The sequence below is a fragment of the Myodes glareolus genome, chromosome 16 (assembly GCF_982192425.1).
Source record: "Myodes glareolus chromosome 16, mMyoGla1.1, whole genome shotgun sequence".
Taxonomy (NCBI): domain Eukaryota; kingdom Metazoa; phylum Chordata; class Mammalia; order Rodentia; family Cricetidae; genus Myodes; species Myodes glareolus.
The window spans coordinates 50,497,459-50,641,637 of NC_142041.1; the positions used below are offsets into that span (position 1 = coordinate 50,497,459).

General features: G+C 39.4%; 1 protein-coding gene across 4 annotated transcripts; it reads right to left on the reverse strand.

Annotated features, from left to right (window-relative positions):
- Positions 1 to 29,644: 29,644 nt before the first annotated feature.
- On the reverse strand, positions 29,645 to 104,274 carry Fbxl4 (F-box and leucine rich repeat protein 4). Of its 4 annotated transcripts, none has more exons than XM_087897215.1 (9): positions 104,168 to 104,274; positions 92,729 to 92,838; positions 91,474 to 92,055; positions 77,854 to 78,196; positions 71,434 to 71,678; positions 64,079 to 64,292; positions 41,636 to 41,707; positions 34,011 to 34,323; positions 29,645 to 30,168 (listed from the first exon to the last, which is right to left on the reverse strand). In XM_087897215.1, the coding sequence occupies exons 3-9, from the start codon at positions 91,983 to 91,985 to the stop codon at positions 30,005 to 30,007; spliced, it is 1,863 nt and encodes a 620-aa protein (XP_087753341.1). In that variant the 5' UTR covers positions 91,986 to 92,055; positions 92,729 to 92,838; positions 104,168 to 104,274; the 3' UTR covers positions 29,645 to 30,004. The 4 variants fall into 4 exon arrangements, with proteins under 4 accessions (XP_087753341.1, XP_087753342.1, XP_087753343.1 ...); XM_087897216.1 differs by lacking the exon at positions 104,168 to 104,274 and adding an exon at positions 99,660 to 99,722; XM_087897217.1 differs by lacking the exon at positions 104,168 to 104,274 and adding an exon at positions 93,830 to 93,848.
- Between the last annotated feature and the right edge of the window lie 39,905 nt (positions 104,275 to 144,179).

Consider the following 144,179-nt stretch of genomic DNA (forward strand, 5'->3'; position numbering starts at 1 on the left):
TTTAACCAGTAAGAACCGTGTCTCTCAGTTGATTCTAGGTCTAGGACTAACCATCGTAGATTCTCTAACGGTTGGTATTTAAATGTTTAAAATAGTTACTAAAGCAGTTGAATTTGGTTTATGAGTGGGGTATTCAGTTAAGGGTTTGATAAATAGCATTTGTAGCTGCTTAAAAAAAATGAAGAAGAACTCAAGGCACTGAGTTATGTGGTCTGATGAGTTCCAGACTTTCTCACTGTCCAGGCCGTGGGAAAGCTGGCACACCCAGAGGAGGGAATGAAGCTCCTGGCATTGCCAAAGTGTGTGCAGGTGAAAAGCAGAGGATGTTCAAGAGAAAGACAGCACTCCTCCAGTGACCTAGGCACTTTTCTCTTTGCTGTATAATTATAGGTAGTCATACACAAGCTACTGACAGAATACATGATATGCTTACACACTGTACTGTTTTCCAATGTCGTCAATTGTAAGTATTTAGGGATAATTATTTGGGGCTTGACTGGGTAGAATTATTTTTAGAACTTTTAATGTTACTAGAATTTCAAGATATATGAACTTTACTTAGAGCATCTGCTACCTAAAATATCTCAAATAAGACAGATGTTGTGCCAGAGATACGTATTAACAGTTCTTGGGTGTTGACCGAGGTTTCTGTCCCACCCAGTACTTCAGTTGTTCAGCCCAAAAGAAACACACAGAGGTCTACATTAATTATAAACTGGTTGGCCTAGTAGGTCAGGTTTTTCTTGTAATCTGATTCTTACATCTTATATTAGCCCATTTTTCCTGTCTATGTTAGCCACTTGTCTCTGTACCTTATTCAGCAAGACAGTCACATCTTGCTTCCTCTGCATCTGGGTGATGACTGCAGACTGAGCTTTCCCCTCCCCCCAATTTGTGTTGCCACACCTCTACTTCCTGCCTGGTTGCCATCACTCACTTTTACTACCTGCCTGGCTACTGGCAGATCGGCATTTTATTAAAAATAATGCAAGTGACAGGTTAAAAGGCCATTGCCCCACAGCACTGTGGCCTCTGCTGTACTCTCATCAGTGATTCGTAACTATTCCAGAGAAAGAGCAGCAGAAACAACCTCCCGTGCGAAAAGATCCAACAAAACAAACACACATTTACTAGAGAGAATGGAATAGTTGTATATATGTACTACGTTCATAGCAGCACTATTTGTAATAGCCAGTACCTGGAAACAACCTAGGTGCCCCTCAATAGAAGAATGGTTAAAGAATCTGTGGAACATATACACATTAGAGTTTTACTCAGCGGTAAAAAACAATGACATCATGAATTTTGCATGCAAATGGACGGAAATAGAAAACGCTTTACTGAGTGAGGTATTCCAGACCCAAAAAGAGGAATATGGTATGTACTCACTCATAAGTGGATTCTAGGCATAATTTAAGGACTTCGAGCCTATAATTCGTGATTCTAGAGAAGCTAAATAAGAAGGTGAACCTGAAGAAAATCATATAGTTATCCTCCTGGATATTGGAAGTAGACAAGATTTTCAGGCAAAACTTGGGTGCACGGGAGTGGGGGACTGGGGGGGTGGATGTAAGGGGAGATGGGTAGAGAGAAGGGAAAAGGGAAGAATTAGGGAAAGCTTGGGGGAATGGGATGGGTGGAATGGAAGAAGGGTGAATATGGGAGCAAGGAAGTAAATATCTTAATTAAGGGAGCCATTTTAGGATTTGCTAGGGACTTCTCTCTAGAGGGGTTCCCAGGTCCAAGGAGAGGTCCCCAGATTGCTCCTTGGGCAGCAGAGGAGTGGGTGCCTGAATTGGCCTTGTCCCATAGCCACACTGATGACCATTTTGCATATCACCATAGAACCTTCATCTGGCGATGGATGGAGATAGAGACAGAGACCCACATTGGAGCACTGGACTTAGCTCCCAAGGTCCAAATGAGGAGCAGAAGGAGAGAAAACATGAGCAAGGAAGTCAGGATCACGAGGGGTGCGTCCACCCACTGAGACGGTGGGACTGATCTAATGGGAGCTCACCAAGGCCAGCTGTACTGGAACTGATGGAGCATGTGATCAAAATGGACACTCTGAACGTGGCTGGCAATGAAGGCTGACTGAGAAGCCAAGGACAATGGCACTGGATTTTTATTCTACTGCCTGGACTGACTTTGTGGGAGCCTGGTTGGTTTGGATGCTCACCTTTATAGACCTGGATGGAGAGGGGAGGATCTTGGACTTCCCATGGGGCAGGGAACCCTGACTGCTCTTAGGACTAGAGGGGGGGGGGAGGTGGGGAGGAGGAAGGAAAAGGGAGGAGGTGAAAATTTTTAATAAATAAAAAAAAACTGTTTTAAAGTAAAATAATAAAAAATAATAAATAAATAAATATTTGTGAGTGCACATACATGCGTCTGCTTTGGAAGAAGCTCTTCTCAGATAATACAGAAGTCACTTTAGACATTCCAAACTACCATGTAGTTTAAGGTGTCAAAAGTAAAATATAATATAGGTATAAAAACTAAACTTAGTTACTGAGTCAAAGTGAGAAATATCATACTGATTGGCTTGTTTCGTTTGTTCTTGTTATGCTGTGTACTGGATCCAGGCACGCACAACCAAGAGATACATTATAACAATAATGTCACTAAAATTTTAATCTACTTTTAAAAGGCCTTAAGTGACAAGTAAAATATTTTTGTTAGGAATAACAAGGCATAATCTTTGGCAGAATTGTTTAAAAGTTACTGTAGTGAATACGACTATTTAATACGACTCCATGACATTTTCCAGACCACGTTCTGAAACGGTGAAGTCTCCAGCTATGAGATCCCGAGAAGAGTTAGAAACTTTGCAGCAGCACACCAGAGTGAGCGTCCACTGACTTCTCAAGGTCTTGAAGTTCAACTATCAAGACACCACCTTAACTCCCACCAATACTTAGACAATGACATTCTGTTGTCTAAGATTATCTTTTTCTAGATTGGCATTTCTAAAAAAGTTTCCATTACTGACTCCTTTGCACCTCAGAAGTGGCTAGATCAGCAGTTCTCAACCTGTGGGTCATAACCCCTTTGCCAAACAGTTATCTCCAAAAATATTTATGATTTATGACAGCAGCAAATTTACAGTGATGAAGCAGCAATGAAAATAATTTTATGACTGGGGTCATCGCAACATGAGGAACTGTATTAAAGGATTATAGCATTAGGAAGGTTGGGAACCAGTGTTCTTCATGAATCTGAATATATACTAGTCTATAAAGTAGGTCTACAAATCCAACACTCACTGACAATAAATCACAAATAAATTTATTTTAAAATTATTCTGTAAATATACAATTTTATTATTAATTAAGACGAAAGTAAATGTTATGTACCAATAAGGTGAATATGACTTATTTTTACACAAAGGATTAAAACTTACCTGAGTATGTGATTCTGCAGCATCATTCACATTTCTAAGAGATGATCAATATTTTATTTTATAATTGTTAATACTAAGAACACTGCTTAATGTAAGCATGTAGTACAAAATACCAGGGGTAGGTTTCTGGTCTTTTCAGACATCATTGGAAATTCTTTTCTAATCCTAACCTAAAGTTTGTTTAATGATTTTTGTATGAAAGTTGCAGCAATTCAAACAACAATTGTTAAAATCAAACATTCTGACAAATATAACTGTTTTGATACTTATATACTAAGGAATAAAAGGAAAATATTGAAAATCTTTATTCTCAATAATTATATCATTGTTTTTACAATACCTATGCACAGTAAAGTGACCATCATTCACAGTATACAAAAGTCTAGAATCTGAACCAAGGTTTTCCAGGCAGTTTTTGTTCACTTTTGTTAGTTAGTCTGAAGGTACCCGCAGTACAATGTGCACACTTGTGTTCAGACTAAGTCTGCAGAGATCACACACTGAAGCATGGTTAAGTATTGCTACAAACACCGTAGGTTCAAAATACATTTTATTTTAAATTAATATTTGATGTTTGCACATTTGGAAAACTTTCACAGTAGCCAAATTGTGCTAGCCCCTCCCCCATTCAGTTACACATCATGACCGATGGTTTAAGAAGCTGAGGTCTTGACCATAAGGGTTTTGATACAAATCTCCTAACCCAAACCTTCCATTATATTCTGAGATGTCCTGAATTGATCAGCTTCAAAAGTGAGCCAGGGAGACACTGATGCATATTATTCCAAAATACACATCACAATGGGAGTCACTACACATGAACATTTTTATGCAAACAAAATCCAGAATGTCTTCTAGTTATCTGCCCAGAGCCTTACCTGCGCCAGAAGAAATGGGGTTTTGTATATTCTGAAGCATATCACATCATGAGATGATAATGCTGTAATGATTCTCATTGTTTTCATAGTGACGTCGTCACTCTTTTTATCACTTTACAAAACACATTGAAAAGCTCCCCGTGAAAGTGTCACTTCTGACAGAAATGCCCTTTTCATTTCAAAAACTGTCAAATACAAAAAAGCCTTACATCCAAAATTCACAATTATAAGCAAGTACCTTGGATGCTCTCTCTGCTGTGACGAGAGAAAAACCTGGCCCCTACCAATGCTTATATGAAATGTATAACAATTATGACTTGTGATTAAAATAATGACCTTTGACAGAAGGCTAGCTCCCCCAACAGTGTCATAGTTGAAGCCCAGGAATGTAGGAATAGATAGTCAGCATGCAAATAAGGCAGTGGCTGGCACTTATGGATCATTGACAAGGTTTTCAGAGCAGTTATCAAGTTATGACATATCACACCAAATATGCCAAAAGAAAAGAAACTAAATATAATGCTGATAAATGGATTAGCAATTTTAAAAAGTCTGCTAGTAGTAACACTCTCTACAACTTCAAGTAAACTAAAAGATCAACATTCATTGCTAATACACATGACAGCCATATGTAATTTTTATTGACTCTCCATATTCTGTTTTATTTACTCCCAAATACAAGCCTTTTAAAACATTTTTGTTTGTTTTCAATACATCCCAACTTCAGTTTCCCCTCCCTCACACCTCACATTCTCTCTCCCCCAGATCCATTCCTCCTTAATTTCCCTATAGAAAAGAACAGGCCTCCAAGGATCCAACACACATAACAAGTTAAATGACTAGACACAAACCCTGTATCAAGGTTGGTTGAGACAACTCAATAGGAAAAGAAGGGTCCCAAGACAGGCAAAAGACCACTCCCACTGTTAGGATTCTCCCTAAAATACCAAGCTAGCAACCACAACAAATTCACAGGACCTAACACAGACCCATTCAGGCTCCATGATTGTCATTTCAGTCAGTCTCTGTGAGTCCTGCTTAGTTGAAGTCTGTGGGTTGTGTTCTTCTGGTGGCCTCTATATCTCTGTCTCCTACATTTCTTCTTCCTCTTTTCCATGGGGTTCCCTGAGCTTCAAGGAAGGGTCCTAATGGAGAGCTCCCATTTAAGCTCTCTTTTCCTAATGTTTGACTGTGGATTTCTGCATCTGCTCCCAACAACTGCCAGTGGTAGCCTCTTTGATGATAACTGGGTAGTCACTGATCTAGGAGTATATAAGGATACAGTGAGGAATCATTTTATTGATTTTTTGTTTTCTATCGTAGATCTTTAACCTATCCAGCCTCAAATTCTTGGTCATCTAGTCAGTGGAGGGTATGTGCTTTGCCTCAAATTATACTGGTCATTGGTTGACCACTCCCATAAGTTCCACTTCTCTATTTTCCTGGCACATCCTGCAGATGGAATAGATTATATGTTGAAGGTGATGTGAGTGGGTCTGTGTTACAATCCAACCTATGGAAATCTTGCCTGGTTATAGAGGTTGTCCAGTTCTTCATTACTAGGAGTTCTTGCTGGAGACATCGTCATAGAATCCTGAGAGTTTCCACTGAACCAGGTTTCTACATCACTCCACCCCTCCCAAATATTCTTCAATTCCAGTTGTCTCTCCTAGTGCTCTCTCCTTCTATCCTCCCTGTCCACCTGATCACACCTGCTCCCATCCTCACCCATTCCAAGTTCACCTGCAAAATCTATTCTATTTCTACTTCCTAGGGACATCCATGTGTCCGTCTTAGAGCCCTCCTTGTTACTTAGCCTTCCTGGGTCTGTGGATTATAAAATGATTATCTACTTAATAACTAATGTCCATTTATGAGTTACTACATATGATGTTTGTCTTTCTGGGTCTAGGTAAACTCACTCAGATGATTTTATTTTAGTTCCATCCATTTGTCTGCAAATTTCATGAAGTCATTTTTTAAACAACTGAGTAATATGCCATTGTGTAAATATACCACATTTTCTTCATACATTCTTTAGTTGAGGGACATCTAGGTTGTTTCCAGCTTCTGGAATGGTGTAGGAAAATTGTCTGTGTTCTGCCAATCATTGGCCAGGCAGGAAATATAGGTGGGAAAACCAGACAGGAAGTAAAAATGATGAAATGAGAACAGGAAAATTCTGGGAAAGAAGAAGTTGATTCCTCCCTGTCCTGCACAAATCACCGAAAAAGCAGAATGTGACCTGCAGCTGAAAAAGGTACCGAGCCATATGGCTAAAATAGATCAGAATAATGGGTTAATATAAGTCATAAGAGCTAATAAGAAACCTGAGCTAATGGGCCAATCAGCTTATAACTTATGGAGACCTCTGTGTAATTTTCTTTGGGGCTAAACAACTGTGGGAACTGGGGAGGACAGAAAACCCCAACGATCCTGGCCCTCATGTTACACTGGAATATGAACATGAATAAAATTGCTATGAATGATAATGGGGAACCTTTGTTAACCAATCATACCTAGTTAAGGCATGGCCACCTGGAACCCAGGAAAAAAACTGGGACGGACCAGGTGCGTGCTTTCTCTGTGCGAGTCCCTCCGGACACAGAGGAAGTCGGACTTCCCATTCTTGTGGTGTGAGTTTCCCATTATAACCATTAAAAATATAATTGTTATCCCTAAACTGGTCTTGTTATTTCCCATATTGAGCTAATTTGCAACACCTGGCACCCAACATGGGGCCACTAGAGCCTCTGTCAGCTCTGGCCAGCCTCGGCCATGTCGTGTTCTTTGGGGCATAGACTGGCTGAGCTTGAAACCCAACTCCAAGCCCCATAGCTGCATCCTCACGCACTCCCCCCTCGGCTTCCCTCAGTTCCGCGCTGCTACTTGTGCACCCTCGCATCAGTAGAGCATGAGACCATGTGGATTGCTTCTAGACCAATATGGTATGATAGACCACGCTCTCCTGAAAGGGTGCTGTGAACACCCTCAAAAACTTACTTTGCTCAACTGCCAACTGAGATGAACCTGGCACATAGGATATACCATGAAAGACCCAATTAATAGCGTTCCCATACAGCACGAAGCATATATTCAAGGCTATTTCCTGTAAATGGAAACTGCTCATTTGTTTCCTGGTCACCCAGACCTGAATAACCACACAGAAACTGTATTAGTTGCAAAACTATTTGACCCATTAGTTCAGGCTTCTTATTAACTAACTCCTACATCTTAAACTTATCTGTATTAATCTGTGTATTACCATGAGGTTGTGGCTTACTTGGTAAGGTTCTGGCTGTGTCTTTCTCTTTCAGAAGCTACATGACATCTCTTTGACTCTGCCTATTCTCTCTATATATCTCTTCCAGCCTGATTGTATTCTGCCCTGCCATAGGCCAAAGCAGTTTTAGTCATTAACCAATAAAAGCAACACATATACAGAAAGACATCCACATCAATTCTCCACTTTTTCTTCTATCAGATTCAGTGGATCTGGTTTTGTGTTAAAATTTTTGATACACTTGGACTTGAGTATTGTGCAAATATGGATCTGTTTGCATTCTTCTACGTGCTCCTATCCAGTTAGACCAGTATCATATTTTTAAAGATATTTTCTTTCTCCATTTTGTATTTCTGACTCCTATATAAAAAATCAGGTGTCCATAGGTATGTGGATTTATGTTTGGATCTTCAGTTAATGTGTCTATTTTTATGCCAATACCATTCAGTTTTTATTACTATATCTCTGTAGTACAGCTAAAAACCAAGGATGGTGATAACACTGGAGGTCCTTTTATTGTTTTAGCTATCATGAGGTTTTCTGTTGTTGTTATTTGTTTGCTTTTTTATATTAAGTTGAGTGTTCTTTCAAGGTCTGTAAAGAATTGTGTTAGAATTTTTATGTAGATTGCATTAAACTTGTAGATAGCTTTTTATAGAATGGCTATTTTTACTATATTAATCCTACCAATCCATGAGCATGGGAGATCTTTCCATTCTCTGATATTTTCTTCAATTTCCTTCTTCAAAGAACTTGAAGTTTTTATCATACAAGTCTTTTATTTGCTTGCTTAGAGCTACCCCAAGACCTTTTAAATTATTTACGAATATTTTGAAAGGTGTTGCTTCCTGGATTTTTCCCAGTGTTTTTTTTAATCTGTATATAGGAAGGTTACCAGTTTTTTTCCATAGTTAATCTTATATTCAACCACTTCACTGGTGTGTATCAGCTGTAGGGATTCTCTATTAAAATTTTTTGTGTCACTTGTGTATACTATCGTATCATCTGCAAATAGCAATATTTGACATTCTTTTCCAGTTTGTATCTCCTTGATCTCTCCAGTTGTCTTATTGCTCTAGCTAGAACTTCAAGTACAATATTGAATAGATATGGAGAGAGTGTACAGCCTTGTCTTGTTCCTGGTTGTAATGAAATTGCTTCCATTTCCCTCCACTTAATTTGATGTTGTCTTTAGGCTTGCTGTAAATTGCCTATGTTATGCTTATATATGTCTCTTATGTCCCTCATTTCTCCAAGACTTTCATTTATTTTTACTTTTAACTTTCTTTTTATTTGTTTTTTGTGCTTTCACATCATACATTTCAGTCTTATTCATCTCCCCATCCCATCATATCTACCTTCTACCCTTATACCCTCCCCCCAAAAAATAATGAAATAAAATTTAAGAGAAAAAGAAAAAGAAAAGAAAGAAAGACAGACAGACAGGAAGGAAAGAAAGAAGGAAGGAAGAAAGGAAGGAAGGAAGGAAGGAAGGAAGGAAGAGAGAGACAGAGGGAGGGAGGGAGGAAGGGAGGAAGAGAGGAAAGGAAGAAGGAAAGAAGGAAGGAAGGAAGGAAGGAAGGAAGGAAGAGAGGAAGGGAAGAAGGAAGGAAGGAAGGAAGGAAGAAAGGAAGAAAGAAAGAAAGAAAAAAAGAAAGAAAGAAAGAGATGGACAGAGGGAGGGAGGGAGGGAGGAAGGAAGGAAGGAAGAAAGAAAGAAAGAAAGGAAAGAAGGAACACAGAAAGAAAGAACCTCGTCATTGAATCTTTAGTGTGACACAGTGAACCATATAGTGTATCCTTTTATCCACACATCTTTCTTTGCAAATGCTCATTGCAAAGAGTGATTGGTCTGGTTCTAGGCCTCTGATTTTTGCTGCACTATTGATACTGGGCTCTCACTGGGACTCCTCTTGGATAGTCTGTTGTTGCCCTGTGTCAGAATCTTGCAGTTATGGATTTTATAAACCTGATTCTGGGCCTGGATAGTTGCTGGGTTGGTTGGCCAGCCCACAAGCTTTCCCCTGTCAAAACCACCAGGTATTGACTGGCTTGGTCATCCCTTACAGTGATGAGCAGCAGACAGGACAGGTACTTCTGCTTTCATGTACTTACACCTAGAGGGGAGGAGTAGTTTTCCCTTTCTTATGACCTCAGGGCCAGCTCTTCCAACTGCCACCAGCAGAGGAGGATGTCTCTCACTCACCCACACCACCATATGGCAGATGATGAGTGGGGCCAGATCTTCTAAGCTCATGTTCTCAGAGTCAACTCACACACACTCCAGTCAACAGAGTCACCTCTACTGTTCTGCTTTGGCAAGGTGCTGGGCCTGGTTTCCCAAGTTCTGCAGCTGTTGAGGGGAAAGGTTAGCTTCCCCACCTGCAGCAGGCAACAGGGGCTGAAGGGGAAGGGGGCATCTTTCCCTCACCAATGCAACCTGATGGCAGGGAAAGATCTCCCATTCTTACACCTGTAACATGAGGGCCTGCTTGCTGGGGTTTCGATCTTGCCCAGTTCCCACAGCCATTTAGGTCCCAAAGGAATCACACAGAGTCTGCATTAGTTATAATTGGCTGTTAGCTCAGGCTTCATATTAGCTCTTATAACTTATATTAGCCCATTATTCTAGTACATGTTAGCTACATGGCTCAGTAATTTTTTCAGTGGGGCAGGTCACATCCTGCTTCTTCAGTGTCTGGACAGAACCGGGGAGGAATGAGTTTTCTCCTTCCCATAATTCTTCTGTTCCCCTTGCCCTGCCTCTATTTCCTATCTAGTTGTCCTGCCTATACTTCCTGCTTGGCTACTGGCCAGTCAGTGTTTATTTAAAACATAATTGACAGAATACAGAATTTGCCCCCACCACACACCCTCAGGATCAGTTCACCCATGCCCCCACAAATAGTTCTATTGTGCTGCCCAGGAGAGGTGTAGTGTGTGCTCCCGAGTGATGCAGCTGGTAAGAAGCAGGAACAAATCTCCCCGGTGTTGCAGCTGGTGAGGGGTAGGAAATCTGTACAGCACTTGCCTCTCTGATTTCATTGGTATCAGGAGACACTGACATCAACAGAGATCATGACTATAACAGCACCATTAACCTAGACATGGGCCCTGGTAGCCACCCAGGTACAGACATCACCATGACCCTTGGTGGTAATCAGGCCACCTAAGTTGGCCTACTCTTCAGTGCTTCCACCTCTTTAGATAAGCCTCTGTCCACTGGACAGGAACCATTTTCACTGAATTCTAGGAAGTCTTTAATTTTTTTTAAAGATTTATTTATTATGTATTCAACATTCTGCCTACATGTATGCCCACACGCCAGAGGAGGGCGCCAGATCTCATTACAGATGGTTGTGAACCACCATGTGGTTGCTAGGAATTGAACTCAGGACCTCTGAAAGAGTAGCCAGTGCTCTTAACCACTGAGCCATCTCTTCAGCCCCTTTAATTTCTTTTTTTGATTCTGACTTGAGCCAGCAATCATTCAATCAATAGTTGCTCAGTTTCTATTAGGTTATAGGCTTTCTGTTGTTGTTGCAATCCAGCTTTAATCTGTGGTGAGCCGATAACATGCAAGGGGTTATTTCAGTTTTCTTGTATCTGTTAAGACTGGCTTTGTGACCAAGTATATGATCAATTTTGGAGAATGTTGTATGAGATGTTGAAAAGAAGATACATTCTTTTGTGTTTGGTAAAATGTTCTGTAGCTATCGGTTAGGGCCATTTGTTTTATAATGTCTGTCAGCTCTAGTATTGCTCTGTTTAATTTTTGTCTGGATGACCTGTTGTGAGAATAGGATATTGAAGTTTCCCACTATCAATATTTCCTTTACAATTGTGGGTGCCCTTGTATTTGGGGCATAGATGTTAAGAACTGAAATATCATCTTGGTCAATTTTTCCTTTCATGACTATGTAGTGTCCTTCCTCTCTTTTCATTAGTTTTGGGCTAAAGTCTATTTTGTTAGATATTAAAATAGCTATACCAGCTTGCTTCTTAGTTCCTTTTACTTGAAAAATCTTTTTCTAGTCATTTACTCTGAAGTAATGTCTATCTTTGATGTTGAGGTGTGCTTCTTGTATGTAGCAGAAGAACGGATGATGCTGCAGGACGATCAGTAATGAAAAGTCCCCAGACTATCTTTATACAAAATATACAGCTTTAATAAACAGAAGACTTACACCAGCTTACACTAGAATCCAAACGATCCATCAGGATGCAGGAGCCAGGTGAGAGAGAGCTAGTGGAAACGCACTCGCCAGGTTTATAGGTAAACTTTAGCCTAAGGGCAACACGCCCCACGAACAGACTGTGATTGGCTGAACTCCCCTATCATCTCCCCTTTTTCCTAAAATAAGACAGAACCAAACCAAATACAACCATATACAAAAGAAGCAAATAATAAATATAAAGTTACAAACAATAAACAATATTAAGAAAGAAACATACAACAAAAGTTTTACTAAACATTCTATTTCAGGGAGTCTAAATAATGTAGATGGTAAGTACAACTATCTAATCTTCAACTCCATCAAAGATCTGAGAAGGGAAATAATTTTACTCAAGCAGCCTGGAAGTACAAGCGGGAAACTTCTGAAATGTGCAACAAATGGAAGAGATAACTGAATACCTGGGCAATCACCCAAAGTCTCGTATGCAATGTTGAGTCAACCAACTTTGGTTAAGGCCTGATGCAACTGACATGCGATTTTCCAAAGACAAGAAACCTTTTAGGACTCTCTCACCCTGTCTTGGCAAGATAAGACAATCCTGCTTTTATCCATTTATGGATATTTTGTAATTCTGTCAGTGGTCGAGGTATGAGCTTTTTCTTTGCCCAAAGGCCAGTTCTGCCAGGAAGAAAACAAGCTCCAGGTGGAGTGTCTTTGGTGCTCAATGTTCTCTCGGGAGTAGAGCAGTGATGCCAGGAATGATTGTGTCTCATTATTATAGAACTATGAGTTAGATTAAAGGCCATTTTCCACAGCTCTTTGAAGAGGTTGAAGATTATACTATCTATACTAAGTATGCACCTAAATAACTTGATTAGCCTAAATATAAATATAATAAACATATATGACTATTGATTTCTATCTATCTAACTTGAAGACTAAGAGAATGAACAACTGTGCAATGAGTGAGGACAATGATCTCCAAATGTAAACAATGTATATCATTACATAAATATCTTTATCAGAGGTAGGAATGTAAATATATGTATATATATATATCAATACAAATAGAGGTAGAAGCATACTTACATACAATATTCAATATATCAATGTACAAAAATCAACACCAATACAATTTTCTAAAAACAATAACTCACAAATACCAATATATTATTATCCCATCACCAATCAATCCCCCTTTTTTTGATAAACACCCATGAGCTTATAAAATACCTCCCCCATTCCCTCATCCCTATATCAATTATAATCAATCCCTAAATTATGTCCCTAAATCTGAGGGCAAATTCTACTGGGAGAGGGGACGTTGTCCTCTAAAATTGCTTCCAGCTGTCATGGGGGCGACATTTCTCTTAGGGGGTCCTGTGAAAATAATTGATTGTAAGATTCCCATATAAACATTTGGTGTGAGAGAGTTGTAAATAGTCTCTGGGTAATTTGAAGAGGTCTGGCCAGAGTGTTGTCAAATATTGTGCATCATCTGGAACTGTTTTGTGTAGCTGGTACCAAAAAACAGGTCTAAAAAATAACACTATAAACATTATGATGTCATAGTAACCAGGTGGAGTTGGTGTTGTGGGGCCCCATCTTCATCCTAGAAGCTTTAAAGATTACTGCAGGAAAATTTGTTGTTTGTCATGGAAAAGTTAAACATTATCTAAGAAGATACATACATACATACATACATACATATATATATATGTATATATATACACATATATAGACAGAAACAGATGTGGGGAAAGGCAAAGAAAATTTATCAATTATAGTTATTCTGTCCCGTGTCTTGGCTCTTGACATGAGACAGAAACTCTGGGATATCTCTTATCAACAGGCTTGGAAATGAAGAGGGACTGAGTCATAGTCCAACTCCAAAACCAGCTCTACATATTTATAAATAAATGCACATTAGTACATATTAAAAAGAATAGTAATACTTACCTAAAATATTTGGATTCATTGTTGATCCTCTTTGGGTTGTAGGCGGTTTCTATATTCAATTATCCAGGGTCCCTTCAATCCTTTGAAAATGAGCGTTCTCCTGTGGAGACAAGAAGAGAACCCTGCCCCCAACCTATATATCTCTTACCTTTGGTGTGATTATTATCCTTGTGAGTTATCATTTATCTCTTCTAAGAGGCTTCTCCTCTTCAAACCGAACCTTTATTAATTTTGATGGTATCCACAATTTTTCCTCTCCTGTGGAAACAAGAGCAAAACCCCTTCCCCAATGCAGCACATCTCCTGGCTTCCACTGTGAGGTCAACACATCCTTGAAATAAATTGGTTGATTTAATTCAGCAGACTTTTCCAATATCCAATGTCTTTCTGCAGCCGTTGTCCCCTTCTCATTAGCGTTGAGAAAATTCAAGGTTAATAAAGCATTATGTAACCTATTCCTGGGGGTATTTTCCACTCCTTTCTGTTTGTTCAACATATCTTTTATAGTTCGATTTGATCTTTCAATAACTGCTTGACCTGTCGGATTATATGGTATACCTGTAACATGCTTAATATTATAATAAGCAAAAAATCATTTCCTTTTCCTAGAAACATAAGCTGGACCATTATCTGTCTTTATCTGTGTAGGTATACCCATGATGGCCATAACTTCTAATAAATGAGTGATTACTCAATCAGCTTTTTCTGAGCTTAAAGCAGTTGCCCATTGGAAACCTGAGTACGTGTCAATGGTGTGATGTACATATTTTAATTTGCCAAATTCTGGAAAGTGGAACACATCCATCTGCCAAATTTCATTCCTTTTAATACCCTTTGGATTAGTCCCTGCAGGCAATGGTGTTTGGTTATAAAAAGAGCAAGTAGAGCATTTCTTTACAATCTCCTTAGCTTGTTGCCATGTAATAGAAAACTCTTTTTTCAAGCCTTTGCTATTGACATGATGTTTTTTATGAAATTCAGATGTCTGCAGCACACTACCAATCAATAATTGATCAATATCTGCATTACCTTGTGCTACAGGACCTGGCAGACCCATATGGGATCAGATGTGTGTTATATACATAGGGCAAAGCCTGTTCCTGATCATGTCTTGTACCTGGATAAACAATTAGATCAGTTCTGTATCATCAGGTATAAATTCAGCAGTTTCAATATGCAAGATAACTCTTTCTGCATATTGTGAGTCAGTAATTATATTAAGAGGTTCTTTAAAATCCCTAAGCACCATAAAAATGGTATATAATTCTGCCTTCTGGACATAATCATAAGGACTTTGTTCCACTTTACTCAATTCTTCTGATTTGTAACCTGCTTTCCCTGATTTATTAGCATCAGTATAAAATATACGGGCTCCGGTTATTGGAGCATCACAGATGATTCAAGGGAGGATCTAAGAAGTTCTCTTTATAAAGTTAAATCTCTTGCTTTTTGGGTAATTGTTATTGATTTCTCCCAAAAAAATTAGCACAAGCTCTTTGCCATGGTTCATTGTCTTCCCACAACTTTTTTATCTCATCAGCAGTGAAAAGCATTATAATTTCTGCTGGGTCTATACCTGCTAACTGACGAAGTCTCAATTTTCCTTTTATAATCAATTCAGAGACTTTTTCCATATAAGTTTTTAATTTTTTACTTGGTTTGTGTGGCAAAAAGATCCATTCCAAGATAATATCGTCTCTTTGCATCAAGATTCCTGTAGGAGAAATTCTGGAAGGCAATATGACAAGAATACAACTAAGCTTTGGATTTACCCTGTCCACATGAGTCTCCTGTAATTTTTCTTCAACCATTGTCAGTTCTTTTTCTGCTTCAGCTGTTAATTCTCTGGGACTGTTTAAGTCTTTATCACCATCCAAGGTCTTGTTTAAATGAATTATTAGATCAGGTGTTATCCCAACAGCCGGTCGGTCGTAGGCTGGAAATGTCTCCTAATAATCTTTGAAAGTCATTATGAGTTCGTAACCAGTCTCTCTGGATTTGTGCCTTTTATGTCTTAATTCTTTGTAAACTTATTTTATAACCTAAATAATTAACAGAATCTCCTCTCTGATTTTTTTCAGGAGCAATTTGCAATCCCCATTTAGATAAAACTATTTTTACTTCTTCAAACAGCCTTTCTAAGGTATCTTTGTTTTGATCAGATATCAGGATATCATCCATATAGTGGTATATTATCGACTTAGGAAATTGTTTGCGTATAATTTTCAATGGTTGGTTTACAAAATATTGGCACAGGGTAGGAGAGTTTAACATTCCCTGTGGGAGGACGGTCCACTGGTACCTCCTAGCAGGCTGAGAGTTATTATAAGTGGGCACTGTGAAGGCAAACTTTCTCTATCTTTTTCTTGTAAAGGTATACTGAAGAAACAATCTTTCAGATCAATAAGTATAAGAGGCCATCCCTTTAGTAACAGGGAGGGCAGAGGAATTCCAGATTGCAGAGGGCCTATAGGTTGAATAACCTTGTTGATAGCTCTAAGATCTGTCACCATTCTCCATCTACCAGATTTTTTCTTAACAACAAATGGAGAATTCCAAGGGTTGGTAGATTCTTCTATATGTCGAGCATCTAATTGCTCTTGTACCAGCTGTTCTAAAGCCTGTAACTTTTCCTCAGCTAAAAGCCATTGTTTAGTCCATATTGGTTTCTCAGTCAACCATTGTAGAGGCATGACTGTTGGTACCTCTGAAGGGCCATCAATTATGTTGTGTTCTTGTATAGCTCTAATGGCCGGTTTCTGCCATCTGTAATATCTTGTAATATTTTCCTCAGAAATATAGGCTCTAGAAGCAGCAGGAATGTTAATTTGGGTATTCCATTGCTGCAATAGGTCACGCCCCCATAAATTCACTGCAATATTGACTACATATGGCCTTAGTTTTCCTATTTGTCTGTCTGGACCTAAACAATTGACCCATCTTGTGCTTTGTCTTACTCGAGATAGGGTTCCAATTCCTAGGAACTGAATATCTCCCTCCTGAAGAGGCCAATGCAGATGCCAAGATTCTGGAGTAATGATACTTACATCTGCACCTGTGTCCAGTAAGCCAGTAATAAATTTGCCATTTACACACACTCTTAGCTTTGGTCTTTGTTCATTTATAGAAGTCTGCCAGAGTATACGTTTACTTTGTCTTTTTAGATTTCTTGATTCATTCATCACATTTAACTCATTCTTCAGGCCGTTATTGCTTTTAACAGCAGGCATGGGGCATTCTAATTTCCCTGAAGAGGCATGTTCTCTGCATTGACCGGAAATGATTGGACCACATTCTCCATGGGGGCCTGCAAGAGGCCCCTCATTTCGTTTTCCGATGGCAATGGGTTGCCCTGTTTATCTCTTGTCGACCTACACTCATTTGTCCAATGCCTGCCCTTTCCACATCTCCTACATAAACCTGAAGTTTGAGTCCTTCTATTTCTGTTATTCCTAGAAGAGGCGTTATTCCTGTAATTCCATTGTCTGAAGTCCCTTTTCATGTGTCCCATTTTGCCACAATGAAAGCATTTTGTAATCTGATGTCTCCTTTTACCTTTGGAAATTGCTTCTTGTACCCATGTTTCATTGCCATAATCAAATGTATCAACATTCATTGTATGTAATACCCATTCATCCAAAGGCGCTTATCTGATTTTTAAAGGCCCCAGGATCCTTTTGCATTCTACGTTGGCATTCTCATAAGCCAAAGACTCAATTACTATATTTCTTGCTTCTGGATCAGGTATCCCTATTTGTACATCCTTAGTTAATCTTTTTAAGAAGTCACTAATGGGTTCTCTGTGACCCTGTTTTACCCTGATATATGATTCTACTCTCTGACCTGAGTCTTGAACCCTGTCCCAGGCCCTTAGAGCTGCTGTGGTACATATGGATAAAATGTTTTCATCATAAAGAGCTTGTTCCTGAGGATCAGAGTAAAGTCCTTCACCTAGAATTTGATCTAGAGAAACCTCAATTCCTTTCGCTGATTCTTGTTGTTGTAAAAGTCTGGCCTCTTGCTTGAATAGGCATTTGAAATGCCATAAAGGTCCATTCTCCAAGACTGCTGACGTTAATTGATTCCAATCTTGAAGAGTTGCCCTGCTGCTGAGAGCCCAGGATTTAAACATCTCTCTAACAAAGGATGAATGTAGTCCATAATTCACAATTGCTTGTTTAAATTCTTTCAGATAACTCATACATATAGGCTCCCATGTATGTTCTTTAATGACCTTAGGGTTTTTGGAGCCAGTTATCTTTTCTGATGTTATTACTGGAAAGGCAGGTATAACTCTGTGTAGACTCAGAGTTTTCGAGGTAAATGTTGCCTTTCTACCTTTTGCTCTTGTTCATCAGAGTCTATGATTTTCTCAATCTTATTAAATCTGCTCACCATTGCCTTCTGTAAGTCCTGAATCTCCTGTCCGGTATTATGCTCCAAAGCCTTCATTAGCGATTCTAAGGCATGGAGCTTGTCCGTCAGAGACACCATTTCCTCCCTGGACATTATCACCTTCATTGATAATTCTAAGGCGTGGAGCTTGTCCGTTAGAGATACCATATCCTCCTTGGACATAATCCTCATGGCATGTACTGTGCCTTCTTGTATGGAAATCCTGTCAATTAATCTATTATACCCTTTTGATAAAGTCCAATTTTCACATTCAATGGTTTTAATCCTCTCAGCTAATGTTTCAGCCTTACAGTCACGGACTGGAGGTTATGAGTCATTTTGGTTGGCCCCTCCTCCAGAGCAGTGAAGCTCCCTTCTAAAGAAGCAATATCAGACTTTACCTTCTGGATATTTTGGTCAGTCGACTGAGTCATATCAGAGAAAGATCTAGTCTCCTCCTTGAGAACTCCAAACTCTGATCTAGTCTCCTCCTTGAAAACTCCAAACTCTTTTTTGAGGAGGTTAGTGTCAGTCTGAATTGTCCTTAATGTTTTAATCTCTGCCCTCAGCATTGTGGATTCAATCTGTAAGGACTGCATCATCCTTATAAAATAGCCAAACACCAGAAAAGCGACAGATCCCAGAAATGACCAAGTAAGAGGAATATCAGAGACATCCTTCAGAATATCCTCCATAGTGCAATTAAATAAGCCATTGAACTTTTGGATACTAATATTTTCTGACATTTTCAATCAAAAGAAATTGTACTTGAATGTATGTATGTATTTATTTTCAACCGAAAAGAAGAATCTTACCTGTAATGACCGTTGCCTGCCAGTAGGTGGCGGGGGCGCACCTGAATCCACGTGGCAATGGAGTCAAACCAGAAAGCAAACTATAAAATATATACACTCAATCCAGAGGTTAAATTCACAGATCGTGTTCACCTGCTCAGGCGGAGAAGTCACTGCCTGAGGTGGGTTGCAGAAGCCAAGTCCCCTCCCTGTCCGCCCGAGGTCGGGGCCTGTTGGGAGCCAGTAGCGGTATGCGGCTCTGGGATCTAGCATGCAGGTTTTAAGGTGTACACAAGGAAGTTAGCTGCCTGCTGTTTTAGTGGCGGCCCCGCGAATTCAGTTTGCACTTAAGCTATGAGCTGGCTAGTCAGGGTAAAAGCCATGGGACTGCAGAGAGACCCCAAGTGCACACTCAGGCTGCTAGGCCCTCGCCACAAGGGGGGTAAAAGCCCAACGTTGGGCACCAGATGATGCCGCAAGGCGATCGGTAATGAAAAGTCCCCAGACTATCTTAATACAAAATATACAGCTTTAATAAACAGAAGTCAGACTTACACCAGCTTACACCAGAATCCAAATGATCCGTCTGGACACAGGAGCCAGGCGAGAGAGAGAGCTAGTGGAAGCGCACTCGCCAGGTTTATAGGTAAACTTTAGCCTAAGGGTGACATGCCCCACAAACAGAATGTGACTGGCTGAACTCCCCTATCAGACAGATTCTGTTTTCACATCCATTCTGTTAGTCTGCGTCTTTTTATTGGGGAATTGAGTCCATTGATGTTAAGAGGTATCAATGACCAGTATTTGTTGATTACTGTTACCTCATTCTTGCTATTGTTAGTGGTGGTGCTATGTATGTCTCTGAATGTGAATGTGTGCTTGTGTGTTCTTCCCTTCTTTTGATTTTGATGGTATGAGATTGTTTATTTCCTGTGCTTTCTTGGGTTACATTAATCTCCTTGTATTTCCTTGTGTTGGAGTTTTCCTTCTAGGACCTTCTGTAGGGCTGACTTTTGGAATAGATATGTTTAAATATGACTTTATCATAAAATATTTTGTTTTTCCTTCTACGGTGATTCAAAGTTTTGCTGGGTATTGTAGTTTGTACTGGCATTTGTGGTCTCTTGGAGTCTATAAGACATCTATGCAGGGCCTTCTGGCTATTAGAGTCTCCATCAATTAGTCGGATGTAATCTAGTAAGTCTGCCTTTGCATGTTATTTGCTCTTTGTCCTTGCAGTTTGTAATATTTTTTTCTTTTGAATTCTTTCTTCTGAAAATTTAGTGTTTTTATTATTATGTGGTGAGGGAACTTTCTTTTCTGGTCTAATCTATTTGGTATTCTGTAAGCTTCTTTTACCTTTATAGGCATCTCCTTCTTTAGGCTAGGAAAATTCTCTTCTATGATTTTGTTGAAAATATTTTCTGGGTCTTTGAACTGAGAATCTTCTATTTTTCTTATTCTTAGGTTTGATCTTTTCAGTGTTCCAGATTTCCTGGATATTTTGTGTCAGAATTGTTTTAGATTTAACTTTTAATTTGACCAATGTATTTATTTGTCCTATCATATCTTCAAGGCCTGAGATTTCCTCTTCCATCTCTTATATTCTGTTGGTACTGTTTGCATCTGTAGTTCCTGTTGAGTTCCCTCTCTTTTTTTTTTCCATTTTCATTTTCAGGTCTTAAAAGAGTTTTATTCATTTCCTTAAACTGTTTGAGTTTTCTTGGCTTTTTTTTAAGGGATTTATTCATTTTTTTTTTCCTAATTGTGTTTATCTGGATCTCTTTAAGAGATTTATTCACCTCCTCTTTAAGGACTTCAACCATATTCATAAGTTGGTTTTAAGGTCTTTTTCTTGTGCTTCTGTTTGTTGGATTTTTCAGAGCTTGCTGTAGTAGGATATACGTTAGGCTAGGTGGAGACTACGTTGCCCTAGCTGTTGCTGATTGTGCTCTTATGCTGGCCTCTAGGCTTCTGGATTTGGGGTGATTATAGGTCTAGATGCTGTTTTTTATGTTTGTCTTTGTTGGGTGGGTGTTTTGTTCCTTTGTTTCTGTTTCCTCTATATTCTTGGTTAGTGTGGCCTGTGGTTGAGTAGGTGGTCTTCACTTGAGTTGGGGGCTGGACTTCTAGCAGTCAGTGTGTTCTCTAGTAGTGTCTGGGGTTGGGATATGGCAATTAGTGGGGTGCCAGGATGAGGTTTAACATGAGCAGGAAACTGAGAGAGTGAGAGATGGTGACTCAACAGCTTTCCTGAACTTCTGGTGACTGGTGTGGTCTCTGATAGAGCAGGGAGTCTCCACTCCTGTTGGAGACTGGGGTATGGTTAGATTAGGAGGGCACAAGACTGGGCGTAAGGTGGGAAGACACTGAGACAGTGAGAGAGTGGGGGAGTTTGGCAGGTGGGCAGCTAACTTGGTCTTCTGGCAACCTGTGTGGTTGGTTTCTCATTTTTTTTTTTATTTTTGAGATTATATAATTACATTTCTCCTTTTCCCTCCTCCATTAATTGTTCTTTCAAATTCATGGACTCTTTTTTTTTTCCATTGGTATTTTTTACACGCATATATGTATATACATTCTTAAATAAAACTGGCTCATTCTGTATAATGTTACTTTTATGGATGTTCTGAAGGCTTATCTTTGAGTATCAGACTAGTTGGTATGCTGTTCCCTCCAGCAGATGATTTCTTCTGCTGTCAGGATTTTCTGGTTGTTTGTAGTTCTTTGTGTAAGGTTGTGACCTAATGGGATTTTCCTCATCTATTTTGGCATGTGTATTGGTGTCATTCTTTTTCAGCTCATGTTTAGACAATCATATTGGTGAGACTTTGTGGGCATAGCTTCTGATATTACTAGAGACACAATCTCACAACAAAGTCTCTGATCTGGCTCTTACCATTTTCTGCTCTTTCTTCTTTGATGTTCCCTGAACATCAAACATCTAGGAATGAAAATGTTTTGTAGATGGGACTGGGCTCCGCAACTCTCCATTTTGATCAGTTGTGGTTTTCTGTTGAGGACTCGTTCTGTTGCAAAGACAAGTTCCTTGGATGAGGGGTACGGAGTACACTTATGTGCAGATAGAAAGACAAATATTTTGATTGTTGCTAGGGATTATGCTTAGAAAAGTAATAATAATTGTAGATTTTCCCCCAATATCCATGACATAATTAGCACTGAATGTTAACCAAGTTTCCAGTACCAGGCATGGTTTCCCTCTTGTTAAATAGGTCTTAAGTTCGATTAGAGAACTGCTCATTAAAAGTATGTGTGCCACGACTGTACCGTTAGGTTTATCATGCTATAACCAAGAACCAAAGACTATCTAACAAAAACCTCAGTACCAAACATGAGAAATCCTCTTTTCAGTTGTTGGTCAGGGTTGTCCTAGAGACTCCCCAAATACACAGCCTATTGCTATTGCCCTGGGTTACCCCCCGGACATGGGAAGTAAATCCCTCTGACAGAAGACACTATGCCCTTTATCTAAAGCCCAGAGATACCTGAGCTGGCACAGACCTGAATGTCTTTTTCTCTAAGGACTGGCTTTCATGGTGTCAGAAGACACCATGCAAGTTTCTAAATGAGGGAGGAAGCCAGCAATCCTGCCCAGCTATGACAGCTATGAAGTACATCAAGGACCAGCAAATGAAAGTTTTAAGGCTTCATGTTATTTGTGGCAAACCCTGAAGAAATAAAAATACTTTCACAACCAATTTTACTTTTCTGTTTCAAACACTAATAGTAATACAAAACTTTATCAGTTACATAAAAGCTGACTAGTCATCTGTCTTCAAATTTTCATAACCAGAAGCTACAATAATTATTTATTAGGGTAAATACATTAGTTTTTCTAACACAGTAAGTTATGATTTTTAAATTTTAATTTTTAAATGGCAAAATAAGAAAGATAATGACTGAGAACAGCTTGAATTTAGTTTAGAAAATGACAAAGAATATTTTAGCAAATGACAAGGCATGGTGGCTAATACCTTTCATCTAAGCACTCAAGAAGCTAAGTCAGAAAGATTACATCTAATGTGAAGTCAGCCTAGACTATATAATGAGACCCTGTCTCAAATAAATCAAAACATAAAAACAAAAGACAATAATATCCTAGGGAGAGAGTTGCAATATTGGCTCATAAGTTAAATAATTACAATACCTGAAAATTAAAAGAACTTTAAATTTGCAACACATGAAAGGCAAGAAATTCAAGTTCTTCTGGCTACTGCTATACCTGGAAATAGTGAGGAGAAAGACCAAATCCATGATCACCCAACAAAAGCAAGCTGTATTTTGGGGTGCACCCAGGACTGGAGAGCTGGCAGTCTCACTTTAAGTTGGGACTGAAGGCAGCCACCTGCCTCTTAAAGTCCCTTTCATAGGAGAGATAAGGTGTACACAGGGGTGAGAGAGGTGGCTGCTATACATTGTTCAAAAGATACAATGAAAAGGAAGGAACAAAGGTAAGGATATACACATCATATGAATGGGTCACAAATTCAGTATAGGTTGAAAAACATGATTTGCAGATCTCAGAACACAAGATCTAAGACACAGGAACTTACTTTTTTTCCTTTTAGTAGTAGAAGCTACAATTTTTATATTTTTTTCTTTCCCCCATATTCTTTCATATATAGCATCCAGACCATTGCCTTCCCTCCCTCCAGTATTTCTGCCCATCCCCCCGGAAAAAGAGTAGGTCTCCCAGGGACATCAACCAAACACAGCACAAGTCACAATAAGACCAGGCACATACTATCACATAAAGGCTGGACAAGGCAACCCAGTGGAAGGAAAAGGGTCCCACAAGTAGACAAGAGTCAAAGACAGGACAGCCCCTGCTCCCACATGATAGGGGAGTTCAACCAATCACATTCTGTCCGTGGAGTGTGTTGCCCTAAGGCAAAAGTTTACTTATAAACCTGGCGGGTGCACTTCCCCTCCCTCTCTCTGGCCTGGATCCAGCGTTCTGGATGGTTGGGATTCTGGTGTAAGTCCCCCCCCCCTTTTTTTTTTATTAAAAGCTAAATCTTTTATATAGTATTGGTCTGTTTATTCTATCGATCGACCATGCCCGCTACATCCACAAGAACACCAAGCCACTTAGCCCTCCAGGTCAGAACCTTAAAGGCTCCCCGATCTCTGCAAGCCCCCATGAGCCCTGGTTAGTTGATTCTGTGAACCACGGAGGAACTTGTTCTTAATTATAAATAGAAAACTAAACTTGTAAGGCCTTAACACAGGACAAACAAATTTATTCTTTAACAACGAACAGAAACCTTAACCTGCACAGGACAAATAGGAACTTAACTGTCTTAACAAAGCACAGAATCCTTAACCTGCAAGCGATATTATTCCTGTTTGGATCTACCATTACCTTAAAAGGTGTATTGTTCCTGTTTTGGTATCAGACTATAGAAATTTTACTGTAACATGGCTCTATCCCTCACAGAGATATTGTTCAGACTGGTCTCACGTTGAAGTTGCAACATTGAGGAGATGCCAAGAAGACTTAGGTGGTGCTCTGTTTGGTACATTATACACGGCAATGACCGAGTTGCAGCCTTTAGCACTGTGAATGCCTCAGAGGTCATCAGACCACAATTTTATTTTTTCACTTTCAGCACCAGTATCCATAATGTCAAAATAAGAAAATCAGGAAACTTGAAGTATTACGTGTTAAAATTAGATGGCAAAGCTTGATATTTAACATGCACAGACACAATGGATGCCCTAAAAGAATATGTTATGCATTAGAATTAACAAAGTCTCACTGGAATATTTTTATTTATTTTTACTTTTTTAAATTAATTTTTAATTTTTATTTTTATTAAAAATTTCTACCTCCTCCCCTCTCCCCCTACTCTCCCTCCCCCTCCCTCTCCAGTCCAAAGAGCAGTCAGGGTTCCCTGCCCTGTAGGAAGTCGTAGGTCCTCCCCGCTCCATCCAGGTCTAGGAAGGTGAACATCCAAACAGACTAGGCTCCCACAAAGCCAGTATATGCAGTAGAATCAAAACTCACTGGAATATTTTTTTTCTTTTTTTCTTTTTTTTTCCACCTCACTGGAATATTTTTAATCCACAGGATTTAGTGGATAGAAGAAATTTAAAACAAGGTAATTCATCATGGTAGAATATGCCATAATAAAAGATGAAAATTTCAGAGTCAAATGTTAGTAAAGCAACAAAAAACTTTTACCAATGGTAACCAGTGGTAACCAACCTTTGTTTGATTTTTATCTGATGAAGAAATGTGTGCAGAGTAAACTTGTTTAAGACTCTCAAAATAATTTTTTTGGCAAGAACAGTTGAAGAATGGAGAACACTAAGGAACATCAATAGTCAATAGTAGTAATTAAAAACAAGGGGAACGGTTTCCCTTGGATGTTGATGAATCAAGGATTATAGTGTATTTGAGGAACTAATGCCTGGGATGAAATGACTGAAGGGCTTGTCTCCAAATTTTTGTATGGAACATTACAGGAAAGAATATTTTGTGCTGGGGGCTGGTGGCACATACCTTTAATCCCAGCACCCAAGAAGCAGAGGAAGCTGTGAGTTTAAGGCCAGCCTGGTCAACAGAGCAAGTTCTAGGACTGGCTCCAAAGCTACACAAAGAAACTGTCTCAAAAAACTAAAAAGAAAAAGAATATTCTGTAAGAAAGAGGGATCCCACACAACCTGCATTAGAAGCTGGGAACAGCTGTCACTGGAGGTAATAAAATTATGTGTGGCAGAAAAGTGTTGATTAAACTTATAAACCTTATGAAAATGGAAGATGTTTACAACCTGTGCTGGTTGAAGTTACTTTGTGGAATGTATTTCACTCAGTCTTGTGTTATTGAACCTGGAATGTCAAAAGCGACCTTTGTCTGCTCTCTTGGGTTTAAACATTGAATATCCTGATTTATCCTCCCACAGAGCAGTTAATGGGCTGAGTTTTATGGCAGTTTGTTTGGAACTCAGGGCTGATATATCCTCAAATATTATAAGAATTGATGTGGTATTCAATATCATACTGAATGGCTTTTGATTTTAGCCTTTGCTGCAGACCTGATCATGTTTTGTAATAAATTCAACTAAAAACTGTAGCGCAAATATTTATATATGGAACACATTTAAACATCTAGTTTTTCCAGTTTCATATACTATCAACAGGTAGACAAGACCTGCACTCTCACATAAAGCTGTAGTCAAATAAGTTTGAGCAACATGTTAAGAGCCTTGCTACAAAGGCAAATGCACCTTTCAGTGTCCAAATCCACTCAATTATGTGATAGAGGGGCTTCTATCTGAAGTGATTAATCTAAAACATGGTAAAATAAACATATCAAGAGGAAAAAACTAACCAAAAATTTCATCAATACCTTCCTTCCAGGTGATGAATATACTTCATAAGACACATCTTTTACTTACCCCTGTAAATATTTGGCAATATCTATCTGCAAAAAACAACTCTCTCTCTCTCTCTCTCTCTCTCTCTCTCTCTCTCTCTCTCTCTCTCTCTCTCTCTCTCTGTCTCTCTCCTGACAATTCATTATAGACCAGTGTTGGCACTAAGGGGTTTGTGTTTCTGGGTATGGATGGTGTATATGTGCTGTCGATTGAATACAGAAGCACACACATGGTAGGCAAGCTCTGTTCTACTGAACTACTATCCTTAGTTGCTGGAATTAATTTTGATGTTAGGGCACAATTAAGTGAAATCTTCCCATAATGTATTTCATTCTTCCAATTAGTAGAGCTATGTTACAAAAAGGTTTGCAATTTTGCCTCTTAGCTACCAAAGCCTCTGAGTCACTGTGTAGCCCTACGACACATTTCCTGGCCTCTTTGTTCCAGAACAGAAGCCACACTGAACACTTACAAACCACAGGTTAAACGCCCTGACTTTCATGCTGGCTTTGTCACAAGCTGATCATTGTCACTCCTCAAGCCTTTTTTTGCTACAGTCTCCTCGTTTGTAGATGAGGGTAAGTGACGGCATCAGTTTTACAGCGTTAGTGTAAGAAGGAAGTGAGTTAGTAAATGCAAACTTTGTAACAGTGCTTGGCACAAAGTCAGTGTTCAGAGAAGGTAAGCTGCTAGATCAAGATCAAAGCTTGTAACCAATTATACATTTCCCACTCATTGGCTAAAACATCAGAAATCTTTATATCCATTCAGAGACAAAAATAAAGTCCCAGTGTATGAAGATGGGAGCGAACCAAGCCTGTTCCCATCACGCTGTTTCCATCAAATAGAAGAGCGGGGAGAGCATACTGCAGTCTCATCAGAATGGTAATTCTCACAGCCCTCTTCAGTGGATAGACTGTGCTATTCTTTTATTACTTTAAATTTCATATTACATTCTTTATAGTCTAAATAAGAATAAACACAGTAATAGTAATGTATGATATTCACACTTTTCAAATGTGACAACTCAAAATACATACATTACTTGTTAAATAAATATATGCTGAATGCCTGCCATTTGCTTATGTATAAATTTACTAGTTTAACACCTTTGAGAGAAAAAGTGCCCTTATATATGTACTAGTGAAAGTTGTAAATGGATTATACTATGAAAAAAATTTTCAGTTATTGCTATCCAAAAGCTTTCTGCAATGATAAGAATGTTCTACATTCCATGTCCAACATGGTAGCTACTAGCTGGCCGCATTCACCTAATGAGTAACTGAGGTGTAGACAGTGTAAACTGAGAGACAGCAGTTTAAATTAAAATACAATTAAACAGATAATCAGACAGTACAGATCTACAGGATTATCGCAGGAGGACACATGGATGGTGGAAAATCGCATTTCTGCATTGAGTAGAAAGCTCTGCTACACTACAGGGTTAATAGGGCCCCACACCTGACTGCCATGAAGCATTTTCGTCTATTTTCAAAGGAGGAAAATTCAATTAATTCATTATGTAACAAATTTTCCCTCTCCTCCTGACCCTGAACTACAGCTGAATTTTAATTATTTAAGTTTTGAATCATAGTAAAAGTATAGATGCAATCCATATGTATGTTGTCATACATGTAACTGAGCAGTCTTAAGTGAAACCCACATATATGTTGTCACACATGTAACTCAGCAGCCTTAAATGAAGTCCACATATATGTTGTTATACATGTAATTGGGCAGCCTTAACTGAAGTCTGTGGTGAGCGTTCCACACCACGGGGTCTGCATCACCACCCAACCGGTATGGACTGCGACTCCATACCTCCCACGAGCTCTATAATGTCCTAGGGGTTAAAACACAAGACGCACACACACATACAGAGTTTGAGTCATTCTCAGGGAGGAGAATGCTCCATTTATTTAAACTTAATCCAGGGTTAAATACTTTTGTCCCAGAAGTGGAAAGCCCCCTCCCAGCCAGGAGTGAGATCAAGGTGTTGAGCGCCTGGTGCCAAGTGTCAGGAGTTTTCAGGCAGGGGGTGCTGAGCTGGGAACCCTGACAGACAGATAGGTGGAGATTCAGGGCGCCTGTGAGAACCCTCCTTAGCAGGTGAAATTACCATAGCAAAGACAGAAACAAGGTTCTGAACTAATCCCCTCCAGCTGGCAGGGGAAGCTAAGCTCGTTAGAGTAAACATTTCTCGCATCCTGTGCTTGGCCTTGAGGAACAGGGAAGACAGGGCATTACAGAAGTCCACTTATTTGTTGTAATACATGTAATTAAAGCAGTCTTAAGTGAAGTTCACAGATATGCAGTCATACATGTAACCGAGCAGCTTCACATGAAATTCACATATATGTTGTCATACATGAAACTGAGCAGTCTAAAGTGAAGTCTACGTATGTTGTCATATATGTAACTGAGCAGCCTAAAGCCTCAAGGGCAGACCGTAGGGCATTCTCAGCAGCTGGAGAAAGGCTGCAGTTAGCAGTTTACCCTTTGTACTAGAATATGCCTCTGTTTTCATACAGCCAGCAAAGAAACATAAAGACAGAAACGGGAAAAGCACTAATTTTCCTGTTGAACAATATATCAGCTTTAAAAAGTTTCATAAGAAACCTTATGACGTTGGATTTGAGGCTAGCTTTGGTTACACAGATCTCAAGATAAACAACCAAACAACAACAAAAACCCAATTATATTTACAAACAATAGTCTGGACAAAAGCAACTCTCCCCAATTGAATTTCTTCACTTAATTTTTTGGTGCTTTGGTGCTAGGTGAGCACTGTGACTCTTGAGCTATATTCTCAGTGCCTATACTTTTAACTGTGATGTGAGATTCCCCTCTGTACGCTGTTAATACCATTGGTTAATAAAGAAGCTGCTTTCAGCCAATGACTTAACAGAATATAGCCAAGCTGGAAGATTATATATATATATATATATATATATATATATATGTGTATATATATATATATACAGAGAGAGAGAGAGAGAGAGAGAGAGAGAGAGTGAGTAGACAGAGTCAGAGAGACACCATGTAGCCTCTGCAGGAGACAGACACTGGATGCTGGACAGAACCCTGTGTAGGCTACAACCACATGGCAATATACAGATTAATAGAAATGGGTTAATTTAAAATATAAGAGCTAGCTAGGAATATATATAAGCTAACAGGTCAAGCAGTGTTTTAATTAATACAGTTTCTGTGTGATTATTTCCGGTCTGGGTGGGTGGGAAACGAATGAGCAGTCTCCGACACATAACTGGCTCTCCCAATTTGGTATCCGGCAAACAAAACAGTTGTCAGGCCAGAAGGCCTAATAAAGATTCATTACAAAGAGGAGATGTGCAAAATCAACTTTATTTTCATAAATATTTTGATTATTTTATTGTTCAAAGTATTCCTTTAAAATAAATTAGAGTATTTCCATATTATTCCTTTTACATACAATTATTGATTAAAGCATAGCATTGACCAACATAATGGGAAATAACATCAGCAAGTCACACATTCCTAAAGAAAAGTGCCTGCGATCTTCTAAAGAACATTCTTTATATTTTAACTTGATTTAATGGTTAATTTTACATTTTCCTTTAAATTTTACAAATGCCTTCATTCTCAATATTATATAAAATACCAAAGTCATCTCTCAAAGTAAACCTCCCTAAAGCACGTTATTTAATGACAGAATAGGTATGAAGTCACTGGGTAAAGCTCTTTTTTATGAATACTTTTGGAAAGCTGGCATTGAGTTCTAACACGGCCTTGTTGTCAATCTGAGAACAGAAGGACACGTCAAGGAGGGAAAGATCTTTGCAAGACTCCAGGAGCTTTCTCAACGATGCTGGACTTACCATCCTTGTTCCTGTTTAAGAAAACAAAGCATCTATAAAAACGTGTTAATAATGACTTTCTCTGCTTTTAAGCTTATAGAAAATATACAAAATATAAGCTTATCTAAAATAAGCAAACTTTTAAAGCAAAGCATTTTAAAAACAAATACTTTATAATAAATAGTTTTGCTTAAACAAAAGAAAACCTGACTATTCTCAGACAATTTGGCAATGAGAACCTCAACCTTGTCAACTCTCTACCATTCCTATGTCAACACTGTCCCATTGTCTCCTTACTTCCCTGCATCATTGCCCCAGTGCAGAAAGGCTACTCACATCTCACCTAACTTAACTCATGGACAACCCATATGCCGCCTGTTATGTAGCAACGCTGACGATTCCCCTTCGATTACAGCTGAGCAGCAGATACCATAGCAGATTTGAGCATCTAGTCTAGGCCTGGGAAGGAAAAGGGATGCATCTGCCTTAGGGAGCTACTGACCAGGGCATAAAACAAACACAGCACAACTCGCTGTCCTCTCGTGGGAAGACAGATGAAGGACGACAAGTGACTTCTGCCGATGTTATCATAAATGTGGACATGGAGAAATTTTAACCCAAACCAAACCCAGATGCTGAAAATCTTCAGGTTTTTCCTTTGATGAATATTAGGTAAAGAGGAAAGGATATGCAAGTACTCTATAAAAACTGAGACCCGTTATTATGAGTACTGACATACTGCCAAAGACAGCTCAAGTGCTATGAGTTCATGTATTCTGGGATGATGTGTGGGCAATAATGGTATTTTACAAACTGATTCATTTTCTGTCTTTAATAAAATTGGAGAATACAACTCATGTAAATCTTACGCTCTGACTGGACCCCAACTTGCTATTTAGAGCATGTAAAGCTTTCGGTTATGTTGCTCTACTCACCATTATATTCTCCCTCTGTCTCTCTCCCTAGGCCAATGTATCCGTCCATCTTACACTTTCTACCAAGCAGTCTTATCAGGACAACTGTTTATTGCAAGTTGATTCGACTTCCTTGCAAAAGGTCAACAGTTAGGTTTTAAGTCAAAGAGGCAGACTTTAAAACAAATTTATGGAAGGAATTCATCATGTCCAACAACAATAAAAATCCCCCAGTACTAACAGAGGAGAAAGAAAAGAACCCAATCAACTAGGAGGCAACCAATCAAACGAGAAGACGTAGTAAGCAGCTCTCACTAATAACCTTAAAGGTAACTAGTCTCACCTTACCAATGAAGAGACATAGACTGGCTGGCTGACTAACCTAAAACACTAGCTCTAACTGTCTGCTGTGCTCAAGAAACACACCTCACTGGGAAAGACATCCATAATCCATAGATTGAGAGCCAGAGGAAAAAAGTCAATCTATCAAGCAAACAAAAGCCAAAATCAAGCTGTTATAACCATTCTGATATCTATCAAAGTAAACTTAAAACAAAAACTAGCCAGAATAGATATAGGCCACTGCATATTAATAACTATGAACATACATCAATAACAATATAAATGCAAAAATATTTGTACAAAATGTTAGAACTTATGATTTCATAAAATAAGCACTAATGGGCATAAGAAAACATGGCAGGTACCCATACAGTAACACTAGGTGACTTCAATATCACCCTCTTATCTTTAACTAGGCCAAATTAAAAATCAAGAAAGAAATTTCAGAGTTAAACTATCTGGCAGATAGATTTAGCAAATGTCTTCAGACCCTCCCAACCCGAAGCAAAGAAATACACAGTCTTCTCATCAGTCCATGGAATCGTGTAGAGGTAGTCACATTCTAGGTGCAAAGCAAGTGTTAACAAGTACCCATGGCTTGAAATAACTTCCCACCTCATCACAGTGAAATAACTGGAATCAACAACAAGAGAATCTATAAAAATTTTTGGTGGCTGAACAATATACCTTTGAGTGATGAATAGAGTCACTGAAGAACTCCAGATTATTTTTTAAATTCCTATAACCAAACAGAACTTAAAACACAACATACCAGAACCTTGAAAAACAGCTCAGGCAATCCTAAGTAAGGAAAAGAGCAATGTTTGGGTACCATAATACCTAGAGTGACAGTAACAAGCTGGCATGGTACTAGTACAAAACCAGATACGCATACTGTGTTTGTTTTTGTGAACTTGACACAAACCTAGACATATCTGGATGGCAGAAATGTCAACTGAGGATTTCCTCCTTCTGACTGACTTCTAAGAAAGTCTCTGGGAGTAGGGCCAAGCTCCCTGTGGGCAGTGCCGCTTCTGGGTAGGTGGCCTTGGGTTTTATAAGAAAGCCACAGGGAAAGAGCAAGTAAGCAGCATGCCCCAATAGTCTCTGCCCCAGTTCGGGCCTCCATGCTCCTGCATGAATTCCTGTCCTGATGTCCCTCAGTATCAGACTGTGATTTATAAGTCACAAGATTAAATACCCTTTCCTCCCAAGCTGCTTCTGGTTGTAGTGTTTATCACAGCAATAAAAAATGTGGCAGAATACTTATTAAATAAATCCACATTATTTTTGTTATAGATGTCAAAAACATACAGGAGAAAGAACACTCTTCATCAATGGTTCGAGGAAATCTAGCTGTAGAAATCTACCCAGCTGAGGAAATCTACCCAGCTGTAGAAAAATGAAACTAGATCCCTATCTCTTATTCTCTACTAAAATCAATTCAGAATGGATCAAAACCTTAATGAAAGGCCTCTGAAAGGGTTAGGGGAAAACACTCCAATAAACAAGGACTTTTTAAAAAGACTTCAATTATAGAAAATTATCCCAAGACTGACAGAGAGGATTGCATGAAATTTAAAAACTCAGTACAACTGATGAAATAATCACTAAAGGGACAACGTAGAGAATGGTGAAAAAACCCTTTGCCAACTGCACGCTGGAAAGAAGATTGGAACCTATATGAAGAAATACGCAAAGAACACCAAAAGAGGAAGCCATCGAATCAGTGTATTAATGAACTGCAGACAGTCTCAAAAGAAGAAATACAGCTATCCACTACCTACCTGAAAAAGTGTTAAACATCTTTAACCATCAAGGAAATGCAGAGGGGAACTTCTTTGAGAGTGTGCCCACCCCCATGCCCAGCTCCTGAAGAATGGTTACAAATGATAACACATGACAGTGAATGCTGATGAGAATGTGGGAAAAGAAAGTCTGCGGGTGAGACTGTAAACTGGTACAGCCACTGTGAAAGTCAGTGCTGAGGTCCCTCAAAAAACTAAAAACAGAAGCAACACATGACCCAACTACACTACTCCTGTGTACACATCTGACAGACTCAAGTCAACACTCCAGAGTGATACCTTCATATCTATGTTTATCACTACATGGTTCGCAGTAGTGACTGCAACCAGCCTAGATGTCCATCAATGCACAAAGGGATGAAGAAACTCTGGTAAACATACATAATTTTATTCAGTTATGAAGAAAAATGAAATCATGACACTTGCATGAAATGAAAGTCTTTAAAGATAATTATGTTAAACGAAATAAAAGCTACATACCACAGGTTCTCTCTCATATGTGTACATTAGATTTACATTCATGCATTCTTATGTACGTTTAATTAGGAATTCTTATGGCAGTAGAAAGGAGACTGTGAAAGGAGTAGTAAAGACTTTAAGAGAGGAGAGCAGGGAAATGAGAGTGCTGGAACACATTTGACATAAAGGTAAAAACAAGTACAATCTGAGGGAAGGTAAGAGCCAAGAAGGGCTTTGGGGAGAGGGGAATGAGTAAGAATAAAGTAAATTGGTATATGGGTATGAAATTCCCATAACAAAACCCATCATTTTGTATACAAAATTAAAACTATTTATATACTGTACCCTTACCTAATATGTCCAGCTGCTGTAATCTGGTACAGTTAGATGCCAGTTCTTCTATGTCTGTGTCACACACAGACCTGTTAGCTGTAAGAAAGAGTTTCTGCAAGTTTGGGAGCTGACGTGCCAGTCTGGCGAAGCACCCAGTGCTGCTCTGTAGGGTGGGACACCAGCCAAGGTCCAGTTCCTCGAGAAGCACACACCCAGAAGCCAATTCTGCTATCCCGTTCTCTGTAAAGTTCTTGCATCTCCACAGATCCAGGGTCCGGAGGTTTTTACACTTGGCTCCTATCATGCTGGCTATCACATCATAATCTTCAATCTGGAAATCAAACAATTCCAGTCTTTTAGACGTCACAAGCAGGAATATAAACAGCTTAAAACGTTCTTCTTTTTCTTTCTTCCAGTTTTTTGAGATAGGGTTTCTCTGTGTAGCACCGACTGTCAAGGAACTCATTCTATAGACCATACTGGCCTTGAACTCAGAGATTTGCCTACCTCTGCCTCCCAAGTGTGATTAAAGGCATGAGCCACCACTGTCCAGCTCCTTAGAAGATTCTTAATCATCTCTTATTGTTGCTTTCAAGTAAACACACCTATGTCCTTGCTAGTACACATTTGTTTACTCATCCTACATCTCCCAGTGCTTCAAAAAGCATGAGTAATGAGCTGGGCAGTTGACTCATCTGATAACGTGCCTGTCATGTGATCGTAAGGGCCTGAGTGTGATCCCTAACACCATGTAAAACTTAGGTGTGGAGTATACACCTGTAATCACAACACTGGAGAAAGAAGAAATAGGAGGAAACTGGGCTTGATGGCCAGAATTTAGCCAAACAGGTGAGCTCTAGGTTTAGTAAGAGACCATGCCTCAAAAATAAAGTAAGATGTCCACATTAACCTCTGGTTAATAATGACCTCTGGTAATAAAAGAGACGTCTTGATTGGGGTTGGGCATTTTGGGGTTAGGGAGAAACCTGGTGCCAGGGAAAACTCCAAGAACCCACAAGGATGACCACAACTAAGATTCCTAGTAATAGTGGAGAAAGTGCCTTAATTAGGGAGACTGGTCATCGGAGATACTCTATCTAGTAACTGATGGAAGCAGAGGCAGAGATTCACAGTCAAGAACTATGTTGAGCTCCAAGAATCTTAGAAAAGGAGGAATTGTATGAGTCAGGGGGGTTAAGATGTGGGGGGACCCACAGAGGCAGCTGACCTGAGCTCACGGGAGCTCATGGATGCTGGACCAATAATCCTGCATGGGACTGACTTAGGCCCTCTACAGGTATGTGACAATCATGTAGTTTGGTCACTTAGTAAGGCTTCTAAGAGTGAGAGCAGGACCTCTGCTGGACCTTAGCTGGCTTATGGTAACCTGTGCCCCATGTTGAATTACCTTGACTAAATCCTGCCCCAGTTTGATGTGCCATGTTTTGCGCAAGCCCACGAGAGGCCTACTCTTTTCTGAAGGAGAATGAGGAAGAGTGGATGAAGGGGGCACAATGGGAAAGGGGAGGGGATGGGAGGAGAAGAGGGAAGGAAAACTGGTTGATATGTAAAATAAATGAAAAAATGTTATTTAAATAAAATTAAAAAGAAAAAATGAAAAAAAAAACAAAGAGCAATGACCTTTGGTGTATACATGTATGTGCATGCGCTTCTTTACAGACATGTGCACACTCATATAGACAAAAACCACTTAAAAACCCATTTAACAGAACTAGAGAGAATACTAATGAATTAAATTCCACAGCAGTCCTCAGTCTCTCAAGAACAATCTCATGAACAAGTGGTATTCTACCATTGTAGTAGCAATGGTAAGTGCCTACCATTTTAGCACTGTCCCAGCTATATGCTGACAGGGCCTACTTTCTTCTACTTTACATATGATTAGTGGACACAGATGGGTACTTCATCTCTCCCTGACAAACATGCATACATTGGTAGTTTCTAATATGTGTGGAAATGCTGAGAGTAATAAGGATAGTAGTTTGTGGCTCAGTAAGGATTTATAGACTGAATGTACAGCAGAAAGGGGCTTTAGAGTATAGTATGTTAATCGTTGTGAGTCTCCAGTATTTAGTAGCATGATAAAGGATGCGTATCTAGTAGCCAAGGATAAACATCCCTACCCTTGTGCTTTCTGTGCTTTAATGTTTCTTTAAAGAGGTTCCTTCAAGGAGGTCAAGTGATTTCATTATAATCAGGTATCAAAGTTACCACCAGAAGTCAGAAGAAAACAAAATAGCAACTATAATGACTTTTTTCTTTTTGGTCATTTATGTATTCATTTTAAACAAATATATGTGCAATCACTATGACAGACCACCCCAGATGCTAGGAACAAGAATAACGGCCCCATCCCTGAAACATTTTGCTTACAGTTTTAGAAAGACACGGAGACAAATAAATGAGGGGAAACAATTCAGTGATGACAAGTGTGATGGAATAAAGCAGAGTGATGTAGGGACCTCAGAGGGTATCAGCTGAGGGTGGGAACGGTTCTGCAGGGATGAGTAGGCGCACTCAAGGGACAGGAATGGGACTGAATGAGAACAGTGAGAGACAGGCTATGGAGAGAGCAGAGTTAAGCAAGGCCTGGAGATTTAGCTATGAAGGAGCTGAATTTTTATTTTATACACTGAGAAGAGAAGGAATATTTTAAGTTAAGGAAAGGTATATGACTGACACTCAAGCAAATCCCTTTCTGGCCTTTGGAGGATAGAGATGTCCTGTGGTAGGTGAAAATGGAGGAGGAAAAATACCTAAGTGGACTGAGAAAGTTCAACGTGAGACCTCAGGGTCCTTGATGAAGAAGACACCGAACAGATCTGGGGCTATGTTCCTGAGCAGGACTAAAGACGGACACAACACGTGTCTTCTAAGGTTCTGGTCTAACTAAGCAAGTGCATCTGGGGGACTCATTCAAAGTCCACAACAAACAGGTCAGGGGAACATCACCACCTCTACAAGTGAGTTCTCCTGCATAATTAGTACATCTGTTGCAGAATATTAGTTGATGATGCATTACATTTGTTTTTGCTGTGGAACATTTGTCCAATGACGCAAAGATGTGTTACATTCTTCTATGTTGCATTTGTTAACTCTGTGAAGCTGTGATATTTTGCCTCTCTAAAACCCCTGATGGTCTAATAAAGAGCTGAATGGCCAATAGCTAGACAGAAGAAAGGATAAATAGGGCTGGCAAGCAATGAGAATAAACAGGAGGAGACATCTGGGAAGAGAGGATTGAGGAACATGAAAATGAGAAGGAGAGAGGATACCAGGGGCCAGCTACCCAGCCACACAGCCACACAGCAGGCCATGGAGTAAGAAGTAAAGAAAGATATACGGGAATAGAGCAGGGTAAAATCTCAGAGGCAAAAGGTAGATGAAATAATTTAAGAAAAGCTGGTTAGAAACAAATCAAGCTAAGGCCAGTCATTCATAAGAAAGAATAAGTCTCCATGGAAGCTGGGTGGTGAGCCCCCAAAAGAGCCTAAGAGTAAAACAACAACAATAACAACAACAACAATAACAACAACAACAATAACAACAACAACAATAACAACAACAGACATCCAATTAGTATCTTTAAAGAAGCAATCGACCTTTCTGACATCCATGATATGATGCTGCTGATTCTGCCTTGGGGAACTCACTCACATGCACAATAAGTCTCTACCAGTACACCACAAATGGGAAATCCTCCAAAAGTTCTGGGTGTAAGCTTTTCACAGCACCATTAAACAAACAAGGACAACAATACTCAAGGCAGAAAAAATATCAATCTAACTGTCCATTTTTGCTAAATTGAAGCAACCTATTTTTTTTTAGCTACCCTGCAATATATTTTTACTTTGAACTTACTGAAAAATAGCTACATTAGGGTATTGAGAACCATATGGCTACCTGAAATTTTGATTAACGAGATGGCAAAAGATCCTTTCTTAATAATTACAACTTTTTATAAATTACAGAAATAATTGAAAAGTATTTAGACACAACTATTTTCTTTTCTTTTCTGTTTTTATTGAGCTATACATTTTTCTCTGCTCCCTTCCCTTCCTCCACTCTCCCCTTCTACCCTCTCATGGTCCCCAGGCTCCCAATTTACTCAGGAGATCTTGTCTTTTTCTCCTTTCTACGTAGATCCATGCATTTCTCTCTTAGGGTCCTCTTTGCTGTCTAGGTTCTCTGGTGTTGTGGATTCGAGGCTGGTTTTTCTTTGCCTTATGTCTAGAAGCCACTTATTAGTAAGTACCTACTATATTTGTCTTTCTGGGTCTGGGTGACCTCACTAAGTACGTCACACCTAATTTTTTATTTAGTTATTTATTGAGACAAAGGGTCTCGCTGTCTATACTAGGCTGGCCTTGAACTCCCAATCATCCTGTCTCAGTCTCTCAAGCATTGGGATTATAGGCATGGACAACTGTGCCTGACTTTCATTATCTAATTTTAAAAAAATATGACAGATGCCTCCAAGGAACTATCAGAAAGAAGACAGCTATCCTGACTAGGGGCAAACGATTAACAGGAAACCTAAGGAAATGCAAACTGGGTCCAGGCAACTTTAAATTACTTCAAGAAACACCAAATAATGCAAAGAGCACATAGGCTGTTTTTAATCACTCTTTCCATAGCAGAAAGAAACAAAATTAATTTCAACAATACATTTTCTTTAACACTTCAACATGAAGATATTACAATAGGTCACATTTTTTGATACAAGACTTCAAAATTGGGGCAGGTATCTTACATTTGCATCATACAAAAATTGAAACTAGTGTATTTCCAACCGGCCATCAGCTAACAGACAGGACAGCACAGCAGTAGAACCTACCAATGAATGCAGTGTACTCAGGGAATCGCGTATGCTCTCTTTACACACATGGTTCATCTTCTACTACCTAGCTCAAGTTTTTACTTCTATTCTGAATTCTGCCTGCTCATGACTACTCAGAACATAGACTGTATTTCTTAGTTTTTCCTACTACAAAGTGTGCAATGTGACTGAGTTCTGGATAGTATGAAGTAGTCTGAAAAGGCAAAATACTTCTAGAAAGAGTCCTTAAGGGAGAGTACTGTGCCTTTGTCTCTTCCTTACAGTTTGACATGGGAATGGGATGGGCAGAGACCTACTCCTAACACTAAGGTCAAATGTGCAATGTAGTCTTCAAGAGTGAAGTCTAGATCTCAGAGGAATGAGGAGTCAAGCTGGCAAATCAGCCAGGCTTGTTTACTTCCTACACTCCATTTACAGCTAAGAGAAATAAGCAGTCTTGTAGAAGCAGTCATTGGAAGGTTTTACCCACTTTTAATCAGCATGCTTGCAAATTTGCCAAAAGATTTGAAAGATTAATGACTGAAATAAAATATTAAAGCAAGCTTCAGATTCCTATGAGGCTTTATTACCTACATGGCCATTGTTTTCTTTTACAATCGATTATAACATGTAAAGTTGGCTGTATATGAATGGTGTCCTGGAACCTCTGGGGGTATGCTAGGAACATGGCTTCTGTGTAGTACCATGTATCAGCGCATTTCCACAGGGAAAGGAGGCAGACAACTATTCCTAGAGGCTGATGTTGTTTATGTCTGAAGTAGAGCTGAGCTCTCCTTGGGAAAGAGGTGTGCTTATGTACACCAGACCAATACAGCAGAAAACCTGGTGGCAAACCAAGCAAAACCAGAGTAATCTGGAAACAGGAATACAGTCTGTGCCAAATTCTGCAAACAACCTTCCTGCCAAAACTGCTGGACATGAGTTCATGTGATACTGTGCTCCATGGGATTTAAACTAATGTAAAAGAAATAAGCAAAAATGTAAAATAATTAAAACTAAAAATAAAACAAACCCTCAAAACTTTAAAGAGCTAATCATCTATTCAAAATAATAGTTTTGTCCTCACAAATTACAGGACAACTAAGAGTTTCCAAAGAGTGCTGACAACCAGAAGAGGGCCTAGGCATGTTAGGTGGATGGGCAGCTTCTCACGGTAACCACACACTTCATTGTGAAAACAGCCTGTTTACTGACAGACTCCACTGCTACTGTGTGTAGGATAGGAAAGTGAATTCCATATTGATGAAGGCTGGAAAGCAGGGGTTAAGCAAAGGCAAACTTTGAAGCGAACAATGCTATGTTAATACCCCAAATGGAAGAGATACCAGAGTCATTCCCTAAAGTTCATCAGGAATCCCTGCTTTCCTCTAACCACATGTAAACTTTTATAATTGAATATTCTTCAGGGCTAATTTTCCACAGATCAATTCTGGGAAACACTGAATTAAAATACATGTATTTTTAACTATAAATATTTATGTATATACACTCAAACACAAAAATTCTGACTCAAACTGTGGCCAGAGGCCTGCTTTCCCAGAGAATGATGCTTCAATTTAAGAAAGGGGTGGGAATAACAAAGAGAATAGAACACTCAGAGGGAAATGAAATAGGGTCCTTACTGACCTAGTGGGGCAGCCAAGCAGTATGGAAAGAGCAAAGCAGCTGATCTGTTGTCACAGAAACTGTCCTCAAGGGTCCCTGGGTTCCCTTAGAACAGCTACAGAAGAGATCCAAAGAAGTTTCTGAAATGGCTCACAAAAGTAAGAATTTGACTTGAAGAAGGAGAATCTACTGGGTTCCCAAGATTGTCTCTGGGAACTGGGACTGTTTTGGTCCATACATGCACTTTAATAAGACCTAGGCACTGAGATCTAGATGTGAAAGCACCTTACATACACCATTGTAAGAGGTTTGTCTAGACTCCAATGTCAACATTTTTGGACATCTTTGAAGCAATTGCTAAATGACAAAGATGTTCAATTAGTATCCAAGCCTAGGAGACCAGACTTCCCTGACTGCCAGCTTATTGAGGGCCTGCAACAAAGTGGATGCAGTGCTGGACAGGTCTGGATCCGCATCTGCTTTGACTACAGGCAACAGAAGACAATAATGGGCTGCTCCACAGGAAGACTCACTTCCTCTTCTGCCTGTGTAGCTGTGTATACACAGATCCCAACAGTTCAACTGTCCTTTAAGTCTCAGAATAACTTATAAGCCATTTAACTACATAGTTTAGATCAACAAATTTACATTTTCTCATTACCTCTTCCAGGACAGATAAAGCTACAGTTTATATGTTGAAGGCCTTCAGAAGTTCTCTAATCTAAGAATCAGGAATCCGAATTTCAGACCAGTAAAGTTTTAAAAAGAACAAACAAAACACAACTGAGTCCTAATATAGGGCATTAGCCTTTTTATTGTGCCTGATAAAGAAGTAAAGAAGCTCACAGAACAACACACCTTTCGTCTATCAATCTTCTAAGAGTTAATTGCAGGATTTAAATTGAGTTTTGTGAAATCTCTTTAAGCCACCGACATCTGGGTGTGATACCTGTCCAACACTTTTGTAAAGGATCCATACAGGTAAAGAGCCTGAGACAACACTCCCTCCACCCAAGGGAGTGATTCAAAGACATAGCCTCCAATGTGAGGAGGGGAAGTGTTTGAATGTGGGACACAAAGTATGTGGGTATGTATGTGGTGGGTGGGCCAGGTAAACCTCACCCCTGTAGTGAAAAGATAACAAGGCATTAGGTACGGAGAATATGCAAGCACTTACCATCACACAGCTGCCCAAGCTGAGGTGCTGGAGCTCTGCACAGAAGTTCAAGATGCTCAGCAGTGCTGTTTGCTGCCATCAGGGACCACATCAGAGGCAAAGGCAGAAAGTGAATGAGCGTGAAACAAAGAGAAGAGGTCAATTAGACATTAAAGGCTGTCACTGCCTTTCCTGAAATACAGATGAAAACCTAGGTTACAGAGTCCACAGATGCCATTTAATGAGTCCCCAGGTGCTCCCACCATTGACTGGCTGGGTTTCGAGGTAATCATTAGCAGTCCCCGTGTAAGCCATCACTTAGTATGGCTTTACATACTCTAAAGACATCTATGCTCCCCATGGCCTATCAGTTTATTTCTCAGGTAAGCACTTGAGGAGTGAGAGAGAGAGAGAGCTAGAGCGAGAAGGCAAGAGAGCAAAAGCAAGAGAGTGACTGAGGAAGTAAGAGGGAGGAGGGAGGGAGAGGAAGCGTCCCACAGCGGGCTGGTGACACTCCTGAAGAGCAGCCGCAGCTCTGACATTCACCGATCAGCTGTAGTCTGATGGAACTGCCAATAGAGTCACCCCAAATCAGGACCGAGCTGGTGACTTTAATGTCAAAGGATTCTCTCTGCTGACAAGGATACCAACAACCATTGAGCACCTGTCAGTAGCAGATGCTGATGGAAACATACCTAACATGCACTTTCTAGTCATGTTCCTGCCATTTAATCCCGTCTGTCCTCTGCAGTGAAAATGTCTGACCATTAAACATCCACAAGCATGCTAGTCTGCTGTATAGTCAGAAGTAAAAGACAGTATTCAGTTGTGTGTGTGTGTGTGTGTGTGTGTGTGTGTGTGCATGCTGTGTGCACCTGTGCCCACCAATGTGCATTCTGAGGCCACAGAAGGATGCTTTCTTCTTCTGTCCCCGCTCTCGGCCTTATTTCTTTGAGAAGGGTCTGTCACTGAACGGAAGACCACCATTTCAGGTAGACTAGCTGGCCAGGACCTGTCGTCTGCCTGGTTCTCTTTCCTCTATCCCCGTGGTAAGTTCCAGGCACATGGCAGTCATTATCTTTTTTCACATGGGTAGAGAGGTTTGAATTTAAGTCCTCATACTTGCATGTCAAGCACCCTTACCCACTTAGCCATACTGCCAGCCCCTAAGAGTACATTTAAGGTGCCAACTCATTTCATAACATGTGTACCATAAAAAATAGTAAAATAAAAAGGCAAAAGACATTCTAGTTTCCCTTAGAAGAAAACTATTCAAATATGCATGACAAAATTTCTTTCTAAACATTTAAACTAAATTCTTTTCTGTGACAAATTTAAGATATTAACAAATTATTAAGTCTTCCTTCTGTTCAGTAATTGAAAAGGATCAGTTGAGGGAGGGGCAGAGGTCTGGCTAAATTCCAGGTAGCTCTCAATAGGAATGTGGTAATGAAGTACCTCCTACAAAGTAGAATAACTTAAAACAAGATGAAAATACTAATTATAAAAGGCATTAGAAAATACTAAACTCCAGTCTATTACCCTACTGAGTATTTTTCAAAGCTAAGCAAAAGATTATCTTGACTTTATACCCAGTATCTAACATAATACTTGTAAGACAACTATAAGTAACTTTTAGACTGAACACTAGACATACCATATGTAGACAGATTGACTTCAAGTTTCAGAAATGCTTAACCATATCACCCAACTAATGATAACATCCCATTTGTTTTCATTAAAGTACTGGGTTTTGAGAGGCAGGGCTGGTTCAACATACTAAAATCTATCAACGTAATCCATCATATAAATAAAATGAAGGAAAAAACCATATGATCATATCATTAGATGCTGAAAAAGCATTTGACAAAATTCAACACATCTTTATGATAAACGTCTTGGAGAGATTAGGGATACAAGCTTCATTCCTAAATATAATAAAAGCAATATATAGCAAGCCGACAGCTAATATTAAATTAAATGGAGGAAAAACTCAAAGCCATCCCACTAAAATCAGGAACAAGACAAGGCTGTCCACTCTCTCCATACCTCTTCAATATAGTGCTTGAAGTTCTAGCAATAGCAATAAGACAACATAAGGGGATCAAGGGGATTCGAATTGGAAAGGATGAAGTTAAACTTTCATTATTTGCAGATGGTATGACAGTATATAAGTGACCCCCCAAAACTCTACCAGAGAACTCCTACAGCTGATAAACATCTTTAGTATTGTGGCAGGATACAAGATCAACTCCAAAAGATCAGTTGCCCTCCTATACACAAAGAACAAAGAAGCAGAGATGGAAATCAGAGAAACATCACCTTTCACAATAGACACAAATAGCATAAAGTATCTTGGGGTAACTCTAACCAAGAAAGTGAAAGATCGATTTGACAAGAACTTTAAGACTTTAAGAAAGAAATTGAAGAGGATACCAGAAAATGGAAGGATCTCCCATGCTCTTGGATTGGGAGGATCAACATAGTAAAAATGGCAATTCTACCAAAAGCAATCTATAGATTCAATGCAATCCACAGAAAAATCCCAACAAAATTCTTCACAGACCTTGAAAGAACAATAATCATCTTCAAATGAAAAAATCAAAAAACCCAGGATAGCCAAAACAATCCTATATAATAAAAGTACTTCCGGAGGCATTACTATCCCTGACTTCAAACTCTATTACAGAGCTACAGTAATGAAAACTGCTTCGTATTGGCACAAAAGCAGAGATGTTGACCAATGGAATCAAATCAAAGACCCAGATATTAATCCACAAACCTATGAACACCTGATTTTCGACAAAGGAGCTAAAATTATACAATGGAAGAAAGAAAGTATCTTTAACAAATGGTGCTGGCATAACTGGATGTCAACCTGTAGAAGAATGAAAATAGACCCATATCTATCACCATGCACAAAACTCAAGTCCAAATGGATTAAAGACCTCAATATTAATCTGACCACATTGAACCTGATAGAAGAGAATGTGGGAAGTAGTCTACAAGACATGGGCACAGGAGACCACTCCCTAGGTAGAACCCTAGTAGCACAGACAGTAAGAGAATCAATGAATAAATGGGACCTCCTGAAACTGAGAAGCTTCTGTAAAGCAAAGGACACTGTCATTAAGACAAAAATGCAACCTATTGATTGGGAGAAGATCTTCACCAACCCCTCATCAGACAAAGGTCTGATCTCCAAAATATACAAAGAACTCAAAAAACTAAACACTAAAACTCTAATTAACCCAATTAAAAAAAATAGGATACTGATCTGAACAGAGAATTCTCAATAGAAGAAATTTAAATAGCCAAAAGACACTTAAGGTCATGCTCAACCTCCTTAGCGATCAGGGAAATGCAAATCAAAACAACTTTGAGATACCATCTTACACCTGTCAGAATAGCTAAAATCAAAAACACCAATGATAGCCTATGCTGGAAAGGATGTGGAGTAAGGGGAACACTCATCCATTGTTGGTGGGAATGCAAACTTGTGCAGCCACTGTGGAAATCAGTGTGGCGGTTTCTCAGGAAACTGGGAGTCAACCTCCCTCAGGACCCAGCAATTCCACTCTTGGGAATATACCCAAGAGATGCCCTATCATACCACAAAAGCATTTGTTCAACTATGTTCATAGCTGCACTATTTGTAATAGCCAGTACCTGGAAACAACCTAGGTGCCCCTCAATAAAAGAATGGTTAAAAAAGGTGTGGAACATATATACATTAGAGTTTTACACAGCAGTAAAAAACAATGACATCTTGAATTTTGCATGCAAATGGATGGACATAGAAAACGCTTTACTGAGTGAGGTAACCCAGACCCAAAAAGAGGAATATGGTATGTACTCACTCATAAGTGGATTCTAGCCATAGTTAAAGGTCTTTGAGTCTATAATTTGTGATCCTAGAGAAGCTAAATAAGAAGGTGAACCCAAAGAAAATCATATAGTTATCCTCCTGGATATTGGAAATAGACAAGATTGCCAGGCAAAAGTTGGGTGCACGGGGGTGGGGAGATGGATGTAAAGGGAGATGGATGTAAGGGGAGATGGGTAAAGAGAAGGGAGAAGGGGAGGATTTGGGAGAGCTTGGGGGGATGGGATGGATGGGATGGAGGAAGAGTGGATATGGGAGCAGGGAAGTAAATATCTCAATTAAGGGAGCCATTTTAGGGGTTGCAAGAGACTTGACTCTAGAGGGGTTCCCAGGTCCAAGGAGAGGTCCCCAGATTGTTCCTTGGGCAGCAGAGGAGAAGCTGCCTGAACTGGCCTTGTCCCATAGCCACACAGATGAATATCTTGCATATCACCATAGAACCTTCATCTGGTGATGGATGGAGATAGACACAGAGACCCACATTGGAGCACTGGACTGAGCTCCCAAGGTGCAAATGAGGAGCAGAAGGAGGGAGAACATGAGCAAAGAAGTCAGGACCACGAGGGGTACGCCCACCCACTGAGACACTGGGACTGATCTAATGGGAGCTCACCAAGGCCAGCTGGACTGGGAATGATGGAGCATGTGATCAGACTGGACACTCTGAACGTGGCTGGCAATGAAGGCTGACTGAGAAGCCAATGATAATGGCACTGGGTTTTGATTCTACTGCATGGACTGACTTTGTGGGATCCTGGTTGGTTTGGATGCTCACCTTTATGGACCTGAATGGAGTTGGGAGGACCTTGGACTTCCTGCAGGGCAGGGAACCCTGACTGCTCTTGGGACTAGAGAGGAAAGGGGAGGTGGGGAGGAGGTGGAAATTCTTAAGAAAGAAAGGAAGAAAGAAAGAAAGAAAGAAAGAAAGAAAGAAAGAAAGAAAGAAAGAAAAATAAAAGGAAAGAAAAAAATTTTAAAAAAGAATTTTCTGAGGTAGGCTATGAATAAATTTTTAAGGTTAGTACGTACTAGAGTATTCAATCAAAGTCATAAGTAAAAAAACACTTACATCAGTTGATGTTATTCTATAGTGATGTAGGTGGGCCTTCTATGTGTTATTCTCATTGGTTAATAAAGAGACTGCCTTGCCCTTTGATAGGACAGAAAATTAGGTAGGCGGAGTAAACAGAACACAATGCTGGGAAGAAGAAAAGTGAGGTAGATGCCATGGAGCCAGCCACCAGGTCAGACATGTTGAATCTTTTCCGGTAAGCCACCACCTCGTGGTGCTACACAGATTATTAGAAATGGGTTAATCAAGATGTGAGAGTTAGCCAGTAACTAACTCTCTAGAGATAATGGGCCAGGCAGTGTTTTAATGAATACAATTTGTGTGTTGTTATTTTCAGGGCTAAGCTAGCCGTGCGGGAGCCGTGCGGGATGAAAAGCAGGCCTGCCCGCAGCTCCTCACTACACTATAGTCTTGATTCTAAAACCATACAAAGGAAAAAACATTGTCCTATTTTCACCCCTCAGTAACACATGCATCTTGGAAAGTAAAGCAGTTTATGAACTGATTTTTGTATCACTGTAAAAGAAGATATAATTAAGAAGTGGCTGTTTAATTGACCATTAAATTTAGGAATAAAAAGGAGAACAACTAGACTATTGCATAGATAACCACTTGTCACAATGCAGAAAACATGTTACTATGCATTGTACAACCCCAACAGACACATTTACAATACAACCCCTACATCCAAGGTTCTGGGAATTCAAGAAGAGGGGAAGATAGATTGCAAGAGGCTCTGGATATCTGCGGCTGTAAAGTCTCTTCTGTATGTGACAGGGAATATGCACTCACAAAAATCTTGACAATATGGTCTATCTAAACAAAAAAGACCTACATAATGACAAAACCAGATTTCATGTCAATGTAGATGGGAAGTTTCACAAAAATCTCACAATTAGAGGGGCAGCTACAGCCAATCAATAACTGCAAAGGGAGGGAGAATCAGTTTTCTCCAGGGGTGAGCTCCCTAATAAATTATTTAATCCCAAGTGCCTATCCTTCAACACATGTGTACATACAAGAGGTAGTAAATAAACTTAGTAGGTTGCATATACATATACACACATTCATAGATATTCATGCACATGTATGTGTGACAATAATTGAGGAAGAAAGGTCACAAACTAGAGAGAGTAGAGCAGAGTACAAGAGATGAAGGGTCAGAAGAAGAGGTGAAATGATGTAAATAGAGTTCTCATTTGTGATCTCTCAGAGAAATAAAATATTGGACACTGATCAGAACGTGGAAATAAGTTTGAAAATTGTCATTTCCTTCCTAACATAAAGACTTCAACAGAGTTGTATGAAGAAGACATGTTTCAAGGTGTCAAGTTGGAAGGTGCCTGTGGCCCAAACGTGAGTCAAAGAAAATGTAGCTGCAAAGGAGCTCATCTATAGATGCCATTTCTTCAGAGATTACAACCCAGCCATTGGTGCTGCCTTAGCTCTGATGGGCTGAAAGCAGCTTCTCACTGGAGCTCGGCTTATGATTGTGAGACTATGTATGTAAAGACTTCAAAAGACACATATGGATTTAAATTGGCACCTAGGCTCTTCAATGTAAATTAATAGCAATCCAAGATTATATTAATTGCTGATGTACACTGAAGTCCAATAAAATTTTGATTCATTACCTCTGTTCCAAGAAAAAAAATAAAGTACTGGGTTTTTTGTTTATTTGTTTGTTTGTTTTAGACAAACTTGCTCTACAGTAATTTTCCCTCCCAATAATACTTCTCTGACACTTCTACTTCCTTTCTTCTGGAACTTCTGTTCAATGAACACTAGACTCTCCCAAATGTTTGTAGTAGTTTAAAAATACGTATCTAGACTCCTACCTTCCAGATACAGCGCTAACTTCTCCTCTTTGGAAGGACCTTTTTTAAACAAAGAGTGTGCAGTGGATATAACTGGTGACTGGATACGCCTGGGCCACAGAGTTCACAGTTATTTGATCAAGCATTATGCTGGGTGTTTCTATGTGGGGCTTTCTGGACAAGATTAACATTTAAACCTGTGGGCTGAGTAAGGCAGACTGTTCTCTCATGTATCAGCTACTCAGTTTAAAGCTTCAACAGAACAAAAGTACAGAAACCACCAAATGCAACAGAGAGCCAAATCTGCAGATGAGTTCTGCTAATTCCCAGGGAGTGAGCCCAGAAGCCCAGCAGACAGCCTGGTTGCAATCTCCCTTCCTTGAGTTTCCTTAGAGTTAAAACGACCAGCAGAACACTCCAGATTCCCCAGTCTTAGACTGTGTGAGATGATAAATGTAGGTTGTTTTGGTATGACTGATATATAATAAGGTTAATAATACAGAGATTGATACAAAGTGAATATAACATTTATGAAATGAATAAACAGGTTCCCTTTGAGGATTAAAACTATATAAGTTCATAGCAGTGCCTGATGTTCACAGCGTCTATAAATGAACAGACTCTTCAAACTGTGCTGATCAGTAATTTATTCTTTGTATCCAGTTTGGAATTCATCTCCTTTATTGACTTTAAAATTCCAATACGTGTCATTTATCTCCTAGACTCAAATTAGTTCCTTCTTACAAGTACATGTTTTTGTTTAGCCTACTTATATTCTGTTCATTTCTAGTTTTGTTTGAGACAGGGTCTCATTTCGTAGCACTGGCTCTTCCGGAACTTGCTATGCAATCCTGCATGGCCTCAAAGGGAGGTGTGCCTGCCTCCGCCCCCAGTGCTAGCACTATGCACCACCACACCCAGCTTTGCTTGTTTTCAAGAGCTCTTCTTATTTACTTCTTGGAACCTCACGCCCAATGGTGTCTTGACAGCTCCCTTCCAGGACCATGACTTCTAAGCAGGTCAACTCTGCAGGAGACATGGGGATACTGCAGAACTACAAAGAAACTTAGCTCAGTTCTGACCATAAAACATGACCAAGATACAAGACCCTTTTTGGTATGCACGCATAGGGCTAGATTCTTCCTTTCTCTCATTCAATAGCCTGGCCCAGAGTAGCCTGGAAACCCACCATCACTCAGACCTGCTACCCAGCCTCAGGATGGGACAGTAATGTTCTCTTAAAATAGTTTGAGATAAAGCATTTGAACTTGTCTAGGCGATGCCTTAGAGGCAGCATTTCCATCACTGGGTATCTACCTTAAAGACTATAATTTTTTTAAAGTATGTTTTTATTCTATGAAAATTTTATATATGTACACAATATATCTTGATTATACCCACACCTGCTCCTCTTTCTGACTTCTCCAAGACCTCCCCCACTTCATTCCCACTCCCAACTTTAAGCTCTAATTTTTAATCTACTACATCAAATCAGCTGCCTGTATGATGTACATGTGTGCAGGGTCAGCCATTGGAACATACCAGGGCCAAATACTCAAAGAAAACTGGCCCTCCCAGAGCAATTATCAACTGCTAATAGCACCTCAGTCAGCGGTGAGACTGCGAGTCCTCCCGGTCCATGCTGATGAGACTGAGTCCTCCCCATTCATACTGATGAACTAGCTGTCTTCTTGCACTAGTTCCACTCTTGTGCAGGAACCACATCAACTGAGTTCATGAATACAAAGGTTCAGTCATGACCAGAAGACACTGTTTCACCACAGTCTTCCAATCTTTCAACCCTGTTTAGGGTTGATGTTCCATGAAAAGACTTTAAGGCATAGGCCCCAAAGCACATCTTCCCAACTCATTAAAAAAAACAATTTATTATTTATTTTTATTTTATGTGTGCAAATGTTTACTTGCATGCATGTATGTATGTTCACTATATGTGTGCCTGGTGTTTGTGGAGGCCAGAAGAGGGCACTGGATCTCCTGGAACTGGCTTTACAGAGTTGTGAGCCATCAACTCCCAGGCCCTCTCCAGAGTGGAAAGTACTCTTAATACCTCTTCTTCCTGCCCAACTCACTTTTGAACTAAGAGTTCAACTAAGTCTAGAAAACATATAGAAGCATTCTTTTCTCTGAAAAAAACTTCTTTTCCTTTTAAATTATATTCTTAGTATTTAAAACAATTTTGAAATTTAAATATAGTCTTATCATATTCCTTTCATCCCCAAGCCCTTCTATATCTTCTCCCACTCCATATTCACTCAACTTTAAGTTCTCTCTCTAAAAACAAAATGCCCAAATCATAATCCTCCCAAAACAACAACAAAAAACCAAAATAAAACCACACACAAAAAAGACAACAAAACAAGAAACCACCAAACTGTAATTAAATAAAAGCACGCACACACATAGCTCTGTGGATCCACTTTTTGTTGGTCAATGACTCCTGAACATGAGGCCTGCCCTGGAGTGATTGCTATCTCCACTGTATTCTATTGACGAAATCTGATTTTCCCTTTCCCAGAAGGTATAAATGACAGTTCAGTTGTTAACCTTTACCCTAGTAGCTAGGTTTTCATTCATTTAAAAAAAATAACAAATTATAGTAAGAAAAAAAAAAAACAACTCCACAGCGAAGATGGACAAGACAATCCGCAGATGGAAAGGAATTCAAGAGACGGCACGAGAAACTGAGACCCACTCATTTGCACACTCAGGAGTCCCATAAAAACATTAAACTGAATGCCACGGTACACACACACACACACACACACACACACACACACACACACACACACACATGACCTGGGACAGACCTGTGCAGGCCCTGTGTATGCTGCTTCGGTCTCTATGAGTTCATAAGAGCTTTGCTCATCATGATTTAGAGGCCTTGCATTCTTGGTGTCCTCCATTCCCTCTGGCCTTTACATTCTTTCAACCTCTTTTTTCCAGAGGTTTCCTGAGCTCTGAGGGGATGGAATTGATGGAGACACCCCATTTAGATCTGAGTGTGTGCACTAACTTTAAAATATAGAAAAGGAAGTTATATCTGAATATTTTGGCAAATATTGCACAAAAATTTAATCAGTCTTCATGTTAAATTGGAAATTATAAAAGTTATGAATAGTAAAGAAAACTATCATTTTTATCCTCACTTAAAAGGGGAACTATCACAGAACAAAAGAAGCCTCATGTTTAAGGATCTCATTCATCTTTGCTGAAAAGATGTGAGATCAAAGGAAGACTGCAGTGCAGAAGGATGAGGAGGATGACAAAGACAGATGCTGTGAGGACTTAACAAGGAGCTAAAGAAAGATAAACCAAAGGCTGGAATGTAAGAGTGAGGTGAGCAAATATAAAAGATCCTAATTTCAAGGTTCCCTCCAGCCAGGCTGAGGAGTCACGAACCAGTCCCAGGTTAGGAGGCTGCAGCCGTGGCATTGGTCTGCAATCTCTCTGCATCTAGTAAACTTCTTTCCTCACAGGACAGGTGCAGAACAGTCTTTGTCTATGGCATTCATATCTAGAAGGAAGGAATTACTACTAACATCAAAGCAAAGAGAAGAACTGACTCTTTATATAGAAGATGGCTCGATTTTGGGAATCTCAACAGTTTACGATAAGAGTTGGCAAACTCCAAATCACAGGCAAAATACACTTTGCTACCCATTCTTGTAAATGAAGTTCTATAGGAATCGTTTCAGCATTGACTACAGCTGTTCTCTCCCTCAGCAATATAGTTAAGTGTGTATGATCTAAATATTTAGATCCTACAGGATCTAAAGTATTTACCCACTCAAAAAAATTCTACTGTAGCAAATATCCATAACATTTCTATACATCTACAGCATACCAACAGGTGAATCAAAACTGCATAAAGCATACTATTAAAAAGAGACACTTGCCAGGTGGTGGTGGCATGCCTTTAACCCCAGAACTTGGGAAGCAAAGGTAGGTGGACCTCTGTGAGTCTGAGGCCAACCTAGTGTACAGAGTGAGATCTAAGACAACCAGGGCTATACAGTAAAACCTTGTCTCAGAAAACAAAGAAACAAACAGAAACCCCTACACAACAAAACAAAACAAAAACAAACAGAAAAGATACTCAATAGTCAAAAGTAAAAAGTTTTACAAAACTCTTTTTAAGGATCTAAGTACCCTTTAGGATTCTAAGTCCACAAATTCTACTGGTAACTTCTGCAAAATTAACTCAATAGAAGCACATATAATTTTAAATAATTTAAATAGTAGCTTTAAGAATGCAAGGCAGCATATTCACTTTTAAATGAGTTTATAATTTTCATGTCTGAGTCAAATTGCTTTGAGAAGGAACATGCTAAGAAGTGATTGGAATCATGTTTTCTGCATAATGATCAAGCCAGACTCCAAGAAAGTAATGCTATCTAGTAGAATACAAGTTCAGAAAAGACAGGATTCTTCTACACTCTACCTAAAATCTACCTAACCTATTCAGCAGCTTCAGAATCTAATGAACCAGTAGTGGTAATAAATCAACAAGTCTATCAATACAGTTTCATAACCTAGTACCATATTATAAGAGCAAATATGTAATCAAATATTCATGTAGATCACATGACTGTTGGTAAGATACAAAGTAAAGGAGTCAAGGGCAATGTACTATAAAAGGTTGTGACTAGAGAGAAAAGCAAAAAGCATCAGACAAAATCCCCGAATGTCTGCTCATAGGGTGGAATGGCCAGACTGGAGAAATCAAACCAAAATCCCACATTCCAGCTCTCACAACAGGATGAAGGCTCCTCTCTAGCCTCTGCTCACAGCTACCCCCTTTTGTTTCTTTAGCAGTTTTACCAGCAATGTTCTCAGTGAGGCCCCCAAGTAGTCAGATGTAGAAAACACACAACTTCAAGAAGAATGTCGACAGCTCAAAGAACAGTGAATAGACATTACATTTTGGTTTAAGTCGATATGAAGTCTCCTGTGGTTACAGAGGATTATTACTAACACCTTTCTGTTACAAGAGAATTTATTAATAGGTAAAAGAAGGCACAAACTCAAATCTTCACTGGTAGTTTTTAAGGAAGTGCCACCTATACACATAGTCACTTCTCACCTTCTACATTTCTAAAGTGCTAAGCAAAAAACACTTGAAATTATGAAATTTATACTTAGGTAACTAGAAAGTCCAGGTTTATGGATTAGTAGAGTTCCCTAAGGCTATCACGCACATCTCACAATCTATGCGTTTGGTAGACTTGGTTTCTTACATACGGTAGTACAGGCTTATAACTGTTGTAACTAGTTGGCACCCCCCCCCCCCCCATTTAGCTTGGTGTTAAAAATTAATTGTTACTTATTTGTAATAACAAATGAAACGTCCAATTATACACCCAATATTGCAAGACAGGATTCCAAAGTAATATTCTCTACTCTAAAACATGATTCCTAGAAAGCATATTGAAAAGGGGCATTTAACACAATTTTATATATTACCGACAGAACTTAAAATATGGACTAATGACACTCATAATCGGGAAAAAATCATTTCACTGATAATAATATCTTCCAAACACTTCTAGGCAATATCTCCAAGTAATAAATTTGAATTTTATTAAAGTATATTCAGCAAATAAAAATTCATAAATGTACATGTAGATATTTTTGACGAAATCCTAAGAACACAGTCACTTAGCTTAAAATACATGCATACATGTGAATTTCTATGAACATTTTTTATCTTTGAGTGCCAAACCAGTAAGTCTGAAGAAGGAAAAACTTGAAGTCTCTTAAGAACTATTTTGAGTACTTCAAACCATCTATACACAGAAGTAATCATTATTCTAGATTATTTAAATTTATTTAATAGATTTCCCATAAGTTATCTACTATAAATTATTCTCTTTATAGACTTCAAATATGTAACATAATCACAACTTGAAAATATTATGTTTTACAAATTGAATTTTAAGATCAATCAATACTGTGGTGGAAAAGTTAGACTTCTCCTTAAAAGGGTCAAGAATCATAAATGATATAAACAAATCTTACTCAGACCTTTGATGGGGAAAGGAATGTTCTCTAAACCTAACTATAGGTACTGTAACTTTAGTCTCTCTAAATCAGAGACTCAGAATTTTAGCTTTAGGTTCCAATTTCAGTACCAAGTTCAGATGCTTGCCACATTCCAATACGTATGTATACATACATATACAACCTGTATGTATAAAGAAGCACAATCTAGGACTACACATTTACACCTGTGTCTTGCTCAACCCTCTCCCATCAGGACTTATCCTACCATGGTATAGTAATACCATATACTCGCCATAAACACGTGAATTTATCTTTCCTTATAGATGAGTAAACTGATCAATTTATTTACAACTTACATGGAAGAAATCGGAAAATTGCCGTAAAAACGATATGGTCAGCTGCCGAATGAGTTTGCTAATATCCCTACTGAAAATGTACATCACGTTTTTATCAAACGATGAGGGTTAGGCTGTCACAGAACCTTACAAGAGGAATCTGAAACACATGCTGTGTGACACTATCCATCGAAATGAGGCCCAGCTAAGATAGGCTGAAGACTTTATCTTCCGAAAGTGCTTCTGTCCTCTTTGTTAAGACGTCACAAAAGAGCACTGGAAACCTAGCCAACTACCTGTGACTGCTGAGATCACAGAAGAACCTAGCACTGTCACCTTCTTAAACCAGTATACTTTCTAACTGCATTTAAAATACTTACACTCATAAATAAAAAGGAGCTCTCCTCCCTCATTTTGCAGCAGATGGGGACTATGACAGAAATCAACAACTGTTAAAATGCAGACGACTGACTGTTGGTACCCCACTCCAGCTGATTCATCTACAACACAACTCCTTCACTGGAGGCTCAGCGAATAGCATGGAAGAGGGGACAGAAAGATCGAAGTGCTAGAGGCCCACCTGTCTGCTGTGACATAGTATCTTCGATATTTGGTAAGAAAGCTTCAGTCATGAAATCTCACCAATATGGTCAACTAAATAAGACCTATATAATGACACCAATCACTGACATGCCATCCAGGTTGGAGAAAAGTCTCATAAGGCCTCACACGTACATGAATAGCTCAGGTAAAGGCAATTAATGGGTGCTGAGTGACAGACAATATACCACAAGGGCCAGGTTATGAAATCTGCCAGGATAATCACCACAAGCTGAAGGGAAAAAGGAAATATGGTACATATTTATAATACAGTATTCAACCATAAAGAAGAGTAAAATTTGGACGTAAATGGACAGAACTAGAAATTATGGTTATAAATTAGAAAGACTCAGAAAGACCTGTTCTCTCATATCCATAATCTAGGTTTTAAAAAATACACATTAAAGTAGAGGTAGAAGATGAACTATGAGAAAGGGGACCGGTGGGGACAGGGACAAGAGAGGTTAATGGAACAATGGTGTTTATCAGAGTACAAAACATGCATGCATGAAAATGTCATAATCCATTTTTTATACAACCAATACGCACCAATAAAGACGCCAACCTCTTTTATGTTGTCTTAAGAACTTTAATTCACATAACTCTCAATGTCCTTCCATCCTCATCACACAAATCTTATCATTTATTTACCCTAAAAATCATACCAATGACAGAATGGGTACTTTAATTTCTTTTTCTGTTACTATGATAAAAGTAACTTAATGGAGAATGTTGTTTTTTTTTTTCTCACTCTTAGTTCAAATACAGAATCTGCCAGGCTGGGGCCCTGGTTAATTTTTTGTTAATTGACACAAGTCAGAGTCATTTGAGAAGAAGGAATCACAGTTGAGAAAATGCCCCCACTAGACTGGCCTGTGGACAAGGCTTGTGGAGCATTTTCTTGATTAATGGTTTATGTGGGAGGGCCCAGATCGCTGTGGGTGGTGACACCTCTGAGCAAGTGGTCCTGAGCTGTCTAAGAAAGCAGGCTTAGCGGCCATAAGGAACAAGGAAGTAAGCAGAGTTCCTCCATGCTTTCTGCTGCAGTTCTTGTCTCCAGATTCCGGCCCTGCTTGAGTTTAGGTCCTGATTTCCCTCAGTGATGGACTGTTACCTGAAAGTGTAAATTGAAATAAACTCCTTCTCTCAGTCACTGTGAACAGGACAGAACGGAAGCCCTAAGACAGCAGGTAAGTCAAGGCGGCAAGAAGGAGAAACAGCTGGTCCACACTCAGGAAGCAGAGGGTGAATGACGCTCTGCTCAGTTCTTCTCCACTTACTTACAGTTCAGGATCCCGGTCAGGCAAAAGCACCACTGCAGTGGGTGGCTCTTCCCACCTCAATTAATGTCCCAAAATAATCCTCCACAGCTGCCTCCAGAATATTATCTTCCAGGTGAATCTAGATTCTGTCAAGTTCACAATTAACCACCACAATGAGCTAATCAGTAGTGTCCTTTCCTGGACAAATTTTTGGAAATTTCTCATACCTACCTTCTGGTTGTCAATGTGGCTGTAACCTACGGATATCCTCATTTTTCACTGTAGTGACTAATTAGGCCCTGTGACCCTGACCACAATAACCTACTCACTTAAGAAACACAAAACTAATGCCACCAAAAGCCTCAGTGTCTCCTTCAAGAGGCCGACCAGGTCAATCAGGAGAGTAGCTGGCATACAGATATATTCTGGCCTGGAGACACATGCCAAGGACTATAAGATGGCTACTAAATATATATTCTTTAGTTTTTGTCAACTTGACACGAACAAGAGTCACCTGGGAACAGGGAACCTCTATTAAGGAATTGCCCCTAAAAGACTAGCCTGTGGACAAGAATCTGGGACATTTTCATGACTGATGGGGGAGGGCCAAGCCTAGTGTGTGTGGTCATGGGTTATAAGAAAGCAAACTGACTATAATTTGTGATCCTAGAGAAGCTAAATATGAAAGTGAACCTGAAGAAAATCATATAGTTTCTTCAATATCCTCCTGGATATTGGAATTAGACAAGATTGCCAGGCAAACTTGGGTGCATGGGGGGTGGGGGGGTGGAAGTAAGGGAAGATGGTTAGGGAGAGGGGAGAGGGGGAGGATTGGGGATGGCTTGGGGAATGGGAGGGGGGAGGGAGGAAGGATGGTTATGGGAGCAGGGAAGTTTATATCTCAACTAAGGGAGCTATTTTAGGTTTTGCAAGAGACTTGATTCTGGAGGGGTTCCCAGGCCCAAGGAGAGGTTCCCAGATTGTACTCTGGGCAGCAGAGGAGAGGGTGCCTGAACTGGCCTTGTCCCATAACCATACTGATGAATATTTTGCATGTCACCACAGAACCTTCATATGGCGATGGATGGAGATAGAGACAGAGACACATATTGGAACACTGGACTTAACTCCCTAGGTCCAAATGAGAAGCAGAGGGAGGGAGATCGTGAGCAAGGAAAGCAAAATCAGAGGGGGCCTTCATCCGACGATGGGTGAAGATAGAGACAGAGACCCACATTGTAGCACTGGAAGTCAGGACCGCGAAGGGTGCATTCACCTACTGATACAAGGGGACTGATTGAATGAGAGCTCACCAAGGCCAGCTGAACTGGGACTGAACAAGCATATGATCAAACCGGATTCTCTGAATGTGGCTGACATGGGGGCTGACTTAGCTCCCAAGGTTCAAATCAAGACTGAGAAGCCATGGACAATGGCACTGGGTCTTGTTTCGTCTGCATGGACTGGCTTTTTGGGATCCTGGCCTATTTGAATGCTCACCTTCCTGGACCTGGAGGGAGGGGGGAGGAACTTGGATTTCCCACATGACAGGAAACCCTGACTGCTCTTGGGAATGGTGAGGGAGGAGGAGAGGGAGTGGGGGGAGAGGGAGGGTATTGGGAGGAGGGGAGGAAGTGGAAAGAGTGTTTTTGGATACTTGAATAAACAAGTCTAACGGAAAAAAAAAAGAAAGAAAGCAAACTGAGTGAGCCGTGGCAGTAAACAACTTTGTTCTATGGCTTCTGTGTCAGTTCCTGCTTCTGAGTTCCTGCCCTGCCTTCTCTCAATGAAGGCCTGTGAATGGGATGAGTAAGCCAAACAAACCCTTTCCTACCCTAGTTGCTTCTGGTCAGTGTTTCCTCATAGCAATAGAGTAAACTGAAAGTGCGACCAGGATTTAAGCTCTCCCATTCCATCCTCGTCTTCCCAAAGAATGGGTGACAAGAGGCTAGTCACTTACTGTGTCTGTTTGCTACCCGCACTGTGCCTGCCAGGACACAATTTGGTGGGGTTTTTGTTGTTTGTTTTGTTGTTGTTGTTTCGTTTTTTGAGACAGGGTTTCTCTTTGGAGCCTGTCCTGGAACCTACAGCTCTTGAAGACCAGGTTGGCCTCAAACTCACAGAGATCCACCTCTCTCTGCCTTCCGAGTGCTGGGATTAAAGGCTTTTTAAAATCAGGTAAAAAAAGCAGTAAAGATACCATCGTATCTGCATGTCAGAAAGTGAATTCATGATACCAAACAAAAACATACTGCTTTCAATAGACAATTCATGCCTCTTGTGAAAAAACTTTCACCAATAGGCTGGTATGAAGTTATACTTTGCAGATTAAAGAGGCACATGAAAAAGAAGAGAGGTAGTAGGTACACTGTTCACCAACAGAAGGAAAGATCAACTACTTTTGTTGCATGTTAGTTCATGAAGATGTAGGCAAGGGGCCCTAGAAACTGTTGACACAGCCTAGCAGGCCGGTAAACAGCTGCTGAACTATACTTGTGGATTACTGACATATACTAGTCCCCCACAAAACCTATAATCAGTTTTTTCACTTCCTCAGATTCTTTCAATTTATGCTCTATCATTCTTGAAGTGAGGCAATCAAAACTGGATGCAGGTGTTCCATTTAAAACTCCAACTTTTAAAAACACTCTTCGTTTTCTCGCCTGCTGCTAAGCGACAGGATGGCATCCTCACTGAGCTATCTGCCATTCCAGTCTCAAAAGTGTAAACAGGCTCAGACTGTTAACAGTAACTCAGACTGCTCTAGGAAATGCACAGGACTTATCTGCAAGACACTCCTGATGCACAAATCAGAACAGGAACATGTGGTAAAGAGATTTTGTTGTTTTCAACAGAAGCAACCAGGTTTTTGGAGCAATTTTTCTATGATCGTATGTATTTTTACAAATTTAACTATATAATCATGGAGAGCAGACCTAGATTCAAATCTGAATGTAACTATTGTTCTGAGCCATATCTTCTGAAATTTTAACATCTATGAAATGGAAACACTGCCTACTCTTGCTAGAATGGTCAGAGATAAATATCAATACAGAGTGTTTGGCAAAGCAAATGAGATACACTCCAAAATTTATCAAACCTTAGAACTAAAACATGTATTCAAATTCCTTTAAGTCTTTGTTATACACACAGCTTAAGTATTGCAAAATTACACAAGCATACTATATTTACTAATATGAATTATATAGAAGTATAAAATATAACTTTATTGTATCATAATTTGATATGTAGGATCAATACTCCACAAGAGAGTCAATACTCTGTAACTTTGATATTTTCTTATTTTTTATTTGTAGTGTAAAGGTTTAGGTGGCACAGTGGAATATACCTGTAATCCCAGTCACTCAGGAGATGGAGACAAAAAGACAGCTAGACCCAGGGGTTCAAGGACAGCCTTGGCTTCATAGTGAAAATATTATATAAGCAATTAAACAAGATACTGTGCAATTTAAGGTCCTTTAAAAAGAAAACAGTTTCTCCAAGAAGCTCGGTTTCATCCTTTTTTTCCTCATATATATCTTTAGGGCAATGAGGTACATTTAAAACCAGATCCTGACATTAGAACATGCTGCTGCTGATTATGTAGAGAGGTAAGAGAGGTCAGTCCCCTACTGCCATCTTTATCTGCTTATTTCCATTCACCAATACCATTAGCCATTCAACAACACCATTAGCCATTCACCAACACTATTAACCATTCACCAACACCATTAGCCATTCACCAAAACCATTAACCATTCACCAACACCATTAGCCATTCACCAACACTATTAACTATTCACCAACACCACTAGCCATTCACCAATACCATTAACCATCAGGTCACTCAAAGGATGCAGGAGAAGAAGAAAGAAGTGACAGATGCATTACTTAATAAGGAACAGGCAGACAAACTGGAAAGAAGCCAGCTGACAGAACTCCTTCTCTTCTTCACAAGGCATACTTAGTGTCCATGGAGGAATCTGTTGAAGATCCCCAAATGAGGAAGTAATAAAACTGAGCAAAGCACAACTAGAGCTTAAATATACGAGAGGCATTAAAGATAAGCATGCCTCGGGAAGTTGTTCTCAGTTTTGAATCTATCATTTAAATCACTAAAACAGCATCATCTTCAAATTTTATTGTACATGAACTTCAGATAAATGAAAACCAACATTGGGGCTGGAGAGATGGTTAAGATCATTGACTGCTCTTCCAGAGATTCCAAGTTCAATTCCCCGCAACCACATGGTGGCTCACAACCATCTTTAATAAGATCTGATGCCCTCTTGCGGCATGCAGGCAAACATGTAGACAGAATATTGTATAAATAACAAAAAAACTCTTTAAAAAAGAAAAAGTAAACCCATTTTATATATATAAAACAAACATTAAAAATTGTTAATTTAGCAGATGACTCGCCAAAAAGTAGGTAAGAGGTAAGATGAAGTACCATCTAAATTTTATACATACAGTGAATGGGTTTACATCAATATTTAAGCAAGTGAGGGAAACTAGAACTGGTACTATCCAGACATATCTCTCTCTCTCTCTCTCTCTCTCTCTCTCTCTCTCTCTCTCTCTCTCTGTGTGTGTGTGTGTGTGTGTGTGTGTGTGTGTGTGTGTATCTTATGATAGGAGATCTCAATCTCTTAAGTCACACTTTATAAAACATAACCATAGTCCATCAGTCTTTTGAAGTTAATTTAAGAAAGCCATTGACTAATAATTTATTTACAATTAGGTCGTATGAATATATAACATTTCAAAAGTTTATTTTTACAAATCATCAGTAACGTAAGATGTCCTGCAAGTTTGGTTTTACCTTATTTTCTTTTTAAAGACATCTTTAACAGTGAATTATATTGTATTCAAATAATCAAAGAATTGAAAATGGAGGTATTAGAAGGACCAAAACATCACAAGAAATTGGCCCACAGAATCAATGAACCAGGACCCATAGGGGTTCACAGAGGCTGAATTGACAGAGCCTGAATGGCTCAGACAGATGTCCTTTGCATATATGTTATGGTTGTGAAAGTGGGAATGGGGGCTTCCTGTGACTTGTTTGCCTACTTTTGGAATCCTTTCTCTCCTGTTGGGTTGCTTTGTCCAGCCTTGTTATGAGGGTATTTGCCTAGTCTTACTATTACTTGATATGCCATGTTTGGTTGAAATCTCTGGAGGCCTGCGGGGAGAGGAAATGAGTGGGAAAGACTGAGAGGAGGAGGGAGGCAGGATCATAACTGGAATAGTCTTCTTCCTATGATCCCAAATCACCTCTTACATTCCAGCTCAACAATCTGCTCCCAACTCCATTTGATCAGAGCTCCTATCCACACATTCAATGTCTATAAATTACAGGGGGAAGCTATACTCCGCATCTGCTATGAAATCAAGTGTTCACTCGGATCTGTTACTAAAAATGGTATAAGACCACATGGTTTTTAAAGTGCATTCTGATTATTCACATTTATTCAAATCAAAGAAACAATTTCCTAAATACTTTACTAAACTGTGATAGCCCAAGCCTGATTAAGAATGGAAGGATCATAACTGATCTCGCTGAAGACCATATACATAACCAACATCTATAACTATAGACCTTATTGTGAAACTAGCTCTGTAGCAAATGCTTACATGCACTAAAACATTCAATCCTTACAGCCTTTCAAGATGATGTATTTCTCTAATTTATAAAAGAGAAGTACAGGAAGATAATAACCTCAAGACATACAATTAGGAAGTGATCATCTGCATCCATACCCATGCAATATGGTTCCAAAATTCTAGGAAACCAACCTAGCTATGCACTAACTTTAACACTTATGGAGGCAGTGGGGAGCACAGCTCTGTGGTAGAGGGAGTGTTTTGCATATCCAAGGCTCTGGGCTCAATACCCAGACCCAAACATGAACAACAAACCACAAAGAAATTACCCGTCAATGTAGGGACTCTGTTAACTGAGGCCTAAAATTTTACTATATTTCCCTATAATATTCTTAATTAAAATAAGGATGATCAAATCAAAACCACCTGCTGTATGAGATGTTGTCTGTTTAATTCACTATAAATTCCAAGCACCTGGAACCTAATGATAGGTCCAGTCAAATATTTGGTATGTGATTAATAAAAGAATAATTAGAGATTCCCATTGCATTAGGAAAAACACTGACAAATCTGTTAAAACTCTATGATTCTACATTTACAAAATTCTACCTAGTAAGCAATACTTCAAATACTAGAAAAAGTATTGATTTCCTGATTATGTAACTATAAGATAATAAAGTCCAAAAGTTGTAAATGAAAAATGACTAGAATAATTACAACTATCAGTAAGTGGGGGGTAGAAGTAAGGGGAGATGGTTAGAGAGAAGGGAGAAGGGGAGGATTGGGGATAGCTTGGGGGAATGGGATTGGGGGGAGGGAGGGAGGATGAATATGGGGGCAGGGAAGTATATATCTCAACTAAGGGAGCCATTTTAGGGTTTGCAAGAGTCTTGATTCTAGAGGGGTTCCCAGGTCCAAGGAGAGGTCCCCAGATTGTTCCCTGGGCAGCAGAGAAGAGGGTGCCTGAACTGGCCTTGGCCCATAACCATACTGATGAATATTTTGCTTATCACCATAGAACCTTCATCTGGCGATGGATGGAGATGGAGACAGAGACACATATTGGAACACTGGACTTAACTCCCTAGGTCCAAATGAGAAGCAGAAGGACGGAGAACGTGAGAAAGAAAGGCAGAACCAGAGGGAACCTTCATCTGACGATAGATGGAGATAGAGACAGAGACCCACATTAGAGCACTGGACTGAGCCCCCAAGGTCCAAATGAGGAGCAGAAGGAGGGAGAACATGGAAAAGGAACTCAGGACCTCGAGGGGTGCATTCACCCACTGATACAAGGGGACTGATCGAATGAGAGCTCACCAAGGCCAGCTGGACTGGGACTGAACGAGCATGTGATCAAACCCGAGTCTCTGAATGTGGCTGACATGGGGGCTAACTGAGAAGCCATTGACAATGGCACTGGGTCTTGTTTTGTCTGCATGTATTGGCTTTTTGGGATCCTAGTCTGTTTGGATGCTCACCTTCCTAGACCTGGAGGGAGAGGGGAGGAACTTGAACTTCCCACAGGGCAGGAAACCCTGACTGCTCTTAGGACTGGAGAAGGAGGAGGAGAGGGAGTGGGGGGGGGGGAGGAGAGGGAGTGGGGGGAATGGGAGGGTATGGGGAGGAGGGGAGGAAGTGGAAATTTTTATAAACAAATAAATAAATTTAAAAAAAATAAAATAAAATAACAATATATTATAAGTCTGCAGTGACTAACTAAGTTCTAATGATTCTAGAGTATCCAGATGACATCATAACCTCTGCTTTAAAAGTGAGAAACCACAGGAATAATTGACGGTAACTAAATATTCAACTGGATGCTTCATTAAGAACAACACAAATGAGTTATTCTTACCTCTACTTTTGTACGATAGAGAATGAGCCGCTTGAGGCTGCGTAACTTGGCAATGTGACCGAAAGCCTGAGGCGGCAGTTTATCACAGGATGAGAGATTTAAGTCTTGTAGATTTGGGCACATTTCAGAAATAACCTCCAAGCAAGTTTCATTAAGAAAGTGGCTGCAAGATAACTCAAGGCGTAATAATTCAGATCCACACACCTTTAGAAACCTGTGAAAACAATATTCGATAAAAATTTTATAAAATTTATAAAACAATTTTGCAAGAATTTTGAAATTATATCACCCCTTAACAGACATGCTTAGGAGAATAGATTCTACTAAATAGAATACATAACTTGATTCACTTAAGTTCTTTCTTACTGTATGCTGAAATGTCCATGACTAAAATAAATCAAGCTGAGAAGATAATGGATTCACATGGTACAAAGTCTGCTACTATTAAGTGGAAATTAAGATGGCAGAGGAGATAGTTCTACATACCTGTAATTCACATCGGAGTTGTAAAATAAAAATATAAAAACCTAGGCTCTTGGAATATATCACTCTCTTTACAATGGCCTTTCAGAAAGGGGTAATATATTTTGAATAAAGCATACAAAATGACAGATTTAATTAAAGGGCCTTGAAGTCAGTCAGACTGGCTTCCTCTTCATTCCAAAACTATACAGGTTGGTTTAACTCTACTATGTTCCCCTAGCTGTTGCCACTCAGAAACTGGACTGCTTAATTTCAGAATGAATAAAACATCCAAATTCTTACAAATACATAGAAGTAAGAAAAGATAAAAGAATAGAAAATGTTTCATCAGAAATTGCATTACCTATCTCGAGTGCATGAAAATTGGTGCTGAATTGTTTGTGCATAGCTGTCATAGAAAACAATCTGACTCAACGTGAACGTGAAAGCTAGAACTCTATGAAGCTTTATCACCTGAGCAAGCTGTGCCCTTACACAACGCACCCACTATCGCCGGCCAGTGCTTACCCTCCAGTGCCAACAAACCATGTTAGCACTCTTAACTTCATCACAGCTTTTTCTACGTGATTTAAGAAACTCCCAAACACACATTCAAAATAAAATCCAACTAAATCAGATAATTCAAGCTTTTAATAAATGATATGGGGCTAGATAGCAAATATGGACTGCTTTCCTTTTGTCCTGATGTACTCTTTTCCTATCAACTACCTGGGGGTGGGATGAGGATTCACCCACTGTCTTATTTGGGTTCTATTGCTGCAAAGAGACACCATGCCCGTGGCAACGCATATAGAAAAACATTTAGTTGGGCCTGGCTTCTAGGTTCAGAGGTTTAGTCTATTACCATTGTTGTGGAAGCTGGCGGGACACAGAGAGACATGGTGCTGGAGAGTAACTGAGACTACATCCGACTGGCAGGCAGCAGGAAGTGAGCAAGTCACCAGGCCTACCTTGGGCTTCTGAAGCCCAAAGCCCACCTCCCTCCAGCACACTTCCTCCAACATGGCCAGATCTCAAAATCCCTGTCATGTAGTGCCACTTCCTGATGACCAACCACTCAAATATATTGGCCTATGGGGAGCATTTTTATTCAAACCACCACACCCACATCTCATCATTTTGTCTGTATCAAAGGCAGACTCGAATAGTACTACAGTGCCTCATGGTTTTGAACACTAAATAGTACATGAAAGCAGTTCGCAAAGCATCCCATAAACATTAAAAATGTAAATTAAATCTTGACTAGCAAAGTTTTAATCTCTGAAAAATCTATGTGCACATGTGTGGTGTCAGAGGTGACTTTGTGAAGTCAGTTCTCTCTTTCTGCCTCTTTGCTGGTTCTGGGGAAGGATCTCAGGCCAGCAGGCTTGCGCAGCAAGGGCTTTTACTGGGCTGAGCCATCTTGCCACTCTGCAGCTCACTTTTAAACAAAAGAATTTGGTTGTTCCTGATTTCTTTAAATACCTGTTCCTTGCTAATCTTCAGCAATCTGTATTCAGCTCTTCCTAAATTCACCTTTTAAACTCTAAATTCAAACAGCCTACCTTATTAGTGTGATTATCTGTGACATTTCTGTTCTCTCCTTCCTTAACACTCTGAGGCTTCTCCTGTGACTCCCCACCCCCACCCCCGTCTCCTACAGCTCTATTTCCTCTGCTAATCTTCATCCAGCGCATTCATTCACTCAGTAAATATTTATTGAACTTCCACTATGACATGCAGTGTACGAAGGGAGACATCATGGATAAAACATAGCTCCCACTTTCAGAAAGCTGACTTACATTTTAGTGAGAGGAGACTAGAAACAAAGAACTAAGTAAAATAAACAGTATATAAAAGAGTGAAAACTGTCAGGGGAAAATAAAAGCAAAAGGGCCATAGAAGCATGGTCAGAGAAGTCTCAGCAAGTGGGCAAGGTAGACCTGAAGCAAAAGGAGGTAAGCAAAGCAGGCATCTAGAGAAGGAACATTCCAGCCAAAGGGAAGGGCAAGTGTACTGGCTGGGGCAGAAACTGACGCAGAAGGCAAAAAGGAGGGGCAAGGAATACATCAGAGGACAGGATACACTTCTTATGCCACCATAAAGGCTCTGGCTTTCATTTTTGGAGAGAAGGGTTCCCATTTGCTAGAATCTATAAGCAGAGGAGTGATGTCACACCTGTGTTCTACCAAGATCGCACTGGATTCTGTATAATTTAACTGAGGGGAGCAGGGGCAAGAGTAGGGTGCCATCAGGACACTCTGCAACTCTTAAGGAAGACAGGACTACTCACTGGGTCCACAAGGTGGTACCAAACATGGTGATAGTCAGATTCTGTATCCACTTCAACGGTGGCAGTGTTGAATGGTGACAGACTTCCAGCACATCACATCCAACTCCAGCATAATGTTTCCCGTTGTTTTTTCTAACCACAATCCACTTATTTATTATCATTTTATACTGAGTTCTATAAGCTTCTCCATGTCGTTCAGCAACTGAAACAGATCCTTGGTATACAGTCCTTAGCACTACTGTAGATGATGGCTAATACTACCTACTTTACAGACCGAGAGTCACTTAGAAGACAAGCCCCTGGCTATGTCTATGAGAGATTCTCCAGATTACATTAGCTTCTGGGAATCTGAGAGCGAGGGATTACTGATCTTGCGTTAGCCTTTGGGTGGGTCTGTAGAGGATGATGTAGCTTATGTTGACTGAGGCAGGAAGACTCAACTTTAATTGAGGATAGTACCATTCCCAGGGCTGGGGTCCTGGTCTGAACACAAAGAAGAAAGGGAACTGCACATCAGGATTCTTCCCTGTGCTTCCTACAAGCATTACAATTCAGAATACATAAGATTTTTTTTTAATTTCAAATAACTCAGAACATTATTTAATAAATATGTTCCAAAAATAAAGCCACTAAACCCAAAACCTCTTAGTGATTCCGTGTGGTACTACCCTTCAATGGTAGCTCTCCTAGTTAGGCCTAACAGTGCTGTGATGAACCACCAAGATCAAAACAAGTTGAGGAGGAAAGGCCTACACTTTGAAATCACAGTCCATCACTGAAGGAAGCCAGGACAGGATCCTAGAAGCAGGAGCTGATGTAGAGCTCATAGGAGGTGTTGCTTACTTGATCCTCATGGCTTGTTTAGCCTGCTTTCTTACAGAACCAGGACAACCTACTTGGGAATGGGATCACCAATTATATTGGGCCTTTCCCATCAATCACTAATTTAAAAAGTGCCCTACAGGCTTGCCCTCAGCATGATTTTATGGAGCCATTTGTGCCAAATGGTTATAAAATTAGTCAGAATATAGAGATAAGAGAGAAGGAAGTTTCAAAACTGCGCTTAATAGAAGCCAGGAAGCTTCACTGGAGGTAGTGGGCCACTGGCCTTGGTATGGAGAAGCAGGGGAATGTGGCTCTATAGACCTGACTGCTATTCTTTCTGCTTCCTTGGTATAGACGCACAGCCAGTCTTCTCTTCCTGCTACCATGCTTCACTCACTCTATCTCTTCCTCATCAAGATGGTCACGGGCCTCTAGAACTTCCAAAAAAAAAAAATTAACTCCCTTCCTCCAAACGGTATTTTAGCAACATGAAAGCAAATAAGACAATAACCAATAAAGTGCTTGGATCTAAAAAGCATCCAAACATGTTTGCTGATGAAATGAGTATGAATTACTTAGAACAGATCTAGAAGCCAGGGATAAAACTCTACATAGAGGAAGGGGTATCAGAGAGACTCGGCACCTACTGAAAAAAAAAAAAACCTAGCACTGGTAAAGTGGACCCTAGGCTTTTAAGCAGAATACAATGATTAAGCTTTAAAGCACAAACAGGCAGAGAGGCAAGTGAATACACAAGACCTCAGAGATGGGGATGCAGAGCAAAGTGGAATTAAATAGAATTGATTTTCTCAAGTAATGACATGCATGGGCAGTACTTGTAAATCCAAGGCTGGAAGTAGGTTTTAATAACTGATTAAAATTTTTCTTTATTCCAATTTAACTGATTTTTCTGTTCTTCTGATGATAAGAGATCCTAAAAAGTTCTTTAAAATCTACCCAGTTCTAACTTTCATAAATAAGGCTTTCAGACCACAAACAACAGCAAACTTCTCCCCAAATCCTCATCCAGAACAGCAGCAATGGTCTCTGCTGCTGTAAAATGTGGTTTCTTTCTTTGAAGTACTATATAAATAAATCTTCACAGTAATGCATATAAATAGAGCACCACTTATTCATAGATGATTCATTAATAATCAAGCTATGCATATTTATTGTTTATTCTGAGAAGGCTGCCTCCAAGTCATAATGACTGTCAATTCAGTCAAGTCGAAGAGCCAAAAGCAATCAGTAGACAAAGTTGCAGCATGCCCCTACCCCTACCTTTCTCTCTTTGTATTTAAATACATTTCTAAATGTGAACAGTGGCTGTGCTCAAAGGAATGCTAGCAAATGTATGGTTTGACTGAATGACAAACTGCAGTAAGATAGGGTAACTTAAATGGATATACACATTGTGTGACCCTGGAGACAGCCCCACCACTACAAAGCCAGGTGAACTGAAAACCAGAAACAGAACTGCTGATGAGAAAGCAGACTGAAGCTCTAATGGCAAACAAGACCCTATCAACTGCCAGTCTAAATAAACAGCACTGTTGAGATTTCTCCTCACAGGTGAGGCTTCTACTCTTGCTTATTCAAACCACAGTTTCTGGAAACTTGTTTAATATAACTTCTACAGTGCACTGGCTGTTGTCATCATCACACACATCACTGTGCCAAAGTCATACCTCAGTTTCTCACCACGACTCTTTTCCTTAACGTCTTCAGTCACTAGCTGCCATCTTCTCATTTTGTTTTGTTTTGTTTTTCAAGACAGGGTTTCTCTGTGTAACCCTGACTATTCTGGAACTCACTCTGTAGACCAGGCTGGTCTTGAACTCAGAGATCTGCTTGCCTCTGCCTCCCAAATTCTGGGATTAAAGGTATGTGCCATCACCACCCAGCCCCAGTCATTTGAAAGTATGCAAAGACTATGCTTATATGTTCATCTTCATATCTTTTTTTTTATTTGTAGAAGAAACGGCTATACTAGATGTCACAAATATCTCTTTACATGGTCAACAATACCTGCTACCATGACTTGACACATAGGTGAAGCAAGGCTCTACTGAAAATTGGTTTTATTACACTTATTCATCATAGGTATCAATATGTGAGTGTGCATGCACACCTTGGAGCTTGTGACAGTCGGAGGACAATTGGAGATTCCATTTTCCCATTCCATCTTGTGGATCCCAGAGATCCAGCTCAAGTTTTCAGCTTAGGCAGCAAGAGCCCTTATCCACTAAGCCATTTTTTCAGTCCTAAATTCCTAATTTTAAAAACAGAAAATTAATTTCTCCAGTGGAATCATTGAGGCACGATCTGGGCCTTTATAATGCAAACCAATCTTTACTGACACTGCTTGTTCCAGCTCACATTGTTTGTCTTAAGTTTATGATGAACAGTATATGCTCAAACAGCCGTAATTAGCTCCAGCTTTGATCAGTCTTATTAGCAGTGAGGAAACTTGCAGATGGAATGTTTGAGGCAGAGAGAACTAGCATTAGACTAAGATCCTGCTGTAATTCAAGGACCCCAATACAGAAACTTGGCCTGCAAAGTCCTTTGCAAGGGCAGTGAAAGGTCTCAGAAGCGGCCTCAGAAACAAAGTCTATCTGGTTTCTCCTGCCCGTGTGTCTCTTCCCCTTAGAATGAGTTACAGAGAGCAGCATTCCTCTTATCCAAGACAGGTTAGAGAAACTTAACTTCATTCTCTCAGCTAAAACCACAAAACCTATTATTCTAACTTTACCTTCCTATTCATGGAGATGCTCTCTGGCTGTCCCTACAGCACAGTCCCACAATCCCAGCTGCTTAGGGCGCTGAAGTAGGAAGATTCCAAGTTAGACATTTCCTTGGACTACACAGCAGTTCAAAACCATCTGAGTAACTTAGCAAGACCTTGTCTCAAAACAGAAAGTGAAATCACAGGAACATGAAGAGCTAGGGACGTACAGGTGAGTGCAAGAGCGGTTGTCTGCTGTGTGAGGCCTTAGGCTCAGTCCCAGTAACAGGACAAAAGAGTACTTATGAATTTAAAATAACAGAGAGTGTCTGAAAGTTCCTACTCCATGTTTGACTTTATGAAAATGATGGGATCATATGGCAATACAAGAATAACCATCAAGGTTAAGAAAAAGGCACCTGTTTGTATCCTAGGGAAAATTACTATGGCATTACTAAATGAATATGCACTTCCGCAAGCTTTCAAATGTTTAACAGGTGACATTTAATAGTAAGGAAACTAAATGCTTAAATAGAAAGGAGCAGAAACACCTGGGCAGGTCTGCAAGCGCCGTCCTCTATTTAGCACGCAATTTCATTTTCAACATAATTAGCTTAAATGAGCTTCTAAATTTGGGTGATGTATTGCACATGTAATTAAGATTTAATTAAAAATGTTCTGTAATAAATTGTTTTCCATTTCTGACAAATCACATTAGAGAGGTAGATTTTGATTTGGAAATAGTTTTTTAAATGTGTTAATCATCTGTGCTGAAAATACGAGAAAGAAGAAAAGCAGTTCGGTTGAAAGTCATTTGAGATCTAAACAAGAAGTAAAGGATACAGTTGGCCCTTACATCATTATGAAGTTGAGCTGAAGAGGATAGTTAACACTCATTCATTTTTATAAATACCAATATTCTAACCCTGAACTCTAATTCTTTTTATTCTTAAAATATACAAATACAGCTTAAAAACTGTACTGTGAGAGCACTTTTACACAAGACTAGTCTCTTAATAAAATGCTTCAACAAGGTTTTGTAAGTACCTGCTGAATCCTAACACGGAGATGAAACCCCTGTTGCCAGTCCAAGACAGATTAAGCCACTGGACGAGAGCACAGCGAGCCTGTAGGAACTCCAGTGAAGTATCGTCTAGCTTTGCCCAGTATGGCTGCAGATTGAGGTGGATGTACTGCAGAGGATCGCAGCAATGCTGGTGTAGAAGTCTGCAAGTCTGTGCTAATCTACACAGGTCTGGTAGTGAAAGATGATTCAGAATCAGTTGAATGAGCTATATAAAACAGAAAGCCAAGATCATCAAGAGTGAAGAACAGTGTCACTTTTCACAAACACAGAATGTGGTCTAATAAAGAGCAGTATCACAGTTTCAAGCAATACCTTCGCATAGTAGATAAATCAATATTTACCAAAGTGTTCAAATAGAAACAGATCACACATACATTAGACTTTAATGAATTTAAAAACTGCTCAAATTCTCAACTTAAATTGACAACTCATTTTCATACTGTACAAGGATATATACACTGTTAATTGTTGAATAATAAAAATTTTCATGGACAACATTTTCTATATGGCAGATACTGGTTATAACAATAGAAAAGGGCTTCCACTCAGTTCTGGTGGAATCAGTAAGTAGGATATTTTAACAACACTGACAAAGATAAGCCCACAGTGTTATTGAAGGCCTATGAGGACCTTACTCCAGAGAGCAGGTATATTCCTGTCAGACAAGTGCCATTTAGAGGTGAGGGCAAAGTAGGTGAAGAGTCTAGTGGTGAGAATGGGTTACACAGAGCTTCACTTGGATTTACCCAGAAAGGAATGAGGGCCGTGGAAAGGATTCAAACTGCAGTGGCACAGTAGGCGTGTGAAAGAAAGAGTAACACAGGTACTCCAGCCAGGAGCTAATACAGAATTCTAGGAAAGGGAGACAAGAGGCCCTCACTGAAGGCAGCAGCAGCAGTGATGCGGCCACACACATTATTAAGGAAATGGAAACAAAAGATAACTTAATTTCAATTATCTTTGAAGTAGTCAGAGATTTGCTTTCCAGCTGGGGCTTTCTAAACTAGTTTTCAAAGAACAATGTTTTAAGCAGCCTAAACTGAACCAAGAATCTTAAAAAAAAAAATTGCACATTAGCTTAATGATAAAAAATCTTTAGATGAGAGAGGTTAAGTTTTTTAATTTAACATAGGATATCAACCTGAATTTTGTCTGTAATCAATTATACCCTTTAAAATAAATGATCTTCTTCAAAATGATCTTCTTCAACTTGTTGTATAAACTCAGTATTAATGTTAGATCAGAATTTCACTGTCTTGAGTCAAATATTCTAACATTCAGATGAACAATATAATCTTTAAATAAGTTTCAAGATTATAAAACAAGAGCAGTTGCTGATTAACATACTGTATCATACATATTGTACAGTAACATACTGTATAAGGCTGGCTATTTATTTTTAGCCTTTAAACTAGGCTATAAAAATGACTTGAGGATGTTTGCATGTCTGCATATATACTTATAAAAATGGAAATAAAAACTATCTGTATAAAAGCTGAAATATTCCTTTTTTAATTATTGATTTTTATTTAGCTCTACAATTTTCTCTGCTCCCCTCCCTACCTCTCCCCTCCCCATTTCAACCCTCCTCCAAGGTCCCCATGCTCCCAATTTACTCAGGAGATCTTATCTTTTTTCTACTTCCTACTTCCCATGTAGATTAGATCTATGTAAGTCTCTCTTAGTATCTGCATTATTGTCTAAGTTCTCTGGGATTGTGGTTTGTAGGCTGGTTTTCTTTGCTTTATGTTTAAAAACCACCTATGAGTGAGTACATGTGATAATTGTCTTTCTGTGTCTGGGTTACCTCACTTAAAATAATGTTTTCTAGCTCCATCCATTTTCCTGCAAAATTCAAGATGTCATTATTTTTTTCTGCTGTGTAGTGCTCCATTGTGTAAATGTACCACATTTTCTTTATCCATTCTTCTGTTGAGGGGCATTTAGGTTGTTTCCAGGTTCTGGCTATGACAAACAAAGCTGTTATGAACATAATTGAGCACATGCCCTTGTGGCACGATTGAGCATCCTTTGGATATATATACCTAAAAGTGATATTACTGGGTCTTGAAAAAGGTTGTTTCCTAATTTTCAGAGAAATCGCCACACTGACATCCAAAGGGGTGTACCAAAAAGCTCAAATATTCTATTTGACAAATACTTAGTCCATTTTCTAGACTTCTCCTGTGCCCATCTTATATAGCTTTATAAAATCCAGTTTTACCAAAACAAACAAAATCCAAAACCACTAAGTGAGCAAGAACCCTCTTCACCCTCCATGAGGATAAAGGTAGCTGATTACCTGTCCCTAAGCACACATTCCATCATTTCGGGTCAGCTTAAATGACTCCTTCTTTTACAGTATTTCTTAGTGATTTCCTATTCCCTGATCCTCAACTTGCTCAATGGCTTTAAGTACCCATGATGCATTCAGCAAGAGCCCAGTCTCCATAAGTGAAAAGACCACTGAAGAGTCCCTATCATGTGCCATGCATTGTTGACTCCCATGGGTGGCCTCATCCTTTCTGAGGAGTGGATGGGAGGGAAGGTTAAGAAGAAGATGGGAGGAGAAGAGGAAAGGAAACTGGCTGGTATGTAAAATAAATTTTAAAAATTAATTCAAAAGAGTCCATATCATAATCAAACATTTTAACAAATTTCTATCATCCAGATAACCCTGTTGACATATATAAGCAAAAATACGCAGTTAAAAAATTAGAAAAGTCAAACGCAGAAGAAATGTGGAAACGAGGTAACCCCTCCCCCCAAACACACACATATATCAGAGAAAAGCACTATTAACACTTTTTTTCAACTCTTCCAGATAAATGAACTGTTCTTGGGTATGCACTAAAAGAATGAGACTATGTTTGTTGTTTAGCATCTTGCTTTTATATTCAATGACATACTCTGTAGGTCTTCATCTATACAAATGGACCCACCTTATTCCATTTCACACACATGACACAATAACAATAAAAGAGTTGTTTATGGATGTATTTCCTGCTATTTTCTTATTACAAATAATACTGCAATATCATTGTGTGTATGTATTATGTATGCATGTTCATTCTGGCAAACTGGCAAATATATCTTGAGAGTAAATTACACACATTTAAAAGTTGTTCTGAGTGTTCACATCAATCTATATATTCATAGTGTATACATGTATCCATTCACCTATGTACTTGACAATATTGATATTAAAATGTTGCCATTCTGAAAGGCAGAGAAGCGGGAACATACTGAACTGTCTTAATTCCTCCAGCCCTCTTCCTCATCCTCCACCATCTCCACTTCATAGTCCCTTTTATGTTTGGTATTGTTGCTAATTACAGAACTTTAGTCCCAAGTGATTTCCTCTTTCTCTTGGTCTGTTCAAGGACTCAACTATTTATCTACCCATCACCTCTCTCATTTCATTAACTTTCAATGAGAACCAAGCCTACATCTACAATTTAAGCATATATGTTAGAATCAAAATGAGAATCATGATCACTTTTCCAGAATTTTCTCCATTATTTTCAATTTTCCTAGGTGAACTTTTCATATAAAAAAACTATTCATATTTCAATTGGGACTTATTAAGTACTTAAAAAAGGACTTATTAAAAGGACTTATTAAAGGACTTATTAAAGCTTAAAAGTACAGCTTTTCTTAAAAAGCTGAAGCTGTCTTTGTGGGATCCACGTGTAATGGATAAACACGCATGACACTTTTGTCTTAGTTTGTCTTTCTACTCAAGGGCATGGTGTGACTTAACATTTAATAATCTTTTATGATCCAGGCATTTCTAAAGCCATGGACATTTATCTATAACTGTGTAACCTGTCAACTTACTTTTATTTCCTAATTCTCCTGAATATTCTAATATATAATCATCTTGTCTGCAAATGAGTTTATAGTCTACTTTTCAAAAATTACACCTTTTATATGCCTCATGTCTACAGTATTAACTAAAACTTTCAGAATGGTATTAAATAATGTTTTTAGGTCCAATTTAATTCTGATACATAATATAACATTTTGAGAAAATATCAAAATATAAATAGAATGAAAAGTCACCAAAACCACAACACTAACATGTGAAGAATCTCCTTTGGAGTTTGATTAAATAAAAAAGAATGACAGATTTTAGACTAAATTGCCACCACTATTAATCATTACTAATGTAGTATTTAATGTCTCTCAAGCTGTGTTCATAGGGACATCCGAGCATGAGTTCCTTTAGGGGAATCACAATGAGCAGAGTATGTGATGTGTTCAAAAGGATCCCAAACACAGCTGAACTCCCTGCTCTTGCACCTCCGTCTACTCCACGAGACTGCTCTGCCTGTTTTACAGAACTGATGTTTTATGTGAAACCCTTTTTCATCACACCTAATCAGTGCCCCTTCAAGAATACAGGTTCTGTCTCCTAGCTTCTTCTAGAGAGTATGTTGTCTCATGTATTTGAAACTCTATACAGGCTCTTACCTTTTACTATACAAAGAAGTTAAAATTTCATAATCCATTCCACAGAGACCTTCTGACTCTACTGAAGCTCCTATTGCTTCCTTTCACTGAGAAAGATTACACCTACAAACAATTTACACACTCACTCTCTCCCATTTATACCTTTATTTTTTTTTTCCAGACAGGGTTTCTCTGTGTAGTCTTGATTGCCTAGAACTCACCTTGTAGACCAGGCTGACTTCAAACTCATAGAGATCCACCTGACTCTGCCTTCCAGAATGCTGGGAGTAAAGGCATGCCCTACCACCACCCAGCTCGATTATATATGCTTAATTATGGAATAAAACACATATATAAAATTGCCTGAATATTATGGGCAATTTCTGAAATATTACCTATTATTTTATAGCCTTTTCTCTCATTCAAAAAGTTATACAAAAGTGTAAAGCATAACATTATAATTGTGCATTCCTCTAGACCTTTAGCAAATTATTTACTAATTCTAAAGTATCCATGGCCCCATCTCAACCAATTTTACTAAGCATTGGAGAAACACAGTGCCCTGAAGATCACTGGCTCGATGGAAACTCTGCAAAGCTCTTGGCAAACTCTGAGGATGCTCTTTGCTGCAGTGGAGCAGGAGGTTCTGTAATGCAAGAGTGGCCCTATTGTTCTTCTCATCTCTGAATAGTCACTTCTCTCTGTCTCCATCATTCCTTTTAATGCTACAAGCTAGGTATTTTATCAAGTTTGGATAAAAGTAAAAATTATTTCATCTAAATTCCTATTTTAATAGCTTTTGGAAGTAGGTAAAAATGGAAAGTAACTCTCTTTCTAGAGATGAATGTTGCCAAACAGATCTCAGAGCCCCCAAGGAGCAGCATTATCACCATCTCGTGCCCCTCTCTCCCAAATCAATCTCCCTCTCCCAGCTAAGGTATTAATGATCTTGCTTAATCTTTGCTGTTTCTGTCCAGAAAGGCCTGGGTGAAACCTTGGGTCTGTGCCTCCTGACTGACACTGCAGACCCTTGAGTTCTATACCTAACAATTTTAGCCACTTTACATAGCAGCCTAACTCTTAACTACTCAACAGATGGAGGTGCTATGACTCCTTGACATTCAAGAGGCTGACTAATCAATCATTCCATGCAAGTTTAGCTACTAGTACCATTATACTAAAAAGTAAAATGCCCATCTATTTATAAGAATGATATCTAGATGGGTTATTTGGATCGAAAATTATCATTAAAAAAGATCACATTTCATTGTAACAACACAGTTTTCAAAAAAGACATAAATGTCAGGTCCACCCGACTCCAGGGCATTAGAAACAGTTGGCATCACATTTCTACAGAACACTCTGGGCATTTGATGGCTAGAGGTAGGGAGAACAAATAACCATAGAGAGTCCCAAAGAGACACACTGAAAACAAGATTTCAAACTAGATATCAAACAGGTATTGCTAATAAAGGAACACTGGGTCAATCTAGATCAAAATTTATAGTTTGAATATAGACTAGAGCTGGTAAAGAAAATGAACCTCAGGGAAGCTGTGGTTATTCAGTGGAATAATCATTCACCTACTGATCTGCAATCCAACAGGTACAACGTCAAGCATGTACTGCTATAATACACCACTAAGAAAAGTTAACTACAGTTTATTATTGGTGTATGTTCTGGGTTCTGACTGAATACTGACAGAACAACACACATTTAATAGTTTATCCAGAGTCTCTGAAGTCAATCCAAAACAAAAGGAAAATTATTTAAAGTAAGTTTCGTAAGTTTTTTTCCATACTGAAATCTCTAACATATCAGGTTTTATATGTCTCACCAATGCTGATACCTAGCAATGCAAGCAGTCATTCCAGCACTAAAACTCTGTAGTGCTATATCCAATATTGCAACTACTTTTGGCTTACCTCATATGGCAGTTTATCAAAATACCCATTATTGGGTCCATCCCCAAGGGCAGCACTGCTAAACTTTTTGTTAAGGCCATCCATTCCACAACCGTCCTTTTCTTCATAGTCATCTTCTAGATCATTCATGTCAACAAGGGAAGGCTTGAGAGAGAGCAGGGGCTTGTCCTTCGTACCATGGAGCACAACTGCATCTAATTCGGTGTAATAATCCAGAAGAGAACTATTTACTTCCAGTCGTATAAGATTTGTGGGGAAATTTATCTGCTTAATACAAGGTTTAAACTGGCGAGCCTGGGAAGCATTCACCTTCGTAGGTCTCTCTGACCAAAGAATCTCCCACCTGCCAAAGAAAGAAACGCCGCTGCAGTTTAGAATGAGGTCTGCTGGTGCTGCTAGGGTGCATCCCTGACCCAACTCATACAGTATGAAACAAAGGAATGAATAAGGTGAACAGACTCAAACATAGTCACTTCAAAAATATTTTTAAAAATTAAAAATACTAAATGTCAGATATCTCTACTTAAAATATTTTGACAAGCCCTTGAAATTTGGTTGCATTTTCCCCAGAATTTCACACTGGCTAAAGATGAGAATCAGTAGTTAAAGGTATCTAAAGAACCAAATCCAGTATTACAAAACAATAAACACAGAGAGAAGACACACAGAGGACAAATTGTCCGCTGTGCACATTCTCAGCCAAGTTAGAAGCAAAGCTGATCCTTTTACTTAACAAAGGTCTCCTCTCCAACATTTCTATTTTTGTTACTAGCCTCTTACAAACTCAAAATTCCATGTTCCTTTTGTGTATAGGAGTGCATGTGTGTGTGGAGGCGGGAGGATAACCATGAGTATCATTGCTCAATCACCACCCACTTTATTCTGTTTTGTTTTTAAACAGCGTCTCCATTTCTGCTCACACTGAGCTCACAAGTGCACACCACCATGCCCGGCAGTGTTCTGGGAATGAACACTGACTGTCATTCAGTCCTCAGCACTGTACTGACTGAACCATCTCCTTAGCCTTCAAACAATGTTCTCCTGTTTTTGAAATTCAGTCATTAAATTCTGTCCAGATTTCAGGAAACTGTCGCATATGCCCTTATCCTGAATTGCCATTTCATTATTCTTTTAGCCATACCCATATCCTTAATTTGTAGCAAGTATCTAACAATTAACAAAAGAATAAAATCCTCCCCTGTCCTCACAAAAGGACTCCCACTTCTCCAGCAAACTGTCCTTATGATTTTCACAGCACATTTATAACTAGTTTGAGTCTAAGCTCATCCCAATGGAATGTCCAATGCACTTCTATTACTATCCCATGTCCACGCAAGTCTTCTTTCCTCCAAAACCCACATCTCATGCCCGGTTCTGCATAACAACACCTGCAGCCGCCTCCCCTCCCTCTCTGCCCCCATTCTCAGAAAACTAAGCAGACCCCACAACCTCCTCCTGGCCCATTCCCATTCCTAAACGTCAGCTCTAAAAACCTAAAATTAATTAATTAATTAAAAATTAATTAAATTAGAATTACAGCAGACTTCTTAGTGGATACTCTGAAAACAAAAGGGCCTCAGGCAGATGCGCTGCAGATTATAAGAAACTATCGTTGCCAGCACAGATTACTATACCCACAAAACTTTCAGTCACCATAGATGGAGAAAATAACACATTACATGATAAAATCAAATTTAATCAGGATCTATATACAAAAGCAGCCATGCTAAAAGAAAAAAATCTAACCAAAAGAGATTAACTACAGAAAAGAGAGAAAATGAATAATAAGAAAACAGAAAATAAATAATCCCAGACAAGCAATGTCAAAAAGGGAAACACACACACACACACACACACACACACACACACACACACAAATAAAGAGATTCATTCTGTATGTTCTGCTACCCTAGAGAACCTTGGCTAACACACACAGACACACACAGACACACACAGACACACAGACACACAGACACACACACACACACACACACACACACACACACACAGCACTGATGGTGGGAGGAAACTTTAATACCCTACACTGGTCAACAGACAGGTCACCCAGACAAAAGCTAAGTAGATAAATGCTGGAGCTGACTGACACTATAAACCAAAGTAACAGAACATTTCACCCAAACATACCAGAATATACCTTCTTTTCAGGACCTCAAGAAACTTTCTCCAAAACTGACCACAAACTCAGGCACAAAATGAGTCTCAATAGATACAAGAAAACTGAAATAATACCCAGTATTTATACAACAGCAGGAAAAAGTTTATAAACTCATGGAAACTAAACCACTCATTACTGAATGAAAAATTGGTCAAGACAGAAATTAAGAAAGAACTTAAAGACTTTCTAGAATTCAATGAAAACAAATACACAGCATACTCAAACTTATGGGACACAATAAAGAAAGTTCTAAAGGGTAAATTCACAGCACTAAGTGGCTACATGATTTAGAGAGATCTCGGCCTATCCTGCAACATTGGTGGAACTCTGAAACACAGCTTGCTACAATACTGAGGGGACTAAGAGCTTGCTATAATACAGAGAGGATCAAGAGCTTACTATAATATTGAGGGGACCAAGAGCTTGCTACAACACTAAGGGGACCTAGAGAGAGGACAAAGAGAGCAAACAAGGAGAGAAAACAAAAGAGCGGGCTTAGAGAAACCTCAGAGGCTTCTTGAGACACAGACATTGACAGTACATAGCAGACCAAAAAAATTTCCAAACACTCAGACAGGCACTGCAAGGATTGGACCAAGATGCAATGACATAGCCGGCCTCATTTGAAGGAATAGATGAGTAAGCACCAATGCAACATTTCATCCAACAACCTAAAAAACAACACAGTAACACCACAACCCAGTGGTCACATAAGAGGAGGACTTGATTATCCTAACCCAGAAGCAGCAGAAGAAAATGACTTTAAACGTAACACGTAACTTTATGAAAATGATAGAAACCTTTAAAGAGAAAATGAAAAACTCCCTTAAAGAAATGGAGGAAAAGACAAACAAAAAATGGAAGAAATTAATAAATCCTTCAATGAAAGCCCCCCAAAAAAACCAATCAAACAGGTTAAGCAAACAGTCCAAGACTTGAAGACTGAAATAGAGGCAAAGAAAACAAAAACCGAGAGAATTCTGGATATGGAAAATCTGGGCAAACGAACAGAAACTACAGAGACAAGTATAACCAACATAATACAAGAGATAAAAGAAAGAATCTCAGGTATTGAAGATATTGCAGGGGAAATAGACTCATTGATCAAAGAAAACATTAAATCCAACAAATTCTTATCACAAAACATCTAGGAAATCTGGGACACCATGAAAAGACCAAACCTGAGAAAAACAGGGATAGAAAAGAGGAACTCCAGCTCAAAGGCACAGAAAATATATTCAACAAAATCATAGAAAAAAAACTTTCTCAACCTAAAGAAGGATATCCCTATGAAGGTACAAGAAGCTTACAGAATACCAAACAGACTAGATCAAAAAAGTCCCCTTGTTATATAATAATCAAAATGCAAAACATACAGAATAAAGAAAGAATATTAAGAGCTACAAAGGAAAAAGTACAAGTAATATATAAAGGTAGACCTATCAAAATTACACTTGACTTCTCAATGGAAACCATGAAAGCCAGAAGGTCCTGGGGCTGATGTGCTGCAGACACTAAGAGACCACAGATGCAAGCAAAGACTACTATACCCAGCAAAAGTTTCAATCTCCATTGATGGAGAACACAAGATATTCCATGACAAACCCAGATTTAAACAATATGTAACCACAAACCCAGCCTTACAAAAAATACTAGAAGGAAAACCCCAACACAAGGAAGCTAACTACACTCAAAAACCACAGATATCTGATAACCCCAACCAGCATAATCCAAAGAAGGGAAACACACAAACACTACTACCGATAGATAACCAGAGTTAATAACCACTGGTCACTAGTATCTCTTAATATCAATGGACTCAATTCACCTATAAAAAGACACAAGCTAAGAGAGTGGATACGAAAACAGGATCTAGCCTCCTGCTGTAGACAAGAAACACACCTCAACCTCAAAGACAGACATTATGTCAGAGTAAAGGGTTGGGAAAAGGTTTTCCAATCAAATGGACCTAAGAAACCTAATACCTAACAATATAACAACAGACACTAAGGACATTCAGAGAATCATTAGGTCATACTATAAAAACGTGTACTCCACAAAATTGAAAAATGTAAAAGAAATGGACAATTTTCTAGATAGATACCATATACCAAAATTAAATCAAGACCAGGTGAGCAATTTAAATAAACCTATAATGTGCAAGGAAATAGAAGTTGTCATCAAAAACCTCCCAACCAAAAAAAGACCAGGACCGGATGGTAGTAGTGCAGAATTCTACCAGAACTTCCAAGAAGAACATATACTTATCTATACTCCCCAAAGTGTTCCACATAATAGAAACAGAAGGAACATTGGCAAACTCTTTTTATGAGGTTACAGTTACCCTGATACCAAAACCATACAAAGATTAGTTTCTTTAATCAAGAAAGAGAATTACAGGCCAATCTCACTCATGAACATGGATGCAAAAATACTCAATAAAATTCTGGCAAACCGAATCCAAGAACACATCAAAAAATTCATCCACCATGGTCAAGTCGGCTTCATCCCAGAGATGCAGGGCTGGTTCAACATATGAAAATCTATCAATGTAATCCATTATATAAATAAACTGAAAGAAAAAAACATATGATCATTTCATTAGATGCTGAAAAAGTATTCAACAAAATCTAATACCCCTTCATGATAAAGGTCTTGAAGAGATCAGGGATACAAGAAACATAACTAAATATAATAAAAGCAATATACAGCAAGCCGACAGATAACTTCAAATTAAATGGAGAGAAACTCAAAACGATATCCCTAAAATCAGGAAGAAGACAAAGCTGTCCACTCTCTCCTTATCTCTTCAACATAATTCTTGAAGTTCTGGCTATAGCAATAAGACAACAAAAGGAGATCAAGGGGATTCAAATTGGAAAGGAAGAAGTCAAACTTTCATTATTTGCAGACGGTATGATAGTATATAAGTGACCCCCAAAAACTCTACCAAAGAACTCCTACAGCTGATAAATGCCATCAGTCATGTGGCAGGATACAAGACCAACTCAATAAAATCAGTAGCCTTCCTATATACAAATGATAAGGAAGCTGAGAGGGAAATCAGAGAAACATCGCCTTTCACAATAGCCACAAATAACATAAAATATTCTGGGATAACACTAACCAAAGAAGTGAAAGACCTATTCAAGAAGAACTTTAAGTCTTTGAAGAAAGAAATTGAAGAAGATACCAGAAAATGGAAAGATCTCCCATGCTCTTGGATACGTAGAACCAACATAGTAAAAATAACAATCCTACCAAAAGCAATTTATAGATTCAATACAATCCCCATCAAAATCCCAACACAATTCTTCACAGACCTTGAAAGAACAATAATCATCTTCATTTGGAAAAACGAAAAACCCAGGATAGCCAAAACAATCCTATACAATAAAGGAACTTACAGAAGGTTCACCATCACTGACATCAAGGTCTATTACAGAGCTACAGTAATGAAAACAGCTTGGTACTGTCATGAAAACAAGGAGGTTTACCAATGGAATCAAATTGAAGACCCAGATATTAATCCACACACCTATGAACACCTGATTTTTGACAAAGAAACTAAAATTATACAATGGAAAAAAGAAAGATCTTCAACAAATGGTGCTTACATAACTGGATGTCAACATGTAAAAGAATGAAAATAGATCCATATCTATCCCCATGCACAAAACTCAAGTCCAAATGTATTAAAGACCACAATATAAATCTCATCACACTGAAACTCATAGAAGGGAAAATGGGAAGTAGTCTTCAATACATGGCACAGGAGACCATTTCCTAAATATAACCACAGTAGCACAGACACTGAGAGCAACAATAAATAAATGGGACCTCCTGAAACTGAGAAGCTTCTGTAAAGCAAAGGACACAGTCAATAAGACAAAAAAAAGTCTACTGAAAGGGAAAAGATTTTCACCATCCCTACAGATAGACAGATAACTAATCTCCAAAATATATAAAGAACTCAAGAAATTAGGCATCAAAATTCTAAATAATCCATTTAAAAAATGGTGTACTGAACTAAGCAGAGAATTCTCAACAGAAGAATTTCAAATAGCCAAAAGATACTTAAGGACGTGTTCAACTTCCTTAGCTATCAGGGAAATGCAAATCAAAACAACTCTGAGATATCATCTTACACCTGTCAGAATGGCTAAGATCAAATACATCAATGATAGCTTATTCAAGAGAAGATGTGAAGTAAGGGAACACTCATCCATTGCTGGTGGGAATGTAAACTTGTGCAACTTCTTTGGAAATCAATGTGGCGGTTTCTCACTCATAAGTGGTTTTTAAACATAAAGCAAAGAAAACCAGCCTACAAATCACAATCCCAAAGAACTTAGGCAACAATGAGGACACTAAGAGAGACATAACATAGATCTAATCTAATGGGAAGTAGAAAAAGACTAGATCTCCTGAGCAAATTGGGAGCATGGGGACCTTGGGGGAAGTTTGAAGGGGGGAGGAGAAAGGCATGGAGGGGAGCAGAAAAAAATGTAGAGTTCAATAAAAACCAATTAAAAAGTAAATTAATTAATGCAAAAAAGCATCCTTCATGATGAAGTAGACTTCATCCAAGAGATTAAGGGATGGTTAAACATATATAAATCAATAAATGTAATCCATCATATAAACAAACTGAAGACAAAAACCACATGATCATCTCATAAGATATAGAAAAATTTCTTAAAATTAAATTCAAAACCCTCCATTATTAAATTCCTAGAGAGATTAGGCATACAAGGGACAAGCCGAAATATAATAAAGGCAGTTTACAATAAGACTACTGCCAACATTAACTTAAATTAGAGAAACTCAAAGTAATGCCACTAAAATCAGGGACATGTTAGTCCACTCTCTCCATACATAGATGCCTTATCTAAAGCATTAAGACAACTCAAGGAAATCAAGGGTATACAAATTGGTAAAAAAGAAGTCAAAGTTTCTTTATTTGTAGATGTATACACATTAATGACCCTAAAAATTTCACCAAAGTTTACATATCCACCAGCTGATAGACATTTTCAGTAAAGTAGCTGAATACAAGAGTAATAAAAAAAAAACAGTACCCTCCAATATATAAATGATGATAAGTAGACAAAGAAATCAGGGAAACAACACTTTTCACAATAGTCTCAAATAATATAAAATAGCTTGGGGTAACTCTAACCAAGGAAGCAAAGACTTCTACGATAAAAATGTCAAGTCGTTGAAGATAGAAATTAAAGATCTTAGAAGATGGAAAATTCTCCTATGCTCCTAGATCAGTAGTATTAATACAGTAAGACTGGCCATCTTAACAAAAGCAATCTACAGATTCAGTTTAATTTCCACCAAAATTCCAACACAATTCTTTGAAAGACAGATTTTGAAAGGACACTTCTCAACTTCATAAGGAAAAAAACCACCAGGATAGCATAAATGATCCTGAATAATAAAAGAACTGCATGAGACATCACCACCCCAATTTCAAGCTGTACTACAAAGTTACAGTGACAATTACTGCATGGTATTGACATAAAAAGTTACATCAATCGATGGTATTGAATTGAAAATCCAGACATAAATCCAAACACCTGTGGACACCATATGTTTATAAAGAAACACACATTGGGGTGAAAAAAAAAAAGACAGCATCTTCAACAAATGTTGCTGGTCAAACTGGATAGCTATATGTAGAAGAATCCAAATAAGTCCATACTTATTACCCTTCACAAACTCAACAACCAGTGGATCAAAGACCTCAATATAAAGCCAGATAAACTAAACTGGGAAGAAGAGAAAGTGGGGAACAGCCTCAAATTCACTGTCACAGAAAAAGACTTTCTTGAGAACACTGTTATCACAGGCAGTAACAGTAACAATTAATAAATGAGACCTCATGACTGAGAAGTCTGCATGGCAAAGGACACTGTCATATGGAAAAAGCAGCAGTCAACAGAATAGGTACAGATTTTACCAACTACACGTCTGACAGACGGCTAATATCCAAAATATATAAAGAACTCAAAAAGCTAGATATCAAAAAACAGATAAAATAATTTAAAAATGGGGTACAATTCTAAACAGAGAATTCTCAACAGATAAATCTCAAATGGCTAAAAAACACTTACAGAAATGTTCAACATCCTTGGTCATTAGAGAAATGCAAATCAAAACTACTCTGAGATTGTATCTTACACCTGTTATAACGGCTAATATCAATAAAATGAGTGATAGCTCATGCTTGTGAGGATGTGGAGCAAAGGGAAAACTCCTCCATTGCTGGTGGGAGTGCAAACTTGTACAGCCACTATGAAAATCAGTGTGATGGTTTCTCATGAAAACGGGAATCTATGATTCTTGACATATACCCAAAGAATGTTTCATCCTACCCATAGAAACACTTGCTCAACTATATTTCACTGATGATCTATAGATAATAGCCAGAAAATAGAAAACAATCTAGATGCCCCTCAACAGAAAAATTGATCAAGAATATATGGTACATTTGCACAGAGGATTATTACTCAGTTGTTTGAAAAAATGGAATCATGAATTTTGAGGAAAATAGATGAAACTAGAAAAAAAAATCATCTTGTACGAGTTATCTCAGACCCAGATAGACAAACTGGTATGTATTCACTTAGTCAATGTTCTATTGCTGTGAAGAAATACTATGCCCATGGCAACTCTTATGAAGGAAAGCTTGCTTACAATTCAGAGATGTATCCATTACCAGCATGGTAGGAAGCACGGTAGTACACAGGAAGAAATGGTGCTGGAGAAGGAGCAGAGAGCTCTACATCTAGATTGGCAGGCAGCAGAAAGAGAGAGTGCCACTGGGCCTAAAACCCCAACACCCCCAGTGACAGACTTCCTCCAACAAGCCAAAACTCCTAATCCCCCTCAAACAGTGCCATTCCCTAATGACAAAGCATTCAAATAGATGAGCCTTTGGGGGCCTTACCTATTCAAACTATCACATTTTATTCCCTTGACCCCACTGGCTTATAGCCCTATCACAATGTAAGTATGCATTCAGACCAACTTCAAAAGTTCCTATAGTCTAAAATAGTCTCAACACTGCCTAATAGACCAAAGTTCAAAGTCTCTTCTGAGACTCAAGGCAATCTTTTAACTGTAACCCCTGCAGAATAAAAAAAATCAAAAAGTCGATCATATACTTCCAACATGACCAAATTTTATTCTTATTTATTGTTAGTCTAATATCGACTGAGCATATATGCCCTATTTTCTTTATCAGTTCATCTGTTGGTGAGCACTTCGGCTGATTGTATATCTGAGCTATTATGAACAGTGCTGCAGTAGCCATGGGAATACTACTGTTTCTGGTTAGATGATTTTGGATATGTTCCGAAGTGGAATGCTCCATGGGAATTCCAGTAAACTTATCCCCAGAGAAATCAAGAACTATAAAAAACAAGGAACAGTAACAGGAACTTTTATAGTTCATAGACCATAATAATCACCCCTCTATCTGTTATCCTTAGAAGGTTTTCTTCTGAAGATTAAAAAGCAAAACACATCCAATAAAAGACCTTGCATTTGTACTTAAACAGTCCAGGCCATCGCTAACTGGGAAGTAACAAGCGGCCATTCTCTGTGAAAGGTCTGCCAGTTCTGACTTCATGATAAAATCACGGTCCTTGAGCCACAAGGACAAGAGAACTGGACTTGGCAGTCCATGAAACTGCTGCTTAAGCAACTTCCTTTGGCAGCAAATTCTCCCATGGCAGCCTCTGCAGCGCTCCTAACTTCACTGCATTTTAAAAGTGTTTTGAGCACTCAAAAAGCAAACAAATCTCTAAGCTTTATCCCCAAATAATATAATTTCAGTTTATTTAGCATGACACAAATTTGTTTTCTTCCCAACCTTCTTTCTCTTTCTTCCAAACTGGAAACCCAAGCTAGTCTATTCTCTGGTCCTCAGCCACAGGTCACTGTGTACTATCTCTTTTCTTTTCCTTTTAAGAAGGCACTAGGCAAAAAGTCCAAAAGACACTGAAATCTAGCAGAACTGCCTATAACTTCCTATGCTGTTGGCAAATAATGAAAATCACAAAAAATAGGAAAGCATGGCTTTTAAATTTTTGAATGTTTGAGACTGTACAAAGTTCATTCCCTGCATACAATTCCTGGACTACTCCAACACATTCTACCTAAGTGTCTGTTTAAACTCCTAAAGGTCATAAAACTAACTGGTCAATTAAAACAAGAGGCAACAGTCCAAGATATGACAGCTCTCCTGACCCCAAGAGAAAGGGAACTACCTTTTTATGCACATACAAAGGCACACAAATAACTGTAAAACTTCTTTATTCAAGATTCATGCTCGTCTGAGGTAAGTGGTAGTAATTTGATGATAAATGGTATTCTTATTTCATTTGTCTTCTAATGCCTACGTATTTAGAAAGTAAGTGGTCTGACAATTATCATGTATTCGAGTTCACAGTAGCTGACTCCTTTCTCCCACTCTGATCTCCTCTTGTATCCATCCACCACACAGTCTGACTTTGCTCTTTGGGACCTTCATCTGCCACCTGTTCACAGAACTATCATGTGCTCCTGAGCGGCAAAAGCCCAGTGTCTGTCGGTCCCCTTCCATCCCTACCGCTCATCACCACACCACACACATCTGAGCTTCCCTGCTCCTTGCTGGTGGCTCCCAGAACACGTCCACAGTAAAAAACTGCACAGGAGTAGGAATCTTCCCGTAGCTTCTGGAAAGCTACAGCCAAGACAGCTCTGAGAACTCAAATTCCAGAAAACCCTGGGTAGAACTTAAATCATTCTGAGGTTTGCAGCCCCCAATAGCTCGGGCTTTTCTCACTTCTTCAAACACTGATCTCACCATTGAAGGTGATATTTTTCTCTACTGTTCTTAGCCCTGATGGAGTTACCCTCAGCCCGCATAAGTTCACTTTCTTGAAGAAGAAACTACTAGATTAGACTTCCCAGAGCCCCACACACATCAGGTTTTCCTCTGGCCAGCACATATCCCCAAAAATGTCACAGCCTCTTCCAGGATAGCCTATAAGCTCAGAACAAAAGCCATCTTTGTGTGCTTTGTTTCCAGTAGAGAAAGGATGCCCAATGAATGTTTCCCACTGTCTAAGGAAACCCACCAAAATAGCAAGAGTCACTGAATCTGAGCAGAACTGTAGGTACCTTTCTTTTCATTTTGTTTTTAGACAATGAAGCATCTATTAAGCTCACAATCAGTGAAACTTAAGGAAGCCTTTTTTGAGCTTCATGTGGAGGTTCATGTCTGTAAGCTCAGCACTTGGAGTAGGAGGAAGGAGGACTGCTCTGAGCTCCAGGCCAGCTTGGGGCTAGAATGAAACTCTTTCCAAAAACCAAACCAAAACAACATTTCTAATACCGCAGACTCCTTTTCTCTTAATATTCATTCAAGTTTTCTAAAGAATAAAGCTAAAAAAATAATCAGTAAAGCAAATCAGAGGCATCTACAACTTAAGTTTTAAAATTACACGATCTAATCAACTATGCAGCAATGCTTGGGATCAGAGAAAAAGCTGTGCGTGTTCCACAGAACTCAAGTCTGTTCACAGTTTTAAAAATGCAAACAATTTTATAAGAAAGGCAAAGAATGACAATATTATAAATAATTCTCATATGAGAAAAGATCCAAATTCTTGACTTTTTTCTTTCAGGAAATCGCCTATATATAAAGCATTGATGGTTTTGTATTTTCATTAACAACATTGTACACAAAAAATTATCAAAGCAGTTTCCAACAATACTTGAGCTGACCTCTGTAACTGTTTCCTGGCAAGATAGGAACTTTCCTTAGAACTAAGGACAGAGATCCAAGCCTTGGGAACTGCTCTCCACTCTGCTTCCCCTACACTAGCATCTCGGGTTCCATAGATCATTGGTACCAGTTAAAAAGGTCCTACGAACCACTGTCAGCTAGAATAAGCTCATAGGGCAAAGGATTTTATTGTGCACATGCTGTTGATGTATTCTAAACACTCAGAATAACACAGATCATGACTGACACTGTGGTTAATGAATGCATAACTAAGATTGACATAAAGACCTGAAAACTGAAGGATCAATAAGTAACAGAAGAATAAACAAAACAATGATCAGATAATCCAAGGAAAAGGTTATATAAATGGTTCTTAGATATAGGAAAAGATATTCCACCTCAGAGACAACGAAAGAATTTTAACAAAGATAATAAAGCGTAACCTTTTCACCTAATAAATTGTGAAACTATGAAACTTATTAATACTGCAAGTCTTTTGGCAAAGCATGTCCAAACTCACATTTCTTGTGGAAATATAAACAAGTACAGACCCTTTAGAGGGAAGTTTGGCTCCATGCATTAAAATACAAATCTGTACCCCCTTGGTCAATACAAATCTGTACCCCCTTGGTCAAGCATTTCTTCTGAGACTCTATCCCCCACAAAGACTGACAGAAGAAGAAAGCCATGTGTGGTAACTTTATTCTCTGCATTAATGTATAATAGCAGAAGACTGGCAAAAGCTAAGTGCCTCTCAGTTAAGGAGTAGTTAACTGGATACACAGGTGAGACACATTTCATGCAGCTATAAGAAAGAAACACATGAGCATTCTGCTTCACGGATACTGCTCAGGAGTGAAACAAGCCAGATACAAAATGACCTGAGTGGTAATTATTGTGTAGACAAAGAAAAATACAAAATGTATTGATTCCCTTGTATCTGCACAGAGAAATGAAATGATACAAAGAAAACCTTACAAGAGGGGAAAGGGTGGATTGCAGGTACCTGGAGAGCACATGTATGGAGGACTATGTTATGGACATTTAGACAACTAGCCTATCACCGCTTCAAGGAATTATATAAAAGCAAGAGTTAGGGGAGCTGCTCCACAGATTAATCATATATAAATAGACTGCTGCAGGAACACAACAATTCCTTAGAAGTTAGCATTTATTTTTTAAATGACTGTGCTGACCAGGAAAGCACTCACCTACCATCAAGGCTAACCTCCTAAGGCATCACTCTATAGGCCTATCTTGATTGCACTTAAAAGTATTTCAAACAATTAGCATGACACTGGATTGCAACTCAGTTTAGAAGCACTGATAGCGACTGACCATGGAGACTGCACCCAGTTCCCACAGTGTTAAACTATGCCTGTTCATTTACAGGTGAATTCTGTGACAAGCAACAACACGATCTATGACTATAATTCGTGGTGTTCTAGGTAAAAAACATGTACTAAATTTTCATGTAACTGATCTCTCTTCTTCATCAGGACCTTAAGAAAATAAATCTCAAAACCATAGTCCTCTTAAGAGCCTTAAGAGGATGCCGCCAAAAAGAAAACAGAAATAAACCACCTCCAGTGCTGACACAACCCACTTCCATCCACATGACTTGGGTCATTAGCAATGAGAAAACCAGTCTCACCTTACTTCAGCTGGGGGGCTCGGAGAGTAGGGATTTGCCGAACAAGCCAGGATTCTGATGACTGCTCCGGGATGGTAGGTCTCCAGGACATGAACAGCTGTAGGATAGACTTGGTGCTCAAAAGTAAGCTCCACATAGTCCTGGCTCTGAAAATCGGATGGTGTTCTTCTGAATGGCAAGGAGGCACTAGGACACTGATCCCACCATGTTCCGTAAGTTCGAAACACAGCTGTCTGAGTAAAGTCACCAGAGCTTGGGAAGACGTTTGGCACACCTGCCAAATTCCACATGGTATAGGACATGCTATTCTCACTGCCATAGTGGGAACTGAAATCCACCACTTCTTTGGCGTACTGGACCACCTCTGCGTTGAGAGGGGAAGTCCGGCTGTTTGATACTACAGTCCTATGGCTGCTCATCATATCTCCTCTCGTAGCTGTCCTGGCTCGGCGCCGAAGGCACATATAATAAAACATGGTCAGAACTGTTAACATGGGAAAGACTGGTGACATCTAGTCGTGAGTTATGAAGCTTCGAAAGGTCAGGTGTCCTCAGTGAGATGCATGAATTCTGAAGGATGGTCTACAAAATGAATGGCTTGGTGAAGTAAAATAATTTAAATAAATGAAAAAAAAGCATGGATACAGCAACAAAGAGGCTTTATCCCCAATGTCATTTCCCAAAATGAAACTGAAAATGCAAGTTTTCAACTAGAAATATCATCTCTGGCATGAACAATTTACCAAATATAATTTGTAAGAAACTTGTATTCGTAACTTTATGCTAAAGGGGGAACAAACTGCTGACATAAGACAATGGAAGAAATGTGAACCCCAAAGCTGTATTTTATATAAAATAACCAAAATTCAAGAAATACAAAATCCTTGAACTTTTAAAATTAGTTATTGAAAATGCATGTGAACTATTAAAATATTACGTTTACCCCAAATCATCTGAGGCCCTGACATGTTAACAAACAACCTCCTATTGTTAGGTACCGCAAGCACTTTTACATGTTATGCCAACCCCCATTCCTATGTTCCCTGTTTTTAATTATTCTTCTGTCCCAAACATGCTACATGCAGATTCTACATTATGGGAATACAGTTTTTTGAGATGACAGTTAATTCAGACCAACATAATTAGCTGCAATACACATCACAGACCAAATGACAGGATTTAATTTATACCCACAGCAGTATTTGTTAGGGCAGTTCTCAGTTGCCTGGCATCTGACTCGTGGCCAGCTACTCACCCTCGCTAGAATGGTCACGGAGCACACACAGGAAGAGCAGGAGCTGGCACCCATCCACGTGTCTGAACCACACATGCTGCTTTCAGGTACAGACGCTGAAATGAGGCGGCCTGAAACAGAGTTTAAACAAGATTTTCATTTCTAACTTAGGAAGTATTCCAAGAGAAATACATTTACAAACTTTTGTCAGGTTGATAGAAAAATGATGTGGGAGGAAAAAAAAGCAAAAAATAGTAAAAAAAAAAAAAAAAAAAAAACCTCCCAACTAGGCTATATTTCTCAGAAATTTTTAGATAATTCTGAATTAATATTTTGTTTTGTTTTTTGTTTTTCGAGACATGGTTTCTCTGTAGTTTTGGAGTCTTATCCTGGAACTCGCTCAGTAGTCAGGCTGACCTTGAACTCACAGAGATCCACCTGTCTCTGCCTCCTGAGTGCTAAGATTAAAGGCATGCACCATCAATGCTTAGCTCTAAATTAATAACTTTTTAAAATTTGTTTATCAGAATTTGATAACAGTATAGCAAACCACAGCCAACAGGCAGTTTTAAACTGTGGCTTTGTTTCAAACTATGCCTGAAGAAATGTTCTAGGGGAGTCACACAGGGTTTTACATGTCCAGACTATCTAGACCAGTTTGTAACCTTCAACCGTTAAGAAGATCCCAGGCAGCCACGCAGGTTTCAAGCCATCTCTACTGGCTTGCAACACATCCTCACCAAAGAGCTATGCCCTGTCAATACGGACAAGGAAAACAAACACTTGTTTTGTACTTGTAAAGCCCTGGTTCCAGCTTCCTCTAAATAGAGCAAAAAAGAAGGCGAATACACAACTCCTTTTTTCTAGTATAGCAATGTTCTAGCATCCAAAACCTGAGCGCTAACACTAAGATCACAAAATATGACCTGTATTAACTCACTCAACACTCCAGTGACTCTTTCTGATACGCAAGATGCAATTGACATTCCTTACGATAAGGCTTCCTGCAAGCCAGACAACACGTCTTTGCTAACCTAGAAAATCAACTTCTTTTTCTTTCTTTCTTTTTTGTTTTTCTGGGACAGGATTTCTCTGCGTAGCCCTGGCTGTCCTGATACTCACTCTGTAGACCAGGCTGGCCTCTGCCTCCGAAGAGCTGGGATTAAAGGTGTGTTCCATGCACACTGACAAGCAGGAAACCCAGTTCTAACCCTTATATTGTTGTGCATGTCTCAAAGGTCACTTCTTTTCCACCCACGGGGCGTTGGGGTAGCAAGCTTACTTTCCTTCAGCAAATGGTCCTGCGTCTTTTTCAGAATAGTTTTAGCAGGGTTTATATTTAGGAATGTTTTGTTTTGAAGTAGTGAACCCAGGCAATGATCTTCATTTATTTCCTTTTTTTTAAAAATTAAATTATTTCATTTATTCTATACCCTGACTGCAGTTTCCCCTCCCCCCTTCTCCCAAACGCTCCGCCTATCTCCCTTCTGTCACCCCTCCTCCACCTCTGTTCAGAAAGGGGCAGGCCTCCTACGGGTGCCAACAAAGAATGGCACGTCAAGTTGAGGTAGGGCTAAGCTCCTGTCCTTGTGTTAAGTCTGGGCAAAGCAACCCAGCAGGTCTTCATTTTTCAATAGGCAGCTTCTGTATTTCAGCATTTTGATAGAAAAAGGAGATGTGGAACAAACCAAAAGAGCACAAACTAATCTAAAAACATACAGCAGTATCTTCTGCATCTCCATTCTGGTCTAAACACACCGAGATGCTATATAAAATGCTAACTAGTGCAATAGCAGAGGATTAAGCTTAAAACAACTGTAGAAAATACAGTTGTGAGAAACAGGAAAGTCCAGAGCAGAGGACTGACTTGGGCTAACCTGACTGGTGGATTACTTCATCAGCCAGAATGCTTACAACAGAACACACTAACCAGAGAGAAAATTACTAGTGTCCACAGACGCAGGTCATGTTTGGAAAAAGCTTCATGAAGCCCACTTCAGGAGGAATCCTGTCTATGGAACCAGGGATAAAAACGGGCTCTCTTGCAAAAACTCCGTAAGCATAGCATCAACTCAAATCAAGTGTGTGCCATGCACAGGGCCTAAATTTGTACCACCTTCACAGTGTGGGATTTCTCCCAACAGAGTAAAAATACTGAAAAAAGCAAAACTAGTTCCAAACTGGGGACATTTTTGGACATGGAAGGCACAAATACGAAGCCTCTTTATAAGATTGTTTTCACACGGGGGAAAAAACTGAACCCCTACTGAAGATGCATGTCGGTGAGAAGGCAGTCATTATAAAGTAGATTACAAAGGGGTAAGCTGGTGAAGCCAGAGAAGGGGAATTTGAATCCTCAGGGACAAGGAAATTTAGGACAAGCAGAGCAAGACCTTGTGGGGGAAAGTCAGTGAGGCATTCAGGGAGGGAGAGCCATGTGCCAGATGACAGCACTCTGGTCAAGCAGTTAGCACAGCCTTCAGACATCACATCTCACGCCAAACTAAGCTTTTCCTTCAATTCTCAAACTGTTACTCAGAAAGCAGTCAATTTAAATGGAACCTAGAAGACACCTACAAAATAAGGTGTCTTCAATTACGTCAGTCTTGGCCAAAGAAGAGGAAGACAAAGTGTAAGAGTTAAATTTTGGCTGGTGCACCACGGCACAAATTCTACAACGCTTTCTCAGCTGGTTTATACTGTTGCAGTTACAGGATAATATAATAGTCAACAAGACTGTCATTTGGGCAATATTATTTTTAAGTTGTGTAAAAATTAAGCAAAATTTGCATTGAAGTAACATATGTAAAACCTGGGTTATAAATTGTAAATATATGTTATACTGTCAAGTTTCTTCAGCTTAGAAATGTAAAATGGAAATTTTGTTTTCTCCAATTCTGGATAAAAGGAATCTTTAGTTATTGTTTTGTAAAGTAAAGAGCTAAAAATGAATGGAATACTGGAATACTACAGAAGAGAGATTATAAAATGTACCTTTAGGGAGAAATGGTCAAGTTCATACAAAAGCTATTCTAAAGACTCTCATAGCATATAAAGCATGACACTGCAGTTAATAAGCCAAAATTAGCAACAGAGTGGCCTTCATTTTATTTGTTGCTTAATCCAGTTTCTTACCAACAGTGATTATGAGGTGAAAAATTGTGTAGTCACTACAAAAAGCCAGCATAAGAATAACCAACCCTCATGAGGCGAGAAGGAAACCCAACTCAACAGGACTTAGCTGGTCTTCTAGAGTCTGTGACCAGGCAGTTTATTTTAAACATATTTAAGTACAGTACAGATTGAGGGAAAATGTTTCCTGGTAACAATTATCCCAATCCCGCGTGCACAATAAAGCTTAAGGCGTGACTACATCAAAACCCTTTGCAAAGTACATGTGACCTCTACCATGAAGGTGAGCTCTATAGCTTAAGAGCCTAGAATCTGGTGGCATCTTGGTCATAAATATGGTGTAGAGGTCACCAGGCTGTAAAGTACAAGTGACATTTCCCCTAAGGATGGATTCTATTGACTATGGATCAAAGCTAAAGATAAAGGTCTAGGAAAGGAGAGTCTGGGATACACATAATAGTCTGCAGAATTCTGGTATGGCCTGATCCTACAGATAGCACAGATCACCAGGCTATTAACTACATCCACTCCCAGCCTTGTGTTGAATAGACAAGTCTTCGTGCTAGCTTAACACTCCCGGTTTCTCTAGAGCTTGCCCTCTACAAGAAACTCCCCAGGACACAGCAAACTTCACACAAGTACGATAAAGGAACACAAAGAAACTGCCATTTTAAACTGTATCTTGAGACTCTTAGGCTCCATGGAAAATAGCTGTGTTGTACAACATGGTTTTAATATAATACAACTTTATCTTCAATCACATCTTTCACATTATAAAATGCTTACCCAAGTTAAATAATACAATCACATAGAAAGCACTAACAGTGGAAAAGAGAAATGAAGAGGTACAGACCAGTGAGGACGTGTGTTTACCAGCGAGACTGGAAGAGCGATGGAAGTCGGCGAAGCAGAGAGAAGCAGGATCTCAGGAGCCTAGACTAGAAGCTGGATCAGATAGTTATGCTCTGGCACACAGAAAGGGACTTCACAAAAATAAACAAAAAATGGTGACAGAATGATCCACAGCCAGAACCTGGAAAACAAGTTTAAAACTCAAAAGTGGATTCTCGACTTATAAGAAAAGTGAAGAGACCTGGTAAAAGAGAGAGACAGGCATTAAAGCACAGGCAGGCCACACAAAATACTTTAAGAGTCATCTAAAAATGTGCCCCTAAGTGACAGCAGAAATGATGGAGCCCGATCCATAGCACAACACCAAGGCAGCAGTATGATCAGTGTGGTGACAGATCAAGAAGAGGTAGGTGCCTGTCATCTCTAAACCCGACTGAAACTTGTCAAGAAAGGCTATTCAAGGAAAGGACTCTGGGGTTCAATCTAGAAATCCAAACATACGAAAAGTCATGAGAGAGGATTTATATTTGAGTGTGGCTTGTACAGCACTCAACTAGTTGTATTGGAAATAGTTCCAACAGTCATTCCCACCTCCCCTAAGCATGTACAGTGACACACATCCTTATATACAGACATGTACAATGAAACACACCCTTATATACAGGCATGTACAATGACACACATCCTTATATACAGACATGTACAATGACACACATCCTTATATACAGACATGTACAATGACACACATCCTTATATACAGGCATGTACAGTGACACACATCCTTATATACAGGCATGTATAATAACACACTTCCTTATATACAGACATGTACAATGACACACATCCTTATATACAGACATGTACAGTGACACACATCTTTATATACAGACATGTACAGTGACACACATCCTTATATACAGACATGTACAATGACACACATCCTTATATACAGACATGTACAATGACACACATCCTTATATACAGACATGTACAATGACACATCCTTATATACAGACATGTACAATGACACACATCCTTATATACAGACATGTACAATGACACACATCCTTAAATACAGGCATGTATAATGACACACATCCTTATATACAGGCATGTACAATGACACACATCCTTATATACAGACATGTACAATGACACACATCCTTATATACAGACATGTACAATGACACACATCCTTATATACAGACATGTACAATGACACACATCCTTATATACAGACATGTACAATGACACACATCCTTATATACAGGCATGTATAATGACACACATCCTTATATACAGACATGTACAATGACACACATCCTTATATACAGACATGTACAATTACATGTATCCTTATATACAGACATGTACAATGACACACATCCTTATATCCTCTCTGCTTCTCTAAGAGCTTTTCAGTGTCCCCCAGGTGCTCTTCCTCCTTCTCAACTGTACAGCAGGGAAAATGCTCTTACATGGGCCCCGTACTCTTCCTGTCTTCCCCGTCCTCTCTCTTCCATAACCCCCCACTCTTCCTATCTTTCCTGTCCTCTCTCTTCCACAGGCCCCTCCACTCTTCCTGTCTTCCCTGTCCCTTCTCTTTCACTGGCCCTTGACTCTTCTTTCAGACCCATCCCCTCCTTTTCCTCAGGCCCCCCTCTCCTTCCTGCAGACCCATCCCCTACTCTTCCTCAGGCCCCCCTCTCCTTCCTGCAGACCCATCCCCTACTCTTCCTCAGGCCCCCCTCTCCTTCCTGCAGACCCATCCCCTACTCTTCCACTGCCTTCCCCACTTCCTGCAGACCCATGGTCCTACCCACAACTGCACTGAGCATCCATGCCTAGTGTCTTCGAGTCTTCTGGTGAGGTGAGGCTGGGCATGCCTCCTTCCTCACATGCAATGTCAGGTAGAGGATGTATGAACCATTCATGTTTCCTTTGCCTTCTCTTAGCCCCATTTCTCACCCGCAAAGATATGTTTCTTTCCAAACAGACTATGAGTTCCTCAAATTCAGAGAATGTACCCTACTTTTAACTATGCCTGATCTAGGGTATGACACTACGAGCTCAATACACATTTCCTGTTTTAGATAGCTTTACATAAGAAGAAAAATAAAGAGCTTCAAAAAACGGAAAAATGAAATCAGTGATTCTTCAAGACAAGGTTCATATGAAAAAATTTCCATATCTTGATATGAAGAAAAAGGAGAAAAATGGATAATAAAAACTGAAACACAATAGGAAAGAATCAAATGCATGAACTTCCCTGAAGCCATCCAGGAAGGAATAGGACACACAGTGAAATTTTACTGTTCAAAGAGAATGTAAAAAAGCAGCAACTTCTGTTAGTACAAAAGCAGTCCCTGAATACATAAAAGAGACTTGACCCTGGCCACAAAGGAACTCTGATTGAAATTAAAGAAAGATTCACGAGAGATATGATTGGAGAAGTAAAAGAAAGCTATTTTCTCAAATACGAAACAGCTTTTGCACTCCAAATCTATGATAAGACTTCAGGATGATTACAGAGAACTAGAAAAAAATAACAAGGAAAAAGTTCTCCAAAAGAGAAAGAAAGGAAGGAAGCAAGTGATAAGTTAAGAGCAACAGCCCAAGAGAAGAGACAAACCAAGAGGCAAGACAGAAGGGTAAGAATGAAAACCAAGGTTACCGCTGTTCTGGAATTAGACACACTAGTCAGTAGCAAAGATAAAGAGTTGGCCTCTCATTTCCTTCACCACAATTAGTTACATTCCAATCCGACACGTTTAAAACATAAGAAAAAAACATAGAGCACAGTAAAAAGATATGAAGATGGCATCTTAAACCTTTCAGTGCCTCTCTTTCTCTAAATCAATGCTCCAATTAAGCATTGTATTGTTTGGAGAGGGAGCTGGTGGAGAGAGGGCTCAGACAGCAGGAGTGCATAGCACTCTGGCTTTGGACTGAAGTTCCCTGAACCCACCTCATTGGCTCACCACCAGCTGTAACTTCAGCTCCAGGGAACAACACCCTCTTACGGCCTCCAAAAACACTGCATAAATCCACACACTGAAAAATATACACAAACATATTTTAAAACAGAATTTTTTGAATGCCTTAAGAACAAAAATATTTTCAAAATTACACTAGGGACTGCTATGATTTGGTTCAATGTACTCCACCCTTGGCACAAGGCTGATGTGTTGAAGGCTTAGTTTCCGGCCTCTCAGTAGTATAGGAGATAATCAATTCTTCAAGAGGTGAGGTAAATTAAAGTGGTCATCGGAGACAAAGCATTGAACAGAAGATGGGGACCTTGAGTCCTTCTATGCTTCCCAACTTCCACAAGGTCAACAGGCAGTCTCCACAAAAAGGAACAGGGACAACTGACCACTACTAGAACCTCTAAAATCCTGATCCAAAATAAATCCTTTCTCTTCTTAAACTGATTGCCTCGGGTATTTTGTTATAGTGACAAAAATTGACAAGCACAAAGTTCCAATACAATTACATAGGAGGAGGTCTTAAAAGGAGCAACGGAGAGGAAAAACAACCATTGCCCAGTTTTAAAGCCTCTGGAAAATCCAGGCAAATGAAACAAGGGGGAAAAGGGCAGGGAAATCCATATGATTTGAAACTTAAAAGGAGTAGGGGGATGCTCTTCCAGTTTTCAAAGTATCCCGAAAAAAAGCAAGGAGGTGGCACAAAGGATCCGGGCTACAGCAGCTCCTCAGAAGCCTGCCATCTACAAGGCGTATCTCATGGGAAAGTGGAGCACTCACATTCAATGAAAATGAAGAACTAATAATGGTTAGTTCTGCAGAATCTGCTCTCATTCCCCTGATTCTCCAAGCTCCTTTAACAAGCAAATCTATGCTTCTAAAACATCTCACCACCACACTTTTGTTTAGTTTAGTTAAACAAATAGATTTAAAAAAATAGGATTAAAACAAGAAAACGTCTCTTAAGGATAAGTGGTGCACAGATGTGGGAAGCCTGCTCCCGCCGACCATGTTCCTGGCACAGCGAAGGTGTTACAAGACAAAGGAAGACAAAGGATCTTACAGATACTACTCAATGCACTATCTGCATTAGCCTTTCCCTTCAGTGTGTCATCATGGACAAAAAAAGTAAACAGGAAAGACTGAGGATTTAGAAGACCCCTGAATTTTTAATGAGCATGAGCATGCGCAAGCATACACACACGCACACAGGCACGTGCTTATTCAAATTTAACTAAAATAGTATAAACTAGGCATGTGGCGTTGAAGAGGAAAAAAAATACAAATCAGAAAACCCAGCAGCCCCAATTATTAGCACTATAATAAGTCTAGGGATATAGTTTAACTGAATATTAGCTAGCCATTTCTGTATGACAAAATAGAGTATCTTTTACTTCATTAACAAAAAGAAAGAAAGGAGGGGCAGGAGAGATGGCTCAGAGGTTAAGAGCACCAAATACTCTTTCAGAGGACCTGGGTTCAATCACCAGCACCACATGGCAGTTCTTCACAATCTTTTTTTTAATTTATTTTTTAGATTTATATATTTTATTATTTTATGTGGACGAATATTTTGACTGCATGTATGCATGTGTACTATGTGCATGTCTGGTGAATGCAGAGGTCAGAAGAGGGCTGCAGGTCCTGGGACCCAAATCCAGGACTCCTGCCAAAGCAACAAACACTCTTAACCACGGACCCATCTCCCTAGTCTCCTTATCAACAATCTATTTAAGGTGCACCATGGAAGAATCTCTGCAAATTTAAAGGCTATAAATAGCCTATCACCCAGGATTTTAATCACTTGCACCAAGAAAATAAACAAACATATGCAGTAATATCCCTCAACCTCCAGGAGATGTTTTAAGATCCCACTGTGGACCATGTGGGTAGCAGAGAATCCTAGGCAGACCATGTTTTTTTCTAGACACACAGACTTCCTATGCATAACACAGTCACCTATTCATCCAAGGAAGCACTTAACGACTGGCTTTTCTTTGACATACTTCAATTTTTAACATTAGTACTCTGGAGTCAAATTGGGCAGCACTAAATAAAAGAAGGTTACTTGCACACAGCTGATCTGATAGCCAGGAATGTCACTGAATACATAATGGGCACAGGGTGTGTACATGGACTAGACAAGATAAGGCTCACAGATCAGGAATGCATACAATTCCATCGCACTACTCAAAACAGTGCGCGATTTAAAACTGTTTACCTTTGGAATTTTCCACTTAGTATTTTTCAAACTAAGACTAACAGAAACCAAGAAAAGGGAAACAGGAAACAAGGAAGGGTTACTCACACATGGAAACGGTTCTGCCGTTTCACTGTAACAAAAATAAATCTGTAATATTCTAAACATCAAGAGATTGAAAACGGTAGGTTGCTCCATAATAATGAACCAGACAGACCTTTAAAAGGTAAGATGTCTTACATATCTATGTAAAGACAAGATCATCAGTGACTATTACTACCTAAAAGCTGCAGAAAGCGACAGCACAAACTATATGAAACACACTTAAACACATATTTCTGTGTCTAGAAATAAAAAACATTAAGCAGTATTTATTACTTACTTACATATCTACTACAGCAACACAAGAAACTATTCAATTCGGGATACCCTATTGGAAAGGTGAAACTCAAGGGGACATCTGAGAAGGGCCTTGAGCTTGCAGGGCTGAAAGTAGGCACAAAACACGTATATGATCACCGATAAAGACAGACATGTGAGTCAACAGAAGTGCAGACTGTGAAACACATTATGTGTACAACTGCGGGGAGCAACTCCACAGGATGAACGAAAGGAGTCAGCAACACAAGATTTATTTAATAATGGCCATTAATTCAAGTGACAAGGGGAAGGCAAACTTTAAAGAAATTTAAATACTGGCAAGGCATTTTAAGGGGATGGAGCAAGACACAAAGGAATTCAAATGGCTGTGGTGTGCACACCTTCCAGGAGCCAGAGGCAACCAGACCTCTAAGGGAGCCAGCCAAGGCTGCTTAGCGAGTTCCAGCTCAACAAACAAACGCAAAAGAACAGAATCTCACTTGTCCCCAACTTAGTTCGCCAAAAATAAAAAATAAAAGCACAAAAAATATATTCAGTGATGTACACAATTGGTCAGGCCAGGTTGAAATCACTAGACTTTAGAACACATTTTAAAGCTGGAGTAACAGGTGCAACATGGCATTACCACAGGAAGTAGGTTGCCGCTAACAGTTCAGAAGGTCTCAGGAGTGCGCACGAACAAGTGCCCGCCATATAGAAATAAGCACTTGTCAGAAAGAAAACGAACAGAATTCGACAAATGATGCGGAAGTCATTGGCTAGTAATAACCAAAAAGGTATGGCATTTTTTAATCTCACACCCAAACTGAGTGAGACTTTGAACCATGGGGGTGGGAAGACTCCATACACAATTCAGTGATGAAAGACTAAAGAAGACTCCAAAGCTGGATCCGTGAAGATGGCAAATACTAGCTTCACCAAGAGGCCTGGGCAATGAGGCTGGCATGCTAAAGAAAAGACGGAACCGCGGGATTCGGGCGAAAAACAGCTGCAAACAATACTGTAATATAGCAGTGAGAGAGGAACACAGTTAGCATCACAGTGTAAACGCAAGAACCGACCGTCTTATGCGCCCACCTCTCTGCCTTTCAAATCAAAGGCAGAACAGGGTTCAAAAGTGCCAAAACGTGGGTCAGGAGTTCTAAAAATTGGTATTCAAGTGTGGAAATAATGCAATTCAATGAATACTCAGACAGTAGTACGGTGGCTCTCAGGGGCACTAGTTAAAGACTGCGCTTCCACCCAAGAATTTACTCCAGGATAAGGGGCTCTGAAGGGACTGCCCTCTGCGCAATACCCTGTAGGACGAGGGCGTGCCAGATAAGCAATGTGCCTGTCTTCTGAACTTAGACCCGGGAGTGTGCGCGGGTCGCAGAGGGTGCAAGTGGCTCCCAATAAGAGCAGACTAGAGAGCAACAAGCACGTGACCCCAGGCTTCACCTATCTAATTTCCTATTCCTCAGCAGATGGCAGGTAGAAAGGCGTCCCCAAAGATCGGCGGCTAAGAGCACTTGGAACAACGAGGGAAATGCAAAACCAGTCCCACGGCCCAACATAGCGTCAAGTGGTTGGGCCCACCCTTGACGGTGGAAAGAAGGCTGCAGGATGGCATCTCGTGGCATGGGCCTGCGTGGACAGAATCGGTCGGGGCTGTGCGACCCGCGGGCCCCGAGTCCGCAACTCGTCTCGCCATTGCGGGCGCCAGGCCCAAGAGAGCCGAGGGAGGAGGCGGCGGCACCCACGTCCCGTCCCAGCCAGCGCAGCCGCGTAGCACCGCAGACATGGACAAGCGTGGGCCAAGGGGCCTCCGCCCCGTGCTCCCCGGAGTGGCGCGCGCCCGGCCCCGCCCACGGCCGAGAAGACTTGGAGACCTTGAGGAGGGAGGGAGGGTGGAAGAAAGGGCCGTACCCTGCAGGGTCCGGGACGGGCGCGCGCAGGGCTTCGCCCCAAGCTGGCGGCGTGGGCAGCCGGAGGCTGCTCCCAGGATCCCGCGCTGCAGCCGCGTCGAGCCCGGCCCAGCGCGACCCGGAAGGAAGACCGAGGCCGCGGGGCGGGGCGGGGCGGGGCGGGGCGGGGCGGGGCCGGACCTTGCGGAGGGCGGGGCCTGAAAAGGGCGGGGCCAGGGCCGGGGTGGCAGCTACTGAACTGCTCTGGTGGCTTGAGCTCCTTAGCAAAGCCGGCTAAGGTCTATAAATGGAATGTTTGCTCCCGGGCTGGCGGTAGTTGCAAAACCTTCACAGCCCTCGTCCCTCCAAGGACAGCTCTCCATATGTGGTGTAGTTCTGCTGGGGCTTCTTCGGGATCGGTGACTAAACTCCGGTATTACGCAAAGGGCATTTCTGCACAGAGCAGTGGAATGTATGTTTTAACTGCTCTGCAGGCACGATCCACTAATTAATTAACAAACTCTAACCCCAGAAACAAATGTTCCCCGCAGGCTCATATTTACCCTAACATCTGATGAAGATGCTATTAAGGGTCTTCCTTAGTCATTTCATTTCTTTTCTTTAGTTGGCATTGTATTTGTCTTCACAGGGTTTCCGCTAAAAATTGTTTAAAGGATTTATTTTAATTTTTTTGCTAGCGTTTATTTGTATGTATATCGTGTTCCCGAACACTCGAGCGCCAATGGAGGCCAGAAGAGGACAGGAATGAACTGACAAGCAGTTGTGAACTGTCAGATGTGGGTGCTGAGAACAGAACAGGTTCCCTGAAAGAGCCATCGTTCTCCAGCCCCATTAATGGCAAACTTTCGATAAAATGCTCATCATTTCCAAATTTCTTTTGAAGAAGCAAAATAGAAAGGATGCTTGTTAAGTTTATACACATAGTGTATTACTTACTTGTCTATTGCTTGTGGCAAAACATCATGACCAAAGCAATTCATGCAAGTAGATGGTTAAGAATCCAACACAACTGTAGGCAGGAATCATTGCAGAAAGCACCAGGCATGGTGGCATGAACTACTGAGAGCTCACATCTCCAAGAGCAAGCATGAACTAGAAAGAACAAGCGGGCGTCATGAGTCTCTGAACTCTCAAAGTCAGGTCCCGGTGACTTACTTCCTCTAGCAAAGCCAAACCACCTAAACCTATCATAGGAACCAGGTATCCAAATGCCCCAGAATATAGCAGGTTCCTCAGTCAAACCAGGACATGAAGTGAGATCACTTATGGTGTACAGTGTAAACGATACAAAAGTGAAATTTTTTTATCAAGGAATTCAAACTGAATTTCCATCTTCCACACTTAACCGTGGCACTTAGTACTTGGTGAACTGCTTCCTAAGAGGAGAGTGTTGGAGCCAGGTGTGGTAGAACCCACCTTTAATCCTGACTATTGGGAGGCAGAGGCAGACAGATTTGGGGGAGTTGGAGGCCAGCAGGAAGGGCTTTTCATCTTGTTAACAGAAAGGCATGACCATACAGTCAACTTGTCTGTACATCTCATCTACTCACCCCAAGGCTTTTGTAAAACTGAATTTATTCTAAAATAAAACTTGGGTTAAATTATGTTCATTTATTAAAAAGTAAGAATAAAAGCCTGACTCTTTGTATATCCTGATAAGACCCCAATTAATGCCCGGATAAAGAACTCAAAGCCTATTTAAACTATAGAAGTTTCTCATTATAAAATGAAGTATGATTTCTAACCGAAAGATAAAAAAAACTCTGTGGTGGTTTGAAAGAAAATGCCCCCCCAAAGGGAATTAACACTATTAAGAGGTGTGGCTTTGTTGGAATAGTGTGGCCTCGTTGGAAGAAGTATGTCACCTCCTATGCTTAAGCTACTTCCGGTGTCAGAGACCATTTCCAGTTGCCTGCCATGTTGTAAGACTCTCAGCTACTTCTCCAGCACCACAACTGCCTGCACACTGCCATGCACACCAACATGATGATAATGGACTGAACCTCTGAAACTATAAGTGAGTCACCACAATTAAATGCTTTCCTTTAGAAGAGTTGCCTAGGTCGTGGCGTCTCTTCACGGCAATAGAAACCCTAATTAAGACAAATACATCGTGAACAGGACACAAAAGCTGGATGTAGCGATTGTGCTCCTGCGATCCCAGCACTTGGGAGGCAGAGACAGAAGAATCGGGAGTTCAAGGTAAGCCTCAGCTACCTTGAATAGCAAATTCAATGCCTTCCTGGGATAAGTGAGTGAGACCCTGTCTTCAAAGAAGAAAAATATGAAGAAGAAAGAGAAAATGAAAGAGAAAGTGATGCAAAAAGTCAGATAAAAATGGGAACGTGATCCTGTGATCAGTACTCAGGGCAAAACCAGGTGATTACTAGCATGAAGTAGTCCCTATGTGTCCTTCTAGTCTTCCCATTATCTCTCCTTCAAAGTAACATTATCCTGACTTTTTTGGGTTTGTTTTTGTTTTTGTTTTGGAGACAAAATTTCTCTGTGTAACATCCCTGGCTGTCCTGGAACTCACTCTAAAGACCAGGCTGGCCTCAAACTCACCAGCATCCCCCTGCCTCTGCCTCCTGGGTGCTAGGATTAAATGTGTGCACCACCACCACCAGGCTATCCTGACTTTTTTTTTTTAAAGAGAATTTTGCCTGAATGAATTTGTATATATCAAATGCAATCCTGGTGCCCGTGGAAGTCAGTAGAGGCCGTCAGATTCCCAGAACTGGAGTTATAGATGGTGGTTAGCCACCATGTGTGCTAGAAACTGAACCTGGGTCCTCCGATAGAACAGCAACTGCCCTTAACTGCTAAGCCATCTCTCTAGTCTTATCCTGAATTCTAATATGAGAGATTAATGTTGCCAACTTTTGACCCTGAGATAAATAGAATCATATATACTCTCCATTTTATTTGGCAGGGCTTCTTACAGCATCGGGTTGGTGAGAACAATTCGTGTTGTTGAGTGTGTGGTAGTTTCTTGAGTTACTCTTATAAATAAACCACTGTTTAGTGCGCTCTTCATAGACGTCAAGCAGTATTTTTATCATTACAAACTGCTGCTTTTAGCATCTGTGTTTATGTATTTGGTGCATGTTCTTCTATAGGCATCTTCATTTCTTCCCTTTCGACTCTGTTTCAAAGATGTAGTTGGTGCTATTGTTTGCTTTCTTTTGGAGCATATGTTGGGGTTGGGGTGATAGGGGTTGAAATCAGGGACTCTGAGGTTTTGGTTAGACTGTCCCTTAAAATACTGCTTCCAAAGTAGACAGATTCATAAGGAAAAGAAACACTCAGAGTGACATTTGATTTCTGCAACTAAGTAGTATTATCAAAGCTTGGGCAAATCTCGTTTCCCAAGGGCCATACTTTGTTTTCTGGGCAGGGGCACAAGTGAGGCCAAAGGAAAGAGTGATGCTTATCAGTGGTGGCCTGATTTAGTGGGTGAACTTATGCCTAGTTATTAAATGGAATGCTTTTCAGAGCTGAAAAGCGTCCCACGCTGTAACGGCACTATTAAAAATAAAGTCGCAACAAGGCTTAATTGTGCATAAAGTCACCAGCTCAGCAAGTTGGTTATGATCCATCTATGTGAATTTCAAAAGTTACAATGTTCTACTGCAGTGGGGAGGCGGGCACAGAAGCAGCAGGTTCAAAACTCCGCTTTGTCCTGACTTCTTGAAGTACCATCCTACCCACCACTATTCTCAAATGGCTTTTCTTCGTCTTAAAATGAAATGTCTATCAGTTAGATACCTTTCGGGATCATGAGGGTGTGTGTCCCTAAAATTCTATATCAGGAAGAGAAAGATATCGTTCAAGATGGAAATGTCCCCACAATGAACTCCTTTTAGTTTTCTGTCATTGATTTCAAGTAGTTGTTCTCTCTAATCAAGATTTCTTAGAAAATACAACCCCACACATACCCCCTCTCTCTCACGTGTGTTTGCGTGTGTGTCACTGTGTGTGTCTCTGTGCCTGCATCTTTCTGTGTGTGTGCCTGTGTGTGTCTGTGTGTATGTGTTGTACCTCTGTGTGCCTGTATGTGCCTGTATGTGCCTGTGTATGTATGTGTGCCTCTGTGTGTGTGTGTTTTCCTGTGTGCCTGTGTGTGTGCTGTGTTGCTGAGATTGAGACCTTGAACCCAGGTCATCATTTGTCTTAGATGGGTCCTCTCAAACTAAAATACCCAGGCTTGTTTTTACTTTTTGTTTAGAGAGATGCTTTCCCTAAGTTTCCCAAACTCTGTCTCTAGTCAGAATTAGAATTTGCAACCTTCCTGTCTTACCCTTACAATCCTGAGTAGTCTGGACTACAGGCCTGCACTACCACCAAATTTGGCCCTGTGAAATCTCAAATGAACTAATTTGTTGAAAAGCAGAATTCAGGCAGTAAGGGGAGTTTATGATTTTCAATATGCTAGTGGCTAAATAGCAGGAATCATAGTCACTGAGAGTAATCTTTTAGTCCATGTTTTCAACATCATCCTGCTAATAAAAATTTTTAATTTTAATATTTCATGATATCAATCTAAAAACAGTCATAGTAATTAATAAAAAAAATCAGAATTTTAGACAAGAAGAAAGCCATTAAGAAATAAAACCCAAGCTTATACACTCCAAACCCTTTTTTTACAGACCTGGAAGCAGGCTCTGAAATTAAAAGAATTGCCCACATCATAGTGTCAGAGCTGTCAATGATCCCTGGTCCTCCACCTCTAAATCAAAAGGGCTTCTCTGAAAATGATAATGAATTACTTTACAATTCAATAACAACTAATCATGTTTCCATATTACCATAACCTTGAAGTAACTGTGTGAAATAGGTAGAAAAACGAAATGTTCTCGGGAGCAGGAAGACCTGTCTGTCCAGCATTGCCATGTTCAGTAGCCTGTGATCCTAGATAAGTTCTAACTTCTCCGAGCTTGTCGGCCCTTCTGTGAAATGTGCCTGATTCACAGACACCAGAGAAATTTAAAAGAGATCATATAGGTGAAAGCACTTTGTGAGTGATAAAATAGTATGCAAATGGATGAATAATATTAATATTTATTAAAATATGTTGAAGATCAGTAATTGAGACTCTCCAATGCAAAATGTCACTGTAGAGCCTTCAAGATCATTCTAGTTAAACTTTTTAAATCGTTATCAGCCACGAGAAGAGCCTACAGCGACTCAGTGATTTACTGAGATTTAGATTCGCAGCAAGTGGCTTATAAACCTGAGACCTGAGTGCAGGCCTCCTTGCACCTTCCAGTGAACAAATTCAAATATATTTAATATGTGAACATAAACTATAGTCACTAAGATAGGCTAAAGCAACTTCATAAAGCTGTAAGCCAAATGGGCAGCGGCCTAAAGAAAATATGCTAAAATACATTAAAGAAATCAAAACCTACTCTACGTGTACAGTTTTCATTTCTGGCTTTCTTTTTTTTTGAACTTTCTTCATTTACTTAAAACCTTAGCATTAATAAAGGCTCTCAGTACTTGGGAATAATAGGAGAGAAGAAGCACAGGGATGAGAGATGAGACATCCTAGGCCTTCTTTCTAAGATATCTTCACTTCTGTGCTTCCAGGATAGGTAAAGCCTAAAGCCAGGAAACTCAAGCCAGATTGAGCACCCAGGCTCCATTGCTCCCTCCGACTCTCTCTTTCCTTTATGTGGTGCCACTTTTGAAAGAGTTGTATCTGCTTTAGTTGTGTCATTTATTCACAATGACAAGGCAATCAACAGAAGAACAAAGACTTTCCATCCCTTTAACGCACCAGTGACAGGGTGGTAGGTGGTCCCTGCCCAGTTCCAGTTCCAACAGCTGACACAGATCAAGGTCTTCAGTTCTCACCGCTGTCACGTCCTCATTGGAAGATCCTTTTAATCCTGAGGCTCAAACCCAAGGTCTCATACACGATTGGCAAGTACCCTACCCAAACTTTCAGTAGATCTGAAGAGAGCAGATGATTCTGATAAACTTTCAGTAATTGCCTATCTATTTGTACTTCTGCCCAACTATTACTATGTCCTTCCTATATTAGCACAACCTACACATTTAAATAAAAAAATCTAAAGACCACGATTTTCGGGGTTATCCATCTCCCTTGATACATGAAACATATATCCTGCTTTTGTTATTGAGTCATAAATATTTCTCCATATTCTTAAAATAGGTAATACAATTTATATTCTTAACACAAATGATTCAAAACGACCTGTGTGGAACTTGAAATTAATCTTTATAGTTGTGGGTGAGGATTTATTATAAAGTTTCCCCTGAGCCCAGTTCCTTTTGACAATGCAGTCTTTATCACAAATGCTTGTCTTTGGTGTCTCTCATGAATGCTTTGTCAGAATAAAATGATAATTTAGCAAGATTCAAAAATGTTTTTTAGGGGCTGGAGATGGCTCAGTGGTAAGAGAGGTAGGTAAGAGGATCTGGATTCAACACCCACATCTGGATCCATTTGTTGCTCACAACTGTCTATAACTCTAGTTCCAGCAGATCTGACACCCTCTTCTGACCTCCATGGACACTAAGCATGTACGTGGTGCACATCAGTACATCCAACTGAAACATTTATACAAAGAAAATCACATAAAAAATTTAGGAAAACTGTTACGTACAGTTTTAAACATCATCTTTTGTGGTACAATTGCTGAGTAGAGTTTTTTTCTTTCTTGCTGTGCCCCCCAGTCTGGTCTTGAACTCAAAGAGAAGAAGTTATAAACTTTCAATATTTACCTAATTATTTGTACCTCTGCACAACTATTAATATCCCTTCGCCATTATAACACAGCGTGAAGTAGTTTGAATGTAAATGATCCCCATAAGCTCACACACAGTAGCACTATTAGGAGGTGTGGTCTCGTTGAAGGAGGTATGTCACTGCAGGGAACAGTTTCCAACGTTCATGACATGCCTATTTCATCCAATTCACATCCAGTTGCCTATGGATCAAGATGCAGGGCTCTCAGCTCCGTCTCCAGCACCATGCCCTGCCATGATGATAATGGACTAACCCTCTGAACTATAAGTCACCCAATTAAATGTTTTCCTTTATAAGAGTTGCCATGATCATGATATTTCTTCACAGCAATATGAACCCTAACTAAGATAAACCTATACCCTTAAGGAAAAAGTCTGGTAACTTCACTTCTGTAGTTCTACGATGGGTGGAACCCAATGCCAGGAAACCCAAGCCAGAAACTCGAGAACCCAGGGTACAGTCCTCACTCCAGCATTCTCTTTTCTTTACGTGGTGACACTTTTGAAGAGTTATATCTGCGTTAGGTAGCTGTGTCATCTAATGGAGTGCTCAGACCAAAAGGGGCATCTATATAACCTCATCCCCTCAAAGTCCAGGGACTGCTGTGAAGAGGTGGCAGAAAGCAAGGGTCAGATATCAGGAGGGCGGCTGTAACTCAGTATCTTCTGAGCCTTACCGAGTCATTGCACCCAGGAACCCACAGCAACTGTGGTTATACACATAAGACTTGCCTAAGATTAAAATGGTCAGCATCCAGTGTTGATGCAGAAGAGCACAGGAGGTCCTGTCTCCCAGCTGGGGAGCTACTGAAGTTAGTGGCCTCTGGAAGAGGGAGAGTCACTCTTCTTTAGGGGTGTAGCTCTTGGTAGGTCGACCATGCTCCAGTGAATAGCCCCACTCCTGTGCACTGAATGGACTCACTAGACTTAAAAAGAAGGCATGAACTTGAAAGGAGGACATTGTGGAGGAGTTAGAGGGAAGAAGTTCAGGGAGTATGGCAGATAAAATCAAAATACATTGCTTACATCTACAAATTTCTCCAAGAATAGATAAAAAACCCACTATTTTAAAAATTCCTCATGCTTCAGTTTCCTAAGTTCCAGGACCTTCAGCCTGTGCTACCACGCAGGGCTTGGAATTTCTTTGCTAAGTTCTTTGATACCTTTTTCAGGGAAAAAATTCTCTATTTCAAAATCATTAAAAATACTGAAAAATATTTTTAAATAGACTTTAATTTTCCTTCATAGTTAAAAATTGGCAGAAGACTTTTACAATTTTAAAGAAAAATATTCTTGCTTCTTTAATAAACATCAAAATATCACTGAGAATTAGTTTTCTTTCGTACCCAGTATTCTCTTACTGTTTCTTTACTTGCTTATTATTTCAGCCTCAATGCTAAAAGATTTGGGTTCTCTAGAGTAGGAGGTTTCTTTTTATTCCTCCAAATTGAATGACTTACAGAGGCCACTGAGCAGAAAGGGCAAGGGGCCAGAATCTGCTACATGTACGCTGCATTCCTACTTCCGCCTGCTCCTGGCCTCCTGCTCCCTCAAAGCTGGCAGCTGCCAGGGTAGCACAAACAGCTTGGAGATGGGCCAGATAAAATTTAATGATGGCCAGTTGGGATCCGTCTGTAATGGAGCCCAGCACTTCATTGACTATTTACTCAGCACGTTGCCATTCGCATCGTGGCCTACTGCATAAGAGGAGAGAGTGAGAGCTAATTTCATGTGTATGTACCCCTTTCCCTACTGATGACTATTTTCTATAGTTTTTTTGGTGCAGATGAAAGAAAATGTCAAAGCAGCCCCTGTAAAGTTCCTTCCTGGAAGACCAACACAAACATTGAAGGGTAGAGCTTTGAGGTACTTTCTTTGATGTGAAATCTTGGTATTAGAAATTTTTTTAGTTACTTTTCTTGATGCTGTGACCCACAATGTAGCAAATAACTCTAGTGTTTTAAATGTGAAATGTCTCCCAGAGTCTCATTGCATACTTGATCCCCATTTGGTGGAGCTACTGGAGAGGATTACAATCTCATTAGCCTGCAGAACCTTGGTGGAAGAAGGCCACATGATGGGATGGCTCTGAAGGTTTATGCCCTCACCTTACTTCCTGTTCCCTGCATTTGCTTATTGTGTATAGACAAAAACATCATCAACCCATCTCCTGCTCCTGCTGCCATGCTTTCCTGGTGTGTTGCCTTCCCACCAGGATGGACTCTCTATCTCTGGAATCATGAGCCAAAATAAACTCTTTCTTCCCCAAGTTGCTTTCTATCAGGGTTTTCTATTACAACCACAGTAAAGAAAGCACTTTTATGTTGGCAACAGCAAATCATGTTGGGGGAAGGCATGTAGCCTGGAGCGGGAGGATTACATTGCATGCACAATCAGAAAGCAGGGTAGAGCTCTAAAGTTCAAGGCCCACTCCCGAGTTGACCTTTGGCCCTTTTCAAAGGTTCCATAACCTTCCCAAACTGCATCATCAACTAGAGACTTAGTGCTCAAAGACATGAGCCTATGGGAGAGTCTCTCAATTAAACAGGGTTGTTTGAGAGAATCAAAATATCAATAATCTACTCATTCACTATGAAAAGCGTATGTTCAAGCCAGGCAATGACACAACAACAACAAAACACAGGGCAACATCTATGATGAGAATAGATGCAAAAGTCCTCAACAAAATACCTGCAAACTGAGTACAGTTATATATCAAAAATATTACTCACAACAATCAAGATTTGGCTTTACTCAGGAGATTCAGGGATGACTCAACATGTAAGTAAATCAAGAAATGCAGTAAATCATATAAATGAGCTTAGATCATCTCATTAGATAACAGAAAAGCCCAACATAGCTAATAAAGAGAAAGTAGGACTGCAAGAGACATACTTCAACACAATAAAGACTATATATGACAAAGCCACATCATCTTAAATGGAGAAAAACCTCAAAGCAATCCTATTAAAATCAAGAGCAAAACAGGGCTATCTACCTTCCTCACTCCTTTCAGTATAGTGCTAGAAGTGCTATCTGAAGAAAAAAGGCAAGAAAAGGAAATTAAAAGGATACAAATAGGAAAAGAAGAAGTCAAATTATCCCTATTTGCAGAAGTCAAATTATCCCTATTTGCAGAAAATAGTGTACCTAACAGATGCCCTCCCCACAGCAAATCCACCAAAAAAGAGTGCTTTTACATACAGATATCTGATATTTGACCAAGATTCTAAAAACATTCATCAGAGAAAAGACAACACTGTTAGCAAATGATTCTGGGGAAACTGGATATTCATATGTAGAAGAATAAAATGACAGCTGTAGGGCCCTGTCTACCCTCGCTCCCTGGGGTGCGTCTTGAGGACAGTTTTGGTCAGCCAGCTAAGCTTCCTGCTAGTCCCTGTGCTCACTCTGCCATAGCCTGGTGATTTAGCTGTAGGGCATTGCTTCATCTTTGGTAATTTCCCACCTGCCCAGGAGGCGCCACTATTCCCCCTGCCTAGAAAGGAGTTCCTACGGCCAGGTTCCCCACTGACTGGAATTCCTACAGCACCAGGTTCCCCCCTTCCCCCCACCCCTTGCCTGGGATACTGGGGCCCTAGTATATTAGTTTGGCAAAAAGCTGAATAAAGTGGCATTCGGCTGATCTTCTTTCGAATGACCCAGGTCTCTTGTGTGTGTTTCTTTCAATCTCCAGGCCTTTGCCCGGACTCGTGATCAGTACGGTGCGTGAACCGTACCGAGAGAGTAACGCAGAATCGGTGTTATGGACAGCTGTATCTATCACCCTGCATCAAAGTTAACTACAAATGAGTCAAAGACAGAAGCAAGAAACCTGAAACACTGGAACTACTAGAAGAAAATATGGCTAGTAAGTATCCTACATGATAAAGGTGTAGGAAAGGATTTTCTGAATACGACTCCAATTGCCCAGGAATTGAACCATGGAACCTAAAAATAAAATAAACAAAAAAGATTCTGTACAGCTAAAGAAACAATCACTCAAGTGAAGAGAAAGTCCACGGAGTGAGCGAGCGTCTTTGCCAGCTGTGCATCTAACAGAGGACTAATATCCAGAATGAATAAAGAACTCAAAATCAAGAAATTAATCAACCCAAATTAAAAATGGGAGAGAAGTTTGAGCAGAGAGTTCTCAAAGAAAGAAAAGAAGGAAGGGAGGGCTCAGAAATGTCTCAAAAGGTGTTCACCTCCCTTAGCAATTAAAGAAATGCAAATAAAAACACTTTGAGATTTCATCTTACCCCAGCCAGAATAATTAAGACAAAAAATGACAGACAACAAATACCAGGGACACCAATGCTGCAGAACTAGGAAACCTCTCTCATCCACTGTTGGTGGGAGTGCAGACTGGTGCGCCCCTCTGTAAATTGGTATAAAAAAAGCTACATGCAGGACTGGAGATATACTCCAGCAGTTTACAGCACTTGTTACTTTTGCAGAGGGCTCAGTTTCAATTCCCAGTACCCACATAGTGACTCGGAATCATTTATAACTCCAATTCCAAGGAGATTATGGCCTCCTCAGGTACAAGGCATGAATGTTGTGAACATGCACACATGCAAGAAAAACACTCATACATATAAAAAATAAAATAAATAAACCTAAGATAATAATGATAATGATAAACTAAAAGTAAATCCATCATGTGGTCCAGCTGTATCACTATTTGGCATATGCTCAAAGGACTTGAAATCCTATTCCATAGATACTCGCCAAGCAATGTTCATTGCTGCTCTATTCACCTAAGCTAGGAAATGCAAACAGCCTAAATTTCCTTCAAGTGATGAAAGGGTACAGAAAATGTTGTATGTAGGGAAGCAGGTAGAGTAACTGCAGAACTTGACATATTTCTCAGCTCCTCCAAGTCCAATCTTCCATTCTTATCCCAACCCTGCAGAAGACCACCTACTATAGCATCCTTTCCTCCTGCCCCCATCTTCAGAGGGTCACACAGATCTTCTCCTCGTGACTTCCATACCCCTTCTAATTGCTTTATCTTATACTACAAACCCAGTAGGCCCTCCCTGGGAATGCATAGGGAACACTGACCAGGGAAGTGGGTAGGTGAACTGAAAATCTTTGCTTTTCTCTGTTCTCGTCCGAGTCCAAACCATAAGTGTCATTCTTCAGCTCTGTGGCAGAATATGTGACCCAGCATTCGTTCCTTTTCTGCCACCATTCCAAAAGGACTAAGCAAATCCTGGTGACACACCCTGCTCTCCTCTGTCCTGTGAACCCACTCAGCCCCCTCCTCCTATCCCATCCCCATTCCTAAGTGTCAGCTACCAATACTCAGAAAAACATTTTACCTAAAACTCCCAATGGCCACACCTATCAGGAATTTCCTACCAGGCAACACACAGCCACAATACTCTTCAAAGAACCAGACAGGGTAGTAGAAATATTCCAAGAGAGTTAAAATACAGGATAAAGATCTGAAAATAGATTTTATGAATATGATACAGGTGCCTAAAAAGAAAATGAATAAATATACAAAAATACAAACAAACAGTGGAAGGGAATGAAAGTAGAAATAGAATCAATCAAACAGAGCCAAACTGAGGAAAATTTGGAAATGAAAAATTTAAGAATTTGGACAGGAACCTTAGAGGCTAGTCTGACCCACAAAATATAAGAAATTCATAAGTTGGTGAAAGAAAATGTTAAATCTAAAATATTCAGAAAATCTGGGGCACTATGAAAACATCAAATCTAAAAATAATTGGAAAAGGAATGAGAAGAACCCAAAGACAAAGAAAATATTTTCAAAAAAAAAAAGATGTCTACCAAGGTACAAAAAGCATACAGAACAAAATAGATTGAAACATAAAGGAATGTTCCCTTGATACATAATATCCAAAATCTAAATGTACAAGAACTAAAAAACAAAAATAAAAATTGCAAGGGAAAAAGACAAAGCAACATATAAAGCCAGACCCAGTACAATAGCACCCTACTTCTCGATGGAGATTCTAAAAGTGAAAGGGCCTAGACAGACATGCTGCAGACTATAAGAGACTACAGATGCCTATACCCAGACTACTATATCCAGCAAAACTTTCAATCACCATGGATACGGAAACTAAGACCTTACATGATTAAAACCAAATTTGTGCAATATCTTTCTATAAATCCAACCATACACAAGGTATTAGCAGGTAAAGTCCAATCTAAAGAGGGTAAGCACACCCAAGAAAATGCAAGCAATAAAAGATCCCAGGCCAGCAAAACCTGACACAAGATAAGAGCCAAGATGATATGAGGAGATATTCTTTTAATCTCAGAAGACTTCAACTCGCCCAACCTCACGAGTGATTGAGAAATCCAGGAGGCAACGCTAGCTAGGGGATAAAATTTTGGCTGATGTTGTGAAGACCTGAGTTTGACACTTTAACTTCTATGTGTCGGAGCTCTGATGCAGTAAGGTCACCTCTGCACCTGCTATCCATTCTGGCCTGCTTTTGCTTTCAGCAAGTGTGAGAGTAACCCAATGCCTTGGAAATGAGGGCATAAGAAAAAGCCTTACACTTGTTATTCAGAACAGCGGCTCCAAGTCCAGACAGCTTCAAAGTAAATCTGCATAAGGACTTGCTGTGACTTTGTGACCAAAGTCTTAATGTTCTCATACCATTAGTAAGCTCTGACACTTTATCAAACCTATGATATTGAATAACTACCAGTAATTACTGATTTATGGCCAAAGTTTCCTCAGCCTTGTTTTCTTCAGGAATCTAATATACCCTTCTCCTCTGGAAACACATTGAATCAGTCGGATCACGTTCTCTGCAAACTTTACTGTGTACATATATAAACAGAGGCCATTTTGCTCTCTTTCTTGGTGCTGTTGATATGATCTCATACTGCTTCATTTAAAATTAACAACACTTATCTATATTCAATAAAGACAAGTAATGAGCATATAGCATTTAGGGGATACACTGAATTTTTCTATAGTTTTTAGAAGTGTTTTGTCAACTTTGGTAAAGGCAATCATATATGTAGGAAGGATTCCTGAAGCCCATGTAGTCCAAGATGACAAGTAGTTTTTGTTTCCAGTGCCATAGGGCAGAGAAATGTGGGTAGATATGCTCTTATTTTTCAATCCAGAGCTGATAGTACCAACCTTCACTTGAGAACATGATTTTCTTTCCTTTTCATTATCTACCACTCTTTACCTAGATGCATGTACCAGCCACACACCAAAATTAGTCTCATACCAGTTGTCTGGGCAACCCCAGCACCTTTATTTTACCTTCAATTCCCTATGCCCAAGTACTTGGGGTCTTCCCAGAACCATGTCCATGACATTTGTCCCTCATGGTTTCAAGAGAGGTTTCTATTACCACAGGATGCATTTTGTCATACTCCACAATCATGAGTGAGCAAGGGACTGAAATCCTTACGCCTTAGTAATACCAAATATTTATGATCATCTTATCACTTACATTAGTTGGATGCACAATGTGTGACAGGTTTCTATCTATATTATTTTCTGAAGTGGGGCCATCAAACTCCATACCGTTCGTTCCCCACCCTTTCTCACCCACTACATGCATAGTTGGGAGAAAGGCAAAGGTTGATGACACAGTGTTTCTGAGACCCCCACAATAGCCTGGAAGGGTCCAGATACAGAAATATAAGGTTCAGGAAAGGACTAGTCACAGCAGGAAGTCTAGAACTGATTTAGATCGTTCTCTGTCATTGTGACCTTGGCTGGGTTAATTTTTTGATCCATTGTCAAGTGTGGATGACAGCTGCTTTTAAATATGACTAATCAAAGCACATAAGCCAAAGACCTGCGCCCTTCCCACAGGAAAGTTCTAGTTCATATAAGCATGCCCAATTATCAAGATACTGATATTTTCAGACTGTGCTTCATGTGACTGAATTTTTCACCTTTAAATGTGGATGTGCAGTGATGCTGTTGTTGATGGGCTGATTCTTAGTATATTCATGAAGAACTATGCATCATTTTCTTGATTAACTCATAGCTTAGGACTTGTTACCCCAGACACCAAGAAAGATGAAGCTTTTTGACACATTGCATCCAATATCTCAATTATTCATTTTGAGAATTAGTGTAAAATTAGCACAGACCCCTGTTCCTACGAAAATAGATAATTATGTAAATTGGGATGCTATAGCTGGAGAATCTTGCATAATGAAAGGATTGATATTAATATCTTTGAATGGATGATGTATATCATATTGTTAGTAAAAAATAATTCATTTATGCACACTTGTTCGAAACAGTTATTTTATGAAGTTTATCTCACTCCCAATGTCAAAATGTTTCAATATATCTGGTAAATACGTGGGAATAGCAAAATGCTAATATATTTTCAAATTTAGGTAAGAGTAAAAAGTATTAAAATGTGTTTTTTTTCTTTTATTTTCTATCACTTAAGATATTCAAATGTTCTCCCTCAGACAGATGTTACAAGGATTTGTTAATCCTTTTGTAAGTATAATTCTTTATTAATTCATTAAAATTTCACATCATGCATACCAAACCTACAGGCCTCCCAGTCCCTCTGTATCTACCCCTGACCCCTGTGGAATGACCCCCAAAATAAAATTAATATAAAACAAAAAAAACCAAGTAAAACCCCACCTCAATCCTCCATCTTTCCAACATCTCTTCATTCATCCTACTAGCATTGGGAGCTGCTGTGTGTCACGCACTGCCCAATTTGTCCAATCAGCCCCACCTGGCAAACTGTTTATTGCAATGAGGTTTTGATCTGGTTCAAGGCCTCTGATTTCTGGTATACCATAATCACTGGGGACCTATCAAAACTCCTTTGGGATATCCTGCTGTTGCCTTAAGTCATGGGGATCCTGCAGATGCTGTTCTAAAGGACCAGTCTCTTTGCCCACTCCAACAGCTGTTAGGATGGGCCAACCCAAGGTCCAGGATGAGGGTCTCGGTAGTAGCTGAACTGATTGGTCTGGGCCACTGGGACCACTTCCTCAGGCGAGGGGCAGAGCCAGCTGTCCTAGGCCCATGTCATTGGGGTCAGCTCTCCTGCTACAGTGACCAGCTATCACAGCCAGTGAGGGACAGGGCTGATTCAGCACTGCTGTCTGATTTCAATACACATGGTTCCTGTGACCTGTCGTAACACAAGCCTTGGACCAGACCCTTGCTGATTTTGGGAGATTTGCTGATTCATTAGTTGAACTAAATGATTACTATGAGCTTCTACCGATTACTCAGATTAAACACTAAGTAAGAGTCATAGCTCTCCCCACTAAAGTTCTTTGGAAGTAAGTAGGCCCTTAAATACTTTTCTGAATTTGCACACAAAATAAAGGCTATATAAGGAGAAAAAATAGTTTCCAGGTATGTTGAGGGAAATGGCACATCAACTTACATCAAATGTAAATATATTCATATACTAGCAACCCTAGACTCTTCTTATTGATACTCAAAATTAAAATTTGTAAATCACATTCTATATGGTATGCTAAATAAAACATAAACTACACCTTCTATTTCACCATTTCTTTTCATTAGAAATTTAACTCAACTTGCTCCAAGAGTCTATCATGTGAAAGGCATCACGACAAATCCTGACAGAAAGGAAAGATCAGCAAGGAGCTTTCTATCCAGATAAGAGCATCATCTACATGTGCAAATAATCACAGGAAGGTCCGAAAACATTATGAACAAAGTTCCACGGAATGCAAATCACTTGACCAGATTGTCACTAGGCCAGGCTGTACTTGAAGGAGTGACTTTTCTAAACTGGGTCCCACCTGGTAGTGTTAGGAATTTCCAGACAAAGGCTCCACCATGAACATACAAAGCAGGGAGAGGGGAGGAAATAGTCTGGCACTGGTAATGAAAAAGAAGTGTAGGTAGGGAAATGAAGGGTGTTGGCCCTGTTACAACTCACAGAACTGTGTGGTCATTTTGTCTCCCTTTCATGGATGTTGAGTAAGCATTGTTCCTGAGCACAGATTGCTCTGAGAAAGCTTCTAAAGCAGAAAGTGATTTTGTTTTTTCAAGGAAAAACTTTTGTGTGTGGGGAGGAGAGTTCTCATAATATTTAATTATATTGTCAAGATTGAAAACTTTTCCTTTATTGAGTTTTCAGATGTCAATAAATAATAGACATTTAAGATGATTTATTTTTGTTGAAAAATACATTCTTTACTTACACAATATATCCTGTGAATAGATTCCCCTCCTTCTACTCTTTCCAGTTTCTCACTACCTCTCCTCCCCTCAAAATCCACTCCTCTTCTGTCTCTCGTTAGAAAAACATGAAAAAAAACACGTCTAAGAATGACAACCAAACATGATAAAATTAAATATAATAAGACAAAGCAAAAACTACCATATTAACGTTGGACACAGCAACCCAAGAGCAGGAAAAAAGTCACAAGGGCTGGCACAAGAGTCAAAGACCCACTCATTCGCATAGTTAGGAGTCCATAAAAATACTAAGCTAAGCCAAGTGGTGATGGTGTATCCCTTTAATAGCAGTACTCGGGAAGCAGAGGCAAGGGAATCTCTGAGTTTGAGGCCAGCCTGGTCTACAAGAGCTAGTTCCAGGACATGCTCCAAAGCTACAGAAACCCTTGTCTAGAAAAAAACAAACAAAATAAAAATACTAAGTTAATAGCTAATATATATATATGTGTGTGTGTATATATATACATATATATTAGCTATTATATATATGGAATATATATAATATATAATATAATATTATACATGGAATATATAATATATAATATTATATATGGAATATATATAATATATAATATTATATATATATGGAATATATATATGGAAAAGACCGTGTACAGACATTGTAGGCCCTGTGTTTGCTGCTTCAGTCTCTGTAAACTCATATGCACCTTGCTTAGCTGATTCAAAGGGCCTTGTTCTCCTGGTGTCTCCTGAGTGGTTCTCCCCACTGGCTCTTATAATCTTTCTACCTCCTCTTTTGTAGGAGTCCCCAAGCTCAGAAGGGAGAGACTTGTTGAACTTCCAACTTAGATTCCCTCTAAACATAATGTCTGGCAGTGGGCCTCTGCATTTGTTCCTGTCTGCTGCCTGAGGAAGCCTCTCTGATGTTGACTGCACAAGGCACTGATATATGAGTATAGCAGAATGTTTTCAGCAATCATTTTATTGATATTTTTAAATGATCAGTAAAACTTGGTTTTACCCTAAGTCTCTGGGTTACCTAGTTTCCACGTCTTAGCTACTCAAACAGTAATGGGTATGAGTTCCTTCTCATGGAGTAGGCCTTAGGTCAGATCTGACATTGGTTGGCTACTCCTACAAGTTCTCTGCCATCATTGCCCTACGATATTTTGTAGGCAGGACAGATTGCAGGTTGAAGATTTTGTGACTGGGTTGGTATCCATGTTTCTCTTTCAGTAGCCTGCAGGAACCTTTCCACAACAAAGAGTCTTAAATGTAGGGATGAGTGCTCCATATAGGAACCAACTTGGCTCTTCCATGTTCAAGAAGGTGTGTTAGTGTTTTCCTAAGCAATGAGGCCTGCTTCAGTTTGTGGAGAGCAACCTTTCATCTTAGCTTACAACCTGGGTTGTTTGGGGATTTCCATAGGATGCTCTTAGCCAACAACTCCATTGAATGTAACCTAGTCCTGTTGCTGGAAGCCTTGCCTAGCTACAAGAGATGCCAGATGAGACTCCACATCCCCATTAATAGGAATCATCATTAAGATCAACTTAATAGATTCCAGGAAGTTTCCACTGCACTAGGTTTCCACATAACCCCTCAATTCCTCCCCTCAGTTCTAGTTGTCTTTCCCTGCACCCCATTTCCCTGACACCTGATCTCCCATGTTCCCATCCCCACCTGCCTCCAGTTTACCTGGAAAATCTATTCTATTTTCCCCTCATAGGGAGATCCCCGCATCCCCACCTCTCAGCCTTTCTGAGTCTATAGATTATATTTTGGTCATCATTTACTTAACAGCTAATATCCACTTTACATACCATTATAAATTTCTGAGCCTGGGTTACCTCACTCAGGATGATTTTTGTCTAGTTCCATCTATTTGCCTGCAAATTTCATGATTTTTTTTGTTATCAGCTGAATAATACTTCATTGTGTAAACGCATCACATTTTATGTATCCATTCATCAATTGAGGTATGTCTAGGATGCTTTCAGTTTCTAGCTATTATGAATAAAGTAACAATAAACATAGTTGAGCAAGTTTCCTTATGGTAAGATGGAGTGTCCTTTGGGTATATGCCCAGGAATGGTATTGCAGGGTCTTAAGGTAGACCAATTCCCAACTTTCTGAGGAACAACCATATTGATTTCCATAGTGGTTGTACATTTTTATACAATGGAGGAGTGTCCCCTTGCTCCACATCCTCACCAGCATTAACTGCCAATTGTTCTGATAGGTGTAAGATAGAATCTCATTTGCATTTCCATGATAGCTAAGGATGCTGAACATTTCTCTAAGTGTTTCTCAATCATGTGATACTTCTTTATTAAAAATTCTCTGTTTAAATATATTCCTCATTTTTTAATTGAATTATTTGTTTTTTTAATCTTGTTTCTGAAGTCTTTATATATTTTGTGTATTAGTCCTCTATTGGATGTGGAGTTGGTAAGTTTCCTTTCCCATTCTGTAGGCTGCACTTTATCCAGCTGACAGTGTCCTTTGCCTTACAGAAGGTTTTCAGTTTCATGAGGTCCAATTTATTAATTGTTTATCTTAGTGCCTGGGCAATCAGTGTTCTGTCCAGAAAGTCTTTTCCTGTGCCAATGAGTTCAAGGATATTGCCCACTTTCTCTTCTATCAGGTACGGTGTTGAGATCCTTGATCTGTTTGGACTTGAGTTTTGACCAGGGTGATAAATATACATCTATCTGCATTCTTCTACATTAAGATATCCAGTTTGAGTAACAAACTGCTGTTGAAGATGCTATGTTTTTTACCAGGGTGTATTTCTGGCTTCTTTATCAACAATCAGGTTTCATATAAGTTTGAATGTATGCCTGGGTCTTCAATTTGATTCCATTTATCAGCATTCTGTTTTTATGCCCATACCATATGGTTTTTATTCCTATAGCTCTGTAGTATAACTTGAAATTAGGGTTGGTGATACCTCCTGCAGTTATTTTACTTGTCAGGATTGTTTTAGCTATCCTGGTTCTTTGTGTTTCCATGTGAAGTTGAGAAATGACCTTTTAAGGTCTTTAAAGGATTGATTTGCATGTTTAATGTGAATTGCATTGAATCTGTAGATTGCTTTTGGCAAGATGTCATTTCACTATGGTAATCATACCAATCCATGAGCATGGAAGATCTTTCTATTTTCTGAAATCTTCCTCAATTTCTTTCTTCAAAGACAGGTCTTTATCATTCAAGTCTTTCATTTGCTTGGTTAGAGTTATCTCTAAGCTATTTTATATTATTTGAGGCTATTGTAGGAGGTGCTGTTTCCCTGATTTCTTTCTCCATCTTTTTGTCATTTGTACATAGGAGGGCTACTGCTACTTGTCAGTTAATTTTGTATCCAGCTATTTGTATTTTGTATTTCAGCTATTTGCTGAAAGTATTTATCAGATGTAGGAGCTTCATGGTGGTGTTTTGAGGGTCACTATGTATACTATCGTATCGTCTTCAAATAAAGATACTTTGACTTCTTCTTTTCCAATTTGATTCCCATTGGTCATTCTGAGTTGTCTTATTGCTGTAGCTGAGGCTTTAAATACTATATTGAACAGGTATGAAAAGAGTGGACAGCCTTTTCTTATTCCTGATTTTAGTGGAATTGTTTGAGTTTCTCCCTATTTAAGTTTATTTTAGCTATAGCCTTGCTGTACATTGCCTTTATTATGTCACTTGTATCCTGAATATCTAGAGGACTTTTAACATGAAAGGGTGTTGGATTTTTGTCAACGTTTTTTTTTTCCAGCACCTAATAAAATGATCACATTTTTCTTTATATGGTGGATTACATTTGCTGATTTTTTTATATTGAACCATTCCTATAGATCAAGGATAGATAATCTTTTTTATGTTTCCTTGGAATTTTGTTTGCAATTATTTTATTGAGTATTTTGCATGTAGGTTCATAAAGGATCTGTAACTCTCTTTATTTGTTGAGTGTTTAGGGTTTGGCTATCAGGGTAACTGTGGCCTCATAGAATGTTCCTCCTATATATATTTTGTGGAGTAATTTGAGGAGTATTAGACTTAACTCTTTCTTGAATTCCTGGTAGAACTATATACTAAAACCATCTGGCCATGGACATTTTCTGGTTGGAAGACTTTTAATGACTGCTTCTACTTCTTTTATGGTTATAGGTCTGTTTAAACTGTGTATCTGATCTTGATTTAATTTTGGTAAGTGGTAACCACTTAGAAATTTTTTTTTCAAAAGTTACAATTTGGTAGAGTATAGATTTTTAAAGTATTGTCTAATGATTCTTTCAATTTCTTTGGCGCCTGCTGTTATGTCCCCATTCTCATTTCTGATTTTGGTAATTTGGATATTCTTTCTGTCTTTTAGGTAGTTTGATTAAGGGTTTGTATATCTTGTTGGCTTTCTCAGAGTCCCAATTCTCTTTGTATTATTCTCATTGTTCTTCATTATTTCTCTTTTGTTAATTTCTGCTCTGACTCTGATTATTTCTTGCTATCTACTCCTTGTAGGTATGATCACTTATTTTTGTGCTAGAACTTTCAGGTGTGCTGTTAAGTTGAGAGTGTAAGATCTCCCCAGTTTTGTTATGTAGGCACTAATGCTATGAACTTTTCTATTTGCACTACTTATATTGTTTCCTATAAATTTGGGTATTCTGTGTATTCATTTTCCTTAAATTCTAGAAAGCCTTTAATTTCTCTTTTTCTGTCTTTACTTATTTTTCATTCAGTTGTTCAGTTTTCATGTATTTGTAAACTTTTGTTGTTTCTGCTCTTATTGATATTCAATTTTAATATATGGTGGTCTCATAGCACTCTAGGAGTTTTCTCAGTATTTGCGTATTTATTGAGACTGTTTTGTGTCTGAGTATGTGATTAATTTTGGAGAAGGTTCCATGAGATGCAAAGTAGAAAGTATATTCGTTTGTGTTTTGGTGAAATGTTCTATAAATATATGTTAGGTCCATTTAGTTTATAACATCTGTTAGGTCCAGTATTTCTCTGTTTAGTTTTTTTCTGAGGGTGGGATATTTAAGTCTTCCACTGTACATGTTGGAGGGTCAATATGTGATTTAAGCTGTACTGGAGCTTCTGTTACAAACCTGGGTTCCCTTTTGTTTGGGGCATAGATATTAAAAACTCAAATGTCCTCTTGGTGGATTTTCCTTTGATAAGAAAGTAGTATACTTCTCTGTCTCTTTTGATTATTTTTGAAGTCCATTTTGTTCTGAATTACATTGGCAATACCTCTTCGCTTTATTAGGTTTATTTGCTTGGAATATCTTTTCCCAACTCCTCACCTCTGAAGTAAAGTATCTATTCTTGATGTTGAGGTGTGTTTCTTACATACAGCAGAAAATTGGATCCTGTTTTCACATCCAATCTGCTAGTCTGTGTCTGTTTATTGGGTGCTTGAGACCATTGATACTGAGAGATATCAATGATAAGTGATTGCTGATTCTTGTTATTTTGTTGGTGTATGCCATGGTGTTGGTGGTGTTGGTGTTGGTGGTGGTGGTGGTGGTGGTGGTGGTGGTGGTGGTAGTGGGTGTATGTGCATGCTTCCCCTCCCTTCTTTGAGTTTTCTGGTGTCAGATTATTTTCTGTATTTTTATGGGTATAGTTATCCTCCTTAGTTGGAATTTTCCTTTTAGAACCTTCTGAAGGGCTGGATTTGTAGACAGATATTGTTTAAATTTGACTTTGTCATGCTTTATCTTGTTTTCTTAGCAATTGAAAGTTTTGCTGGTTGTAATAATCTGAGCTGGCATTAGTGGTCTTAGAGTCCACAGCTCATCTTTTCAGGTGTTTCTTGCCTTTAGAGTCTCCATTGAGAAGTCAAGTGTAATCCTAATAGGCCTGCACTTATATATTCCTTGTCCTTTTCCCTAACAGTTTTTGTTTTTGTTTCTGTTTAGTATTTGATTATTAGGTGGCAAGGGAACTGTCTCTTCTGGTCTAATCTATTTTCTATTGTATATGCTTCTTGTACCTTTCTACACATAAATCTCCTTTAGATTAGAAAAAATTTCTTCTATGATTTTGTTAAAAATAATTTCAGGGTCTTTGAGGTTTGTTTTTCTCCTTCCTTTATATCTATTATTCTTAGTTTTGGTCTTTAATATTGTCACAGAATTCCTGGATGCTTTTGGTTTTGTCAGGAGTTTTTTAGATTTAACATTTTCTTTGATTGATATATCCATTTCTTCTATTGTATCTTCAACACCTGATATTCTCTCTTCCATCTCTTGTATTCTGTTTGTGAAGCTTGCCTTTGTCATTCCTGTTTAAATTCCTAAATTTTTCATTTCCAGAATTCCCTCAGTTTGGATTTTGTTTGTTGTGTTTATTGATTCTATTTCCAGGTTAAGATCTAGAACAGTTATCTTTTGTTGTTTTGGAGGGGGGTCCTTTTGTTTTTGTTTTGTTGTTCTCTCTCTCCCCACCCGTGTGTGTGTGTATGAGTGTGTATGTGTGTGTGTGTGAGTGTGTGTGTGTGTGTGTGTGTGTGTGTGTGCGTGCGTGTGTGCCAACCTGCAGGTATGGTGGTCGACGGGCAACTTGTGAGAGTTGCTTTCCTTCCACCATGTGGGTCCCAGAAGTGGAACTGTCTTCAGACTTGATGCCAAGATCCTTTCTCCTGTTGATCCATCTCACAGTCCCCAAAGTGACTTTTCTAGAGAGCACTTATAAAATAATTTTACTTCTTCAAATTACCCAAAACAATTGAGGATTGCAATTGACAACATTTTAAGTGTTCGCCAGGGACATTATGGTGCCCAAAGGAATCACCTGACAAACATATGGTGCAGAGACTGTGAGCAGCTACAAGGGGAAGCTGAAGTGAGAGTCTGTTAGTGAAGACCTGCAGGCATCGGGTAGCATTTCAAACTTCAGTGTGAAATGCTAAGTAAAAGAATCCCAAGACAGAGGAGGTTCTCAGTCATTTCTACTCAGGTTTCTGACTAAAATGCTGTTCTTCTGCTTCTTTGCCCAAAGGACTTATTCTTACTGTGACTGAAAAATCACTCCAAAACTAGAAGAATAAGACAGTTTATTATGCTGGGAAACTGGGAGTCAGAATTTGAAATAAGATAATGGGGTTGCCTTGTCTCAGCCCTACTCTTTCTCGGCTTTGAAGCTGATGACTGGACTTCCAATCATTCCTTACAATTCAACCCTGGGTAATAGCTAGAGACTTGAGTTACTCTCATTTCTGCTTCTCCATGAGACATCCTTGTAAAAAAGTCTAGTCTGGCTTCATTACAAGACACTGGCAGAGTTCAAAAGTCAAAGGCCTAGGGACAGGTGAAGTGTAGCTTCTTCTTGTCCAGTGACCTACCTTTGCAAATTAAATGGTGCCAGTATTTCTGTCATTTTCATTGTCTGGAAGTGTTTACAGACTCCAGATTCATGATGAGTAAGAATATGCATCACCAAGAATGGTAAAAGTAGGGACTGTCTAGATGGCTCAGCAGGTAAAGGTACCTGAAGTCATATGACCAGAGTTCAATCCTGGGACCTGCATGATGGAAGAAGAGAACAACTCCTGAAATTTGTCATCTGACTTCTACATATACAACACATGATATATAAATACACACACACACACACACACACACACACAATAAACTGTAACAAAACATTTTTAAAAATAATGATGAAAGTAGGCAGATCAGAAATATCGCCATTGCTGTATATGGAAAGTACAATCTGATATAGGGCCCTCGAAAATAATTGCTATGTTCTTTCCCATCTCTTCCTTTTCCTACACTTTTAAGATCTCTTACTATTTGAAGGAAGGGGGAAGCAGAAGATCTAAATATGATTGGTCTTTGCTTAGGGAAATTATTAGTAAGGTTTATTAATGGATTCTCAAAGTTTAAACTTTGCTTAGATTAATATTCCTGGAGCATAGAAGAGATAAGTGACAAACGTCTTTGGAGTGGTGGTTTGTGATAAATCACTGAGGGTTTTAAATGCCATGCTGAGAATTTGAGTCTATGCTGGCCTCGGGACTTGGTTCAGTGGCAATGAAGAAATGGATGCATGTCTTTCATCAGTGAATGACATAACCATTAGAAAATTGCCTCTTTCCGAACGCCCTGAGCAAGATGAATCAGTCTGGCAAGTCTGGAAACAGAAACTAGTAGTTTCTCTTAACTGGCCTCTTCTTGATTAAATGCCTTTTTCACCTTGCTCTCAGTGTGGTCTCCAAAATCCACAGGCTAAATTAGGTATGGTGATATACACGTACAATCCCATCACTCAAGAATTAGAGGCCGGAGAATCACACACTCATAAGAACAGTAAAATCCTGTCTTAGAAGAAATATTTATAGACTAGTACACAGGTCCTACTGGGTGCGGAGACACTAATACATTCTACAATATACTTGCTCCTTCTAGAGGAGGAATTTTTAATGAGAGTCAGAGCACATGCTTTCATGGAAGTTTCTGAACCTTAGCTGTAATGCATAATATAATTAAGTATGTTTTAAAAATTGTGAATACAGAAAGAAAAAAGGTAAGTGTTTTTATGAAATCCAAATTATCTGCTTAGGAAAGACTGAACTAGTAATTAAGAATGAGTGAGACAGAGGTAAAAGAATGGGAAGAAAACTAGAGTCATGTAGGATTTCATGGTCTTTGCAAATTTTGCATTTTCAGAGTCGAGGACACAGTGTAGCAGAGACTTAGAGCCAACAGAGCCAGCCTTAGCACATCCAACTTCAAATACATCCTTTATTGTTGTTTATATGTGCTTGGATTAATTTGCTTAACTATTATGCCCTATGATTTATTTTATTACTAGAAATCCTTACAATACCTACTTCATAGCTGACAGTAGTAACTAATACAGTTAAAATGGTAAAGTTTATAAAAGATTATTTGTTTGCACGTTTTTAAACTATTCTTTTTGTGCATTTTAAATTATGGGAGTAATTTTTAAGAGAAGGGCCAGGCAGAATGCTTGTTTAAGCAAAACTAATAAACTGTTGGTCCAACAGCTCAGAAAAGAGGCCTCTCTGTCTAGAAGGCTCTTCTCATGTGGATAAGATAGGGGAAATAGAAAGCAAGGGGCAGAGGTAAGAAATTTGTTACAAAAAAATACTTAACAGTAGTTTTTAAAAAATTGATTAATTTATTTTTTGCATACCAACTGCAGTTCCTCCTCAGTTCTCTCCTACCATTTCCCCTGCCCCCTCCTCCCATTTACTCCTCAGAGAGGTTAAGACCTCCCCTAGGTGGTCAACTAAGACTGTCCCTTCCCCTTATGAGACAGAACCAAGGTCTTCCCCCCCCTCAATATTCCCCACCCTCTATGCCCTAATTACTCACCCGCTCAGCCCACCATCCCTTAGCCTAGGCTGAGCAATGGCCTGAGAATGGGTTTTATACAATCAGTTCATGCATTAGAGTTAGATCCTGGTCCCATTGCCAGTGTCCCCATATACTGCCCAAGCCACCCAACTGTCACTTGTATTCAGGGGGTCTAGTTCAGTCCTAGGCAAGTTCTCCAGTTGTCATTCCGGAGTCAGTGATCATCCACAAGTTTGGGTCCTTTGTTCATATTATCTCTCGTCCCTCTTTGCCTCTAGCTTGGCCTAGTGATTAGTTAGCACAATGCCTGCTCTACATGCTGCACGCTATGGTATGGTTTGCAAGTCAGGCAAGGGGCTGGAGATTGAAACACACACACACACACACACAGAGAGAGAGAGAGAGAGAGAGAGAGAGAGAGAGAGAGAGAGAGAGAGAGAGAGAGAAACATGGGCAGCACCAAGAATGCCCCAAATATCCCTTTATTGTGTTCCAGGGCAGCTTTTATAGGGTCTCCTTGACTAAATGGCCACACCCTAACTCTCAGCTGCAAGCCACTCCCCTGCCGTCAAAAATGCCTGACGGTTTTGTGCTCAGAACAGCTGCAAGACAAGTCCTTTGTTCAGAGCAGCTGGTAACATAGGAAAACAAGTCGTTTACTCTGGCAGACAGGAGGGTCACAGGACATTCAGGGTCTGGGGGTCCACAGTCCCCAACAGGTTACCTCACTCAGGATGTTTTTTCTACATCTGTCCATTTGTCTGCAAATTTAAAAATGTCATTTTTTTTTTTTTTTTTACCGCAGAATGGTACTCTATTGTGTTAATGTACCACATTGTCTAGTTTTTAATGAGCTTGGAAGGAAAACAAAAAGTTGAATTTTGACTTCAGGTCTCAGATCTGAGTTTCTAGGAAGATCTTTATCAGAAAAGAGGACTCAGTTTGGAAAGGGAATAATGGAAACACTTCACGGAAAGAGAGTTGTTTTTACAGGTTAGTGTTTTTCAGGCTTTGGTACTGAACCCTTTTCCTCACTTACATAGAACACTCTCTTTAGACAAACCCATGTCAATTGTTAGAATATGCTAGTCAATCTCGTTACACCAAAATGCCTAATCCAGCTCTAACCTCCCCACTGAACTTTAGAATATACAGCTGGTTCTAAATAAAATTGATTGAATGTAAATTTCAACATTTGCAAAGCTAATTATCATCTGCCAATGTACACCTATTTTTTATGGTTTTTTTTCAAATTATCTTAATTACTGATGCCATCATTTACCCAAAGACTTGGACCTTGGGTGATCTACAGACCCATATGAATAACTTTACCTTTGTCTTAACCCTCACATTTAGATTCTTTCTAAAACTTTCTGTTCTGTGTTTCTAAGAGTTATTTGTGTCTGACCCTCTGGATTCCAAACTCATTTCCTTACTGTAGTATGTAGCTGGATTTTTTTTTCTCTTTGGGGGCCTACCACCCAACACAAAATAAATACATGGAGACTTATTCTTACTTAAGAATGTCTGGCCTTAGCTTGGCTTGTTTCTAGCCAGCTTTTTTTTTTTTTTAACTTAAATTAGCCTATCTATCTTTAACGACATTTTGCCTCTGGGCTTTTTACTTTTTTAAAATTCTATATATCTTTCTTTCTTTCTTACTCCATGGCTGGCTAGGTCGCTGAGTGGTTAGCCCCTGGCATCCTCCTCTCCTCCTTTTCTTACTTCCCCCTCTTCTTTCTTCTGTCAAGCCTAGATTTTTCCTTCTATTTATTCTCTCTGCCTTCCAGCCCTGCCTCTTTCTCTCTCCTGCCTTGCTATTGGCCGTTAAGCTCATTATTAGACCAATCAGGTGTTTTAGATAGACAAAGTAACACAGCTTTACAGAGTTAAACAAATGCAACATAAAAAATGCAGCACATGTTTGCATTACTAAACAGATATTATACAGCATAAATGAATGCAACACATCTTAAATTAATATTCTACAACACTGTAGAAGCTTGGATCCTTGACTTCATACTTCCTTCTTCTAAGCCATATCCCACAATGCTGTCACCACCGAACACTAAAGATGCACCATGGTCTGGCTTCACAAATGTGTGAAGCCCTCAAAGAGTTTTCCCAACATCTGCAGAAACTGGCCCCAAATTCTATAGATGGCACTGTAAATCTATACACAACACAGAGTGCTGTGCTCTGCTGATCTCCAGAGTCACCTCTACCCCCGTGTCCTAGGATCACCCATAGGGAATCAACATAAAACAACCCAGCATCAAGGATTTAGTAACTCTGTATAGTAGAAATAGTCAAAACAGAACATCTTCTATTTACCTCAATGAATCTTTCAGAAAAATAAAACAAATAAGTCTCTCCAATCACAAACTTGCTGAATTATTTTTTGAGAAATTTTACATGGTTTAATTATACAAGAAAAAGTTCTTTTAAAAGAATGTACTTTATTCTGAGCACTTTGTCTATGTATTTATAAATACTTCTACTTACCAGATATATTTTGCACTTTCCTTGTATTTACTTTTATAATTATCTTTTATAATTTTATAATAGTAGAGTTACCATATGAATGAACCTGACCTCTAATTTTGGAATGTCTTATATACAGGATGACAAGAACTTTCCTAAGCGTTACCTGAATTCTATCATAGAAGGACAAATTATGCTGTTGTAATTACACTGTCCTAAAATTAGAACTTAAAAAGGAGCAGATAGGATATTAGAATAACGTCAATAAAATACTTTGCATATATCTATATTAGTAAAACCTGAAAGAAATGAACAGTAGTCTAGGAAAATATAAATTACTAAAATTGTCCTTCCAAGAGGTAGAAAACCTAAATAAATCGATTTTCATGGAAAAAAAATAAAGTTGTCAGAGAAGTACTCCTCAAAAATGTGTAGGGTCCAGATGGTTCTGCAAACAATTTATTTCAAGCTTTTCAGGAATGAATTGTTTCTACGTTGTATAAATTGGTTCAGAGCATAGAGAAAGAAAGGAGCTGTCTGTGTTCCTTGTTTGAAGCCATCATCCATCCAACAAAGGGAGCACAGACTCCAGGCTGCACCCTGAAGAGCTAACACAAAACTGGTGAGAAAATGATAAGTTCAACACTACTTTAGTTTTAAGTATTAAAGAAGAAATGGTAGATTCACTTCAAAACTTAAGAGATAATTCAATAGTGGAAAACTTAAAAGACAGAAAAGGAAAAAGGAAAAAAAAACCATACACTAAGATCCTGCGACGGAAAAAGCCTCTGTTTCATACATTTGGATGAGGACGAGAAATGTACACCCCCTGGTTGATGTAACTGTTGCCCTCTTTTTAAATAATCGGAAAATAAAACTGAGACACGGAAGACATCAAAGCCCATGTGTTGTAACAGTGGATGAGCCTGCTCCAGTTCAGCTCTACTGTCCCCACCTCTCAGAAATGTAGAGATGCACAGTGCTTTGTGCAGGATTGCACTCAATGAGAGCTTCCGGAGTTCAAGAAGGCACGATGGGGGCGAGAGAAAACTGTGTGGATGTACGCTCACCGTTCCTAGGAAAGCAAGCAGTCGTGACAGGCATTTTTATGAGTCTGCTGCCGGGCAGAAAACAGCTGACAGGGAAGCAGACGCTGCTGGAAAGCTGCTTATGCTTTGGATTGACATCGCCAGCTCTGTTGCGAAGAGGCTGTCATGAAACAGACAATAAGGAACATAAACAGTGAAGAACAATGAATCACGGGTCCAGTTCAATACAAGAAGCTCAACCACCTTGGGCAGGACGATGTTACCTTGGCGACGCCTGGAACGCACTGGAGTTTCAGGTGTTTATTTCTAGTAAAAGTCACTATCCAACCTGCCTGGCAAAGGAGGAGAAATGTCTGTTAGTCCGTGAAGATGAGTCATAAAGGCCATCAGAGCTCTTAGCTGCTGTTTAGGGATGGTCTCCCACAGTACCCGTTCCCTTTCAAGAGCTGACAAACCTTTCAGTTTGAATGATGATGACCCTGCCACTTTAGTTGCTCCTCACAGGGGAAGAGACTGGCATGTGAAGCAAAGGCTCCAGAATTGAGTCAAATCCAAGTGGACCACGACATGCCCGACTCCTTGGTGTCATCCGAGGTCATCCGAGGTGTTGGGATACCTCTGCACTCCTTGCAATTTAGAATAACCAGTTATGGATGGCCTTTTGTGTTTCTATATGAGTCTTTAAAATGAGTCTTTAAATTGTTTTTTCTTCTAGCTCTGTGAAGAATGTCATTGGAATTTTAATGGGGATTGAATTGAACCTGTAGATAAGGCCATTTTTACAATATTAATTCTGCTTATCCCAGTGTATGGAAGGTCCCTCTATACAACCTTAAACTTCTGATCCTTTCGCCTTTGCTTCCCAAATGCTGTGATTAGAGGCATGCACCACCACACCCATTGGCAGTACTAGGAATTAACCCAGAGCTTTGTGCATGCGAGACATGCATTCTGCCAATCTCGGTACATCCTGAGCTCAAAGTGTTACGAGAGAAATCTCTGCATGAATTCCCCCAGGCCTCTTCCTTGTTCTCTCAGAATTGCTGTACACTCATCCATAAGTCAGAAATCTAATTTACTTGCTTAACTCATGTAGATTCAAGCATGTATATGGACTCTGTTGTTGCTTCTGATTTTTCAAGACAGGATAGCAACTATGTCGCTGGTCTAGAACTCACTATATAGACCTGTCTAGGAACTCAGAGATCTCAGAGGAAGGGGAGCTTTATAGGAAGAGTAAGGAAGGCCACGGTATCCAGGAACATGTGCTTAGAATGGAGATATAAAGAAAAGGAACATCATGCCCTTCTGAGTAATTCTGAAAGCGGGCAGTTGTAAAGGGTCAAGGCTGTGACTCTGCAAGCTGCTGTACCGGGGAGTAGAAATAAATTCTAGGATCTAAAAATACATTACCACATTTAAGGGATAATTATTCTGCCTCTTTCTTTAGCTAGGAGTAGGCCTTAGCCAGGACATTGAACTAACCAATGAGAATGTTAGATCTCCAACCAGGGCAGAAGTTTTACCCTATTGACCGGAAGGCAATAGTGTTAGGGTGTTGTGTCAACCCAAATGGTAATCTTGGTGACTTGACCTCTCTGAAATGTTTGATAGTTCACATGCCTCTTTCCTGAGTCCTTTATTCCCCTACTCCCAGGACACATATAAAAGCTGATACTGGTGATATAAAATAATAATGTAATATTACTTGATCAGAGTCCTCGTAAGGATTCTCCATCATATCCTTTTCTCCAGAACCCAAGTTTGTATATTCTCTAAAGGTCTGCCAACAGTCCTGTTCTCTATTTTCTTTTGGTGTGCCATTCTTCCACTCCGTCCAATGACTACTCTCTGTTTCTATCCTGATAATTAGGAAGAAATAAAAATGCAAGAGTAAGATATAGTATCTGCCTTTAAGGATGAGAGTAGCCATTAACCACGTGGACAAGAAAGAGAAAGACCTTCCAGGCAGGTAAATGTGCACATGTGAAGCAGTGGTGTTGTGCATAGAGATGAATGGAAAGTAGGAGAGTTCAGGTGACAAACTGATCTCATTTGCCTCTTCATTGCAGAGGGGTAAAGGTTTGGTCTTCTGGGAACTGGCTATTGTTCTGAACTCCACCTGCTTTCCTTGCTCCTACTTTGCCAGAGCCTTCATTGCTGATCAAAATGGCTCCAATCAAGAAACCCAATTTGTGTCTCATGAGAGTCATTGAATAACTGTTTCCATGGGAAGCAGGTGAGGACTTAAATCGGTGTCCAGCTGGTTTTGCTTTGGAGAATAACATTCCAAGTAGACACCACCATTTAATATTTTACCTCTTTGATTTGAATGTATCCTAGGTTAAAGGAGCCTACACCTCAGAGGTAGAAGAAGATGATGTAATCTTTCACGATGATACAAACTCAAATGAAACAGTGTTTGAAAGAGAAATATGTGAGTCACCTTAAAAATATGATTCTGTAGCTGTATGTGTGGATCAATGTCAAGAGTGAAAATGCTGCTATACTAGTGCTGGTTAATTTCAGTGAGGTGAAAGTGAAGATCAACAAAGGGGAAACGGAAATTGGTCAAAGTCTAGACATGCCAAACATAAGCACATAGCTTTCTCCTGGTAATCCCATTGATCTCAGGAAGAACTTGGCCTGCATCTGATTAATACCCTAAGACTACCACACTAAGACTGTTCCTCAGGCAGCCTGGGGGAACAGGAAACACATACCTGCTGAAATATTGGTTAGAGTGTTTTCATAATTTCTGGGGTGATATCACACCCCACTCTAATTCTGACCTATCCTCTGATTTACTCCCTGTAAAAACATAGAACTTGAAGATCTTCACTATGCTCTGGTGGTATGGGATAATTGTCTGTATTCTGTCAATCATGTTTTAAATAAACGTTGATTGGCCAGGCAGGAAGTATAGGTGGGTCAACCAGACAGGAAGCAGGGGCGATGAGAACAGAAGAATTCTAGGAAGAAGGAAGCCCATTCCTCCCAGCTCTGCCCAGACCACTGAAGAAGCAGGATGTGTCCTGCCCTGCTGAAAAAGGTACTGAGCCATGTGGCTAACATAGATAAGAATAATGGGTTAATATAAGCCACAAGAGCTAATAAGAAGCCTGAACTAATGGGCCAATAAGTTTATAACTTATGGAGACCTCTGTGTGATTCTTTGGGACCTAATGACTGTCGGAACTGGGAAGGATAGAAACCCCAACAAGCAGGCCCTCATGTTACTCTTCAGAATGAAAATATAACCTCTTTTCACTTTTGGTCTATTGGATGCTGGTGTGTAACAACTGCCTGGGTTTCTTCTGGACTTGATGAAGCCGACGTGAAAGAGACTGTTTGATCAGAAGAGAAGAAGCTACTTCCAGCATTTCCAGTTCGTTCCTTGGGCTCTTGCACTACTTTGGAGACAGTTTTCAAAGCCAGAGTGCTGCTGGGGAAGGAAGCATATACTTTATGCAGTGCTCCATCTCTATCATTACCAGAATGCTTGGGTTTGAGGAACAGAAGACAGAAGTAAAAATAATGTTGAGGACCAGCTCAAGACAAGTCCAGACCAGGACAGATGGTATATACCACATTAAAGAAGTAGAATTTTATACTGGAAGAAATGGGAAACTCTTGAAAGGATTTATATTGCTTAAGACTTTTATATTTAAAGTATGCTCTAAAAGTAATGAAGATTCAAAGAGATACACAAAGATGCCAATTTCAGATATCAGTGTATTGATTGAGGAAAGGCTGATATTAAGCAAACATATTATCAGCAAAAATTAGTGAAAATTGGATTTATAAAAATTCAGAGAGGAAAATGGGCCAGCACTGGAAAGAATCTATCCTGACACCCATTTTGTCAGTTAGATGAGATGAGAGATAGGCCATGGTCCAAAGCATCCAGTATATTGCTTACAGAGGATACAGAACATAGCTCTGTTCACAATCAAGGGGTTAATGCAGCTTTACTAAGTTGGAAGAGAAATTTTAGGGAGCTTGTTTTGGAGGCAACAAATAACAGCCTTAGATAAGAAAGACATGAAAGCTACAGATCCTTTTGGAGATGTAACAATGGAAATAGAAAAATATTAGATCAGGGAGTTTTCAGGAGAAAATCTCACAGGCTTTAATCATTGCCTAATAGCTTTTAGTGAATTAAGAGTGAAAGATAACTCTTACGCTCCAACTTCATTTCTGGCTAAAGAGTTAAAGTCAAATGAGAAGACAACCATAGACAAACAACAATATGAATTACAGTAAGAAACTGAATTTCCAGTGGATGGTTAAATTACTTCCATTTGGCACAGAATTCTCATTATACTTTAGAGTTATTATGCCCACTGGGGAGAAAAGCGTTTCTTGCCCAGTACTGGGGCGATTGTCAAGTTACCATGTGTGTACCAATGTTTCAGTGCCATGTCATTTTTCCTAAGTTACTCTTGCCCGTCTATGCTGAGCTGTTGGGCAGAACTGTTTGAAGGGAGGAGATTTCAAACCTGACGGTAACTTTTAGTTCAAGATGTTTGACCTTTTATCCACATTTAAATATCTGAAAAACACTTGGAAACCTCAGCTGAAAGATCAAAACAAAATTCTGTCACCAAGGTTCCTGGCCTTTCTCCTTTTCTGAGAAAAGGAATTAAGGCTTCAGGCTTTCTTAATACACATTTGAAACCAAGTTCATTGATTGAGAGCTTTCGGTTCTGCATTTATTTCCTCTGCTTTAGTCAATAGTGCTGGGAAATCTGTGCCTCTGTCCCGATTAGTTTCTCCTTTTTCTTCTTTCCTCTATAAAGTGAGAGACTTTCAGCAGAGCAAATGAGTAAAGAACTACAATCCAGATTCTGTTTAAGTTTAAGTAGCTTTTACTAAAATGACCAGACTAGGAAACTAAAACATCAGTAGCCTAATACTAGCTCAGAGCGGAATTTCTTAAGTTGGAACTTTACTCTTGTTTTTTTATTTTTTAAAATATTTATTTATTTTAGAGTCCCTCTCTCTGTGTGTCTAATCATTCTATGTGGCATGTATGTGGCACGTATGTACATGAATGTGTAGAGATCAAAAGAAGACCCTTGGAACCGGTTGCAGACAGTTCAGACAGATGTAAATAACCACGGGGGTGCTGGGAACTGAACCCAGATCCTATGAAGAGCAGTCAATGCTCTTAACTACTGAGCCATCGCTCCAGCCCCATCTTTTAATTCTAGCACAACTGGAAATTATGTGTTTATTTCTAATTGAAAGATTGCTTATCAGGCCTAATGTACACTAGATCTTTAAGAATCATCACTGAACAAAACTAAGGCCTTTACTCACAGGAATGCAAAACCACATGCCCAACAAAGATGCAAATTGGTGTTCATAGGGGAGGAAGTGCTATGAGGGAAAGAAAATGTTAAGCAAAGGGAGGAAGAACAAGGGAACGGATGAATAGTTGGGTGAATGAAAGAACTGTAGCATTAAATGTGAAGGCCAAGTAGAACTCACAGGAAAAATAAGAACAGAGAACAAAACTGAAGGGTGAGGGACATTACTACAAAAATATCCAGGCAAAGAGCACCACAGACAAATAAAATAGCAAGAACAAAGACAGTAGCAGCTTGATGCCCAGAATGTTCCAGAAATAGTTAAAAAGAAAAAGAAAAGGAAAAAAATTACCAGTGCTAAGTTGCAGGCATGGGTAAGAAAAGTCAGAGCAAACCGATGAGGAGCACACCCCAGCAGGGCTAAGGAGGCTGCTGGGCAGACTTAAGCTTTAGTCCTTGGTCTAACATTTCTAATGCTTTGTTCTTTTGTTTAGCAAAAGATGTAGGCTGCTGATAGCTTTGACATTTATGGAAATTCAGGAATCACTTTATTCTGACCATAATTAAATGATCTTGTTCTTTTCTTCCCCCAAGGACTTTTCTGTTAGTTATGTCATTTTTGCCGTGCCTGGAGGAGACTCATTCCTGTTTCTACGTCTTTACCTTTATATGTTCATCTTGGACTTTAACTTATGTGCTGCCCCAGTGCTAAGATCCTCTCTTTGCTGAGGTCTACCTCATCCATTCTCAATGACGTTTCCCCCACCTTTATTAATTCTTTTCAGAAAAATTAATGTTTGTTGTTTTATGGAATTAATCATATCACACATCTCTCTTTAAAAGTACCTGCTTCCTAAAGTTCGAGCACTTATCTTCTACTTTATCTGTACTGATTTCTCTTTCCAGGGTTTATGAGTCATAAGGCACTGGTTACACACAAGAGAGGGGTGTCTCACTCTTGCCCTGGGGAAATTCCAACAAGGGAGGCAATGAATAGTAAATCAATGATGATGATATTGCATTATTAATATACAGTTATGGTTCTGATAGTGATGGCATCTGGAACTAGGGAGAAAAGCAACCAATAAACCAATGCATGTTAGATACCCGTTGTAAACATTCTTACCCCTTATCTCGGTGAACCCTACTAGTTTGCTAGTAGTTTGCTAGATAGAAGTTGCACACTGCAGTTTAGAGCAGCACGGGAATTAAAATACAGAGAGGAAAGGTGAACTGACTGTAGCTATTCAGTCAAGCCCAAGACAGTAAGTAGGCCTATGGCCTGTGCTTAAATGTAGAGTCATACTAATCCTATTATCCAGTTCATAGAAACATAGCAATTTAAATATGTTTTGTATCAGTAATAATATAGTGATTTTTTTCATTTTCTTTTCTGTCTTTTTTGTTTGTTTGTTTTTCAATACAGGTTTTCTCTGTGTAGCCCTGGCTGTCTTGGAACTTGTTCTGTAGACGAGGCTGACCTTGAACACGCAGAGATTCACCTCCCTCCGCCACCCAAATGTTGGAATTCAAGGCATGCCTGGCCTTTCCTTTATTTTTCAACTTCACCCTTGTCTTGCCAAAGACTGAGTGAAAAATAAAACCTAGTTGCTGCCTTGTTTTTTCTTACCATTTCCATTATAGTTTTTAAACATTAATTATGAGTCAAAAATGTCAAGTTTGAATGTTGAGTCTGGCTCTCCTTCATTGTAAATTATTAACACTTAGTGGTCTGGGGTTCTTCATTAGTAAGATAAAGATAGCAGTATTTGGACTCTGGCAAAATTAATGTGGTTTTGTTTGTTTCTTTGTTTGTTTGTTTTTTCTTTTTTAATATCTGGGTCTGGAATGCAGGTAATGATTGATGGAACACTTGCCTAGCAGTATGAGTCCTGGATTAATCCCAGCTCACCATTATATGCATACTTTAATTAATTAATTAAATTAGTAGGGAAATTAAACAAATTATATACTGAAACATTATTTTGGTCAATAGCATTCCAGATTTCCTTTATGCAGAGAAAAGGAATGTATGCTACAGGATGCATACATTAAATGGTTAGGAGGTTCCCAGATGACGGCCACGGAAATGAATGAAGACAATCGAATTCTAACAAGCAAGGGCTACTTTTTTCAGAAACTGATATAACACAGCAAGCCAGCCATTGTTTGCATTGTGGCAAAACTCAAACAAGGAAAAAGGAGAGAAAAAACCATCACTAAAAAGAGGGAATCGCTGTGCAGACCCCACTGGAAGCTGTGCACATAGACTGATTATAAACGGCATGTCCTATGCAACTGGCTGAGAGTGCAGGCTTAGCTTTCTCAGGTTGAATATAAAGCTAAGGAAACTGCCCGTTTTAATAAAACTACAACAGAATTTGATGGCTGGCTCATTGGTCTTACTGTCTATGGCTCATGCTTATGGATCTCTAGTCCAATCACTGACTGACATATTGGTAGTTTCTGCTGCTTATGGGGGCAGAGTCAGATATATATATACATACATACATACATACATACATACATACATACACATACATACATACATACATCATACACATATGCATATATATACACACACACATATCCTGTTCCTGTTTGTGTGTCCAGTCTCTCACTGTGTCTCTATCAACAGTTGATTTAGAAGTCTCTATAATTTAGAAAAGAACATTTGTGTATTGTTTTGCCCTTTGGACAAGTCTCACATAGGATAGGCTGTCCTCACGCTCACTAGATAGCACCATATGACTGCCGCAAGTAGCAGCTTCCAGTTCTGCTGATTCTATCTCCTGAGTTCTAAAATTATAGGTGAGCACCAGCATGCCTGATTTTATGTGGTACTAGGGCTTTGGACATACCAGGCACTCTACCTACTCTGCTCCATAACCAAACCTCTACACATTGTAGTTGACTCTTATTTATTAATCCAATTCTGCAGCCAAACTAGAAGCATAAATTTTTCTAAATATTAACCTTATTAGAATTAGTGAATTAATAATTGAGTTATTGATTAGGATATTAATAACCTGCTCTTGTCAAACTTCTAACTAAATATTCCTCTCTAAGTTGAATCACAGGATGATGAACATGGTGAAGAAAATCAACTGTCAGGTTCAAATGAGTTTGCTTATTTGTTTGTTTGTTTGTTAAGGCAGGCTCCTCCCATGTAAATAACCTGGCAGCCTTGAACTTAACTATGTAGAACAGACTGACCTAAATGTACAGGGATCTTCCTGCCTCTGTCTCCCAAAAAGGAGTTGGATCACCGTGGAACTAGAATAATAAATAATTGTGAGTTGCCTGACATGGGTTCTAGGAACCAAACAGATTCTCTAGAAAAGAATCATATGTTTTTAACCATCAAGCAATCTCTTTAGTCTGTCTACCTGTTTTTCTACTTTTCTCCTTTCCTCTTTTCCTTCCTTCCTTCCTTCCTTCCTTCCTTCCTTCCTTCCTTCCTCCCTTCCTTCCTTCCTTTTCTTTCTTCTTTCTTTTTTCTTCTTGGAAACAAGATCTCATACAAATAAAGCTGTTCTCAAACTGAACCTCAAAGAACACCTTAAACTCCCAATCCTCCTCTCTCTGCCTTTTGAGTGCCAGAATTACAGATTTGCACTATCACAGTTGATTTATTAACCTTTTAAATTTTCTTTTATTATTTTTAAGTGTGTGTGTGTGTGTGTGTGTGTGTGTGTGAGAGAGAGAGAGAGAGAGAGAGAGAGAGAGAGAGAGAGAGAGAGAGAGAGAGAGAGAGGGGTGAATGGTATACATGAGTTCCAAGGTCCTCAGAGGTCAACAGTTTTGGATCCCCAGAAGCTGAAGTAACAGGCAGTTATGAACTATTTATCAAAGATGCTGGGAACCAAACTCAGGACCTCTGTAAGAGTGGTAAATGTTCTTAATTGCTTTACAACTTCTCCCCCAAAATATTTTGAGATAAGGGCTCACTATACTATGCAGCCTAGATTGACCTAAAACTTATTATGCAGTTCCAAGCTGGTCTTGAACTCATACACACCCACATGCCTTTGCCCCTACAGTGCTATGATTATGGTAGGCACTACTATGCCCTCACTTACAGTTTTAATCGCATCTTTTTGTTGTCCTTTTATAGAAAAGTATGGCTGACCATATATGTACAGATTTTAATTAGTTAATTTGAGATGGGGGTTTCACAACGTTGGTCAATATGGTCTCAAATAAGTTGGTCATCAGTCTCTGCTCCCTAAGTAGTTGATACCATCAACACAAGCACCACATCCCCTTGTACCCATGTCCCTCACCATCATCATTTGTGCCCATATCCCTCACTACACCCCTTGTGCCCATATCCCTCACTATAGCCACCTTGTGTTAATATTCCTTGAATGCTAATACAAAGCAAGGAAACAAAACCAAAAATAGTCCCCAGTGGAACTCAATATGCTATGCATATATATATATATACATAAATACATAAACACTATGAAATTTCTAGAAAATGAAGTACATTTAAAATTTCTCCAAGAAAAAAAATCATGGCAGCCAATACTGTGGAATCCCCCTCTGCATGCTGTGAATACCATTGATTAATAAAGAAACTGCCTTGGCCTGATAGGGTAGAACCTAGGTAGGCAGGGAAAACTAAACTGAATGCTGAGAGAAAAAAAGAGCAGAGTCAGAGTGAAGCCATGTAGCCCTACTGTAGATAGATGCCAAAACATTAACAAGCAAGCCACAGCCATGTGGCGATACACAGATTACTAAAAGTGGGTTAAATTAATATGTAAGAGCCAATAAGAAGCTAATGGGCCAACCAGTGATTTAAATAATAGAATTTCTCTGTGATTATTTTGGGGCTAAGCAGCCAGGAACCAACAAGCAGCCTCCTCCTACAACA

Excerpts from the sequence above, each read along its gene's own strand:
- Fbxl4 (XM_087897215.1), bottom strand. The coding sequence starts at position 91,985 with ATGTCACCAGTCTTTCCCATGTTAACAGTTCTGACCATGTTTTATTAT. Across the intron at positions 64,293-71,433 it reads TCCGTGTTAGGATTCAGCAG|GTTTCTAAAGGTGTGTGGAT; the intron begins GTACTTACAAAA and ends TTGTTTTCACAG. Across the intron at positions 34,324-41,635 it reads GCTTGGGCAGCTGTGTGATG|ATTGAAGATTATGATGTGAT; the intron begins GTAAGTGCTTGC and ends TTTGATTTCCAG.